The sequence below is a fragment of the Notothenia rossii genome, assembly GCF_949606895.1.
Source record: "Notothenia rossii genome assembly, chromosome: 2".
In the NCBI taxonomy this organism is placed as follows: Eukaryota; Metazoa; Chordata; class Actinopteri; order Perciformes; family Nototheniidae; genus Notothenia; species Notothenia rossii.
Genome location: NC_136904.1, coordinates 37,213,857 through 37,358,035, shown reverse-complemented (window position 1 = coordinate 37,358,035; position 144,179 = coordinate 37,213,857). Strand labels below are relative to the sequence as shown.

General features: G+C 40.0%; 2 protein-coding genes and 2 long non-coding RNA genes across 7 annotated transcripts; 1 reads left to right on the top strand and 3 right to left on the bottom strand.

Moving 5' to 3' along the window:
• Positions 1–28,350: 28,350 nt before the first annotated feature.
• Positions 28,351–28,814, bottom strand: LOC307029240. The gene is made up of 2 exons (XR_013805266.1): positions 28,675–28,814; positions 28,351–28,454 (listed from the first exon to the last, which is right to left on the bottom strand). It is a non-coding gene; the product is annotated as an uncharacterized lncRNA (long non-coding RNA).
• A 2,876-nt stretch (positions 28,815–31,690) lies between these two features.
• Positions 31,691–122,245, bottom strand: LOC307028498 (uncharacterized protein). Of its 4 annotated transcripts, XM_079663570.1 has the most exons (17): positions 121,698–122,245; positions 121,274–121,605; positions 39,999–40,065; positions 38,300–38,752; positions 38,088–38,175; positions 37,670–37,876; positions 37,351–37,431; positions 36,943–37,175; positions 36,648–36,826; positions 36,433–36,526; positions 35,992–36,330; positions 35,772–35,889; positions 35,468–35,559; positions 35,242–35,356; positions 34,758–35,029; positions 34,455–34,612; positions 31,691–34,360 (listed from the first exon to the last, which is right to left on the bottom strand). In XM_079663570.1, the coding sequence occupies exons 6-16, from the start codon at positions 37,686–37,688 to the stop codon at positions 34,484–34,486; spliced, it is 1,671 nt and encodes a 556-aa protein (XP_079519696.1). In that variant the 5' UTR covers positions 37,689–37,876; positions 38,088–38,175; positions 38,300–38,752; positions 39,999–40,065; positions 121,274–121,605; positions 121,698–122,245; the 3' UTR covers positions 31,691–34,360; positions 34,455–34,483. The 4 variants fall into 4 exon arrangements, 2 of the variants coding, with proteins under 2 accessions (XP_079519696.1, XP_079519695.1); XM_079663569.1 differs by having other exon boundaries at positions 121,274–122,245; XR_013804997.1 differs by lacking the exons at positions 31,691–34,360; positions 34,455–34,612; positions 34,758–35,029; ... (10 more) ...; positions 38,300–38,752; positions 39,999–40,065 and adding an exon at positions 113,015–114,534 and having other exon boundaries at positions 121,274–122,245.
• LOC307030042 lies at positions 65,532–68,260 on the top strand. The gene is made up of 2 exons (XR_013805501.1): positions 65,532–67,571; positions 67,977–68,260. It is a non-coding gene; the product is annotated as an uncharacterized lncRNA (long non-coding RNA).
• LOC307029233 (uncharacterized protein) lies at positions 107,882–112,637 on the bottom strand. The gene is made up of 5 exons (XM_079664998.1): positions 111,478–112,637; positions 110,155–110,736; positions 109,903–110,046; positions 109,008–109,263; positions 107,882–108,881 (listed from the first exon to the last, which is right to left on the bottom strand). The coding sequence occupies exons 1-5, from the start codon at positions 112,225–112,227 to the stop codon at positions 108,220–108,222; spliced, it is 2,394 nt and encodes a 797-aa protein (XP_079521124.1). The 5' UTR covers positions 112,228–112,637; the 3' UTR covers positions 107,882–108,219.
• Positions 122,246–144,179: the final 21,934 nt, after the last annotated feature.

Here is a 144,179-nt window from a genome sequence, read left to right as displayed (position 1 = left end):
GGTTGCTTATGATAATATCAACAAAAAATGTGAACCACATGTCGAAAGTAGTGATGTGTCGGTCGCGAAAGAGTCGGCTCAAAGAACCGGCTCTTTTAAGTGAACGACGGGAGGCTAGACCCTCCAGAAAAACGCGGGCAAAAATCCTTGAATATGCGGGCTAAAATCCTTGATTATGCGATTAAACATGCAGGGTTTTTATGTGATTTTATGCGGTGAAATTGCGGGAAGTTGCAAAATATGCGGAAAGTTGCGAAAAAGAATAGATTTATTTTTAAAATATTGGGCTGTCTTATTTATTCTCTCTCACACACAACCTGCCACTAACGTTAAACCCCTTTCCTATTAAATTAAACACATTCAATGTTTATTTATTGTAAAAGCAATGGGGCTATTTTAATCACACTCTCTCTCTCTCACACACACACACACACACTAGGCTTGGGCGGTATGACGGTATTACGGTATACCAGGGTATTTCGAAATCCCGTCGGTATGATTTTCAATACCGTGACGTCACAGACTGTGCGCCAAATCACAGATGCGTTTCATTCTATTACACTGACACGGAGTTTTGACAGGGACGACATTGGTTGTAATGCGCAGCACGCGCCAGCAGAGGGCAGTCCGTCTTTCCCGCTCTCAGAGCTCAGCACAGAGCTGAGCTGAGCAAGATGGCGGCAGCATTTGAAGGCCCCGAACTCGGACAACTAGTAAAAAAGAAAAATGCCTCTGCGCCTGTTTGGGACTATTTTGGGTTTACTCGTTGCCAGTGACTTCATCCAGCACAACGAGAGACAGAGGCACTTATTTGGGAATGTTTAAGACGGGGTGAGTGAGTGTTGACATTTTTTAATCCTATGCAAATGGTTGATGGTTTTGTAGTCAAGGTCGGACGGTTTTAAAAACGAAAGCATTTACGTGCTAAACATTCACGCGAGTAATCCAATGAATCAAATGGAAATAAGGTTTTTAACACATGCACGGAATAATATTGCCAAACTAGTTTGTGAATATAGCAAACTTTATTTAATAAGTCAAGTATTTACTCCCGGAAAATGTTTATGTATGATGATATATTGTTAACTTAGCTCACAATGGAAACAACGTCGGAACTCTACAAACGCGTCCTGTATCCGATCTCAAAATGTGCGATTTGCACAATGTGTCATGTATGCCGCCCTTGTTTTGCACATGCGCGCACGTCGCGGCACTCTGCGAGCGTCTACCGGCTCGCAGAGTGCTTTACACCGAACATATAATATACCGTTCGAAACATCTATTTGCCGCCGAACGCCACCTCGCTCAAGTCGACCCAAGTCATACCGTCATATACCGTATACCACGGTATGATGTCAGCAAGGTATGACGGTATGAAAAAAATGATACCGCCCAAGCCTAATTCACACACACACACACACACACACACACACACACACACACACACACACACACACACACACACACACACACACACACACACACACACACACACACACACACACACACACACACACACACACACACACACACACACACACACACTTCTCCGCCTCATTCTGTTTTTCTTTTTTCATTTACTCGTTCGTTATCTGACCAGCTTCAATCTTGTAGGCTACTCACTTTGTTTCTTTTAGCCCTCGAAAGGGTTTTGGAGGTTGATGCCTCGGTGAACGTGAGTTGTTTGGCTTTCTTGTCTGCAGCAGCAGAAAGCATTTTCGATGTTTGAATGAATCAAAGTGGGTCGTCACCGTCGATTTTCTCTAAGACGTATGCTCCAACACACAGTTGCACGGGGTGCAGAATAGTTTCCCCCCACTTTCGTGAAAGACATCGGGGTACTGCTTTGCCCGGTCTTTAGCAGAAATGTTCGTCGTGTGAGTTCCACACATTCACTCTACGGTGTTGTTTACCTTCTGTGATGTGCGAGCTGATGATGTCACGTCATCATCATCACTACTTCACGTCAAGAAGAGTTAATTTTTTTTTCCTAACTTTGTGTGGAAAAATGCGGGGATTATGCGGCCTTTTGATAAATATGCGGCCTTTTAAAAATCTCCGCCATTTTGCTGATTATGCGGTAAATTATCGCGTTTTTCTGGAGGGTCTAGGAGGCGGCTTTTTTTTTGTTAAGTATACAAGACAGAATGATATGATGATCTCCGCGCTACGGGTGCTCCGTGCATGCATGCAGTGACATGTAATATCCAAGGATTAGAGACTGTTGGATGCTGCTGCTTCCAGCATCCAACAGCTCAGCAAAGATTTGTTGTCAGTTTGTATAGGTGTTGCTATCTGCTTTTTCTTCGCGTGGTTCTACAATCAGAGAGTTACAAGGGTCTGTAAATGCAATGAAAACAATTGGCCACAGCAAATCATTTATATTAAAAATGTAATTTTTACTTTTGAATACTTCAGTACAAAGGATGTGTTGAATAATGTAAGGGATATATGTGTACACATATAAATCATTAGTCAAAACAGGGCTACATTTTATTGAATTATAAAAAGTTATATTTCACAGATAAACCTATTAACCTCGCCCACTTAAAAAAAACCTGTTCTTTTGAACGGCTCTCGCAAAGGAACGGAGCCATAAGATCTGGCTCCCTTCCAAGAGCCATAATTCCCATCACTACTCGAAAGTGTTCTATTATTTCATTTAAAGAGGGAACCCCATGTTATGGTGAACCTTGCCTGCAATATTAAGGATGGCAAACATTGTGTAAGCGATCTACTAAGACATTAAAGTACACTGTAAGACGACATGAGTAACAAATCTTATAGGAATACAAAATGATGAACTAGTGCATCTTTCAAGAAAGCTTTTGGTGAGCATCACATGGTTATCTCTAACGGCCCGTCCACACAGCGGCGTGCGTTGACGCTTGGCGGTGGGCGTATCTGAAGCTTGGGGATTTTTTGCGAGCAACACGACCAACAACCAATCACATTAATCTCCAGCCCCCTACATACAAAGCAATGGCAATGTTAAAACGAAGTAAACTGGATATAAAATCCCCAAACAGGCGAAAACCTACCAGTTTCACCCACTGTCTCTGCTACCTCCCTCCATGCCTGGCTCCTCCGGTTTGTATCCCGGTAGATGAACAGAGACTGATCATACAGCACCGAGTGATTCACTACCGCTATAATGAATTTTTCCTCAATTTTTTCGAATATGAGGATATGACCTGCGTAGTCTCTCCCAGTATGCACGCGGTTTGATTGGCTAGCGCTTGTACTGGCAGATTTGAATAAACGGGATTTCATTGGCTGACGCTTCTGCCGAGGCGCCAAAAGTTGAACATTGCTGAACTTTTGAAGCGAGCAACGCCAGCAACTAGGGATGTAACGATACCAAAAACTCACGGTACGATAATATCGCGATAACAAGTCCAAGGTACGGTATTTATCGCGATATTGAATAATAAAGGGAAGAAGAAAAAAAATCATACATTTCTTTTTCAATAAAACATTTTTTTACTCGGTAAATGTTTTTTTATTACATAATAAATCTGATTTTTACAGCATTTTTGTAGGATAGCAGTATTTTAAAGTGTCAAAAACAAAGTGACAGTAACCGACTGGAACAAGAAAACCAGTGTTTTTGTACCTACTGGTACTACCAAACAAAGTAAGCATTTTCTTTGTGCCACTGCATCTCACAAATAAACAAGGACATTTAATAATCAGACCCTGCAATAAAAATAAATCAAGTTTCACTTTAGTTTTTCAAGTAACTCAACTCAAACTCACTAGTCACTCACTCAGCATCATCAGACAGGTTTTTAGGAATATGAGAATGTCCACATTTCCAGGTATTTATAAACTGGGATGTTTGGGCATTTACAATATCCCCTGCTCTGGAAAAAACTCTCTCGCTTGGTACTGATGTTGCTGGGACACCAGTGGTCGCGTTAACGGAATATTTTATTTAACAATGACGGAAAAATCTGAAAGCAGTCTGTCATTTTGACAGATTAGAACAAACTCGGAACAGCGCCAACGTTTCCCCGCAGCCAGGCTCTGGTGTTATGCCGTGTTATGCATGACCTCCAAAAAGAAATTATATAGTTTCCAAACCGTACTTTGCCGTACAGATCAATACATGTCTGGGAGGTTTTGCTTTACGCTGTGCGCGTCCCGCGAGGTGCATGCACACACGGCATAACGCCCCCCCCCCCCCCCCCGTTGACAGTTCACGAGCATGCTCTATCGTGAACTGTTCAGACCCGACGGGTAATCAGGGATTATGACGGATATTTGACGGATATTTGACGGATATACGATCCTGTCTGTCAAAATGACGGACAGCGAAAAAGTCTAACGCCAGGCTTATTGACATGGCGAGATATAAATATATGGTTGGTACATGTCTCTAGGTGTGTAAATGTGGCCCTGTAAATACGATGTCCTTTTGTGTTATCCGCTGTTTTATTTTCATGTTGTAACCTACTTGCTGCCATGTTGGACAGGTCTCTATTGAAAAAGAGATCGATGATCTCAATGGGACCACCTGGTTAAATAAAGGTTTAAAAAAAAAAAGTGTTTAACATTTTTTTTTTTTAAATAAAATTTAAAAAAAAAATTAAATCGCGGTAGATTTTGTCAGTCTCACGACGGTATTGGGAAGTTTATTTACCGCGATATTCGGTATATCGTTACATCCCTACCAGCAACGCGTCGCGTCTCTTCCCAAAATGCAGTTCGGCAAAAAGTGACGTCACCCCATTCAAAGTGAATGGGGAAGCGTCAACGCACGCCGCTGTGTGGACGGGCCGTAATAGTAAATTAATGATAAAGCAAATGTCACAAACAGTAGAATTCATAAAATGTCATGTATCCAAAACTGCACACACAATAAAGCTACCACAATCTACTGGAGGCACCAGACCAAATAAGGCTATAACAGGAAATTAATGTATTCGACTGAGCTATAGGAAGCCTTTTATTCTTTATGAATCCCTATTGATTAGTATGACAATGAAAGTGCTATACATAGTATGGCTTTCACTACAGTAATCAGGCTGTAGTGTGATTAAGAACTGCAGGGGGGAAACTTTCTGACAATTGTGCATTGCCACCATACTCATTATTTTAATTTTAGGGATAGACAGCATGCCATTTCTTTTTCTTACGAGTAGTGAGCCTGCTCACGGAACAGTGTTCTGACATTATAAGGATGATGATCAACACTTAGCACGCTGCTTCTCTGCCCCAAGCAGCGAAATGGCAAGGCTGAGAATGAGGAGAGGCAAGAGGGTAGCAGGAGGCTGGTAGGGAGTGACAGCAATGTATGTGAGGTTTAGAGTTTCAACATGTCAGACGGTTTCGTTGGACTAAATTCAGAAATGACTGGCCCTGCTGCAAAATGCCTCCATTATAGGCATTGCATAATTGATTTGTATTCAGTTTATATATTCAAGGTTACACTTTGGCCAAAAATTGTCCAACTGAGTTTAATATCATTGGATCACATAAATTGGCATGAAAAAGAGTCATTAACTGGATTATGCCTCAAGCTAAACCATTTGTGTAATTCCCGTCATCACAAGAGAAAGACAAAAATACTTGCGTTGGAAAAATCTTACCTTTTTTAAAAATACATTGATTTGTAGGTAAGCCATTTGATTTGATATTATTTCAAATAAGCACACATCCAAATGTGTGGTTTTTTCATTGTGGAAGAGTGTAGTAGTGTAGTAAAGAGGCCATTACATTTTAGAATGAATCTGAAACAAATGGCGGACACACAAATTAAATGTCATGTTTTTTTTACATTGAGAGGTGAGGGAAATATCTAGTTAATATCCCTCTATCAAAGAAGAAACTTTTTTGAGACTCGACCCATTCTTACCTTACCCATTCCAAGAGAGAAATGCTATACGGTTAGCATCTTGTCCCCTCACGTTGTAGCAATTATTTGCAAACAACTATCAACATATTATTTTATCGCTTTTAGCTAAAATATTACAACACATCTTATTGTTTTCTCTCTATTGTTTTCACAGTATTACTTAAAGCGAACGCACCAAATGTGGAGGAACCTTTTCCTAATTTAGGAAATGGGAGAATCAACAGGGGTCTGTGCCTTCCAAGAGCCTTTCTAGTTTAGTGGGAATGCTGTTAACAGCATTCAAACTAACTGTTATTCTACGGACGAAAGGTTTATTATTCCGCCGACTTATTTTGCCGCGCTTCTCCTCCCGCATTGAACATCGCAGAAACTCCGTTCAAACATCAAAACGATCAGCTCGGTCGGGAATCGATGGCTATTATTTTCTCATTCATAACCTTCATAATTCCAGAGATACATCCCGTAATACATCACATTTTTAACCATTGAAGTCAATAGAGAAATTCTTTAACTTCAACAAATCTTCATGCGACTTCAACTGCTAACTGTTCATTCGTACTTTCACTCAGAAACCTCATTCTAACTTTAAAATGTTATACATCTTTCTGACATTATTCTTGTAAAACAACTTTTAAATCTGATTCTTACTTTTAGAGATATTAAACATTGTTCAGATCTTGTTTTAGAGGTTTTCTTCAGATTTTAACATTAACTAGAGTGCGTGATGTCACAGCGAGGGTAGAAAATCTTGAAATTTGCCTTCATATATATTTTTTAAACGGCCATAATTCCCAAACCCTACATTCCTGAGACATAATTTATCATGACAAATGTAGGAAAACATCTCGTAGCTTGAAAAATGACAAATAATTAAGCAAAAATAATTTAACAAAATGCCTCTTGAGGGCATGAAGTGACAATAACTTTCAACATTCCTCCATTAAACCCCATTGTAATTTCAGGCAGATATTTCCTCACGGTAGCAGCCGCACACTTCTAGTTAAACTGCCAAAAAGGCCACATTATTAACCCGAAAGTACACAAAAATTACACTTCAGATACTCAACTTCCTTGACATGCTTCACGTTTTGAAATTTCACAGATATCTGTTACGGTTCTTACACAAAACTTTGTAATGTAAGAGGTTTATCTCTCATTCAGAACAATGAAGCCTCTGATCTCTGGACGCCTCGTTAGCTCAAATATAAACACCTGTGTGATGGAACACGATGATGTCATCGCTCCAACTGACATGCTCAGAGCAGCAGACTTCAGATAGCAGTGTGCTAACAGTCCAGCCGTGAAGACATCTAAGGGACAGTTTTGAGATTTCTTCAAATACCGTTGCCATGGCAAAACAATGCTCGCCATGAAACACGGCTTTCTCAAAACTTCAGTGAAACTGCTCCAAATGCCCCAAAACTTGACAGGTTTGGTAAGGATGCAGCCATCAACGCATCTAAGCGTATTATGGGGTGTCATCAAATGCCGCTGCCATGGCGACGGACCACTCGCCATGAAACATGATGTTGCTCTAAGTCCAATCAACACGGTCCAATCGTCCCCCAATCTTCACTTGTATATCACCGGTCCATGCCTCAACAGCTCTACGCCAAATCTCAGATCTCCCCATATGCCGTTTCCATGGAAACGCATCCCTCGCCATAAAACATGATGTCACTATAAGTCCTATGAAAATGTTCAAAAAGTGCTCAAACTTCACATGTGTGCTAACAGTCCAGCCGTGAAGACATATACGGGACAGTTTTGAGATTTCTTCAAATGCCATTGCCATGGCAACACAATGCTCGCCATGAAACACGGCTTTCTCATAACTTCAGTGAAACTGCTCCAAACGCCCCAAAACTTCACAGGTTCGGTAACGATGCAGCCATCAACGCATCTAAGCGTATTATGGGGTGTCATCAAATGTTGTTGCCATGGCGACAGATCATTCGCCATCAAGTTAGTTCAGAAGTTTGCAGTTCAAATATTCCGCTATAAACCTTTTTACTTTTTTTTCTTCTCTCTTCACACATTCAGGCCCCCAGTGTTCATGTATCATTTCAATCTAAATTCTTCACATTTCAGCATTGCAGTTTCGCGAGAGCTTTTCAGCATAAAGCATTCCCACTAGCAATTTCTTCAGGAATTGCACTCTCTAGTTTTATTTAAAACTTAATTTTAACTGCTTGACCCCTCGATTCCACCAGGCGCGTTTCAGAAGCATTTCAGAAGCAGAGCGTCTTGCCTGCCGGCTCGCAGTTTTTGTTGATTCGGGCATATTTCCTCGACAGGCTACTTTGTACAGACAAAGTTAATAATATTTGTAATATTCCAGTTATAAACAACATGAATCAAAGATGTGATGCTGTATTTTAGTGGTAAAATCATCATAATTATTCTATATATATAATTTACACAGAGCCTGTAAACCAGAGGAGAACGCTGGCATTTCTCCTCCTACTTGAAAGACTACATATGGATAGGGTCTGCAAAATCAGTTTATTTTGGGGATGGGCCGGATGCTCTGACCGTTCCACTTCCTGCCTCTGCAACACCTTGCGTCGCGTCGAAAAATGGACTTGAATCCTATTTTGAGCGGAGCCCAGCGCAGAGACGCTTCTGGGACGCTTCTGAGCCGTAACGCATGATTCTTGTGAAAATGGGTTATCACTCGTAAAAAATATCAAACAAGTAATTAATATAAAATAATTACTTCAACAAACCCCAATCAATATGGCAGTGGAAGAAAAAAAACGGAATTGTTGCACAATGCATGTACACAGATTGACTACCAATAACAGACTCCCCACTTCAATTGGACTCTTGGCTTTTAGAAACCATGATGCAATGATCTGCCCATTCATGCAGCTGCAGTCGCTCCCGGCCGGTCGAGCCTCCTAAATAATTTGACATCGGCAGCAGGAAGTAAGATTACTTTATATCGGCATGTATTTCTCTTATCTATACGGTGCAGTCTGGAGATAAGAACTGATCATCCATGCTGGTGCTGTGTACTCACGCTGCATGAGATGCATACAATTATGCAAATCGTGTTGAAAGCTATAAAGCCTTGTTCGAACCCAAGAAGTCTCTCCCTCCTTTCCCTTCACTCCTGTTTTCCATTTTTAAGAGAAAACCCACCGTTTTGGATGGTGGCTAAGGCGGGCTTTAGCAGCTGGCGTGCATTTATAATAAGAAATGCACCGGGATGAAGGGAAATATATCAAAAAAGGAATAAATCAGACCTTTCTGCATCTTATCAACCGCTGTTTGCTGATATATTCATCAACATATAGAGTGGTTGGTCAAGCCTCACAGATTGCCTCCGCTGTGGTCAAGTATCAACACAGTTAAGGGCCTTGCTGCATGTAGGTGTTATAATTAAACAGTGCAAGTGGTGTGTGTACAAGCACCATTACCTATAGCACCATTTCCCTGTAGAAGAAATCCAAGTGTACAAGATGTCACATGATCACTCAACAAGGCACAAATATCATGGCTTGTTTTTCTGTTTATCACATCAAGAAAAAAGCTGTAGCTATGTTACTTTTATCCTGGATTATATGTTTAACTCATGGATGTAAAACGTTGAAATGTGTCATATTTGTCTAATATTATAGTGTACTCTTCATTCATGAAGTATGACCCTGCGTGGTCAGTTTGCTTTTCGAGGTTTGTGATTGGTCAAATGTTGCTAACCCGCGCCCATTTCATGTGAACACACTTGTAGCTGAACTGAGAAACCCTGGGTCCCCTCTACAATAAGAGATTCTAAAAGTGTAATGAAAAAAGATTCTCTCTCTATTTGTCCTGATCCATTTATATAAAAACCTGTCTGAAAATGAGCTGATCAGATTTTGGCCACTTTATGATGTCATAACGATGTTTTGGCTTGTGTAACCATTAGCCAATAGTTTAGTTCGAGTCTTTGACGGGCAGACTGTTTGAATGTTTAGCCGCGACACAAAGCAAAGATTTCTTTACATTAAACAGATAAACCACATGAATAATTCAAATTAAGGCTGTGCGGGTTACATCACGGGCACTGTCAGTGTTAATGAGATGATGCCGATTAGATAATTTGTATGGTTCTCACAACACAAGGGCAAAGAGGATAATCATACTTTTAGATGAGCTGGTGACAGTACATAATATAATGAGCATGACGTGGAAACCCTTCAATACTGCGCCGGAATCAAGACATCTACGATGGATAAGATCATTTTCACAGGGATTTGGCGTGTTCTACATTAGCTATGCTGAGTGATTATTGGAACCAACTGAATTACGGGGCTGATTTCTGAACCATTACTGTGGCGCTTATCACAGACTGATGGTAATAAGGATTCTGGAGTTTGGAGGTGAGTTATTAGGGGTTGAAAGTAGTGTTGTGGCAATTTAGCACTCACAACAGGAAATAATGAAACAGAGAGGAATCAATAAAACATAAACACAGATATAGTTGATCCATTATTATTTTTGTTGTACAACAATCAATAATAAAGAGGAAAACACTACCTTTGCTCTCAAGCAGTCAAATGGTGTATTAGCCCCCTGAGTAGAAATTTCACACAGCCTATATAGGTTTCTAAATGACACACGAACATTTTCCCTAACGATGTTTAACCTACACACATGGTCAGGTCTCCTAAACGTATACATGTTCCAGATGTCGAAAGGTCATCATCTCATGACGTCTTTAGGAGTAATTCATATCTTATCAGGATATGAACTTCCCAATTGGCAAAGCATACGTCTGCACATGAACACATACCATTTTCCTTACATTAACTAACACACAAACCTCTATGATGATGATTATAATCTAATCAGCCTCTTTATACTTCCTCTCACATTGGGTCAGTTTTACTTAATGTGGGTACATCTGCTGATAATTGCAAAGACCATTGATAATTAGCAAAGAGACTCATGGGCCTCTTCTAAATCTGGAAATTCTAATTCAATAACATACAGTCATTATAGTTATATTGAGAAGGTCCAAGACTTGACATAACAGTAGGAGAGCACAATGTTTGATTTGGAAACTTGCATAATCATGATGGATTTGAGAAGACATTTGGCATGCAGATCGGCCATCAAACATATGTATTGTATAGCTTTTGAATGTGTTTGATGGAACAAAGACAAAGGAAAATACACAGTGGAACATAGTAAGTCAGAGTAATGGAAATAGACTGCTTTAATTTTTCCTTTTCTAACAAACTGCTGACGAGTGACAGACAAAGACAAAGGTTCTGTCATAAAACGACAATCATGAATAACAGCACTAACAGAAAAAATCTAATTCAGTGTCATATTTTGTAATTTCACACAAATGCAAAGCAGATGTTTTTGCTTGAAAAACATGTTACACTTTTTGATCAGTCTGTCAGGAAGCCTGCACCAAAATGAACTCTATGGTGGGTTAGCACATACTGCAACTAAATAAATGCATGTAAATAGATGTGGAAAACATATTTACATTGCAGCATAACACGACACAACCAAATACAAAAATGCTGCATAGAAAAAACAATCAAGTCACTTAAAGAGGCCACAAAAAGATAATGGACAAGCTGTTGTTGTAGCCCTACTTCCATGTTCAAAATACATAAAAAATTGTTAAGTGTTTTGCATTACCTTAAAAGAAAAATCTTACGATGTTAACTATTCAACCGAAATACCACAAAGAGATGCATTAACACAGGTATGGTCATTTTAGCTTACAGAAAACTTTTTTTTATTTTGATGCATGTTTCTGCCGACATAGGTAACATCTTAATTGAAGCATTGACTTTAGCAAATGATGTAATACCTGGAGAAAAAAATACCTGTTTGTTCATGACGTTAATAGATTGAAAGAAGTTAATTCGTACAATTACACCGTCAATAAAATCAATATGTCATGTCTAGTTATCAAATGCACACAATGAAGATCCAAAACTAACCAACCACCATATTAAACATAGACAGTACAGATATACATGTATATACCATAAATTCACATAAATGTGGATTTTGAAAGTATTTAAAGGCCATGTTAACACTTTCAATAAAATATATACTATGCCATCAGTTGCTTTTAAACTAAATAAACCCAGTTTCCTAAACAATTGAAGGATACTTCATTTGATCGTGTTTTCAAAATGTGAGGCTTCTTTCATTTAGTTGCTTGTGAGAATCAATGGGCCTTTCTCATTTCCCTAATTCCCCCCCTCGACTCCCCTCCTCGACTCCTATCCTTGTGTCTTAGTCCCGCCCACAGGAGATGCGAGCGGAGGAGTCGAGGAGGGGAACCGAGGAGAGAGGAGGGGAAGCATATAATTAGGGCTGTCAAGTTAACACGTTAATAACGCGTTAACGCAAAAAAAAAATCAGGCCACTAATTATTTTAACGCGATTAACGCATGTGTATTTTTTCTCCTCGGCCGCCCCGTAGTTTCAGAGCGCAACGAGTTTAAAATACCATCTACAAGCTGATGCTGACAGCCCTGCTCCTGCCGTCCGCTTGCGGCAGACCACACTTCCACGCCCACCGGCATGCACCGACTGGCCATCGGGAGGACCGGGAGGGTGTGTGTATGTGTGGCGCGAGAGAGAGACCTTACGTGTATTGTTGTTGTTGTTAGCATCTGGTGCTAGCTAGCTGCGCTAACGGATATAAGGAGCTGTTGAAAACAGAGGAGTGACATTTCGCCGACAACTGCGCCGAGCGGTTCACTTTATGCAGGTAGCCAGACAGTGGACATTGTGGGAAAAGTCAGCACACTCAGCACGGATAGTGCGCGCAACATGATTGCAGCGTCCAGGCAGCTCCCGTTCGAGCATATGCCTTGAGTTGCACATAGCTCCAACGATCCATCACTCTCTCACACACACACACACACACACACACACACACACACACACACACACACACACACACACACACACACACACACACACACACACACACACACACACACACACACACACACACACACACTTTGTATTGTATTATTGTATGAGAGAGGTTCCAGGTTGAATTGAGGCGAATATTTGTAATGTTCAGAGGTTGTTGTATTTAATATTCATGAGAATATTTGTCATTGTTCAAATGATAATAAACATTTGCATAAAGCATATTTGTCCACTCATATGTTGATAAGAGTATTAAAAACTTGAATAATATTCCTCTAAGGTACATTTAGAACAGATAAAAAATGTGCGATTAATTTGCGATTAATCGCGATTAAATATTTGAATCGACTGACAGCCCTACATATAATATATATCAGGATACAGCCGTTGTGTATTTTATTATGTGAAGCACTAAATGGTTTTAGAAAAATATCGACTCTTTGTAGATATCTACTAAACTACAGCAAATAAAGAGAGTAGGCCTGTTATACTGAGTGATATATATTTTACACACTGCTCTGCTTTCTGCACGGACCTCACAGCTGTTCTCTCTGTAAACATTGCGTCGAGATGAAAGCAGTTAATAAGATAATATCCAGGGGATGCATGCAGAGCTGTGATTGGCTGAGAGAAGTCAGGCCGTGCGACGCTTTGAAACATCTCTGTTCTCAGAAATACATCCGCGGAGGAGCCGTGGAGGACCCATCAGTGTCTCCTTGGTTAGAGCTCCTCCAGAGAGCCTCCTCGATGCTCCGGTCCTCGATGTGCATTTAGAGAAATGAGATGTCCTTCAACATGGAGCGCTGAAATCCATTTCCGGGTCACTACCGGAGGACCGAGGAGTCGAGGAGTCGAGGAGGGGAAATTAGAGAATTAAAAAAAGGCCCAGGGTGTCCCTGTCTTTCCTCTTTTCTGTATTTGCAGCCTGTTCTGTTATGCCATCGTCAAACCTGCAATGTTGTTTCGTTCATTTGTGTTTGTCTTTTTTGCATATGTCGCCTTAAGCTGTGTCATGTTGAGCTCTCAGAGCCACCGTATAATTCAGGTAAATTGGGGTCAAATCCTACCTGATGCTACACACCGGGACAATTAGGCTAAAAGTCTTTGAACATACATCTCGAAAAATCAGCATGTCTGCACAGTAATAATGATCAAAGCGGACATGAATGGTTTCAAGGACAGAATCTCTTTGGTCTATTTGTTTGCCTCTGTTGCTGCTCCTGCCAGTAATCTCTAGAGAGAGGCTGTGTTTTTTGGATTGATGCGGACCGTGTACTGGGCCCGGAGAGCGCTGTAGGCAAGTGTCACTTCCCATTGGATGTTCCTGGTAACTACTATACATGTTTCAAAAACAAAACGTCACGTGCTGGGTCTGAGATGCTTTCAAATCTCCCGACCTCCTTTTATCTCTATGACTTTGACCGAGTAAGAACAGTTTGAGTCTCAAAAGGAGGCGATGCTGGAGCATATCAAGTCAGAATAACAAGTGCAGCGATGTCAGGTTACCTTTAACCTTTGAGGATTACACCTACTGAATATGCAAAGTGCATGTGTCTGGACTGACACTCTTAACTGCTATGGACTCTGTTTTGCTAACCAGGATTTATTCTCTCCAAGACTGTAAAACAAAATGAAGCAACATAATTTGACTGGCTTTCAGAATGCACACCTCCTTAGCAGAGCCTGAAGCCGAGTATACATCTTCAAATTATTCAGAATTACAATTATAAAGCTCCTTTAAAAAGCATTATTTTATGAATTTGTTTAGGAATATATATATTTAAAATGTGAACATTCCCTTACACAAAAGCATTAACAAGTGGAATTTAAAAAAGTTACCATTACAAACACAATATTAGTACAGCAACATCACTTTACAGCAGTGGTCACCAACCTTTTTAAGCCCAAGATCACCGACCTCGGCCGAGGTGAAAGGCGAGATCTACCTATTGCAGAATTGAGTGAAAAAGACGGCCTAGACAGTGCTTCCAATTTGAGGCCTTTTATATAGGCTAATTGCATCTGAATTACTGTTACAGTGAAGGCTCCATAGTCAGCTCACGGCATATAGGCAGGGGTAAAGTGATATTGGGGAGCGGACCTCACCTTCTCTAGGTCCTCACCTCCTCTAGGGGGGTCCGGGGGGGATGCTCCCCCAGGAAGATATTTTTTTAAATATTGAAGATGAAAGCATCAATCTGGTGCACTTTGAGAGCAACATGAAGAGCTCTATGGATTCATCTCTCAGCACCCATATGAGACAGAACTGTAAACAGATTTTCTTTTTCTTTATGGGTATTTTACAAATCAGTCCCCTTTTAAACTGTATTCTTGTTTTACTGCCATATAGTATTTCATACCTGTTTTTCATTTATTCTCTTATTGTTTGTATAACTATAATGATCATATGAAGGTGTACCGCGGAAATAATCTTTTGAATAATTTGTGACAAAATCATTCTAATCTAAACACTCAGAGTCCTTTAGCTCACCTGAGCCCCTCAGTCTGACAGGGGAAGACTCTCCTCCAGCTTGTTGTGGAAACAGCTCGTTATGTCCGTTAGTGCAGCTAGCTAACCAGATGCTAACATCACGGTCCCCGCTGGCACCGGTCCCTCTCTCTCCCTCTCTCCCTCTCTCTCCCTCTCTCCCTCTCGCCCTCTCTCTCTATCACACTAAATGCGCTATTGCCTAGACCCTCCAGAAAAACGCGATTCTGCGATCGCAGAATTTACCGCATAATCAGCAAAATGGCGCAGATTTCTAAAAGGCCGCATATTTATCAAAAGGCCGCATAATCCCCGCATTTATCCACACAAAGTTGAGAAAAAAAAAAGTTAACTCGTCTTGACGTGATGTCATCAGCTCGCGCATCACAGAATGCAAACAACACTGTATAGAGTCAACGTGTGGAGCTCACACGATAGAGAAAACATCAAAATGAAAATATCTAATCCATCTCATTTACCGACGAACATTTCTACTAAAGACCGGGCAAAAAGTGGGGGGAAACTATTCTGCACCCCGTGCAACTGTGTGTTGGAGCATAAGAGAAAATCGACTGTGACGACCCGCTTTGATTCATTCAAACATTCGAAAATGCTTTCTGCTGCTGCGGACAAGAAAGCCAAACAACTCACGTTCACGAGGCATCAACCTCCAAAACCCTTTCGAGGGCTACAAGAAACGAGGTGAGTAGCCTACAAGATTGAAGCTGCAGATAACGAACGAGTGAATGAGGCGGAGAAGTGTGTGTGTGTGTGTGTGTGTGTGTGTGTGTGTGTGTGTGTTTGTGTGTGTGCGTGAGATTAAAATAGCCAAATTGCTTTTACAATAAATAAACATTGAATGTGTTTAATTGAATAGTAAAGGGGTTTAACGTTAGTGGCAGGTTGTGTGTGAGAGAGAATAAATAAGACAGCCCAATATTTTAAAAAAAATCAATAATTTTTTCCCGCATATTTAGCATATTTCGCAACATTCCGCATATTTCGCAACTTCGCACAGTTTCACCGCATAAAATCACATAAAACCCCGCATGTTTAATCGCATAATCAAGGATTTTAGCCCGCATAATCAAGGAATTTAGCCCGCATAATCAAGGATTTTTGCCCACGTTTTTCTGGAGGGTCTAATTGCCACGCACGCACGCACGCACACGCACACACACACACACACACACACACACACACACACACACACACACACACAGAGGGAGCAGAGCTTGAATGACACAAGCACACGTGTATTTCCATGCAACTCTCTGATTGGTTTGATGACTTGCCTCTGTTGCATTCACTGAACACGGGAAATTGCATTCCTGCCGTCCTCTCTTGTGTCATGATGAGGTTCACATAAAGCACGGTTAATGTATTATATTATTGAGGTGTCTCAAATATACGTCAATCAAGTGGCACCTGCGAACAGGGTGGTGGATGATATGTTTACATCTAAAAACATATTTTTCAAACATTATTATTTTTATTTTATTTTTCTTTCTTTTGTTACTTTTTTACTTTTTATCGCGATCGACCGGTTGGTGACCACTGCTTTACAGGGTTTCAATATGCATACCTTTTAAAGGAGGAGAGAGCTTTTTGCGAAAGCACATAATGGTTGTGTCAGAAGTAACAAAATAAAAGTTCCAAAAGTGAAAAAACTGTAAGAAGTATTTCAAAGAACAGAAATTGATTATTGGTGAACATGGGAAATGCATGCATCTGTTACACATGCTAGTTCTTACTGTAAAGGAACGTTCTGGAGCAAGGACTCGAAACACAATGAAAACACAGGAGAGCTGGAACTGATGTCAGACACTGAGGTTTCAATGGAAGTTATGACATTTGCTGAAGGAACAAAGTGACAAAGCTCCTGCCTAACCAATTCTGAAGATCTCTCCCAAAACCCAAGTATTTACTTAGTTCTAGACTTAACTTTTCATGAAGAGAGAGAAAGTGGCAACCGAGGTCACGTGCTTGAACGCTGATGATGGGAGGAAGTAGCACCCCAAGTTTGAGTTTGAGTGCCTGAATGCTGATATGGGAGTAGACTGATACACTGGGTAAAAGGCAGAGGCCAAGTAAAATACTTACTAACACTTACTGAGTCCACTGAGGATGATCGAGAAGCTAGAATCACCAATTATTTTGAAGTTACCTGCCGGAAAAACACTTCTAATGAGGTTCCTACGCAATTAACATGTACACCGTGCCATAAATAACACATTGTGTTTGCATATTGCATAAACAAATCCGACAAAGAAGCAAGGAATACAAAAAGCATAAGGAATTCATAAGCTAAGAAATAATGGCACGGAATGTTTTTCTCCTCTGTCAAAAGGAATAAAAAGTTGTCTAGTCCCTGGTTCTCTTTTCTCTCCCACTGGAACTTCTGAGACATGTTTTCCCCCTCTCTGCGTCTGTGTAATTGCACTTCACTCTCAGATGCCTCTCAACATATTTGAAGCATTGACAAATTCCCCCTTTCAGTGTTCTCATCATGGCTATTCCCTGGAAATGTACAAGGAAGAGGAGGAGGAGGCGAAGAAGACAAGCAGAGAACAGCCCTGGCTTCCCAGATGGGTTGTACCGCATCGATTGACTGGTGAAATATATCTCAAATCATATAAAACCAGCTCAGGGCCATGATATCTCTTTAGGGAGAAGACTCCGAGTCTCCCAAAGGCTTCTGGAAAACAATTGACAAGATGCAGAGCTTTTTTTGCTGCATCTGTGAGAGAGCGAAAATAATCGCGTTAGACTGGCTCCGGGTGTTGTTTTACTTCCAAGGTTTTCAACAGCACCAGGAAAAGGCTTGATTCCTTTGATTTATGGGCAATTAAAAGGCTTTAAACATGATTTGTTTTATACCAAGCCTCATCCACCATCAGGGGAAATCTCTGCTAAAAAGAAATTCCCTATGATATATGACACATGGGTCTGGGAACAAGACATGCAAGCAAAACTCAGAGGAAAGATTATGTCATGTGTCTCACATTATTCCGATTTATTTATTGTGGTGACATTTTTGAACTGTGGGTCAACTGTGGGGCTTTTTTCCCCTTACTTGCTATATTTTTTAGGGGTGACAAAGTATTACATCATTAGATTCCGGAATTAAACAATTTGTACCTTACCGTCGTTCACCAATGTACCAGATCCATACCTTTTGCAGAATTAAGTCAGAAAATCCTGTTTGTGCTTACAACTTTAAAACTGAAAAATAATTTGTCCTGATTCACAATTTGAGCTCTAGTTCAAATGTGTTTTTCCTACCTGCAGGGGTCCATTACAATTGTTTGTTGATTGCTTTTTAACATGAACATACACAAGAGATATGAAACTGGCACAACACTCGCTAATGCAATTTATTTTTAATTCAGTTACTTTTACTAAAATGTTTGAGTTCTAATAAAGCTCAGCGTAAGTTCAACCAGGAAGACCTTCTTTACTCATTCATTCACTATTTCCATGTTACTACTCTCTCTCCTCTCAATAAGACTCCCCAGCTTAACCAATCACTTCGCTCTATTCCCACAAGCCTATCATGGCGCTCCGCTAAACCTTTTAAATCTCCTCTCCCCTCTGACAGCTCTCATCCCAGGTGAATCGGCGCAACACACAGACGGCAATCGTCAAACTAACCTATTAATTCTCAAGACGTACAATTCAGAGTATTCACACTACGACCAGCTTCCAGCAGGATTTCGATCCGGTGTTACAGTATAAGTTGAGTCATGACAACTGGCGACATTCTATTATTTTCGTCATAGGAATCCGGGGCGTGTACATTGAGGACCCATTGTTGACTTACCAGGAAAGAAACATCGTTTGTCGTTTACGTTCATTTTTTGCTATATCTGCCTTCCTAAGATCACTTTGCTGCACATTCAGTACTCGTATGTGAGGTTGTGGGTGAGAGTCCGATATCGTGACGCTTACAGGGAGGTATCGAACATTACAAAGTAGGTGACTGTGTGGATGCCTGTTCAAAACATTGCAAACTTCAGTAAATCATTTAAATTATATATTTGTGTCCGACTTTCATTTGTTCATCGTTCTTAATGTGATGTATAGTAGCTTTGATAGCTGTCCATACCTTCAGACAGCCTAAAAGTAAAACACAAGTTGTTTATTCACAGCCCGAACGCTCATCGAGATGACTGGATCAGTCATGAAACTTGTGATCAGCTCCGATTAAATTGTGATATCAATTCTGTAGCTAACCTCCAGGGAGCACGTTTATTTTATGAAATACCTGTATCCCTCTCATCACAACAAGACTCTACACTGTGCAGGAAAAACAATTACATACATGAAAATAACCTTGATGCATGGGAATTAAACACACAAACTATCTTCCGTGGCTATACTGATATGTCACAGTAACGGTAAACCACAGAAAAGTAAGTCCAGCGGGGCACAAGTTGAATACATATAATACGGTAGTTCTATTATGCCTTTAAGCCTATACGTTTAACGTTTATTTCATAAAATAAACGTGCTCCCTGGAGGTTAGCTACAGAATTGATATCACAATTTAATCGGAGCTGATCACAAGTTGTCATGACTGATCCAGTCATCTCGATGAGCGTTCGGGCTGTGAATAAACAACTTGTGTTTTACTTTTAGGCTGTCTGAAGGTATGGACAGCTATCAAAGCTACTATACATCACATTAAGAACGATGAACAAATGAAAGTCGGACACAAATATATAATTTAAATGATTTATTGAAGTTTGCAATGTTTTGAACAGGCATCCACACAGTCACCTACTTTGTAATGTTCGATACCTCCCTGTAAGCGTCACGATATCGGACTCTCACCCACAACCTCACATACGAGTACTGAATGTGCAGCAAAGTGATCTTAGAAAGGCAGATATAGCAAAATATGAACGTAAACGACAAACGATGTTTCTTTCCTGGTAAGTCAACAATGGGTCCTCAATGTACACGCCCCGGATTCCTATGACGAAAATAATAGAATGTCGCCAGTTGTCATGACTCAACTTATACTGTAACACCGGGCCCGACACGCTGCCGAGATCGCATCGACTTCCTCAAGCTGCCGCTCGGTATCCCGCAGCAGCTCACCTGCAGCAGTGGCAGATCTCCTCCTTTCCCAACTGCAGCAGCAGGGCAATGGATCAAGCTACAAGCGGCGTTCCCCAGCTCGAGCCAGCGACTCCAGCCGGCAACCTCGCAGATCCGGACGCGGGAGGAAAAAAAGGAAGCCGGGCCTCACGAAACCTCCTCGGTTCGCTCTAAACACTCACCATGACGGGAGCAGCCGCCCCCGGGTAATGGCTCGATCAACACCCTGCATCCTGGCACTTCATGCAAACAATTGACACACGCCTTCAGCCGGCCTCTCGAGAGGACATCACCGGCATCAGGGCCGCTAAAATGCGGTGCTTCCGGCCTTCCCGCTGAACGGGCCCTACATCCTCGCATGCGAAGCTTCACCACATCTCCTGCTTTTCCTGCGCCTCACCTCTAGGTAACAACAAGGCGGGCCGGCAAGAAGGCAGTTTGCAACAAATCCACGAGAATTTCCGACATGTTTTATCTTTAGTTCCAAGGCTCAGGGTAAAGGTTCATCTAGTTTAGACACGCCGCATCACGTAAAGTAAGTGCATGCCCACATTCAGCGCAGCACTACTATCATATCACTCACGGAGAAAAAAAGAAAAACATAAGGACGTGCACTGCATATTCTTTGTTTTGGAGGAAATATGCATATAACTGGTGGTGATGTCATTAGCATATCAACTCACATATCATTGTCATGTTTCTATCCGAATTCTAATTGTATCATTCAATCTAAAGATCACAGGCACGTTTATTCTGCAGGTCATGTCGTGTCACATGTTTTCAATTGCAATCGTTGAATCAGTGACGTGCGTTGAGCTCCATGGCTGGAGAGGCACTGACTCTTTCAGAGTCAGATTTACAAATATTATATTTTGACCTTAATCAAAATATTCGGTTATTTTCAAAAGCTTTTTTAGTCTGATGCTTCGATTCATTTTAAACAGACCGTTCAAAAAAAGGATACCCAAAATCGAAATATTGGATTGTTCTTTCTTAGTAAGATCACATTTTCATTACAATTGTGGTCTTACCTTGACTTGAAGATTAAGTCCATGCTCTCCTTCTGGACAACAATCTCTATTCGTTTTTTGTAAAAGTCCTCCTTATCTTCCTGTAGTTTCAAAAGTCTAGTTTGTTGTTTGTGTCTATCCGTCTCTGGGTAGAATAACAGCAGCAACAAGAACCTGTGGGTTCATGTGCGGCAGAGGTTATGGCTGCCTCTCCTGCTGCTTTTTTCATTGACGTTATATGATGAGACCAGCGAGCCTAAATATCATATATACGTTAAATAAGTTATTTAGAGACTATGGATGGCGAGGATATATTTAATAAAGGGATCTACAAACATTACATTGGTGACCTACAGTGAGATGGTAACAGGCATGCGCTTAGGGCCCGCTTTCCAGCCAGTTTCTGTGGGGTGACACATTCTGAGGTGAGGCAGAGCTCATCTGTACCTCACCTCACCCCACAGTAACTGGCTTGAGCGCGTTCACAAAATAAGTGCCCGCGCTAAATTAGTGCCCGTGCTCCAGCAAGTTACTGTGGGCTTACGGGAGGCAGAGCTCGTCCCTGCCTCACTTCTCATCGCAACCCGTAGTTGTAGCGGAGCTCAGCAGATTTGCTGATTTTTACTTTAAAAAGTGATTGGAATCATACATTAATCAAACTTACATCATAGATCAGTGGAAACATTTTATTATTATTACTATTTAGTTTTTCTTTAGTTGTTTTTCCGTTACATTGGAGTATGACAGGTGAGGCTCTGCCTCCACTGACTGCACGTTGCTGCGTTGAATCCTTCCAGGTGGTGCATTCTTAGGCTGAATTGACAACCTGGTAACAGAGCTTCAACATTCAGATGTCACGTAGCATTTCTTTTCCAAGGTTGTTTCATTATTATTTCTATTTTGGAGATTTTTTTTTGTCAGAAATTCTTTATTGGTCACATAGCACTAACATTTAAATCGTTACAGCAAAGGGGACAGTGCAGATTAAAGAAAAAAATGAAATGATTAGATAAACACGTTAATGGTAATAAAGCAGCAAGGACACAATATTAGAAACAAAATTAAAAAGTGCTCTTTTCAAAGATGAGTGTTGTAAAAAATTCAATAGAAATTATATTTTTAGGGAAATATAAACTCTAAGTTTAACATTAAAAAGCATTTCCACCAGACCAGGGCTGAGAGGGCGTCCACCCCGAGAGCGGGGGGGGTATTTTGAATTTTGACTTGAGCCGAACCCTTATAGATACTGTCTTTTTATGTTAGTGAGCCGGATCATTTGGCTCGGCTCTCTTAAAGCGCCGGCTGTTTCGGTTCCCAAACGGCTCTTCATGTTACCACAGTTTACCACGGAGCCTCAGTATCGCCGCTGCGAGGTTCCGGCGCTCGCAGATCACACGCTTGCTCCACTAAAACCCCCCCGCTCATCGTGTCCAAATCGCGCACGTTCCGTGTTGTCCTGTAGCAGGCACCTTCGATGTCGGGGAAACGATCTTCAATACTTCGAAAAGAATCCCACCAGACTCCTTTGCCCCTCCAACAGCGGGATGTCCTTGTCCTTTTTCCTTTTCATCATTTCAAGCGATAAAAACTCTCGATCTTCTCTCGAATTATTAATATTTTTGGACGGCCTCGGCTCGCGTTCAGGGCGTCCCGAGCTGAATAAGGGTGTCAAATGATGGCAAGACGCCCCCTTGGCGGAAACGCTGTTAAAAAGTCGAATTTATATTTGCTCACTGGCTGCCTTTAGGATAAAACGTGTTTGCCACTTATCGGCTGAGAAACGCGCCATTAGTTGGACATTTTGGTAGTGGTGAGTTTTCAGTGCTCAGGTCATATTACACCTACAATTGTGTATTGTGCCACTTCTGACCCTTGGCATATTTTCGACGTGTTGGAGCGTTAGCCAATAAAAGCGTGATTGTTAGTAATGTCATTATGTTACAGAAGTAAATAAAGGAGTCTTTGGCAGAGAATCTCATTCTGAGGGGATTTTAGCCTTTGTAGATAATTTACAAGCTCAAAAAACCTAGAAAATACACTACAGGAAAGGGAAAACCAAAAAGCATTATAGGGCTTTATTTTACATTATAATTTAAATGATGATAGAATATTCTGTTCATGACTATGTTGCGCTTCCAGGAGTACAATACTTCCATGAATATTTGTCTGAGGATAAATATGTAATGAGAAAACTGACGTATGTTTCAATGGAAATGTGGATTGTGTTTGGTGTAGACATTTTCTTTTAAATAAAAAAGGATTTGATTCATATTTAAAAAGCATGCAAAACACTGCAATGGTCATTACAGCTTTGTAGAAATGGAGCCACTGTTTGGCGATATTGAAATACACCAAAAAGCCTTCTGTGAGTATGATTTATTGAGGCATGTAGCTGCCAGCAAAAATTACTAGAGGGAGGCCTCTGGTGCTTTCTCCCGCGCCACTGAATGCATCACTGGAGACGGGCCGGTCGAGTGTATGGTTCCAGACAGGAAGAGTGACATCATCATACTGTTGGCTGACGGTTTCAAACCTGTTAAGCCCGAGAGACCCCGGCACTGGGGGCCTCCTACAACATCTTGCAGGAAATAGTTTCTGAGAGCATGTTCATTTAATAAACTATCAATGTTTTATAGCCATGTAACGGAAATAAACTCATCTAACTGATCATTTTTTTTTAAAAATCCAAAAAAAAAAACACAATGCTAACGCTGAGCCTCTGAATTAGCAACGAGCGAAAAATGCTAACGGATGACTGCACCAAAATTCACTCACAAAACAACACACTCTCACTCCATAATCGTCCAGGAGCGACGTTTGGTCAGGGTCCCGTGGCATGCAGTTGTGACGCTCCTAGGCTCCGTCAGCTTCATAAAGGGACGCAAATAGCTTTCAACTGATTGCAATGTATTCCCATCTGTGGCGAGATTTGACGCTCATGGAAGCACGGCATTCGTTTGTGTCGGCTGACCTTAAAGGCAATGTGAGCGTCCATTCCCATTGGATAACGGAGAATTGCACACCCGGAAGTAAGTACACCCATTACTGTCGATTAATTTTACAGTGATATCTGCACTACTCCTCGACTAAAAAACACCAGATTATCCTTGTTAATTACACAACATTGATTGGTTTAAATTTTGTGCAACGCTTTTGTGTTGTTCCCCTTCAATTCTGAGAAACAACTTGTTTTTTCTGAAATGTGGAGCGCCAAAGAGACTACACTACCCATAATCCCCAGCTATTGTTGTGACGACGCCTGTCTGCTTTGCGACAGACCTCGTGATAAGTCAACAAGCTCTGTGATTGGATGAAACATCAATTCATACAAAAAAAGTCATACTTTATTCCCCGTATTCTTTCTTTTTCTCTTTGAAAGTCATCACATAAATGCATTGTAATAAATGGCAGTTGTGACGCACCGAGTCTCCTTTAGCTTCATAAACGGACGCAAATTTACCTTTGCACTTTACGTGACCAAACCTGGATGAGAAAGTCGCAGTTCTTCAGAATCAAGGTAAGAGCATGGGTAACACATAGTTATAGGAAATAAGATCCATTTAGCCACAAATAATGATAATAATAATCTAATCGGCGCCAATGTTGTTTCTGGCACCTTTTTGAGGGGTATAATTAAGCAATAGCTCACGACAGGCTTGTCGACCCTCCGCTTCGCGTTGGGCCGAACCACGACCCTTAGCTGTGATATAATGAGCATATATCACAGCCTGAAGTGAGCTATTGCTTTTATAAAACGGTTACCAAGTGTGGCAATATGAAAGAAAAATACACACTCTAATTTAAATAGTTTTTATTAGTAAATAATGATGTTCAAAATAAAATAGTCCCTCCGTTGCCTTCTGCACAAAACATATGCAACAACACTATACAACCACACTAGCAGCTAGCGAACATATTAGACAGAGAGCGTTGATCGATTATTTGGCTATTTATTTACATTAATGTGTATGTTGCTGTTTATTGTGCATCCACTGAAAAACTGTCCAGCATCAGTAGCATGGCTTACTTGGTCACTTGTATAGGTCGAGGTTGTTCGAGGCTGTTGCTTGGCGTGGCGAGGATATTGCTCCACTTTCTCGAGACTTTCCCCGAGATTGGGCTTCCAGTAGCTCTGGAGAGAGCTTTCGCACCTGTGGCCACTAACGGTCATAATTTCTCTGCTTTGTTTCAAGACCCGCATCAGAAAGCTTTTGAATGGTGGTACTTTTCCAGTTGGTCTACCTGCTCTTCACGGAGCTCTGCATGTCGTAGTTTAGGTGCTTTTTTTTTCTGAAAATAGGCACTGCTCAATCCGCTCCTCCATACTATAGTAAGACCCCCCCGGAGGTCGAAGTTAATCTTAAATGTTTCCATTTTATGCTTTGTAAGTTTGTTTCGTAACGGAAGAAATTTAAATATATTTATAAAACTGACAAGTCAAATCAAGCAATCTGATTGGTCAATAGCGTTTTTGCAGACCTCTTTGATTACAGATTTGAAAACATCGTTGCTTGCTTTAAAAGTAGCACAATTCAGTATGTTAAACCTTCAAAAGTATCTAGATATCCCTGCCCTAATGCCAAAGGAACTGCACACGGAATATGTTTTGCCGTTCGATGTCTATGTCTGGACCGCTGCGTCAAAAAGGAGGGCTTTTGCCCAGTTACTTCTCCGCTGCTTTCTTGTTCCAGTATGAAAAGCAAACTGCAAGCAGTTTGCTTTTCAGCCCAACGGTATAGAGAGGCGAAGTCCCTCCCTTTCCGGGGGAGCTCATGGGACCCCGGAAGCGGAAAATTATACATTGAATTCAATGGAGAGAGAAAACGTATCTTTTGATCCCGTTTGAATTGTGCCACGAACTACACATATGATGTTTGTCAATTTAAAAGAACATTTTGCAAGTCAAAAAAATTAAAATGTGTCGTAAAACTGTGAAGTAACACATTTCTTTGTGTTAATCCGCTCAGTGAACTACATGTCTCTGGTCCCGCACAATACGCGTCACCAACACAAAGATGGCCGTCACGTTGGCACATTTCACCTCATTCTTTCAGAATGAGAATAAAAGTATAAAACGAGGTGAAAATCACTACAAGTCTGGGCATGTTGAGAGCTGTACATACACGAAAGGGGAGTTAGTCGGTTCTGTAAGAGCCAGCATGCGGGACCGGCTTTACAAGGTTTCGGTGAGTAATATGAGTGCAATGTTAACAGGTTAATGTCAGTCAATAAGGAGGAGAATGAAAAAGAAGATGATGAACCACAGACCCGGCATATAATGACTGCAGTGTGCAGGGCTGTGTTAATTTATGTTACTGTTATCAATAGCATTAGTTGACTGAGAAAACCGTCAAGAAAAAAGGTTTAGCGATGTTACGAGTCGACAAGCATAATATGAACCACGGCTGTGATTGACAACCTGGACAGCCAGTCAGAAGCTAGAATGCCAACCTAGAGAGCCAATCAGAACCTAGAACGGGTGTACTGTATACGGGTGTGTATGCTGTGGATAACATTAGTGTTCACAAGAACAAGGTACACTCCCGTGTTTTGTTTTAGTTGCTCTTCAGATTGAAGCGGCCAGTTTTATATCGACTATATGTGTGATCTCCTTTTTACATCTCGTTGTGTCATTTGAGTTTATTTGCTGTGTGTAGATTCAAGGATTTTGGTTATCTTGTCAATTTGTTTGGTTATCTAGGCACAGCTGTGTGTGACTCCCTCTGGTACACTGGTATGTGTTTTCCTAATGTAGAGAGCATTGATTAATTCATAAACTACACACTGAGTCTAGATCCTGACCAAAAATTCTTTTTTTGTTGATAAAATGTTTTTCAAAAATGTAATACACATTTAAAAAAATTCAATGTACAATCACAACCAATACAACACAAATTCCAAAAAATTCAGAAAAAACAAACAATAACAACAATCAGACAAGAGGACAAAACTATGGAAAAATAAACCCTCCCATCCCCAGATCCGGACCATCCTTGTATTGCTCATTCAATCTATTATAGCATGTTAACAAACATGGTACTTACTTTATTTGTACAGATCTACATGGGAGAGGATGGCGCGATGCAGAGCGCTGTCTGTGGTTGTGCACGGAGGATGTACAAATGCAGCCACGCTGCAGCATTGGCAATATTTGCCATGTGGCAGATCAGCTCCACAGAAGTTGAGTGCCAGTGGAGGAAGCCTGGCACTTCAAAAGTAGTCCAGCCGGTGTCTCAACTCTACCAACAGCAAGAGGAGACATACAACCCACTGGCCAGAGACATCACCACTGAGGAAGTAGACTGGTTCAGGTCTGCACTGAGGGGCGCAGCGTGGCATGGCATGGATTTTGTCACCTGAGCCGGAGCTGCAGCCTCAACATCAGGCCATTTTCAAAGTGCCGGAGCTGGTGAAGGAGCATGGGGGTCGGGGGCTTGAGGCAATTCTTGCCTCAATGCGACTGGGTAGAGACCATTATGCTGTCATCCAGACACCCACCGTAGAACAGCAGTCAAATCCTCAGTGGCAGTTACACAGGCAGGGCAGGTTGACAGCCAGCCATTTTGGTGCTGTGCTGAGGTCGGGACTTTCATCCACTCCATGCGCGTCCCTCATGAAGAGGGTGCTTGGGGGGTACAATTTAGACGGAGTCATGGCTGTCAACTGGGGAGTTGTAAACGAGGTGTGTTTGGCCAGTGTGTTTGGCCTTTTAAGTGCGACACATATGTAGTGATAAATGCTTCACCTGACCACTGTTCCTAAATAAAAAAAGTTTTCTGCATCGTCAGTCATTTTTTCCAAATAATTACCAATATTTCACAAATTCTTCATGTCAACTTAAGAGCACAGCTGTATGTTGAGTGTCAGCTTTGCTTGGTTCATCTTACTGGGGGGCAGCTACATGGATGTCGGTGCAGTCCACAATCATTTTGCAGTTGAAGGCAGAATGAATTTATTATTGACTCAGAATGAAGCACAACTTCATGTCATACAGTACATTGACTTTATTTGTAATTGTGTAAAAACATATGAGCATTGATTAGCAAGCAGGACCTGCAGGAACAGAGAACGGTGATGGATGGAGCTGGGAAGAGAGAAGAATAAAGAGAACAGATCAACTTTATTATCGGATATTAGAAATTCAATTTGAAAACAAGTTGCCGCTCCTACAGTTTTCTAGTATGTAAAGAAGATTTCACATGACCAATGCAAAATATCACACTCAATACATGTGTCTCTCTGGGGGGTGCATTGTGCCTTTGATGTATATAAATAATATACCATAACCAAATACTATTACGTACAGTGGAAATCAGGTTGCCAGAGCAGGTCAGTCCAGTGTGCATGTTCCTCAGGGTCTCAGCAGTTACAGGTGAAGTAAAGAAAATAAAAGAGAAAAAGGTCAGTAACAACACTTTAAAGTAACAACACTGAATAATTATCTCTTTTAATAATTTTCTCTCAGTAATCACAAAACTACTGTCTTTCCAACAAACAGATTGACTCACCCTCACTGTCATCACAATGACACATGTCCAGAAGAATGTCATGCAAAGCTCCCTGCCTGCCTGCCTTCCTTCGACTCTCCCTGAACTGCTTCCTTAGCACCCGGTGGAGGGCGCAGTAGGCTACTCTTCAAATGTTTCACGAAATACTTACCATGATGACTAATCTTACTGTTTAACATTTTGGTGTACTTCATGTAATAAAATAACAACTTCATGGTAAGGCTACTAAAAATGACAAGGCTAAGTAATGTAATGCTAACTAACGTGCTCACTACTAGCTAGGTAGCTAACTTGACTATGTTCCATCCACAACATGTATATTACCTATGATATTACCTGATATGTCTGATCCAGCGACTCCTGGTCCTTTCATAAGACGGGAAGCGATAGAACGAGCAAGTGGTATGATCACTTTTTTGATTACAACATGGTACAAAGCACACAGGCATCTTATAAAAGTGAATTTATTGGAGCAATCTCTTATATTTATTGGAGGGAATAAATCAGTTATGAAATCTTCTTCTTCGCTTTAATTACGATTCGCAACCACTTGGAGCATTATCGCCTGTGACATCACATGCGCGACCCAGAATGGAATTTGGGATTTGTAGTCTTTGTAGTCGCGTATTTTTCATAGTCTTATATTTCAACAGTTTTACGACAAAATGTGACTTTTTTGACATGGAAATGATTGTTTAAGATTGACAAACATCATATGTGTAGTTCGTGGCACAATTCAAACGGGATCAAAAGATACGTTTTCTCTCTCCATTGAATTCAATGTATAATTTTTCGCTTCCGGGGTCCCATGGACCGGAAGTAGATGGGCGTGACTTCGCCTCTCTATACTGTTTTTCTCAGACGCGGAGGGATACTGACTTGTTGTGAAAAGTAACTTACAATTCTACCCGTGGTATACGCTCAGTATATCACGGCTAAGAACCAATCAGATTGCTTGATTTGACTTGTCCGTTTTATAATAACTAAATAATATAGGGTATTATCCAAATATAACAAATGACCTCGCCGTGAGCTAGCTAGCTAGCTAGCTCACGGCGAGTACTAGTTTAAGTGCTAGTTTAAGTAAGTATTGCTTGCACAATTTAAAGTTCAAGTATATATTTGTATTAACAATTACTTATATTAACAAATACTGGTGGTTATACATTATGAATAACTTTTAATAATACTTTGTATACATGTGTTTTTATTATTAATAATAATAATACTTTTATAATTTTTGTACACATTACTTATTGAAATGACTGGTGGCAGTGATTTTGCTCTGCGATGGTGTGAAAATACTTTTAATGACAACAGTGGTAAGTAGGGATACCAGCGATTATTCGATGTTTCGAATATTCATTACAGTCTCCATAATCGAAAATTCTTTTTTTTTATTCGATTTTATTTATATATATTTTTTATTATTATTTATGTTTTTCTTTTTTTTCCTGGCTTAGTTTCAACCAAAATATAGACTAATGCTAATAATAGTAATAGTATTAATAATTGTAAATGGCCATTGGTCACACCACCAGTTTCTTTTACTGTAAACTTGGAGGAAGCCAGCAGCGCAGAGTGCAGACTGCTGCACTCTGCGCAGTCTGCACTGCTGGCTTCCTCCAAGTTCCTCGATTAATATTCGCCAGGGCTGTCCGATTTTCTAATTTGATCATGGTCAGTTTCTGGCATCCCTAGTAGTAAGCATTAATTGGTTATTAGCCAAGTAGAAAAGTTGTAAACAACAACAATTACACTGGCATTGTTTGTTTAGTTTTGAGTTTCTAAATGATGTTGTTTTCTCTCAACAGATCCTGCAATTTGTTCTCCAAAAAACAACCCTTGATTTTTCCAAACTCCAGACAACCCAAGGCGCTTTTAAGAGCCACGTCTGTCTTGTTAAATTGTCCTTGCTGTGTTGTACTTCATAGCCTCTTCCTATCTCTCTTTTTCTTTCTCTGTCTAACTCTGTTGTCAGTCTTTCTTCTGTGTCTCTGTCTGTGTCTCTTCACTATAATGAGTGATTCTGTTCTCGAGGATCTCCTGAGAAGCGCAGATGAGCTGGTTGACCAGAAAGAGTTCAGGGATGACCTACGGAGTGCTGATGATTTGCTTTGTAAACTGGAAGCAGCAACAGCAGCAACAGCAACAGCAGTGCCATCAGTGCGAAAGGTGTGCTAGAAGAAGAGAGACAGTGAGGGAAACTTAATCTTTGCAAGACCGCGTTCAACCCGGAATGACTCCAATCAGGGTCAGTATAAGATATACATTTCTAGGCACTTGAGTATATGAAATGAATGAAAACATAACTCTTGGTAAGGGAAAAGTAGTACAATTTAATGGTATAAATGAAAAAACTATTTTTTCTGATGCAGCTGGCTGCAGTCGTAAAACTGATCCCCCCCGTTGATGCTCCTGACTGTGATCTGGTCTTTGCTCCAGCTATCGCTCCAGAGACTGTTGGTATGTACTTCATTTGGTCTGGTTAGCCCGAAACACATATTCATACTTGCATCTTTATGTGATACGTACTTCATTTCTAAACTTCGTTGTTTGCTAGAATTAAGAAGACAGTAGTTACAGCTTTCAAAACCACTCCATCCAGTATGTTTTAAAGAAAAATTATCATGCTTTGGACTTTATTGTACCATTTTAACAGAGGGGTTTCTACGAGATCTCCAGCAGTCTCTGAGCGATACTACAGGAGATGAGGTGGTAGCACAAACCCAAAGTGGTTCTCTGCTGGCGTCGACCAACTGGAGCACTCGAAAAAGTTTTTTTTCAGTGAGCTGGAGGGCAGCGAGACCACATCTGGTTAACACCGTAGTGGCCCAAGCAAATGTGGGAACACACATTTGCCAACAGTGTTGGAGCAAAACATCTGTTGTCCGGTGCCAGGATTGCCGACCACATCCCTTCTTCTGTGATGTCAGAATGCACACCAGACACCCCCTCCACAACAGAGATGCTACTACTGAAGGTTACTTCCAGCCATTGGCCCCAACAACACATGTAGTAAATATGGCCCTTTGCTCCTGTGGTAAGTTTTGGTTTGTGAATGTACATTTCTTTTTTTGCTTACATGTATTTAAAAGCAACACAAATGTACCTGCATTGTAGTGCTGGGGGGAAACGATTATTTTGAAAACGATTAATCGGGCGATTATTTCATCGATTAGTCGACTAATCTAACGATTATTTTTCTGTTGTTCGATTTATAAAAAACATAATGTATCCCAAATAAATACCAAAAAACATTAATTAATTCATGACAACTGCGCACCAGCTTACATGCAGCCCTGGCCTGGAAATTGCTTGGCTCCGTTAGTTGACATACATTGATACTATAAGCTGACTAACGTTAGTCTAATGTTATGTTTGACTCGTAAACGACCACAACATGAGTTAGCTCTCTGTGCAGTTTGTTCGTTCCGGATTAGTAGCGGCTAGATAGCGGTGTTCTGCAGACGTAAACTAGCTACCATTCCATCCAACATTAAATGCTGACAAACGTTAACTAACACACAGCTGGCGCCGCTAGCTAGGTAGCTAACATTAACTACTAACCTACCAAGCACGAACAAACCGCACGGAGAGCTATAAGATAGTTAGCACTACCGAAGTGCACAGAACTCAAGCTGCACAACACACTAGGGCTGTTCCTATTTATGAATATGCTTTTATTTTGAAGGAGAGGTAGCGCTGTTGACAGGAAGTTGTTGTTGCCATGGAAACAACGTGACGGAGATTAACGGAGAAAAGTAATATCTACATATAAAGTACGGAGAAAGTAAACGTTTATGGTTAAGTGTTAGCACCCCCCGAACAAGCTCTTACGTTGATATTGGAGATTTCAATCAATTCAATTTGAAAGACCTAGGGCAAGATGTTTTTGTTTGGGGGCTTTTTGCAGGGCTTCGTGCGCAATCCTGTGAGGAGGAGGTGGTAGCCGTTTCAGTCTCCATAGTGTTTAAAGTGCGATTGCGAATTGCTTCTTGTTGTTTTGGGTGACCCACGTGTGTGTGGCGATGCGTCGACGAGGAAATATGTCGTCGACGATATTTTGAAGTCGACGCGTCGTATGGACTATATGAGGCTTATGCATTGTACCAGGTGTAGGCTAATTTGGTAGGCAAAAAAGTCAAAAACAGGCAACTGATGGTGTGTGAAAGGTCATTTATGAGGATGAAACAAATGAGGTACGCAGAATACAATGCCATTTTATCTGTTTTATTATTAGTGTAGGACAGATATGTATGTATAACACCTGAAGATGTTTTATTCATGTTATCACATAATTGTAGAGGATATAGCTATATTATTGCACATATTTGAGTTCTATCTACACATGAATATCTGATTTGTAAAACATCACACAAAAAGGTTTATGCGCCTCCTCATGGTGCCAATCAATATGTGTGTTTGCTAAACAGAGATGCAAACAGAACAACCTAATAAAATGAAATGATAGAAAAATGCCTTCAACAACCTGAAGAATAACTTACTGGACATACATATTAAGACATTAAGAAATGTGTCTTCTTTTGTTTTCGGAGGGCCGCAGCTGACTAGAGGGGATGTAGGGCTGAAGGAGGTCAGCGATGTATGCAGGGGCTAGGGAGTGGAGAAATGTGTAGGTTAGCAGGAGGAGTCTGTACTGGATGCGTGACTTGACCGGGAGCCATTGAAGGTGGAGGAGGGTGGGGGTGATGTGTTGCCAGGGCTTAGTGCGGGTGAGGAGCCTGGCTGCAGAGTTCTGGACGTACTGGAGCCTGTCCAGGGCTTTGCTGGTGACCCCGAACAGAACTCCAGACGAGAGGAGATGAAGGTATGTATTAATGTTTCTGCAACGGGGTCGGGGAGAGAGGGCCAGAGTCTGGAGATGTTTCGAAGGTGGAAAAAAAGCGGTTTTGACAGTAGAACTGATGTGGGAGTTGAAGGTAAGACTGGAGTTCAGAGTGACGCCCAGGCTGGATGGAGTAGCCATCGACGGTGAGGAGCAGATCTCCAACCTTCCGGAGCAGTGTTTTTGGGGCCACAACCATGAGCTCTGTTTTAGTTTTTTTTGAGTTTCAGTAGGTTTGTTAAAATCCAGGTTTGGATGTCACAGAGGCAGTTGACTAGTGACAGTGGGGGTAGCTGGGATGATGGATTGGTACTGATGTAGAGTTGGGTGTCGTCGGCATAGGAGTGGAAGTTGAGACCATGTTGGCGGAGTATTTCAGAGAGGGGGAGCATGTAGATGATATATAGAAGGTAGTCTGGAGGGGGCTTCACCGTGTGTCATCAGAGCTGTCAGAGTCGCAGTCAGAAGACTCATCTGAAACACTTTGCAAGAAGCTGATGGTCTCTGCTCCAGTCAAAACGTGCTGGTAGCATCGTCTCGCATGAGTCTTCATTTCTCCAATGTCGTGCTGCTTTTTCGTGAACATGCTCTGGAGACCTTTCATTCCGTCTTCGCTCAGGCCCAATGGTGAATCTTAAATGTATAAGATAAAGACAATATCAGTAACTTCATCACCTATCACTGATGTGTAAAGTCATGCAAAGTAAAAATGTAATATATACTGTACTTTGCAGGCAGGACAGCTCTTTCAGTGAATCACTGCGGGTTGAAAGGACCTTCCAGTGGTGGTTCATTTCTGTGATGAGAATCTTCTTCTCCTCCTGTAGTCTCTTCACTGCCATGACAAGTTCCAAGCTCTTCTCTTTGTCCTGAGGTCGAAAGACTCTGGAAAGCATTTATGACAAAACATGAATGAATGTGTATGAAAGATCAACATTCAAAGAATCTATGAAGTCTTACATAGTTTTATATATCAGACATGAAGGTTTTCCACATTTGCTGTGAGCATTCAGCAGACGGGTGTACTTACCACTGTTTGGTAGCTGCCATGGCCAAGCTTTCTCCACAGACAGAATGGCTTCGAGGCACAGAGCTTTTGTGCTTGGAACCATTGAGTTGTATTTCTCAACTGTGGGGCTGTCAGGACCCCTTTCTCATCCCTGATCTTGCGGCGGATCCGGGAACGACCTTTGTTACTGTCTGACTCTTTGTAGAGACGCTGCGAACGTCTCTTGACACTTACTGTCAGCATTTCGATCTTGCTGGCCAAGGCAGCAGCATCCATTGGGTTGTTTGTTGTTGCTTTTTCGAGGAAATAGGCGTATTAAGCACAGTAATTCACAATAACAGTGACATTTGATCAAATGTTTTAAGATTATTTTATTACATACGCTTCATGAAAAATAAGTAATGCAAATGTCAATACAGGGTTATCACTAATTCTGAAAATTAAAAATAAATTGATAAATCATGACTACAAAAAAGTTGAAAAACTTAATTAAGATTGTCCTCACTTTCTGCCCACTCATTCACATCTCTGACCCAGTCTTCCAGCTGCTTTTCAGTCACTGCCAACTCAACCTTCATGGACTCCAGGTTCTGCAATTGCTTTTCCAGAGCTTTTGTGGTCTACAAACGTCAAACAATTAAAGACAAGTAAATACAGAAATCTACATTTAGGCTGCAGCCACAAATAATTCTAACTAAGAATATGTCATTCTTCTAAAACTATGTTATTACCTTCAGATATCTGCGGGACAGTGAGGTGGCCAAGTTGCTGACTTTTTGCTGATTCCAGCGCATGGCCATCAGCGTCAGCATGTCTGTACGTCCTGCAAAAGAGAATATCACGTTATTACTATTCCTCTTACTTCTTATACTGTAACTGGGGTTTATACTATATTGCCATCCTAAATTGTGCTCTATGGTCATAACCGTCAATGAGCTTTTATGAGTTTGTGTTGTTGGTGTAATTTGCTAGTGTAATCTGTGCCTTTCTGAATGTTTTTTGAAAACTGACAGGAAAGGTTCTATCGTAACTCACCTGCTTTTGACATGTGTTTTGTGGTCACTGCTATCCGAGAGAGGAAGGCATTGACCTGTTCCACCTCCTCCCCTAGGGTTAGTCCAGCCCCCTCTTGATATGCCCCACTCCATTTCACCTGTTTAAAATATATTCAAAAGTATGACTCGTTACAACTTGTCACTATTCACAAGGAGGTTTTTACATAACGTGATTGTGTCACATGGTAACAATTCCTTACTTCACATTTGAAGTCATGCGCTTTGGCATGAAACACTGAGAGAAAGGGCTTCATGTCGAGAAGATGCTGGAGCTCTGGACAGCTGTTGGTGATTCTCTGGAGGTAGGGCCAATATTTGCAGGTCACATCCATGCAAAAGAACATACTACGGGCCAGCTTTTTCTGTAGGTACAAGGGATAAGCAAAGATTTCTCTCCTGTACATATTGAGAGCACAGAGGAGCACTCCATGTCGACAGACGGCAAGCTCTAGTCCCTCCTCATCCAGCTTGCTGGCTGATTTTTGGGAGGTCTCTCTGGCTGCCGACCACTGTCCTCCGCAAACACCTCTTCCGGAGACCTAATATATAAAAATGTATTGATGAAAATGGTGCAAAGACTTACATAACCAAACCCTTCATTCGGATATTATATTATACATAATTCGAGTCTGCAATATTACATGCTTGGTTGTGGTGTGTATATAGTCCACAAATCTTGAGACGTCTTCATCCCTGGCTATAAAGACACCGTCAAAGATGGCCTGTTCCTCAGATCTAAATAAATCAAAGGAGCAATGTATGACATTTCAGATTATAAGGTTGATTAGATCACATCAAGATACTTTTGTTTCGTTATCTTTTCAAATACTGTGACATTATATATTTTCTATGGTACCTAGCTGCATTCTTGAAACGGTAATGATTGCGGTTTCCATCCACGGAAACTGCAAGCATATCAGGGCTGCACGCAGGACAGGTGAAGGGCTCCTCCTTGCACATGATGTCCACCTCATAACGCACAGCCTCCCACTCAAAGAAACTTTTGATGAAGCTGTCAGTTGAGATCTTCCCAGTCTATAACAAAATAAGGACATCAACAGATAATTATATGTCAAATAAATTATAAGGACACAGCTTACAATTTGTACAATACAAATAGATCAAAAGGGACAAGTAACTTCAATACTCACACGGCCGAAGCGCAACGTTCGCTGATCTAGCATCCTTAAATATGCCTGAAAGGATAGTCCAGGTGCAGCCATTTTCATTTCTTCAAATGAGAAGAAAACATCTGTGGCATAAATGGTGGCGAAGTGAAGGGTAGCTGGCCAGTAGTCACTCCGAAGAAGGTCGTCAACCCCAGTCGTCCATGTCGCAGCGCACGCTTCACAAGCCAACTCTGGCATGCTTAGCTCATGTCGTCCTTGAAAAACAGACAAGGTGTTTTTAATACATTTGGTATTCTTTACTTAATACCCATGTTAAGGTTTAATAAACAAGCTATCCCACATGTCTTTGAGAAGGGTTGGATATTATCAAGAAGAAACTTCAATAACATCTATCTTAAGAAACAAGACAAACATTCTTCCCATTCTTACCATTCATTGTGGTCACAGTCTGTCCTGGCTTGAGGCTCAATGACTCTGATGCACAACCACATATTTTGTCCGGGATCTCCACTGGTACAAACCGCACCGGAAAAAAATTCAAATGGAAATTAGAAATAATTTGTCTCTTTTGAGAAATACATCATTGTTATGTGACAGATTTAGGATTTAACTTTACATCAGAACATTAAAAAGCGACTTAGGCACACTGCTGGGAATTATCACAGAGATCTTCAGGAAGCTCACATTTTCAAAATGAAGTTCTCAACAAGTCCAGCAAGAAAATGTACATTCACAAACCAAAACTTACCACAGGAGCAAAGAGCCATATTTACTACATGTGTTGTTGGGGCCAATGGCTGAAAGTAACCTGCAGTAGTAGCATCTCTGTTGTGGAAAAAACTTTTTCGAGTGCTCCAGTTGGTCGACGCCAGCAGAGAAGCACTTGGGGTTTGTGCTACCACCTCATCTCCTGTAGTATCGCTCAGAGACTGCTGGAGATCTCGTAGAAACCCCTCTGTTAAAATGGTACAATAAAGTCCAAAGCATGATTATTTATTTATTTATTTATTTATTTTTTAAATCATACTGGATGGTGGTTTTGAAAGCTGTAACTACTGTGTTCTTAATTCTAGCAAATGACGAAGTTTAGAAATGAAGTACGTATCACATAAAGATGCAAGTATGAATATGTGTTTCGGGCTAACCAGACCAAATGAAGTACATACCAACAGTCTCTGGAGCGATAGCTGGAGCAAAGACCAGATCACAGTCAGGAGCATCAACGGGGGGGATCAGTTTTACGACTGCAGCCAGCTGTATCAGAAAAAATAGTTTTTTCATTTATACCATTAAATTGTACTACTTTTCCCTTACCAAGAGTTATGTTTTCATTCATTTCATATACTCAAGTGCCTAGAAATGTATATCTTATACTGACCCTGATTGGAGTCCTTCCGGGTTGAACGTGGTCTTGCAAAGATTAAGTTTCCCTCACTGTCTCTCTTCTTCCAGCATACCTTTCGCACTGATGGCACTGCTGTTGCTGCTGCTGCTGATGTTGCTGCTGTTGCTGCTTCCAGTTTACAAAGCAAATCATCAGCACTCCGTTGGTCATCCCTGAACTCTTTCTGGTCAACCAGCTCATCTGCGCTTCTCAGGAGATCCTCGAGAACAGAATCACTCATTATAGTGAAGAGACACAGACAGAGACACAGAAGAAAGACTGACAACAGAGTTAGACAGAGAAAGAAAAAGAGAGATAGGAAGAAGCTATGAAGTACAACACAGCAAGGACAGTTTAACAAGACAGACGTGGCTCTTAAAAGTGCCTTTGGGTTGTTTGGAGTTTGGAAAAATCAAGGATTGTTTTTTGGAGAACAAATTGCAGGATCTGTTGAGAGAAAACAACATCATTTAGAAACTCAAAACTAAACAAACAATGCCAGTGTAATTGTTGTTGTTTACAACTTTTCTACTTGGCTAATAATCAATTAATGCTTAGGGATGCCAGAAACTGACCATGATCAAATTCGAAAATCGGACAGCCCTGGCGAATATTAATCGAGGAACTTGGAGGAAGCCAGCAGTGCAGACTGCGCAGAGTGCAGCAGTCTGCACTCTGCGCTGCTGGCTTCCTCCAAGTTTACAGTAAAAGAAACTGGTGGTGTGAACAATGGCCATTTACAATTATTAATACTATTACTATTATTAGCATTAGTCTATATTGTGGTTGAAACTAAGCCAGGAAAAAAAAGAAAAACATAAATTATAATAAAAAATATATATAAATAAAATCGAATAAAAAAAAAAAAGAATTTTCGATTATGGAGACTGTAACGAATATTCGAAAAATCGAATAATCGTTGGCATCCCTACTTACCACTGTTGTCATTAAAGGTATTTTCACACCATCGCAGAGCAAAATCACTGCCACCAGTCATTTCAATAAGTAATGTGTACAAAAATTATAAAAGTATTATTATTATTAATAATAAAAACACATGTATACAAAGTATTATTAAAAGTTATTCATAATGTATAACCACCAGTATTTGTTAATATAAGTAATTGTTAATACAAATATATACTTGAACTTTAAATTGTGCAAGCAATACTTACTTAAACTAGCACTTAAACTAGTACTCACCGTGAGCTAGCTAGCTATCATTTGTTATATTTTGATAATACCCTATATTATTTAGTTAATATATCCCTCAGAAAGGTGCCAGAAACAACATTGGCGCCGATTCGATTATTATTATTATTATTCTTGGCTAAATTGATCGTATTTCCTATAAATATGTGTTACCCATGCTCTTACCTTGATTCTGAAGAACTGTGACTCTCTCATCCAGGTTTGGTCACGTAAAGTGCAAATGTATGCCGTCTTTATGACAGTACCTGAGGATTGTGGGTAAGGTAATCGCAAAGCTGACAGGCGTCGTAACAACAGTAGCTGAGGATTGTGGATAGTGTAGTGTCTTCGGCCATCCAAAACTACTTGTTTCTCAGAATTGAACGGGAAAACGTGACAAAAGCATTGTACACTAAAACCTATCAAAGTCGTTCAATTAACAAGGATAATGAGTAGTGGAGATATCACTGTCAAATCAATAAACAATGAGGAGAATACTCACTTCCGGGTGTAACATTCTCCCTTATCCAATGGGAAGGGTCGCTCAGCGCCTTAACTGCAGTGGACAGCTGGATGGAAATAAATTGTAATCAGTTGCGTCCGTTTATGAAGCTGAAGGAGACTCGGTGCGTCACAACTGCCATTTATTACAATGCATTTATATGATGACTTTCAAAGAGAAAAAGCAAGAATACGGGGAATAAAGTAGGATTGTTTTTGTATGAATTGATGTTTCATCCAATCACAGAACTTGTTGACTTATCACGAGGTCTGTCGCAAAGCGGACAGCCATCGTCACAACAATAGCTGGGGATTGTGGGTAGTGTAGTCTCTTTGGCGCTCCACATTTCAGAGAAAACAAGTTGTTTTTCAGAATTGAAGGGAAAAAACACAAAAGCATTGCCCACAATTTAAACCAATCAATGTTGTGTAATTAACAAGGATAATCTGGTGTTTTTTAGTCGATGAGTAGTGCAGATATCACTGTAAAATCAATCGACAGTAACGGGAATACTTACTTCCGGGTGTGCAATTCTCCGTTATCCAATGGGAATGGACGCTCACATTGCCTTTAAGGGCAGCCGACGCAAACGAATGCCGTGCTTCCATGAGCGTCAAATCCCGCCGCAGATGGGAATACATTGCAATCAGTTGAAAGCTATTTGCGTCCCTTTATGAAGCTGAAGGAGCCTAGGAGCGTCACAACTGCACGCCACGGGACCCTGACCAAACGTCGCTCCTGGACGATTATGGAGTGAGAGTGTGTTGCACAAAACCTTATTATTTATCTTTGCTGCACATCTCAACCCATCGTTTCACATCGTGAGGGGACACAGAACCGAGGGGTACCCTTCATTATCACTCAATTATACGAACTCTTGGAGATAATAACAAGAACACACATCAAAACATCTGGAGCTAGGTAGCTTGAAACGAACATAGTTCACCTCTGTTGTAATCTGGTCAGAAGTGGTCTTCAATGGCATTAAAACAATAAAAACGATGCTGAAGTTAATCCATAGGTAATCCAATGTGTCTGTGTCACTTTGAATGATTTCTGGTAATCCATGAGCAATTCATCTGCTTTTCGGTTTTGAGATGTCAGATCTAGAGACAGCTTCACTCTGGAGCAAAACGGTGTGTGTGAAGCCCCCACCTTTTTGTTGTACCATGTGTGTGTGTGGGGAGATTCCCCTTTGATTCTATTGGCTCTAACGGTCAGAAAGAGATGTCGATCACCAAAATCGACCAATGGGTTCCAGAGAAACAGTAAAACCCCCATTTCCACCCAAATCACCTCAGAGGTGGAGTTTTTTTTGCTAAACCTCTCTAAAAAGGTCAAATGTCACTTGTTTTCTATCAATCTTGATACAGGGTACTTATTATATGTTGTACTTTGGATTCCTAAAGCTTTTAGTCTACCTTACCATCATCCAAGGGTAGTTTTCACTGTAAGTAAAAAATATTTTTTGGACAGACACTATAATTTACAGTTTTTTACTATGTTCAATCTGAATTTTCTTTCAAATAAAAAACGTCTATATTGATTCTGACTTCTACATCCAACTCAAAGGTTTATCATTACTTTGAGAAAAAAGATTATTAATTTATCCCTTTTAGAAGGGAAGATATGGTCATTTGTTCTGGGAATGTCATTTTCGAGCCTGAGACCTGAAAAACAGGCTCAGGGCTAAACTGGTTAAATCTGAATTTGAGCGAGGATTGGTGATTTTTCAAGCTTAGGCAAATAATGTAGTACCTTGAAAATATTGGTCTCTTTATGATGTTAATAATTTAATCGAGTTAGTTAGTTTGACATCTGAATATCAGTGGTGGCGCCACCTTCAATTCCATTCAAGCTCTGCTCTGTGTGTGTGTGACACGAGCCATTTTGTGTGCGTGTGCGAGCGAGCGCAAGAGAGAGAGAGAGAGCGCGCACCGGTTCCGGAGATCGTTGTGGTTAGCATCTGTTGCTAGCTACGCTAACGGATATAAGGAGCTTTTTCAACAAGGTGGAGGGAGAACTCTCTCCTGTCAGACTGAGAGTCTCAGATAACCTCAGCTCAGGTGAAGTAAAGGACTCTCTCAGTGTAGATAGTTAACTTAGTTAGTTATGTTCTCTGTATTTTATATGTTTGTGTTATGTGTTATGTGTAACGTTGCTGCCTTCTTGGCCAGGTCAGCATTGTAAATGAGATTTTATCTCAATGCTTTTTATCTGGTTAAATAAAGGTTAAATAAAAAATAAATAAAACTTTAGTCTAAGTTATCTCAGTGGGTCTCAAACGGTTTGGTCACGATTGATGTAAATAAGTATTTCTGAGGCACACGTTTATATGATCATTATAGTTATAAAAAAATAAGAGAATAAATGAAAACCAGGTATGAAATACTATAGGACAGTAAAACAAGAATAAAGTTTAAAAGGGGAGTGATTAGTAAAATATCTATAAAGAAATAGTAAATCTCTTTTCAGTTCTGTTTCATATTGGTGTTGAGAAATGTATCCATAGATCTTTTCATTTTGCTCTCAAAGTACACCAGGTTGAGAAGAGAATCATAATTTGAAGATGTTTTGATTCGAAAATAATATGATACAGTACTATTATGTCTGGGTCTCTGTGTTTCATTAAAGCTTGGCTCTGTGTGTGTGTGTGGAACGAGCTACCTACATACCTCCGGGGTAGGCTATCCGGAGATTGTTGTTGTTAGCTTCTGGTGCTAGCGAGCTACGCTAACGGATATAAGGAGTTTTTTCAACAGCAAAGTGGAGGAGAGTCCTCTCCTGTCAGACTGAGAGGCTCAGTGAACTAAAGGACTCTCTCAGTGTTATTTCAGTGGGTCTCAAACGTTTTGGTCACCATTAATGTAAACAATTATTTCCGAGGCCCCACGTTTATATGATCATTATAATTATAAAAAAATAAGAGAATAAATGAAAAACGGGTATGAAATACTATATGACAGTGAAAAAAGAATAAAGTTTAAAAGGGTGATTTGTAAAACATCCATAAAGAAAAAGAAAATCTGTTTACAGTTCTGTTTCATATGGGTGTTGAGAGATGTATCCATAGATCTCTTCATGTTGCTCTCAAAGTGCACCAGATTGATGTTTTCAACTTCAATATTTAAAAATAAATCTTCCCGGGGGAGCTTGCCCCCGGACCCCCCTATGTAAGGTCCACACACCATCTATAAAAATAGCACTTTACCCCTGCTTACACCTACAGGACTGTCTCAGAAAATTAGAATATTGTGATAAAGTTCTTTATTTTCTGTAATGCAATTAAAAAAACAAAAATGTCATACATTCTGGATTCATTACAAATCAACTGAAATATTGCAAGCCTTTTATTATTTTAATATTGCTGATTATGGCATACAGCTTAAGAAAACTCAAATCCTATCTCAAAAAATTAGAATAGTTCCTCAGACCAAGTAAAAAAAAAAGATTTATAACAGCAAAACACAATCAAACATTTGAAAATGTCCATTAATGCACTCAGTACTTGGTTGGGAATCCTTTTGCACGGATTACTGCATCAATGCGGCGTGGCATGGAGGCAATCAGCCTGTGGCATTGCTGAGGTGTTATGGATGCCCAGGATGCTTCAATAGCGGCCTTTAGCTCATTAGCATTGTTGGGTCTGGTGTCTTTCAGCTTCTTCTTCACAATACCCCACATATTCTCTATGGGGTTCAGGTCAGGGGAATTTGCAGGCCAATCGAGGACAGTAATGCCATGGTCAGTACACCAGTTACTGGTGGTTTTGGCACTGTGGGCAGGTGCCAGATCATGCTGGAAAATGAATTCCTCATCTCCATAGAGCTTTTCAGCAGACGGAAGCATGTAGTGCTCTAAAATCTCTTGGTACACAGCTGCATTTACTCTGGGCTTGATGAAACACAGTGGACCAACACCAGCAGCTGACATGGCTCCCCAAACCATCGCTGACTGTGGGAACTTCACACTGGATTTCAAGCAACTTGGATTTTGCTCCTCTCCAGCCTTTCTCCAGACTCTGGCGCCTTGACTTCCAAATGAAATACAAAACTTGCTTTCGTCTGAAAAGAGGACTTTGGACCACTGTGCAACTGTCCAGTGCTTCTTTTCCTTAGCCCAAGTCAGACGCCTCTTCCGTTGTCTTGAGTTCAGAAGTGGCTTGACCATGGGAATACGGCTATTGTAGCCCATTTCCCGGACACGTCTGTGAACAGTGACTTTTGATACCTGGACTCCAGCTTCAGTCCACTGTCTTTGAAGCTCCCCCAAATTCTGGAAGCGACTCTTCTTCACAATGCTGTTAAGGCTGCGGTCATCTCTCTTGGTTGTGCAGCGTTTCCTGCCACATTTCCCCCTTCCAACAGACTTTTTGTGGATGTGCTTTGAAACTGCACTCTGTGAACAGCTTGCTCTTTGAGAAATTTCTTTTTGTGTCTTACCCTCCTGATGGAGGGTGTCAATGACGGTCCTCTGGACAGCAGTCAGATCAGCAGTCTTCCCCATACTTGTGATTTAGTTTACTGAACCAAGCTGAGTGTTTTTCAAGGCTCAGGAAACCCTTGCAGGTGTTTCGAGTTAATTAGACGATTCAAGTGATTCGTTGAACACCCTACTAGTATACTTTTTCATGATATTCTAATATTTAGAGATAGGATATTTGAGTTTTCTTAAGCTGTATGCCATAATCAGCAATATTAAAATAATAAAAGGCTTGCAATATTTCAGTTGATTTGTAATGAATCCAGAATGTATGACATTTTTGTTTTTTTAATTGCATTACAGAAAATAAAGAACTTTATCACAATATTCTAATTTTCTGAGACAGTCCTGTATATGCCGTGAGCTGATTAGCCTTCATTGTAACAGTTGCGGGTACGTTGTGTATTTGCGTGGGGAGTGTTGCAGTAGAAAATTCAACTGTAGCAACCGGTACATTAATGGGAAACCCTAAATGTTTGAGCACCCTATGAAACGTCAAGCTACCCCACAGCACCCCCAAAAGAAAATATATGGCGCCGCCTCTGCTGAATACAACCATACCGTTTGTAAGGAAAACACGCTTTATAAAAAGAGCTCAGCAAAACGTGTCCTCTCATTTATAAATAAAGGGAATACAAAAATGTAAAATGTTATACCTCATGTTAATTGTTAACAAAAGTGTTCATAAAAAATAATCAGTTCAAACAGATAGTGAAAATAAAGGCGATTTTACCCACAATACCATTCACACACTGCACTGTTAACAGTAATCTGAGTCACGCACGAGGACAATTCAACATTAATATCTTAACAATATGAAAACACCCCTATTTACTGTATGTATGATAATATAAATGTTATGTCAGAGCAGACTGGACTCTGGTTTCAGACAGAGGGTGGAAAAAAGAGCACAGGCAGTATGATAATAATAAAGACCTTTTTGAACGTTAGAGCATGTGAACATGTCACAGTCACAAAATACAAAAATGAAACTGAAAATGAGCGTAATATGGCCCCTGTCCCAAGTGTTTGATCCTCAAAAATTTCCATTTTAAGAATTTATTATCAACGATATCTACTCCGTGAGGTCTGAAAGACTCTCACGTTAGCTTGTCAGCTCATATACAGTAGACCATATGGTGACATTAATGCCAATCAGTATTCACGGGACAAGTACTCATGTCTCTGCTATCAGGAAAATGTGCTGAGATACAAGAAACTCTGAAGAGCCATTAAAGCATGACATTCTCCGAAGAGTCGATATGTGACACATTGATAAATGAACAAATTATCTGACTTCATCTAAACGGGAGTGTTGTCAAAGTTAACCATCAGAAATCCAAACATAACTATTTCATCCTGCTCACTGTCTATACAGTAGCATCAAAGGGATATTGTAATTGGATGCTGATGTAAGCCAATATTATTATATTATTATTATTATATTTTATTGTCAATGAAGTGGGCTGAGCCTCTTTGGTCAAAGATGGAGCATGCAGGGAGGAAAAAGAACAATTTCCTCATGGTGAATGGACATTTTTCTAAAGCAGATTGGAGTGATTTTTCATCAATCATGGCACATTCCTTTTGAGATGGGAATTGGGGGGGGGGAAATGAGAAAGAGGCAGAGAAAGAAAGGATTGGGCCACTCTATTACTTGAGCGCACTTCACTGTGAATAATGATGTATGACATAAAAGCACTCAAGAGTTTAAAAAAAATATATTGGCAGCATTGATCTACAGCTCCAGTCATGGGATAACACACATTTAACATTTAGGGGCACCACTGGGTGTGGAGCGGAAAACATCGTGCAGCAGCTCCGCCTTTTGTTCGTCGACGGAGTGCTAAAGGGATTTTTTTTAAATGTTATATTAATAGAAACCTCAAACAACTTTTCTCTCTGAGAGCGATTGGACATTATGGTCACGTCGCCCCGACTCCCTCCACACCGTCTCATTTGACGGATTTGATCATATCAAACAAAAATGTCATATCTATGATGCAACGTCAAGCAAATCTGCTCATTTGTCTATCTCACAAAAAACTCTGCAGCACAAGTTTGGACGTGTTTGCCGTTAATATTTCACAAGTCACCCCCAAGGATTCTTTGTCTGAAATTCACACTTCACGCTTTTCCCAAACAACCCAAGGTCAATCGCTTGCTTCATCAGGGATGCTTTCTCAGACCTCTGATGTAAACTGTTCCTTAAAAGTCCATATTGTGTAGAAACTATTACTGAGAAATATTCTCTATATGTTGGTTTCAGCGTGGGAAAATGTTAAATGTGACCAGCCCATACATTTGTTTATTGACGGATCAATGCTCTACGCACTGTGCTGCGAGGCTCCACAGTTCAGTGGTTATGCAAAGTGTGTGTGCACTGTGGTTCGGCACCTGCAGGTCTTTTAATGAATTATTCAACCATACACACCATGTAGTGTTCTGTTGGTTTGGAAAGACAAGAGTTCTTGCTGTGTAATTCTAAGTCATTATTAAAGAATAGTTTTTCTTTAAAGCATGATTATTAAACATATAATCTTCTAAGCATTTAAAAAGTGTTACAGCAAAAGGTTTAATTTTATTTTATTTTTTACAGAATTGTAAATGTTCCTATCTTTCTTCAAAGTTTCAGCATAAATATTAAAAGGCTATTCTGAATGTCCCTATTTTAATTTAAAGCTTTCTAATGAAATGTAAATGTCTGATGTCATATTGTGTCACCAAGAATGCAAGAACATTTCTAAAGAAAATCCTCAGAATGAATCAGGTTATTCCTTGGATTAAATACGTTTACAGCAGTAAAACAATGTTGTTCTTTTATTAAAGGGGCCCTATTATGCATTTTAGTTTTTCGCTTTTTTTGGTAAGTCTCTCTCCCATACAACTGCCTGAATCACCTCGGAGATGCCTACTTTGTTTACGTCTGTAACAAAGTGACAGCAATATGTGACACTTCTATTGGTTAGTGAACCAACACATTATACGTGATAGGCTAAGGGGCTGGACATCTCTAAGCAGGTGACCAGTCACATCAACAGAGACCGCCAGCAATCAGAGCAGACTGGGCTCTGGTTTCAGACAGAGGGTGAAAAGAGGTGCTGCAGCACAGGCAGTATGAGAAAAACAAAGAGCTTTTTGAACATTAAAGCTTGGAGACATGTACCAGCAGAGGCACACAATACAAATATGAACCTGAAAATGAGCATAAAATGTCTTAAAAAATATTACACTTTACCACACTGGGGTAATTGGAAATGTTTGTATCAAATGCCTCAGAAACAATCCTACTCATATATTATTTGTGTTATTTTTATTTCTACTGTGCAAAAATACTGGAAAAAAAAGCTGCGCAGCATTCAAATGTTTGTGAATTTGTATGTCAATGTAATGAATAAAGCTTCAAACCATCTATTGTATATGGTACAACCTTAAGATCATCACAATCACATATTGTAAGCTTTGATTCAAATGGTCTGTTATTAAAAAGCCTTAGCAATTAGATTATTATCATGCGTAGATTGACCATTTCTACCTTACTGCATAGTGCAAAAAGGCCTCTTCTAACATTCTGGCCTGTAATGTTAAGGATTATATCCTATAAAATGATAATAAAGTGTTTCCACATGAGTAGGCATCCAACATGCTAATGAGATTTACATATTCACCCACTGACCTTCTGGCGTGCATACGCTGGTTCGAGGGCTCCACAATGTGTAATTGCTGTAATCCAAGGCCTAACAGTGGGCTCCCAGTCACAGCGATTATCATTTTCTACTCACATTAATATACATTACTCATTCATTGTACAGTTGGTCAGTGCACCCTTTGACTGCTCAGGTTGCACTCAGCTTACCTCATGGACTTTATGTAAAAGGTTCATTAAGTGCAGAAAAGACTTTAATTATGTCTAAAAAATAGTAGGATTTATGTTTAGATATATCCATGTGGGTTCTTTTTTGTATTAAATGCTGTAATTACAAACAGTTTTCTTTGAAATAGACTGATGTATCTGATGGTGTATCATTGTGATTGTTTCATGCTGTTGCAACAGGTCTTTTGAACTGTAGCAACAGGACATTTAAATAGAGCCCAACACATAGTATGTCATGTTAAATCACACATTAAAATGCAACATTAACATTTGTGTAACACTGGGTGGTGAGTGGTGTAATAGGGAGCCCTAAAACCAAGAAATTAGTTAGCATTTTACCACTTCCTATTCACTCATCTCTAAGTCAATGATTCTTTGACCGAGTTTGTTGTTAGAAGCCTGAAATAAGGTCTGGCAATAACAAAAGCTGAAGAGATTTGAAAGTTTTGTTCTACGACATGAAACACGTCAATAAATACACCCACCTATGAATGTCCGAAGTTTATGTGTCGTCAAAACGGTGGTTGCTAACAAATTATGAAATGTCATCACGCTGACTGGTGTCCGCAGATAGCTTAGCGGGCGTTATGCACAGCAATGGGAACAAATGTAGTTTGTTAATGTCCAAATGTTAGCTTTTTATTTATGCAGATTTCATTTACATTACAAGGGCTCCATCTAACAAAAAGCAATTCGATTTTTTCATCTGATATTTTGATTATAGCAGAGAAAAGTCCTTGTGACAAGCTAATGATCATAATACCTAGATGTTGGTTCAGAAGACGTCTTCAGATATTAATTCTTAACACTATTACTTGAAGCATAAACGCAATTGGAAGGAGTAAAGAGCTAACGCTAGTCTAAAAACAACCTACATCGAAGTCAGATGTCTTTCCTTCACCAAATCTAAGCTAAGGCGGCTAATGTTTGTTGTCATAACAGCTAATTTGGACTAATTTAGACACGTTTTACCTGTAAAACTTGTAAGAACCTTGCCGTTTTATGAGATAGAAGCTTCATTATTCAACAGTGTGGTGTTCACTGATGTATTTTAGGTTGTCGCACAAACGTCAAAAATATGTTAGACTTGTGCCTTATTTCAGGCATCTAACCAAAAACATGATAAGGAAAAAAGATGATTTCAAGAAAGCAAACTGGAAGTTCTGAAATGCTTACTCATTTCAGGGTTTAAGGACTCATTCCTACACCACCCCATTGCTTCACAGGCCTGCCATGCAACTACATAATGCTAAGCTACGATTGGACAATCGCTGTTCGGGGGTGGGGTTTAGTGTTTTTTTTTCACTAATCAGACAGTTATTGTTTAAACAATTAGTGTGCAGAGTAAATTAAATGTGTATGTTACTGGTTTGGATCAAGGCCGAATGCGCACGTGTAATAAAACCTAATTGTCTAAAAATAGTCACTTGTGCTGTGACAATAAATTAAGGTGAAATCATTCACCTGAGATAACTGTCATCGTTTGGGTAGTTTTGTGAGCCAGTGTTGGCCTGAGTCGGGTACACTTTATTAATCCTGGAAGAAAACTAAAAGGCATGAAGGACAATGAGAACCAGCAATAAAAAGAATGCCAAAATGTCTGACTTGATTGCTATTTGGGGAGATGGCACAATTCAGTCAACACTGGTATGCACACACTGCACTGTAACCAAAATATGCTGGAAACAGAAGCAGATGTGTCACCTTTAGTCATTGTTGCTTTGCACACGCTTGTCTTCTGAATATTGCTGTCAGTTTATATTAGTATTGGAAAGGGGCCGCATCCAAGACTCCACATATGAGCAGCAATTAAGAGCCGTGCATAAATTGTGTGGCTTCCGCGAACAGCAGGAATAGTAATTTACCCACAAGCCCTCTGGGCTTCCATCTCATGCAACCTTGTTTGCCTTTCTTACTTAAGCAATATATTTTTATGCTAATGAAAGGAAAGTAAACTGAAGTAATGGAGTTGAGGTAATATTGATTTTGAGTTAACGTGAATTTGGTTTATTATTCTGGGTCATAAGGTTTGAATATAAAATACAACATCAAAAGAATATTTAGTACATATCTGTGTTTTTAGGTAGGTAACATAAGAACACAGTGACATATTGAACACTCATTTAATAATATGCTAATTAGGCATTACTCTAAATATTGTAGAAGGAATAATATGTTTTTCATCACTGATGTGATTGTTTAGGATTGCCAGAGAGAATTATTCATAAAAAGGATAAGTTTTTCCAGTTGTAATGATGCTCAAGTGACTTTTAAACTGAGGCTAATTCATAATATTCTCCCGTGCAATGAAAATATGCACCTTAATATGCCAAAAAAAAGTGGCAAAATAAAAGATGTCATCCTGTTTTCTCTCATTATATATAATCATTTTCATCAGGTTAAACTTGCGCGAGCTGGGGCGAATCGTCGCTTTGCTTCCGTTGTGAACATAAAGATCTATTGAAATGTATATACCGCAAATGTCCACCCTTTAGCACCCTAAGAACCAATGATTCCCAGTAGAATGGAATAGGACGTTTTGTTTGAAAATATCAGTTTTAAATCATGTCTACAGAAAATCATAAATGTATCATGTGAATACCTGATCGGAAAACAAAGGCGGCCACAGAGGCATGATTGCAACATGTAATTCCAAGCAGCTGTAATTAGGAAGCAAGCCAGATGTAAATGCGAAAATTAAACAATTAACATTATTATTTCAATACTAATAAAAATTGATATAAGAGATCTGAGGACATTTTACTGGAGCAAATCCTCATTGCACATGTATTTCCTGCAGCACAACATCATTAGTTAGGTTGTTGCTCCCCTAATGGCTTATATCAGTTTGTATCTTCTCTGTGAACTTTATAAATGAATCTCAGAGCATTTCATAATCACAGACATGCTAAATGAAGTTCAATCTGCAGTTCTGCTTCCGTGTCTATCCATGCACCCTTTTTCTTGATCTAGTGATAGCCCTGCTTTTACTCAATTGTTATCGAACTATACATAGATATAATAATCCTAATATTTTGAGCAATATAGCAGTTCTGCAATGATTGTAAGGAATAAACTTGTATGGAAAGAAATGTGTAAGACAGTCTTACTTTTGTTTCAAACTAATAATAGGAATCATATAGCTTTTCAAAAGAAAGAAGACACACAAACTACACAAAGCTATGCATTCACTGAAAAAAGTTACCTGTGAATACAATGTGTTAACTGTCTGGATCATTGCCGTATAACATATAATACATGTAGGTTTATACAGCCGCAATTTCACAAATCCTCCCAAAAAGAATAGAATCTAAGAATAGACACGGCCTTCCCTCAGCAGCAGACGTGGATGGCTGTATTTCCATGCCTCTGCAGGGGGAAAAGAACATCACGTTCCATTCCAGTTAAACAAGTCCTGACTCAGCTCATAACTCCCTAACAAGTGTGCAGTCTGTGCATTGCTTTTTAAAAGTAGAAAGAAATTCATTTTTATTGACCATATTTATTAAACTGGCTTAGGCCTATCATACATTCTTCAGAACTCCTTCATAATTGCTTAAACATAGTCACCACACTTTATGCAGTTAATTGCATACAGCTACACACACCATTGGTGAAGGCCCTATTATGCTTTATGGGGTTCTCCCTTTCCTGTAGGTCACAGTAAAAGCAGACTGGGCTCTGGTTTCAGACAGTGGGTGCAACGAGGCGATGCAGCACAGGCAGTATGAGAAAAATAAATACCTTTTTTAACATCAAAGCATGGAAACAAATTTGAACCTAGCAAATGAGCATAGTATGTCCTTTTTGAGCTACCTTTGTTCATTATAATGGGGCCGCTGTGGCTCAGATGGTACATTCTGTAAACATAGGTGTAGCAATTGGAGGGTCAATGGTTTGATCCACAGCCTACAGTCAACATGTTGAAGTGTCCTTTGGCAAGATACTAAACCCCTAATTTCTCCCATAGTGTCTGTAGTGTATTGACATATTGAAGTGTATTGATGTAATTTAATCTATTGTCAACCCCTCTGTAAGCAATTGGAATCAGGGTCAATCTAGTCTATGATGATACTTGCAGTTGTACAATAACCTAGTTTGTATGACAGATTCACAGTAGCTGGTGGCTCAGGGTTGTTGCCCTGGCTAGATTTGTCCAAATAGGAACCCTGAACCAATTCTCTCTGGCAGAACTGTTTACTCCTCATCGGTCAAATGCTTCAGGTTATACAGTAGATGGTTATGTGAGGGCAGGGGCGAGCCGTGACTTTTATACCTAGGCCCTCTGACCCCCCCCCCCCCACCACAATGACAGCGACCCTCTACCACACACAAAACCTACCACACAAAACAACACCATTTATACAAACACCTGACAGGGCACCCACAGCCAAGTAACAATTACAAATGAATGAAGTCGGCGCGGCGGCCCACATTGAAAATGACTTAGGCCTATCTTTGATGATCAAATCACTTAAACACAAAGTCCATCCTCCTGTCCTTTTGGATGAAGCACTTGATGGCGGGGTCATGCAGCTGATCCTTTGCCACTCCAATTTATCATCGTAGCTCAATCTTGAAAATGACTCTGAACATTTTGCAACGATGTCATCACTATCACTGACATGAGCCATCATGAACAAACTTATGCTAAGTAGCTACTTCCGCCTAGCTTGACCCGTTGTTATTACACACATGCATAAACTTCATAGCGGGCGGAACTTGTCATAAAGTCCGCGAAAATAAAGCCCACCCTTCGGCAGATATGATTGGTCAATTTTACTGTCAGTTGACATTACTCTCTCGTTGAGAGCTGGCCCTCTGTGAATTTATAGCTGGACCACCAATCAGCTCCTATCTTCACCTCAGATTCCAACAGAAACTGAACAGGCAGATTCAAAGGATTTATTTCTTTGGAAATGTTATTTTAAATACAATTAAATGAAGTTATTTTGGTAAAACTAATGAGATTTAAATATAAAAAAAAAAAATACTTTTTTTTAATGTTTTCAAATATTATTTTTTAGAATATCTTAGGCCCTAGAGGGCCCTGACGGTTCGCCACTGTGTGAGGGTAAGTGTGGTGGCTAGAGTAAGGGTTGTATAGCCTGAGAGCAAGTGCTGCCAGAGACACTCGGAGCTAAGCAGCAGTAGCCTTAGAGCGAAGACCTTTCATGGACTCCCTGGGGTCAAAATACAACATGATGTCCTCTTAATGATTCTTAAAATCATATTTAAGCCACAGCTCTCCTTTCAGTGGATAGTGGAACTACTCCAGAATGTGACCTGTAATTTGTTCTTGAAAAGCTTGATGTTGATTTTGTTATTCATGTAGAATCATGCTCGCATAACATTAGCCCTCGTGCTAATAGCGGAGCCAAAGGAAACTGAGAGATAAGCATTCTAGAAAACTCTCCCGTTGCCAATCCTGTTATGGTTTGTCCAATTTACTTAACAAATGTCCCATTTCAGAAGAAACTTATAGTATGGCAAAGATTGTTACAGGCATAAGTCAAACATTTAGGCAAACTTTATATTATGATTTAAAAAACGCATTAAAATATATTTTAATTGATATTCTTCTTTTGCAAGTGACCTTGGAGCTGGATAATGCACTTTCGAGGTGCTCATAATCGTTTATTAATTTACTCCGCAGAGCCAACCTCCCCTTGTGCATGAATTCCTTCAAATGGAAACCTCAGCTGGCACCTATACCATACCTAAACCCTCTAGCCAGTCCGTCTTTGAAATCAAATTTGTTGACTACCTTGGCGTTAAAGATGAACGTGTTTTCACCCCACAGTGCCACTTGAATGTGCTCCAGAATACTGTAGAGCCTTTTTACGAGAACCAGGAACTGTGCAGTAATGCCTCACTGAAGAAAAGAGCTATTATGGAAGTGGATATCAGGGATATATGGCTCATCATTATCCCCATGCTATAATACACTAAGGCCCCTAAACTCCTACTGCCTATCCCAAGAGACTAGCCCTAATACATCCTCTTCCACAGTCCCCTGACCACAATAATAATGGGCAGCATTTTACAGCACAGCATTCCCCAGACTACAGCGCTGTTCAGAATGGCTTTTATGTGCTACTTTTTGACTTTACAAGCATTCAAAAATAGACAATCTCTCATTTATCTGTCATAACGCATTTTTTTGGACAATCGCAAATAAGATTAGGTGGTTTCTAGCCCAAACGAGGCTTTCAAAAGAGCCTCTCTCTGAGGCTTAAAAGGTTATTTGTCTGTTGTTGTCGCTCTCTACATCTGCCTCTCTTTCTTACACCCTTCTTAACTTAGACCAGGGGTGGCAAACTCAAATCAGTTAAGGGGCCACATACTGCCCACTTTGATCTAAAGTGGGCCGGACCAGTAATATCATAGCATAATAACCCACAGGCCCTACATAACGACAATATTTCTGTTTAAGGGCAAATAAGTAGCTACAAGTACATTCGGAAAATGTCCACATGTAATGAGACGCAAAACGTTATGAACAAACTGAAATGTACTGTATTAAGACAAACAAGTGCAATTTCAAGTGCTACACACATGTTCTTTACAACAGATCCCAGTTTCCACCTGAACTGACTCATCACAAAATACAAATAAAAACGTGGGAGCTATTAAGTGAGGAGTTTGAGTTACCTCCCTTGCCTTGAAAATATAGAATTTTTATATTGGCAGTGCAGCCACAGTGTCACATCAAATCAAACTATTTTTTGCCTAATGAAGCCGCTGATTGACATTATAATACACAATGTTCAGTGACAGAATAATATAACATTTTCAAATATTTCAGTAGGTTCTTATTTTCACAGAACTGAGGTCACAGAACTGATTAATTTGCTCCTGAAACTTGACATCTTTTAGCCCTCACAAGGGCAACAATATTAGGCTTAAAATCCTGACTAGCAGCCAATTTAATTATTTCATTCAGGCACTTGTGTGTGAGTCTTGAGCACAGCTTTGTTTTAGTAATGTTCATTACAGAGAAAACCTGTTCACAAAGGTAGGTGGTCCCAAACATGCTCAAAACCTTTGCTGCCAGGGCTCTCAATTTGGGGTATCCTGGCAAAAGATACCGATAAAATGTGCCCAATTCCGACGAGGCAAATTTGTCCTTTAAATCCTGATCACATTGTAAGTCGATTATCTCAAGTTGTATGTCGACGGGCAGATCCGCAGCCTTAACTGCAAATGGCGAGCGAAAAACTGCAAACTCTGTCTCAAGCTCACCAAAGACCTGAAACCGCCGCTCAAACTACCGCAGCAATTCCTTAATTTTGTCTTTGTACCGTCTCATGTCAGTAGTAACTCCGGTCATATGCACATTTCTTAGACGAGGGAAATGAGCAGGGTCACCACTTGACAGCTGTTTCTCCCACAAAGCCAGCTTCAACTTAAATGCGCGTATGCTGTCATAATATTCTGTGACAACTTTTTTGCGACCTTGCATCGTTATGTTCAGATTATTCAAGTGCTCTGAAATATCCACCATAAATGCAAGGTCCTGCAGCCATTCTGGGTTTTTTTCTCCATGAACTGTCCAATTTCCTCGCGTAGATCAGAAAAACGCTTCAGCACGGCACCTCGGCTCAACCACCTTACTTCAGTGTGATATGGTAGGCTACAGGTGATGTCTTTATCACTTAGGAGGCTGTCGAACTGACGGTGATTCAGCCCTCTGGCTCGGATGAAATCAACCGTTTGGACAACCACTTTCATGACGTGATCCATTTTTAACGACTTGCAACACAATGTCTCCTGGTGCAAAATACAGTGGAATGTCCAAAAATGATCTCCTCCATTTGCTGCTTGTACTTTCTCCCTGAATTTCGTTGCAACACCTGCTTTTTTCCCGATCATTGATGGCGCGCCGTCTGTAGCCAGACTGACAGCACGGGTCCAGTCCACTCCAACCCTGTCCAGTGCTTCAACGAGAGCGCTAAAAATGTCATCCGCTTTAGTGGTGTCTGTCATAGGAACCAACTCAAGGAACTCTTCGGTGACCGTCAAAGTCTCATCAACACCATGAATGAATATGGCCAGTTGAGCAACATCTGTAATGTCAATGCTCTCATCGATTGCAACTGAAAATGCTACGAATGACTTGACTTTTGTTTTTTTCTGGCTATCCAAATCTGCTGAAAGATCGGCAATCCTATCCTTCACTGTATTCCTCGTTAGACTAATGTTGGCAAAAGCCTGTCGCTTCTCAAGGCACACCATTTCTGCAGCCTTCAGCATGCATGTTTTCACAAACTCACCCTCAGAGTATGGCTTTGAGTCTGATGCTATTTCGTTAGCGATGAGATAGCTGGCTTTCACTGCTGCGTCACTTATATCTCGGCTCCGGGTAAAAACGGCCTATTGTTTCTTTAGACCTGATAGCAGGTCATTTATCTTTTCTTTTCTCCGTTGTCCTTGCAAGCAGTCGTATTTCTCTCCATGGTGAGTCTCATAATGGCGGCGAATATTATATTCTTTGAGCACAGCAACTTGCTGCGAACACACCAAGCATACAGGTTTTCCATTTACCTCTGTAAAAAAATAGGATGCAGTCCATTTTTCTTGGAAAACTCGGCACTCCGTGTCCACTTTTCTCTTTTTTGACAGAGACATTTGGGGATGAGGGTGTCAGAGGTTATTGACTGCAATCACTACTCTTACTCATCACTTGTTTTACAGTCTGGCTGCGCTCTCACTGGTACCGGTGCGGTAGTGCGCCCACTAGTGGAAGGATTCAAAATAGCAGTTTTTTTTCCTCCTCTCATAGCCTACTTAGCAAAGTCCTTCAGCTCCGTGGGCCAAGCTGAAATGCCTCCCGGGCCGGATCCGGCCCACGGGCCGTATGTTTGCCATCCCTGACTTAGACAGTCATGAGAATGTAATGTAATTGGAGATAAACAGCATTTATCTTCTCTATTGTCCCTGAGCAACCCTCTGGCCTATCCCAGGTTTATTAGCCTCTTTATTGCAGGAGTATGAGAGAACAGTACTTGACATATTCATCTTCCTAGTAATCTTTTATACTGCATTTATAATGATACCACCCCTCAGAAAATGAACTTTTATTCATACCAGCAATTAAGATCTTGTGCAGTTTGTCTTGGCCACTGGGGAATGAAACAACCTGAGGAATCACTCTGCTAATGATGGCCTGTCAACGATGCAGCTGTCTGGAATAAATCGTCAAGATCCTCTCATAAACAGCAATTCCCCCAACATCCAGCACATGCGTACACACACACACACACACACACACACACACACACACACACACACACACACACACACACACACACACACACACACACACACACACACACACACACACACACACACACACACACACACACACACACACAGTCAAGCTTTGTTGTGTTGCCAACTTAGTATGCGGATTCCTTTTCAAGAGGAGGAAAGATCATGACTTGATCAAAATGTTCTTTATTTTAATAATTTAAATAATGCTAACACATAGCATTTATCAACTGACCATGAGCTAAGCCACCATCCCCTGATTTACCTTCTAATGCACCTCCCTTCTAGCAAGGCAATTACAATTTACAATGTTAACATAATTACTTTTGTATTAGTTTTTTTATTCTTAACGTTTCTCAAAATTGGCAGTTGTTTCTAAAATAAATTGTCCTTAATAGAACATGTAAAAAAGCAAGCTTAAAATTTCTAGTTGACCACAAAAGACAGTTTTAGGAGATTGTATCACCTGAATGAAGAGTGCTGAAGAATGATAAAACACTGAGTTGACTGACATGTATTTTAAGGCACATTTGGAATAAAAAAATTAACAATGGCTGTATTCAAATTCAGTTTGCCAGTTCAAACGTTGGGTAAGGTTACATGCTGGCCCTTTATGAGACTTCCTGAAACACCTAATGGGACATTGTTAATTCCACCTTTATTTTTCCAGGTGGGATAATTATTAAATGTGTGCTGTGAGAAAGTACATGCTATGCTACAGTTTGTATTTTCAAATTGAATGGTTCCCTTTTACAAAGAAAAGGGATTAGGGTTAGGAGGATTTTATTTTATGGTTTTGCAAAATTGTAGAAATACACGAAAATAACAGATAACACATTATAGAAAGTCCAGGAAGCCGCACACAAATTCCTTAATGATTCTAAATATCACCATTCTATATAAAGCACAATTTCAATATACAAAATATAGCTTAAATTCAATAAAAATAGCAAATTACATGAACTTATACTTACAATTTCAATAAAATATCACACATGTACAAAATAAAGGAACATGTGAAAATAAAAACCAGGTATCCTACAGGAGTCAAATGATATTTCAGGCATTTTTAAAAGAGCAGAGCATTTGTTCCCCTGATGCTAAATTGAGCTTCATGAGTGAGACACTTAGCGTGATGGACATTTGATGATTGCCTGTTCTAAAGTATGTATTGAAGTGCATAGGAATGATCCCTTCACATTAAATTATTTTGTAAATAAAAACACAAATTTGATAAACGTTAATGCCATACTTTTTAAAGAATATGAAGCCTGTCAAATAAAAGAGGAGATAATATGTGATGAGATCTGGTTGCAATTGTCACAAAGCCTTTTTGAAGGGGCACAATTGTATGGAGAGAAGTTATGAAAGTACTTGCCAAACTATGTTACATATCAAAGAGTTTGGAAAAAGTAACCCAAGTAAAAGTTGGTGGAGTTTAAAGAACAGGGCAGGGTGGCCATAGCGTGAACCCTGATATATCTCAATTTTAGCTCCAACCCAGAATATGTTCTGAACAGGTATTTCGCAAACATGATTTGTAATCCAACACATGAAGGAATGTAGTCTATGCCAATCCCCAGCCTTTGGAAATAACCCTCAGTTTCTACTGTAAGTTTGAAGCTACTAGCCGAGCATGCAGCTGTACTTTGGCAGTTTGAATTGAAGCAGACACAAATTCCCTAAACTTGTATTTTTTAGTAAATGCTTAAAAAGTCACAACACTCCAAAGCACTCTCACGCACACTGTTTGAGCTTGTATAAAACTCAAAAGATCTACAGGCCTGCAGTGCATCGTTGGGTTACAAAGCTCTGATCAGACGATCAGTGTCGAGGATTTATCCAACACTCAATGGTGTGTTAGCTTGATATGTGTTTCCTTCGCCATTTAATCGAAACACCATTTAAATAATCCCACAGCACTAAACAGTCATAAATCAGGTCATTCATGTAATTAACACGATTAAAGACAGCTTGATGTGCAATCTCCTGATAACCATTTCCAAAAGCGACATAAAAAAGGGTTTAGCCATTAAAATATACTCTAAATTAGTATACTGTGAAACAAAAGCAGCATGTTTAGTTATTCCACCAGAATCCATACATTTTCAAAAAAAGGCTCAGAAAGGTAAGATGCAAAATAATCCAAGACTTAATTTCACCCGCTCAACAATATCAAATGTCAACTCTGATGCCATTTACGCTCGTCAGATCTGTTTTGTGATTGTTAACCAAGCCCATCCATCTCGCACTCATCTGAGCAGGCAATTATTAGTCCTTAGTTCCGCAAAATGTGACATGTTTAATATCCCAAGATGGATTGTAATGTAGCTTTGTCAGATTCAATTTCCCTGATCATATTTAACCTTCAGCCTGCAACTCACTCACAGGTTTGAAGACTGCATTACCATTATCAATTGTTCAACCCATTTTCAAAATGAAGGCTCTAATCATTTCTCTCTGCTCTTGTGGACTAAATGGAAATTTCTCATTTCTCATTTCTCATGATTCATGATGAGTAGTTAAAGACGAAGCTCGAGCATCAGAGAAAGTTCCTAAACTTGCATTCACAGTGTTTAATAGCACTAAGTTCCGTTACAAGCTAAGTTTGTTTATGGCAAACGGTACAAAGGAAACAGCTTCTTATCAGTGATTCTGTCAATACAAGTTGTGTACACATACTTCTGCATTTATGATATACATTGTGTACATCAGGCTGTTGCTTTGTAAATATGATGCATATACTGTAGACTAGATTACAGTTTAAAGAGCTGGCTGTTGAGTGTAATTGGGTCATTTGAAATTCCAGTTGCCCTTCCTCAACAAGTACTTGGAAATCGAGGCTTTGCACTTACGGGAAGTACGTAGGTATCCCTAGGAATTACGATCAAATTTGGCAATTGCGCAACACAGTACAGTGCAAATGCAAGTGCACTTTATGTAGCAATGCAGAAAGTAGAGTTTAAAGGTCAAGTATAGATGGTAAAACTTGTGTCAGGCTTCTTGTCAATCAATGCCGATCTATTCAAAATAATGATTCATTTTACTTATAGTACTTTTACTCAAAGTTGGAAGAGATGGGTTTTGAGTGTTTTTTAAAGATGTTAGGGTGTCTGACTCTCTGATGTGGCTCGGGAGGGCATTCCAGAGGGGGGGGGGGAGTGCAGCAGCAGAGAAGGCCCCCCAGGTCCAGAGCTTAGTCCTCTTGGTCTTTAGGGTGTTTGCATCTCCTGAGGCAACGTGTGGGGATGTGACAGTGGAGGAGGTAGGATATAAAGGGAGAGGACAGGTTGTTTAAGGTTTAGTCGGTGTTGAGTACCTTTTTGAAGTCTATCCTGTATTTAGTTTGTTGCAGGTGAGCAGGCGGCCAGTGTAGTTCTGGACATATTTTTTACGATTGTTTAATCGAAACCAGCCCGCTTGAAGACATTAACTGCAATTTTCACAACTTTCATGTATTTGTTTTATTTATTTGAGGGATAACTTAACCATCTTCCTCAAGAGTTCCCCCTTTGTATGGTGGTGTGTCAGGGTTACTACATAAATGTGGAAATGAATGAAAAATCATAGTAGTTTTGATCATAAAGTAAACAATAATATATTGCTCAGTTCCAGATACTGGTGAGTCTAAAATGTTTTGTGCCTTTTGTAGATAAAGTGTGATGTGTAAGTTGTAATGCCAGGTGTGAATGATAAACTAAGGCATACAATTGTTGAAATTGCACTTGTTTTTCAAAAGAAATGTCAGGTTTTTCATAAAGTTTTGTAAAAAGATAATTAAATGTGAACATTTTCAAAATGTACTTTTTTTGTTGTTGCACTAAAACAAAGGGAATGAGTTGTGGTTATGTATAGGTTATTATGTCAAATGTGGCTGTTTGTTGCCCCTGAACTACAATGAGTTGCTGTTGAGGATGCTATTGCAGTACTGGAGTCTGATGTGATGAGGGCACGGGTGACTGTTTTGGCAGCAGCAAAAGAGAGTCATGGTTAGAGTGGGATCGGCTCTAATTTGAATATAAATGCCGGAATAACAAAAATGGTCGTAATCATAATTGCATTTTGGTCAATAGATACGCTTGTGGATTGTGAATTACATATATGAAACAAGTGTAAGGGGCCCTTTCATTACACCATACTCTAAAACAAATTGCAAAGACTACCTTTTCTCTAAACTTACATTGTGGAAATATATTATTTTTGAACATTGTCATAAACTGGGGTTTTTATCATCAGTTTCAAAGCTCTGTCAGGTGATAGGGTGAAAGGTTGGAAGAGCATTCCAAAAAGTCAGGTCCGTTGCACACATTTGTGAATAATCATCGGGCAATTTCTCCTGCAAAAAGCACATGTACAATGTTAACTTACCTCAATAAATATTTAAAAAATAGGTAAAATATGGTTTGTGACGAGATGGATACAAAACCAGGTTCCCAGCAATATGAAGGAGAGGTTCTGATCTCATATCACTGGCCACAAGCATGTAATATTTCAAAAAGGGAAAAATATAAGGGTTGACTTACTTGCTAGATTATTTTAATAAAAAATAAACTAAGGCATGATTTTATAATGCTCTGAAATGTTGTGGGCTGTGTATTAGTCTAAATATAGGTGCAGCATCTGTAAGAATAGAGATGTGGTGTGTGTGTGTGTGTGTGTGTGTGTGTGTGTGTGTGTGTGTGTGTGTGTGTGTGTGTGTGTGTGTGTGTGTGTGTGTGTGTGTGTGTGTGTGTGTGTGTGTGTGTGTGTGTGTGTGTGTGTGTGTGTGTGTGTGTGTGTGTGTGTGTGTGTGTGTGTGTGTGTGTGTGTTTAATTAGAACTGTGAGCAGGTATATGGGAGGGGGTTTCAGTGGTACCGGAATTTACGGTTGATCCTGCTGGAGATGCTGAAGACTGAATTCAATTAAACATCTGCGAGGGGAGGTGCCCACTTTACAACCCCAGTGGTATACCTGTTGTCAGATCCCCCACCCCGCTGTTCTCTTTATACCCAAGCCGTGCTTCTCTTGGGGGTGGGTTGTGTCAGACACTGTGCAGTGGTAAATGTTGAGTTGGAGTGTAAGATGGTGTTCTAAATACAAACTTTTTTTTGTTTGAGAAGTTACAGCCTCGGTAATGTTTGCTACTGCTAGTAAATCATCTTCTGTTTGATGCTATTGTTAGCATTACATCCCCATTGTGAATAACTTTGTGAGAACTGAAGCATAGTTGTCAATGTCATGGGCCCACCACTTTTTAAATATAATTTGTTAAAAATGATTTACTTAAAAGCTTAAAGAGAATGCTTTGAGAGCCTTTTGAGAAGACTATTGTAAATATAGAAGAAACTAATTAATTTAGTCTAAAACAGTAGTTTGAGCTTTAAAAAAAAAATGGTAGACTACTTATTCTTAAATGTAACACCAACTCTTAAGTCAAACCAATTTCACTTATCCATTCTACTGTACCAAAAGGTCTATTCTTTTTGCGGGTTCCTCCCTTTCCTGTAGCGTGTTAATGGAGATTGGAGATAGATATGTAAATGGTCTGCAAAGACTAAAATCCCCCCCCCCCCCTGCCAGAAACGCCATTTGCTTTGTGACATAGTGACATCACTATGGAAAACTAGTGCTTCTATTGGCAAGCGTATTGTACGTTAAATGCTAAGGGCAGGGACATCTCTAAGCGGTTAACCAATCAGAGCAGATAGGCTCTGGTTTCAGACAGAGAGTGAAAAGAGGTGCTGCAGCACAGGCAGTATGAGAAAAATAAAGAGCTTTGTGAACATTAAAGCATGGAGACATGTAACAGTAGAGACACAACATACAAAGGTGAACCTGAAAATGAGCATAATATGTACTCTGGAATACGGATGACTGTAACTTGTGCGAACAATATTTTTGAATTGTCAACTACATTCTTTTGTAACACATTTTGTCTAGACCTGCCATAATTATCTACCTCATACGAATACACCCGTTATATTTCTCAAAATTGCATGTTGAAGACGGTTCAAAAATATATATATTTTAAACTGACCCCTTGTATCCCTACCACTTTTCCAAAAATGACGTCCTTGATTGTAAGAAAGCGACATATCCAACCTTTGCTACAGTGTTTATAATATTGTTTAATATTATTTTCATTAAGTTATAATAATGAAGCTCAGCGCAAGTTCAGGCAGGAAGACCTATCACTTTGTATTGCGCGTCATGGCAATACTCGCTCCCTTCACTAAACGAGAGGGAGCGCCACTCCTCAGCTAACCTATCACTTCCCTCCGTTCACAAGCCTAATCATCGCACCTGTTAATCCCTCTATATATGCTCTCCCCTTTTCCATCAGCTGTCTTCCAGGTGTTAACGCGCAAGCAGCAGCAGGGCTTCGTCCCAGCTCCGGGTATATATTCATCAGCTCCGCAGTCTTGCGGATAAGCTACAGGCGGCGTTCCCCAGTTGGCTAGCGGTTCTAGCCGGCCACCCCGCAAACCCGGACGCGGAAGAAAAAGACAAGGATACTGGGCTCCACGGAAGTTCCTCCGGCTTAATGGAAATGGACTACTTCAGGCAAACAATTGACACACGCCTTCAGTCTCTCGAGAGGGCATCACTGGCATCAGGGCCGCTCAAATGCGGCGCTTCCGGCCTTCACGAGGAACGGGCCCTCATCGCTTGCGAAGCTTCACCCACTTCCGGCTTCAACCACAACCCCTCTTGCAGGCAGGCAGGGCTCAAGCTACATCTCATCAAAGCTACTTCTCCTCCCGGCTCAGTAGCAGTACTGGTCTCTAAGTGCGTCTTAGGTGGCAAGCAGGTAGTGATGGCGAGATGAAGCCTTATGAAGCTCGAAGCTTTCCAGCCAATTGGTTCGCAAAGGGTTCATCTCATGAGGCTTCATCATGGGCTTCATTTGAACATAAACCCCCTGTTGGTCAAAGCGTGTAAAACAGGCAAATTGGAAATCTCAACAGTCGTGCTCTATCTCATACCGAGTTCCCAATGAGTAAAGGCTTAGAATAACTCTAAACAACGAACATAAAATCCTATTTTCATGTTAACAATATTGTTTTCATTCCAGTTGAACGATTGTGATTGAAAAGCTTATAGGAGGCTGGTAAACATTGCAAAGAGGGATTCGTATTCCTTAATATTATTCATAAACTTAACCACGTTGTAGCCTAAGAAGGCTAAACCATATCAGGAATACATTTATTAACTGCATTATCTCATTTAGCTGTAGCTTCTATAAGCGAACCCTGCGGTCGTGGGTCGGCTGCTTTCCAGCAGAGCCACAGCCCACACGCTGAATCTACCCAAAAACACTGGATATATCTAATCTGCATTTATTCATTTATTTATTCATGTTTTATTCCTACATTTTTTCATGCTTGCATCTATTTATACTTTTGACATTTTCCGACCTCTATATAAGTGAGGGTCTGAGCTCTCTTAATTCCATCGTGTCACCAGCGGACCCGGGTACAGGAGGGGTAATACGGTTCTTGTTATACATCCATGGGTATTATGAGCGTTGTGGCTCAACGGTTCAAATGATCCGAATCGCTTCCCGAAGCAGTCACGTGGTATCGACAGGCAGCGAGGTTCGTTTGTCATCGATGACGTCACTGGCCCAAAACGATACAAGCCTCGATAAATGCTTCAGAAAAAGATTCGGGGATTACTCGACACACGCTCCGAAGCCTCGGCGCAATACGTAACGGGCGTAACGCGTTACAGCATGGAGTTATGCAGTTCGGGTAACTACTACCCGTCACAATGCTCAGTAAGTACTGCTGTTTCAAGCTTCAACACAGCCACGGATGCTGCCCATCCGCGGTTTTGGGGGGTTTCTTTCAGGGAGAAAGAGAAGCTCACGTAAGATGATAGAAGACAGTCTAATCACCAAACAGCACATCAGCATCTACGTCTCACCGTGGCGTAATTAAACTGCTAATTAAGCTAGTCCTATACCAGGGCTCGATAGTAACGGTTGCCAGGTTGCCATTGGCAACCATTTGGAAAATGTCAACCACTTCTTGGACTTTGGTTGCCATCAGTGGCAACCAGTTTTTAACATAAGAAATAAGGACAGCAAAACGTGCACCCCAAAATAGATAAATGTTCATATTCGTTTTTAAGAGTGATATTTAATTGTTGTGACCAGTCGGAACCTGATACTTAAATTGCACGTGCTTGGCGTGATTACAGAGCCAGAAAGCGATGCACGTTTACTCGCGTGCGCGGTGCGCCGTGTGTTTGTTTTACAACAAAATGGCGAAGCAAAAATAAGTTGCTTGACTGTGATAAAAAGTTCAGCCAACACCTCAACTTCTCCAATGAATGTTCAAAGTGATTCAACTGATGGAGCGTAAGGTAAAACCCGAACGAAAAACAAAGAGGAATGTTTTCTATTCACTTCCGGTAAAAGTTCCTTCAAAATAAGAGTCCCGATCTTATTACTACAAAATAAAAGTGCAAAACGAAACTTTACCATAGAAAATGGTTGCATTAAATTATAATCACTTCTATAAAAAGGTAACACATTTTAAATATAGTTAGACATATTAAAGGTAATTTACAGCATCAATAATTAATATCAAATGTTTAACTATGAATGGTTTTCATTTATTTAACATTAGAAATGTATTAGTCTGGCCAATCCAAGACTTCATGCTGAAGGGCCAATGGGTCTATGGTGGGGGTCAGCACAAAGGGCAAGAAAACCCACATTTGAAAGGGAGACAACGGATGATCAAGAAACTGGTGACTTGCTCAATTCATTTGTGAGGGATCTATGAAGAACAGGACAACAGCAGCACTACTGGTATTTTGTATACCAGCAATTGAGGGTGGACAAGTTTACTACCACTTAGGTTCAAATAAGTGCGTTAATTACTTATTGTAAAGCATTTGAACATTCTTGTGTCACATGTTCATTATTAAGTGGATGTATAACTGTATAGCATCTTAATTATTTAAAATATAAGGTATCAAAAAGGGCAACCGTATTTTCAGTTGGCAACCAAAAGCGGATGCCTGGTTGCCAGCCTGGCAACCACTTTTAAAAGTTAGCGTTGAGCCCCGCCTATATCATGGGTCATGTCTCAGCATTTACTTAAGCAAATATTATTTCATGCTGCTCATATTGCACTCATATATTTGGTTCATGCTCACATGGCTTATGTTAAGCAGGGTATGATATTCATGCATCATTGTACTCAAGCTAACAGCCGCATTACATCGTCTACATCTCCCTCTTCGCCGGGCATCGGCTCGTGCCGGCTATCCAAGATCTCTCCAGTTTACCTCTGGTAAACATGCATATAACTGGTGGTGGTGTCTTAAGAGCATTTCAGGGCTCGTTCAGGATAGGTGCAGCAAACCTGCCGCAATCAAGGTAATTGTTCCTCTTCCCTACAACAACCGCTTCTCATCCTACATTCGTCCGAACGCCAGTGCCGTGCTGGCTATCCAAAGGTCTCTCCAACCTTCAAATTGGTACGTATGCATATAACTGGTGGTGGTTCTTAGCATGTCAGCACGTATATTCGCCCCGCGGCTCATGTTTATCCTTGCATGTCTAACCCTGTACGTCCAGGTTGTAACCTTCGGGTCTGTATAAAATGTGTCCCTGCGAAGTCAGGTTGCCCCGTACGTCCGGGATGCCCTGTACGTCCAGGATGCCCCGTTCGTCCGGGATGCCCCGTACGTCCGGGAAGCCCTGTATGTCCAGGACGCCCTGTACGTCCAGGATGCCCCGTATGTCCGGGACGCCCCGTATGTCCGGGATGCCCCGTACGTCCGGGAAGCCCTGTATGTCCAGGACGCCCTGTATGTCCAGGACGCCCTGTATGTCCAGGAAGCCCTGTACGTCCAGGGAGGATGCCTAGGAGGCATCAGTATGTCTAAATCCCCACATGTATTAACCTCTCATTTCATCCATAGATTTCCACTGCATCCCACAAGGTAAGATTCATCACGTTCAGTACTTCATACTTTCACTTCTTTTGGGGGGTTCATCGGAAACGGTTCTTCCCTTCCCGAATGACATCCTACAAAACCTGGGCCTAATCGCCAAACACCATTTCATTCACTTGTTATAAACTGTCATCATTATGTTTCATTTATATAATGTGACCCGATAATAAATATGTATTCCATACATCACGTCTCTCCTGATTGAAATGAAGCTCAGCGCAAGTTCAGGCAGGAAGACCTATCACTTTGTATTGCGCGTCATGGCAATACTCGCTCCCTTCACTAAACGATAGGGAGCGCCACTCCTCAGCTAACCTATCACTTCCCTCCGTTCACAAGCCTAATCATCGCACCTGTTAATCCCTCTATATATGCTCTCCCCTTTTCCATCAGCTGTCTTCCAGGTGTCAACGCGCAACCCTCCTCCACCCCTTCGCCTCCTGCTTCCAACTCAGGGCCAAGCCCAACCTTCTCCCTTCCAACCGGACCTAACCACTTATCACCACCACCAGTGTCTAGACCCGGGGGGGTTCATCGGAAACGGTTCTTCCCTTCCCGAATGACATCCTACAAAACCTGGGCCTAATCGCCAAACACCATTTCATTCACTTGTTATAAACTGTCATCATTATGTTTCATTTATATAATGTGACCCGATAATAAACATGTATTCCATACATCACGTCTCTCCTGATTGAAATAATAATCAGGTTTTTTGGCAAACATACAAAGAAATTACCCCGGTGTTTTTGTGCCTAAAAATACACATGGTAAGAGAAAACACCAGAAAAAATACTATAACAAATGTACTTATTAACTAATTATTCTCAGAGGTTATCCCAGAAATATTCAAAGAAGCACAATACACATGAGTTAGAGTAAGGATTACATTTTGAGTGGAGCCTCTCAACTTGCAGATACACATTTGCATAAGTAGTAAATGTTTTCATTCCTGCAAATACAAAACATAGTGATAGTATTAAATTCTGTCACGTACTCTATTGAGGTATTGTAAGAAAACTAAAGCTAACGGGTTGTCTGGGTCTTTGGGGCTTGCTATAAGTAGAGTCATAGGTTAAGCCTGTGCAGGGCTTAAAGAAACCTATTTCTCTTATCTCCCCTGGTCATGAACCATGAGCAATAACATTATCAAGGGTCTGTTGTTACAGGCTCGGGGTAGAAAGGAGCAGAATTACAGGCAGTGAGGAGATTTTAAACACGACATGTCCCTGTGATCTGTCCAATCGCGCCTCCAATCTGGCCATTGTGCCGGCCCTTATCAGCCATCAGCTCTTTGAATACAACAAAGAATAGTATCGGTTGATCCATAAATCATAACTTCAAACACGGTGGTAGGTCAGAGTTTTATTTGCCCTCCTGGATAAAGCTTTAGCCTGCAGATTCCACCGGCTCTTATTGCTCTCACATTATTGCTCCATTGTCTAACAGAAAATGTGGAAATGGGCCTGGATCTACAACATTATCAAGTGTTTTGGGGGTGTTTTTCTAATAAGATGTTATCAGGTAATACTATTCACTGAGGATTATCTACGCTGCTCTTTTGTACTTGTGATTGTTCAGTAAATGCCAATGGCTCATCGATTTCACTGGCGTGTCTGTCTTTAAATAGCATTCAGGTTGTGTGTTGTGTCTTCATGGGTTCATTTGACATGGGTGGATTGAATACTGAGATGTTTCACTTATATAAAAATATAAGGTGGGAATACTCGAGAAAAAAAGTACCGTATTTTGTTAAATAAAGCAAAATTACAAAATAAATATCATCCAAATCTACTTTCTTTATAAAAAGGACTTATTTTGTGGAATGGCCCATTTTAGAATAATATTTCATTTTTTTGTTGAATTATTATTTATTATTGTGTTTTTTACTTTAGGATTGCAGCTAGTAAAGGAACATATTTTATATGCTGTTTGGTAGCTTAGAAATGTACCTAAGAGATCCATAAAGTATTATATATGTAATGCATGTAATACCCATAATAAATACATGATACATCAATTAATGTTATCTATAACATGTATTATTTATAAATATAATAAAAAAATTATAATTATAATATATTTTATATATATATATATATAAAATCTTATATATATATATATAAAATCATATAAAAAAATCATATAAACCAAAAAAATCCACAATAAAAATATATATATTTGACTCTGTCAACATTATTATCCTGGAAGAGTCTTATGATTTATTCTGTTTTAATATAAATTATATATGCTGTATTCTGTTTAGAATGAAACCATGGTTATTTGGCTCTTTGTGTATATGATTTGAACCTTATTTTGTATAAACTAGTTACATATGAATGTTTGAAATAAACCCAGTTTTTTATCTGCTTTGAATCTTCTGCATTAAATACGCAGTTTACCTGGCTTTACCCGAGTTAGAGAGGCATTTGCACATTCACAAAAAGTCAATCAAATGCCAAGTAACAGATATTTTTATTGGAAAAGTCCAGCAAAAAAAATGCATTAGCCAAACCATAACCAGGATAAGGGACTAGAACGAGGTGAGCACAGTAACAACTTGTGATGTTTCACTACAAATTATTTGAAATTAACATGGCTCAATTAAAGTTGCTCTCTCTCCTTTTTGCTCAGGTGCTCCTGATCTGCTCCTGGCTCCGCCTTTCCTCAGGTGGTCGTCCGCATACTCGTATGGTTTGTAATGATATGTATAAGATTATAAATAAATGTTTTCTAGCAAACCCCTCGCGTGAAAGACGTCATGGGGTTATAGAAATAAGACAGGTGAATGTAAAGCGACAACTCAGGGCCCAGTAGTTCAAAACTTTTAATCTCAATCAGATCCAATCAGATTTTGAAATCCCATTTTTTGTGATCCAGGATCAGACAAGTCGGACAGATTTTGTCCCAGTATTTCAAAGCAATTAAATCAATCAATCAATCAATGTTTATTTATATAGCCCAATATCACAAATGTTACATTTGTCTCAGTGGACTTCACAGTTTGTACAGAATATCAGTATGACAATACGACACCCTCTGTCCTTAGACCCTCACATCGTACAAGGAAAAACTTCCAGAGAAAACCCCACAGTTTAAAGGGAAAAATGGGAGAAACCTCAGGGAGAGCAACAGAGGAGGGATCCCTCTCCCAGGACGGACAGACGTGCAATAGATGCCGTGTGTAAATTGAAAAGATAATACATTTGCAACATAGGTAGTCCAAATGTTTGGAAATGCATGTGTGTATAATAAGAAGATGAATCCACGAGGATATCCATCCAGGACTTATGATCCAGGACCACAGCCACGACTCAAGATCCAGGACTCGCAATCCATGACACAGGACCGCAGGATCATCCATGACTCCGGATCCCGGCGTATATAGACACCAAAAAGAAAGAAATTTGGGGAAGCTGGGTTAATCGGAACATGAGAGTACACAGGTATAGACAGAGAGAAGGAAGAAGTAAGATGTCCCCCGACAAACTAAGCCTATATCAGCAAAACTAGGGGCTGAATCTAATCAGCCCTAACTATAAGCTTTATCAAAAAGGAAGGTCTTAAGCGCACTCTTAAAAACGGATAGGGTGTCTGCCGTCCGAACACAAACTGGAAGCTGATTCCACAAAAGTGGAGCTTGATAAGAAAAGGCTCTGGTTCCCATTGTACTTTTAGAGACTCTAGGAACAACCAACAACCCTGCATTCTTGGAACGCAATGCCCTAGTAGGACAATAGAGTATAATGAGTTCTTTAAGGTAAGATGGTGCCTGCCCATTAAGGGCTTTGTAGGCGAGAAGAAGAATTTTAAATTCTATCCTGTGTTCTATAGGGAGCCAGTGTAAGGCAGCCAGAACAGGAGTAATGTGGTCCCTTTTCCTAACTCTGGTTAGTACACGAGCTGCAGCATTTTGAATCAGCTGAAGCGACTTGACTGACTTCTTGGTACACCCTGATAATAAGGAGTTACAATAATCCAGCCTTGAAGTAACAAATGCATGGACTAGTTTCTCTGCATCGTTTTGAGGCAAGATATGCCTGATTTTTGCAATGTTACGTAGATGGAAGTAGGCGGTCCTTGAAATTGATTTTATGTGGGTGTTAAAGGATAAATCCTGATCAAATAGAACACCAAGATTCCTTACAGTCTCACTGGAGGCCAAATTAATGCCATCCATAGTTAATATATCTTTAGATAATTTGTTTCGTAGATTCTTCGGGCCAAGTACAATAACTTCAGTTTTGGTCGTGTTTAACATCAAAAAATTTAAGGTCATCCACGTTTTTAAGTCCTTGAGGCAGTCTTGAATTTTATTTAGATGATTAATTTCATCAGGCTTGATTGATAAATATAGTTGAGTATCATCCGCATAACAATGAAAGTTTACAGAATGATTCCTTATAATATTGCCTAGCGGAAGCATATATAGGGTGAACAAAATAGGTCCAAGCACTGAGCCCTGTGGCACTCCATGGCTAACTTTGGTTTGCATGGAAGATTCATCGTTGACACGTACAAACTGAGAGCGTTCAGATAGATAGGACCTAAACCAGCCTAAAGCAGTTCCCTGTATGCCAACTAAGTGCTCTAATCTTTGCAATAGGATATCATGGTCGATAGTATCAAATGCAGCACTAAGATCGAGCAAGACAAGAATAGAGACAAGTCCCTTGTCAGAGGCTATTAGAATGTCATTTGTGACTTTAACCAGAGCTGTCTCTGTGCTATGTTGTGTTCTAAAGCCAGACTGAAAATCTTCAAATAAATCATAGTTTTTTAAGTAATCACACAGCTGTTTTGCGACTGCTTTCTCAATCATTTTTGAGAGGAACGGAAGATTAGAAATAGGTCTATAGTTGGCTAAAACCTCTGGATCGAGGTTGTGCTTTTTAAGAAGCGGTTTTATCACTGCTACTTTGAATGATTTTGGAACATAGCCTGATAATAAAGACATATTCATAATATTTAATAAAGAAGTGCTAATTAATGGAAAAACTTCTTTTAACAGCTTAGTTGGAATCGGGTCTAAGATACACGTTGATGGTTTAGAAGAGAGAATCATTGAATTTAATTGTTCAAGGTTTATGGCTGAAAAGCATTCTAGTTTACTATCTAGTGTAATATTATTAGAACTTACGTTTCCGGGAGCTGTTGATAACACTATACTGGTCAAAGGCAAGAGTTCATTGATTTTGTTTCTAAGAGTAACAATTTTATCGTTAAAAAAGCACATAAAATCATTACTACTGAGTGCTATGGGAATAGAAGGCTCAGTCGAGCTGTGGCTCTCTGTCAGCCTGGCTACAGTGCTGAAAAGAAATCTTGCATTATTCTTATTCTCATCTATTAATGAAGAGTAGTATGCTGCTCTCGCTTTACGCAGTGCTTTCTTATATTCATTGAGAGTAATATGCCAAATTAAACGAGATTCTTCAAGTTTAGTGGAACGCCATATCCTTTCAAGTTGTCTCGACTTTTGCTTTATTTTGCGGGTTTCGGCATTATGCCATGGAGCTAATCTATGTTGTTTTATTTTCTTCTTTTTCAAAGGAGCAACAGAGTCTAATTTTATTCGCAGCGCATCTGTAGCACTATCAACAACATGATCAATTTGGGGTGGTGTACATTTTGTATAAGTTTCCTCCCCTACATGCAGACATGCTATCGAGTTAAGTATTGGTGGAATCTCTTCCTTAAATTTGGCTATAGCACTAACAGATAGGTTTCTGCTGCAGGAGCTTTTGGCTAATGCTTTGTAGTCTAGTAACAGTACTTCAAAAGTTACTAAGAAATGGTCGGATAAAGCAGGATTATGCTGTTCGACTAATAGTTGCTCAATTTCAATACCATAAGTCAGAACAAGGTCAAGAGTGTGATTATAGCAGTGGGTTGGTTTATTTACACTCTGACAGAAACCAACAGAATCTAATATAGAGTTAAATGCAACAGTAAGGCTATTTTTATCATCGTCAACATGAATATTAAAGTCACCTACGATAATTACTTTATCTGTTTTAAGTACCAAAGCTGATAAAAACTCAGAGAATTCTGATAAGAATTCTGAATAAGGACCTGGTGCACGGTACACTGTAACAAATAAGATTGGCTGCAAAGTTTTCCAGGTCGGATGCGTAAGACTGAAAATGAGGCTTTCAAAGGAGGTATAATTTAATTTTTGTTTAGTATTGATAAGTAAACTTGAGTCAAAGATTGCTGCAACTCCACCTCCTCGGCCCGTGCCTCGGGCAATATGAGTATTGATATGGCTGGGTGGAGTGGCCTCATTTATGCTGACATATTCTTCATGTCTCAACCAAGTTTCAGTGAGACAGCATATATCAATATTATAATCTGATATTAAATAATTTACCAGTATTGCTTTAGATGCTAGAGATCTTATGTTTAAGAGACCACATTTAATCTTCCTGTTTTGTTGCACTGTAGTAGTTGTTACATTTACTTTTATTAGGTTATTATGTATGACACCTCTATTAGGTTTTACCTTAAATTGTCCTTGGGCAGACACACACACCGTTAATATTGGGTATTTTATTGGGGTCGGGATTCCTATGGATGACTGCCTAGGAGAGAGCGCAGAGAAGCGTGTAAGACTGTGACTCTGCCTCCTGGTCTCAACTCCAGTTTGTCATGGATTAAGTCCACAGAGCCCTGAAATGTTTGCCGAAATGAGATTTGCACCTTCCAAAGTAGGATGAATGCCGTCTCTCTTAATCAGACCAGGTTTTCCCCAGAAGGCTGTCTAATTATTCACGAAGCCCACATTGTTTGCTGGGCACCACCAAGACAACCAGCGCTGAAATGATGACATGCGGCTATACATGTCATCATTGATCAGATTGGGGAGGGGACCAGAGAAGATTACGGTGTCCGACATTGTTTTAGCATAACTACACACCGACGCCACATTAAGTTTGGTGCATTCTGATTGGCGTAAACGAACATCATTACCACCGACGTGAATAACAATCCTACTGTATTTACGTTTATTTTTAGCCAGCAGTCTAAGATGCGCCTCAACGTCGCCCGCTCTGGCCCCCGGAATGCATGTGACTGTGGACGCTTCGGTCTCTAAATTCACGTGTCTCATAATAGAGCTACCAATAACCAGAGTTGGCTTCTCAGCGGGTCTCTCGCTGATTGGGGAATATCTGTTAGATACGTGAACGGGTTGGTGGGGACCTGCGGGTTTCGCGTTATGCCCCTTCTGAACAGTCACCCATTCTCCCTGCTGCTCGGGAGTTGCCGGGGGACGGCTAAGAGGAGCTACCTTTTGCCGGTCCGCACCGGCTAACATGGGCTTTACTGTAGCTGAGTTATTTTCTAAGATGCGGAGCCGGGCTTCTATGGCTATGATTCCCGCCTCCAACCTAACAACTATACTACATTTAACACATGTATCGGTACCAGTAAAGGAGGTAGGGGAGTAACCAAACATGAGACAGTTAGAGCAGGATAGGATCACCCTGATCTAGATTCAGACTTTTCAAGATTACTAGATCCTGAATATCAGAGCTTTAATCCTACCGATCTCCATCTATTGGATATGAAAAACAATATAAGGAAGACAAGAGACCACATTGCAGAGACATCTATTGTCCGCTATTACTTTTGAAAGGTGATGACAGATGATGGACTTTTTTTTTGTTGAAGATATTTTTTCTTTAATCTAAATTAAATTTGTGATTGACAATCTTTGTTGTGATACTTTTATGAGCATAAACATTTATGTCATCAACATTTGGTCGAAAACAAATAGGCCACCACAAACGTGACCAAAAAATGAAAAATATAATTGATTTGCCATGAAGGCTAAAAATTGTGTATTATATTACAAAAATGGGATTTCAAAATCAGATCCGATCAGATTTTGAAATCCCATTTTTTGTGATCCAGGATCAGACAAGTCGGCCAAATGTTGTCCCTGGAGTTCAAAGCAATTCAGGATAGGATCAGCCTGATCCAGATTACGATTTTTCAAGATGACTAGATCCTGAATATCAGTGCTTTAATCCTACCGATCGCCATCTAGTGGACATGAAAAAAAATAAAAGGAAGACAAGAGACCACATTGCAGAGACATCTATAATGTTTAATTATATTTTTTTATTTGAAAGGTGATGACAGATGATGGACTTTTTTTTTGTTGAAGATGTTTTTACTTTAATCTAAATTACATTTGTGATTGACAATCTTTGCTGTGATACTTTTATGAGCATAAACATTTATGTGATCAACATTTGGTTGAAAACAAAATAGACCACCACAAACGTGAGCAAAAATGGAAAAAATAAAATGTATTTCCCATGAAGGCTAAAAATTGTGTATTATTTCAGTTAACAAAATTTGCCATCTTATTTAAATTGAAACATATTTTAAAATAAATTGTACAGTACATTTTGCTCTGGTAATCCACTGGAAATCCACCCCTTTGGTGGGATCAGGATAATCCAGTTTTTTGGGATCAAACTGATCCCAATCCTGTGTTGTCGGTTTGAACTACCCATTTTGAAGATTTGATTCAGATTAAAGCTTGGATTGGATTTCCTGATCTGATCGGATATGAAAGTGATCCTAATCCTGTTTTTTGGTTTTGAACTCCCCAAAATCCAAATCTGATTTGATCAGATAGGGATTAAAAGCTTTGAACTCCTGGGCCCTGGGCCTTTTAATCTCAATCAGATCCGATCAGATTTTGAAATCCCATTTTTTGTGATCCAGGATCAGACAAGTCGGCCAAATGTTGTCCCTGGAGTTCAAAGCAATTCAGGATAGGATCAGCCTGATCCAGATTACAATTTTTCAAGATGACTAGATCCTGAATATCAGTGCTTTAATCCTACCGATCGCCATCTAGTGAACATGAAAAATAATACAAGGAAGACAAGAGACCACATTGCAGTTGTCGGCAATTACTTTTGAAAGGTGATGACAAATTAATGGACATTATTTTTGTTGAAGATATTATTTCTTTAATTTAAATTACATTTGTGATTGACAATCTTTGTTGTGATACTTTTATGAGCATAAATATTTATGTCATCAACATTTGGTTGAAAACAAAATAGGCCACGACAAAGTTAAACGTGACCAAAAAATGAAAAATAAAATTGATTTCCCATGAAGGCTAAAAATTGTGTATTATTTCAGTTAACAAACGTTGCCATCTTATTTCAATTGAAACATATTTTAAAATAAATTGTACAGTACATTTTGCTCTGGTAATCCACTGGAAATCCACCCCTCTGGTGAGATCAAGATAATCCAGTTTTTTGGGATCAAACTGATCCCAATCCTGTGTTGTCGGTTTGAACTACCTATTGGAAGATTTGTTCCAGATTAAAGCTTGGATTGGATTTCCTGATTTGATCGGATATCAAAGTGATCCTAATCCTGTTTTTTGGTTTTGAACTCCCCAAAATCCAAATCTGATTTGATCAGATAGGGATTAAAAGTTTTGAACTCCTGGGCCCTGGTGATCAGAGAATCTGACTGCACTTGCACTGGGCAGCGTATTTGACATGCGGCAGAGGAAGTTATTGATGTCAGCTGTGGGAAGACTGACTCATGTTGGTTTATAAACATTTCTTGCTTCATTACTTATGTTTGATTTCAAATTAAAATAATGTGCTTGTAATTCAATTACTAGTATGAATTTATGAAACTATTTGAATAAAAAAAACGTGATGTAATATATGCATTACTTGTTATGCCTACATCTTCCAGTGTGTATACCAACATTCAAAAGGGTTGGACAAAATAATATTCTAAAACATTAGCTCAAGGAACCCCACACAACTCTTGGCAATCAATGTTGACTTAATTTTATGATTTTCAGAAATAATTAGTGTACCGTTCATATTTCGCCGTATGGTTTAACAGAAGCACTATGGACAATGCTTAATGAACACTGTAACTTTATCTGCGTTTTTATAGTTGATCCGTACATTTCTGAATGCGCTGTCACGATAAAAGTGGTACAGCATTATTTCCTTTTGTCAAGGATGGTCCAGTGTATCCTAAGCTAAAGGAGGTAATAATGGAAGCATTGAAGCTCCTTTTCCAATCACCTAGAGCAGTGGTCACCAACCTTTTTAAGCCCAAGATCACCGACCTCGGCCTATTTTATATAGGCTAATTGCATCTGAATTACTGTTACAATGAAGGCTCCATAATCAGCTCGCGGCATATAGGCAGGGGTAAAGCGCAATTTTTTGTGAGTGGGGGGGCGGACCTTACCTCCTCTAGGGGGGTCCTCACCTCCTCTAGGACCTCACCTCCTCTATGGGGGTCCGGGGGGATGCTCCCCCGGGAAGATTTGTTTTTAAATATTGAAGTTGAAAGCATCAATCTGGTGCACTTTGAGAGCAACATGAAGAGATCTATGGATACCTCTCTCAGCACCCATATGAAACAGAACTGGAAACAGATTTTCTTTTTCTTTATGGATATTTTACAAATCAGTCCCCTTTTAAACTGTATTCTTGTTTTACTGCAATATAGTATTTCATACCTGTTTTTCATGTATTCTCTTATTGTTTGTATAACTATAATGATCATATGAAGGTGTGCCGCGGAAATAATCTTTTGAATAATTTGTGACCAAACCGTTCTAATCTAAACACTCAGAGTCCTTTAGCTCACCTGAGCCCCTCAGTTTGGAGGACTCTCCTCCAGCTTGTTGTGGAAACAGCTCCTTAGGTCCGTTAGTGCAGCTAGCTAACCAGATGCTAACATCACGGTCCCCGCTGGCACCGGTCCCTCTCTCACACTAAATGCGCTATTGCCACACTTGCCCCACCCACCCACCCACCCACACACACACACACACACACACACACACACACACACACACACACACACACACACACACACACACACACACACACACACACACACACACACACACACACACACACACACACACACACACACACACACACACACACACACACACACACACACACACACACGAATGACACAAGCGCACGTGTATTTCCATGCAACTCTCTGATTGGTCTGGTGACTTGCCTCTGTTGCATTCACTGAACACAGGAAATTGCAGTCCTACCGTCCAATCTTGTGTCATGATGAGGTTCACGTCGTAAAGCACGGTTCATGTATTATATTATTGAGGTGTCTCAAATATACGTCAATCAAGTGGCACCTGCTAACGGCATTAACGGATGATAGGTTTAATTCTAAAAACGTATTTTACAAACCTTATTATTTTTATTTTATTTTTCTTTCGTTACTTTTTTTGTTAACGGTTTCCTAAGCAATAAAAACTATCCAACCTCAACCATCATCTCAAAATATGAGAAATGTACAAGAAAGTAGAAATGTGTGCTTCTTTGTTGGATCATCAAAGCCTGCAGGAATGTGTGTAATGAAGCAGGTGTTTGCTAAGTGTGTGTTTGTGTGTGAGTACTGTCTGCCCAACTTCTTGACTGACATGTGAATGTCCAGTGAGAAATCATATTTCTGTATTACAATGAACTGACAAGGTGATAAAATCACTATTCCTGTCAGGTATGCACCAGTGGATTGTTCATCAGTATCACCTATTTCCCTATGAGGTTTCCCCCCCCCCCCCCCCCGTTTTCCCTCAAAGCTGGGTTTGAAAAGAGAGGCTTTGGTGTAAGCAGAGAGGCCACAGGGGATCAAATCCCTGCGGACACTCAGAAAAAGAACAGCTTCAAAAGGGTGAATTGTATAGGGGAGAAAAATGCAATGATTAAAAGTGAAATGTTTGTTTGAAGATGATGTTATTTTGGAAAACCTCCCTTAAGAGGATTTCAAACTTGAAAAGGAGACAAGGGGAAGTGAAACGGAGTGAATGTGGGAGAGAGACTTGGAACTAATTCCCACAGATATGTATACGTGTTCGAAATCTGTAACATACCGAGTGTTGCTTATCATCTCCCACAATCTCCGGCTTTGAGCTCAATACTAAGTGCGTGTAAAAAAAATAAAAAAATTGGATGCATGATTGATTTGAAACTTCCCCAGGTTTCTAAAATTATGCCTGAAGGGAAAACCTGGGTTAAACAGAGCAGATACGACCACAGGATCTGACTCTGAATGGATACAAGACATCTATTTAGGCTGCGCAACCATTAGCAGGTGCACATTAGCATTCAGCCGGGGAGTCACGATGAGGCTGACTGCATGGGTCAAGTCAGCACCACATCTGGGCAGGGTCGCCTCCGTTTTAACCCAAAGATCATTATGTAAAATTGCAGGGATGAGAGGAAGTGCACAAACTGGCATGTGGTGCGGAATCAAAGGAAAAGGCTTCCATCTGAACCATCCTCAACTTGAATAAATATTGGATGGATATTTAAACAGTGTTTGATGCATTGGTTGTGATATTTTAATCTATAAACTATTCAAATGTAGCCGATCTGATCAAACCCAATACAATTGTTCAAATCGTAGCTCTCTTGAATAGTGTGTTTTTAAATTTTGGAGCCAATGACAATCACGGAGTGGAAAGGTAACTCTTTTGATAACATTGTGAAATAGGGTATTGTTCTGCATTCATGTTTATTCAATTTATGAATGCAGCCGGAACAACAACTCTATATGATAATCTATGATAGTAATTAAATGCAATACCTTTTTAGATCCCATGTTGCTTCCCCATGACGACATAAAGCTTATTAATATACTGAAGTTTGGAGAACAAATGGTATGCAGCATTAGAATTGGTGGATATGTGAGCATTCCTTGTCAGTTGTTGATATTAGAAACAATAGATCGTCTCTCTTAGTGCTGCACTCATAGACTAATATTTGTCTTATACTTGACAGAATCTTGCAGGAAGCAGGTTTTATTCGGACAGTTTATTCGTATGAAACTGTTCTGTCAGTCTCACTCAGCTGTAATAACACCATGGCAGCATTGTTTTTGAAAACCTAATATTAAGGGATTGTGTCAATTTCGTTTTCTTCCATGGCTTGGTCCTCAACTCAAGATAAAGACATACAATTACTTAAAGTGTCTTCGACAGTAACCAGGTGTATGGATATTTAATACAACTGTGCAATACAAAAATTGTATAGGAAGCCAATAGACTTGTGCCCTGATGACTTACTGTTGTAAGCCGACACAGAGGTTAGCGTGGCAAGGCTCTGTGACTAAAAGCAATGGCATTTTTCACTTTGATTTTGCAATATTTCAGAAAATATCTGAAAGATCTGTGCAAACACATTTATGATACTTACACGTTTTGTTCAGCAGGACGATCTTTTTGCACCACTCTATTGATCTAACTATTGCCATATTCTTAGATAAAATATATAAATATAAATCATTTTATTACATTTTCTAATATTAAACTCGTCCATTAATGCTCAGTGACCTTTCCTTGTCTCTCTCAGTAACAGAGTTTCTGTATGGTGGCCTTTTTTAATTCTTCATTTAAACCAACACCTTTCTCTGTTTGGGGATCAATATTTGGAAGTCTTTTCTCCAGAATTCAAATAGAAACATCTTTCAAAGCGGGCTTAAGGATTTGGTCAAGAATATCGTTGAGTTTTGTGTATTTGTTTGAAGGCCCATTCAGCTCAGACGTTGCTTTGACTATAAATGCTGGGGTGCAAAATGTGGCATTGGTCCATGCTATGCTCTGCTGGTAGAAAAACATCAGTTCACTAAAGTAGACTTGTAGGAGCATTACTAATGCGGTGATAGACAGTAAAAGCATGGCGCCGGTCACTCGACGCGACACTAGAAGCTCGAAAATGTTGTGTATGCCAATTTGTCTTCTCTTCCCAGTCAGGTCCACTCGCCTCTCCTTTTGAATTCCTCCAACTGCATGACTTTGCATACGCGACACCTAATTGAATATTAATGGCTTCTGATGGTATTTGATTATCTGTTTTTCATTTGGAAAGATTATACAAATGAGACTCATTTGCATGCCAGCATCCAGGAAATGAAATGGAGTGTGTCTGCCAGATTATTATTTCTCCCCTCCGATGCCACCGAGCACAACTTCTTTAATCTCATGAATTCAGGATTGGTTTCACATTTTGGTGTGAAGCTCCAATTTGGTTTGTGCAGGGAGGTCATTTACTGCAGCAAAGAGCTTTTGTTTGCTCCAGTAGGTGAAGACAATAGACATAATAAAGTTTCAATCAGCTTTGTTATTTTTCCTTGAAGCTTGACTGAGCTTTGGTATTTGTCGGATGGCAGCCATTCTTCGGCGGGGCAGGTATGCAGGCAGATGGTTACAGTAGAAAGGATGATGAAGAGTTTATTTCCATTCAGTCGGTATGGAGTAAATGGAAGAAATGAAAAGCCCATAATAGAAGTGGAGAGGAGAATTACTGTCCTGTCTGGCTCTGAGGCAACATCTTCATCTTCACAGCAATTTACAGGAATCCGCGGTGGCTTTGAGGGCCAGCCGTAGGCCGCTGTTAGCCGCTAGAAAATGACATGTGAGTGTAACGTGTTACTAAAAGAAAAGAACAAATCTGGAACAAAGCCTAATCATCACTTTAAGTCACCTATTACACATTTAGATGGTGACTATAACTCAACTGAAGGGCACTGTGCACTCATCTGCTGCAGCCACTGTCCATACTTCATACATAATAGTCTTCCTGTTACATAGAGTGGAAAGAAAGAACAGGTAAAAATAACTCTTTGGGTGAACTTAAATTGAACACGGAATGTATTTCCACACTATAGTTGATTTCTTCAACATTAGGCCATTTGGTTCATTCAACAAAATGTACTGGATTGGATGAAACAAATGTATTTGGATTGATTCAGCTTGTAAACTTTGCTTGGATCCAACTACATCTGTCTGGTTTAGATGAATTTATTAAGGTTAATTCAAATGATTTATTTAGGTCAGCCAAACACATTTTACGATAGTAAAATCAACCTTATTAATTGATTTGATTCATTCTTTAGATCTGAGTTGGCTTATTGACTATGCTCTGGTCTAACTAAATTGACTGATGTTGGACCAACATCATTTTAATTATGTGTTAAGGTTAGGTCTGAATAAAAGGAGGTTGGTCCTAGTCATATTAATACTAATAATTGAGTATCAAGTAAATTGAGTTGGCCCTACAGAAACACTTTCAATGTTTTAAGTTAAAAGTGGGGTATGTAATTTTGGAGAAACCAGCTCGACTGCGCTAGAATTTGAAAATACACAGCCGGAAAAAATCTGCCACTTCCTTACAGAGCCCCTCCTCCAACACACACGAACGCGCACATGACCGATGAGGGCACGAGATAAGTTTGTGGACAGATGGAAAGCTGACAAGCAGGTGGGCCATCCAGTTATTTTAGCTGGGCCGGCTAAAATGATTGGTCGTGCTTTTTACAGTACTACGGCTTCCACAGATGACATTATTTTATGGATTTGTTGTCAAAGCACTTAAGATGTTCATTACTATTGGGATGTTAAGAGCATTCCATGGAATATAACAAAAAGTGTATCTCGAGCCGGTTTAAGTTTAAACACTTCAAATGTTTTAAACTGAAAAAGTAACATTTTTTGTACATTTTATATCCAAGTCTACAGCCTGGTTTATAACAAAAGAAGAAACATAACGAGACAGGTGTAGAAATAAAACTGTTATATTTTACATTTGGAGTTTTACCCTTTAAAATTCCGGCAGGGCTTTTTAAAAGTTCTTCTTTCACTAGCTAAAATGGCCTGAAGAATTTTGAAAAGCGCCTGATAAATCATATTTTGTTATCCTGAATACAATATCGATGTTTATGCCCTCAAAGGCCCAAGGTGTACCGGCTTGTCAGTGTTGCTCTCCACACCTCATATCGGCCGATCAATCCTAAGTGAGCCTCTGCTGAAGTAGCTCTTGATTCTGATTGAATTTTGAGCATGGACTCTTCCTTTCGATTGGTATCCCAATAAATTTTTCCGGGCGTGCCATTGATCGGATAAACATGAGCAGCAGGGCAGAGTTTTGCCAAGTTGATATTGAATCAGAAGTGAGTGAAAAATATCCATAAGGATCAAGTGACTGCTCACGCAAGTCAGTAAATAATCTTGAAATGCATGTGAGGAAGACTCCAGTTGAGGGACGTCCCAAAGTCCTCCTATTTGCATGATTCTTACTGTCTCTTCTAATATATGGTAAGACATGTGTGAGCTTTATAAATATGCAGGATTTCCATAGAATTTCTCAGGATGCAGAAAATGTAGTATTGACATGCAGGAAAGAAGCACAACAGGCTTGACGCCGCAAATCCTGTCAGTGAACTCATATTCTTAGTGCAGTCTTTCTCTTCCTCACTGTCTTCCTCTTCCTCCATGTCTCCCACTCAGCAGGCATTCTGAGGATCTATTTCTTATTAGAATTCACCCCAGAAATCATGTTGGGCCAGCATGCTCCTGCAGCTCCAGACTCTATTAAATGCCTCATTCAATTTTATAATATAGTTTTTATTTGACATTAAGGGCTTTAAAAAAAGGCTTTGGGAATTATCAGTAAAGAAGAAAGATAGAGAAAGAACCACCCGCAAGAAAGCTCCATTCTGATTTACTGACTTTCCTCTCCGGCAAGTTATCCAGGGCATCTACACAAGAATTCTCCCCACATAAATTGTCCTCCGAATGTAGTTTACTGTGTTTATTTTTTCGCTAAATATGTTTGTCGACTCTCAGGCAGCTATGGACATTGCTGTTTAAGCATTAGATAAATAAATGCATTTTGGACAGCTCTTTTATTTTTACAAAGGTTACTTTCTGATCTACAGTTTTGTTCATTTAGTCCCAAAAAAAAACATTGATGATCCTCTTTAAAAGGGGCCCCTATTATGCTTTTTGGGGTTTTCCCTTTCCTATAGTGTGTTATATAGATGTTTGTGCATGTAGATAGTCTGCAAAGGCTAAATATCCCATAGTTCCGTATTGAGGTGGTTTAACTTTTCTGTGTTCATATCATGTAACTGTTTGTCTTTAAAAAGGCATTTTAGATATTTCGTGTTGTTCCTTCATTGAATCTTACTGATATGGCTGACTTTTTTTATGTTGGCGAATATCTTGGCAGATGTCTTATCATAATTCAACTTGGGATTGTCAGCCAAACAAATATTATAGCAAGATAGTTATTTGGTCTCAGCGTATCACTTTTTCACCTCAGTTTTTATCGGGGAGTTGCTCAAATACTGCATGGATGTTTTATGTTCTTGTATAAAGCACCTTTTTATCTTTGATTGGTTGCAGAAATCTCAGCACTCATGAAGTATCATGCACTTTATTAGCGGGATTGCACAGGACAGTTAACATTAGCTACAAATGTCTATGAATATAGGATGTATATTTCTCACAGTTGACGGTCAGGAGATGGATGTTATGCTAAATAACATACATTTTTTCACACAAAATTACTGAACAAGCCTTCTAATTTAAATGCAACACAGAGGCAGAAACAAGAAGTTAGTTAAAAATGGTAGCTATAACTTTGTACATTTTTGGACAGTTGCACCACTGCTGCTTAAAGGGATATCCTGAAAACCCTTGCTGAAACTCGCTGGAAGAGAACATCAGTGAAAAAGCCTGGAACGGCTATTAAGGCTGTCAGAATAACTCTGGAGGAATCCCTCTGAACTCAGCCCTGAGCTGCAATACAATTAAAACAAATCTAAACAGCCAGCCGCAGAGGTTCATTGTGGAGTTTTTGCAGGCGTACATTCTTCATCTGTTCTCGCAGCATCGAGCGTTTACGGCACAAAAGGAAGAACAAGGTGGCATGCAGCATGATGTCCCTTGTTGTGTTCTGTGCAAAGCCTGGAGACAGCTTGAAGCCTTACTTCATCTGGAGTCTGTAATCTTTGTCAGTGGGGACTCTCATCTGGTGCAGGGTGCAACCCAACACGCCTCTGAATAGAGTGGCGAAGTCACGCCCATCTACTTCCGCCACATGGGACCTTATTTCTGAAAAATTATGTATTGAAGTCAATGGAGAGAGAAAACTTATCTTTTGATCCCGTTTGAATTGTGCCATGAATTACACATATGATGTTTGTCAATCTTAAAAAATCATTTCCATGTCAAAAAAGTCAGTTTGTCTTAAAACTGTTGAAACATAAGACAATGAAAAATACGCAACTAGAAAGACTACAAATCCCAGAGTCGCGTACATTAACGTTACACATTACACTCGCGTTACTCACCGAAACCTTGTAAAGCCGGTCCCGCATGCTGGCTCATGGAACTGACTAACTCCCCTGTTGTGTATGTACAGCTCTCAAAATGGCCAGATTTGTAGGGATTTTCACCTATTTTAATACTTTTCACTTCATTCTGAAAGAAAGAGGTGAAATGTGCGAATGTGACGGCCATCTTGGTGTTGGTGACGTATGCAAGACCAGAGTTGTAGTTCATTGAGCGCTTCACACAAAAAAATGTGTTACTTCACAGTTTTAAGACACATTTTTATTTTTTTGACTTGCAAAATTATCTTTTAAATTGACAAACATCATAGGTGTAATTCGTTGCACAATTCAAATGGGATCAAAAGATAATCTTTCTCTCTCCATTGACTTCAATACACGTGTGACGAAGGTCACTTCGCCACTATGGACTGACGGCTTTGGGCCGGGTAATATTGCACTTTATTAGCGGGATTGCACAGGACAGTTAACATTGGATTGGTATTTGCACATAATGTATTACATAAACCGTATTTATTGAAATGTCGTCTGGATGCTGGTATAAGGGGGACAGCGGTTGAGGGTAATCAGGGTGCAAATAATATGTTGAATGTCTGTGGCTGATGATTGTGTGCAGCTGGGGCCCTGGGTTGTCTCCTCCCCCCTCACCTGTGTTTAATTGCTCCCCCTCACCTGTGTCTAATTAGTCTGTATATTTAAGTGCTGTTTCTTGTTGTGCTGATTGGTGTGTTGGTATTTAGGCTCTGTTTTCCCTGTTTCTTGTAGAGTGGGAGGGTGTGTGAGATCCTGGTGGCTGTAGGCTGGGCTCACGTGAACAGCAGCAGCAGGATTGAGGCTGTGTGTCATATGTTCATGTTTTAATAAATGCCAACACCGGGTTATATTTTTGGACGTTCTGCCTCTGCCTCCTTGCTTGGTCGGGCCGCTCAACGGTCAGTCTCACAATTGGTGTCAGTGGTGGGATTCGACCAAGTGACGAGGTAAAATTACGAGAGGAAAGAAGAGGGACCAAAGAGAGGAACCGCGGCTGGGGGTGGCTATGCCTGGAACTGACCAGGGGGCCACGGCTGCTGAGGCAGCAGGAGACGTGAGACAAAGAGGACGAGCTAACGGACGAGCTAACGGACCCACGAGGAGGCGACGGAGCCTAGGTTGGAGTAGGGGCGGACCAACGCCTTACAACAGGACAAAACAGCTTCCGGATAACGGCTGCACTGGCTTCAGCGGCACCGCTGGAGGTGCCGGAGGAGACGGCGTTGAAACCGGGTGGCTGACTGGTTGTCCCGAAACCGAGACTGTAAAGACACTGTGCTTCCTGGGGAGAGGGGGAAGGAAATGTGACGAAGGTCACTTCGCCACTATGGACTGACGGCTTTGGGCCGGGTAATATTGCACTTTATTAGCGGGATTGAACAGGACAGTTAACATTGGATTGGTATTTGCACATAATGTATTACATAAACTGTATTTATTGAAATGTCGTCTGGATGCTGGTATAAGGGTGACAGCGGTTGAGGGTAATCAGGGTGCAAATAATGTTGAATGTCTGTGGCTGATGATTGTGTGCACCTGGGGCCCTGGGTTGTCTCCTCCCCCCTCACTTGTGTTTAATTGCTCCCCCTCACCTGTGTCTAATTAGTCTGTATATTTAAGTGCTGTTTCTTGTTGTGCTGAGGGTCAGTCTGTGTGAGCTGCTGGTGGCCGCAGGTTGGGCACGGGAACCACTTATTGAGGCTGTGTCATTATGTGTGATTATTTAATAAATGCCCCGTCGGGTTATATTTTTGGATCTTCTGCCTCTGCCTCCTTGCTTGGTCGGGCCGCTCAACAGTCAGTCTCACAACGAGATTTTTCCAAAATAAGGTCCCATGGAGGTCCACCGGAAAGGGAGGGACTTCGCCACTCTATAGGGTTTCTTCTCCATCCGTCTGTTGCTGGTTAAAGAAAAGGCCATTTGGGAGGACCTTTGGATAAACAGCAAAACATTTTGTGAAAATACTGGTTCATGTGATGTTGTGTGATATTAGAGTACTTTATCTTTCCTGGCGGAAATTGGTTTTAGTGACAGTTGATCCATTTTAGAATCAAATAAATTACAAAAAATAATTAATATTGATATAAACATAAAATAATTATGTAAAATGTGCAAATATTTTTATAAACACTTTAAAGGAAAATGTGAACAAGATGAAGTCAAAATCTGCATATTGTACTACAATAAATACAATGCCTACAATTTATACAGTGGTGTATATCAACAAAAATATCACATCTTTGGGTTTAAATAAGTTGGCTACGGTAGTAACTTCATGTGACTCAGTCATATAGACTAAAAATAAATAAACTTGTCTTTTGGGTTTACAACTATTATTTATATATATATATGGGCCGGGACTCGATTAAAAAAATTAATCTAATTAATTACAGGCTTTGTAATTAATTAATCGCAATTAATCGCATTTTTAATCACATAAATATTTGACCTGAGAACAGTGAGAAGCAATTTTTTTCACATGTATTTTAGTATACCATTGAATAATGACTGAATACATAAGCTTAAGCAACAAAACATTGTTTATTTTTTTCAAGGTGGTACTTAACAAAGACCAACAGAAAAGTGCAATTTTTGCCATAAAGTGTAGCAATAGCATATTTAGGAATATAGTACATTTCAGAGATTCAGGTAGCCTATAGGTAGGTAGACCTTCTGTAAACTATAACACTTTGTTTTTTAAGTAAAACACAATACTTTCAAGTACATTCAGAACATTGGAAACCCTGACTATTAGAAAACATCTCTCTGTTGCTTCAGAGGCCATAACAGACTTTGTTGATTTACCAACAGTTGATTTAAAAAATCTAATCAATTTCAGTCCAACTCTCTCAATAACCTTGGCCAAAACAATAAATAGTTCAACATAAAGTGCCAGTTGCACCAAGAACGTAATAAATAGTTCAACATAAAGTGTACCATTTAAAATAAAATAAAAAAGTGCCAGTGATTGACCTCAATCCCTCCTATTCTTCCAATATCCTGATGAAAAGTAAAATCTCTCTGTTGCATAGGCCACTGTTTGATCAACGCGAATTGGGTGTGGGTCCTTGTACTCCGAGTCGGGCTAACGTCCACGCTAGCTGCTATATGTTTTTGCATTGAGGTGATACTTGAGGCTTGATGTGCTGCGGTGATACGCAAATTCCTTTTTGCATAATTCGCAAACAACCGTGCTCTTATCGATGCTTCCATCCGTCCGTTTTTTAAAACAAAATGTCCCATCCACGGGGCCAACCAAAGCGGTCTCATCAGCTTCTTCATTCACGTTTGACTATTGTTCACTGTGGTTTGTTGTTGTTTGAAGTCATGGACGTTAGTTGGTGTTCCAGTATAATCGGTACCCCTGAAACTCATCCAGTGAGAAACGTTCCGCGGTGCAAAAACAAGTGCGATTAAAATGCGTACATTTTTTTAACGCGTTAATTTTTGTGTAATTAATTAATCTTAATTAACGCATTAAAGTCCCGGCCCTAATATATATATATATATATATATATATATATATATATATATATATATATATATATATATATTAATGCGGTAATTACATTTTTGAATTAATTGCGTTAAAATATTTAACGCATTTAACGCATGTGCAGAATGGCCCGTCCCATACATCCCACCAGTTGCAGCGCTGGGGTAGGCTACACCCATACAAAGACATGGCTTAGCCCCACCATGAAAAATGATGTTAAAGTAAGCAAAATAAAGTCTGCCAACTCGCGCCGAGAATTGCACAGACAGCAGTTAGTAAGATTGATTTCAGTAGCCACTTGTCTGGAAATACCGAAAACCAGAAACGGTTTTGAACACTTTTGTCACGTAGTGATCGTCTTCTCAATAGAACATCTTTGATAATGTCTTCTGGCCAATCAGAATCAAGATAACGGCGTGGTGTTGTTGTTGCAGGAAGTCCCGACGGAGAATACTTTTGCTGTAGTACAGGGGTGCACATAACTGTACGCAGGTTATGTGCGTAATCTGAAATGCGTACCGTCACTTGTGTCACAAAGCGCATCTGCGTACCGACGTACTTTTGAAGCTTTTCCAGAAGGCGGTTAGATCACCGGACGACAGAATTGGTCTCCGTGTGCACAGACATGGCTGCTGTTAACGTCGGTCTGTACAACGGAATTGTGCCAAAACTACACCAACCGGCTGCGGAGGAAGACTCCCCCCCTTCACTGGAGAACTGCGCTAAAACAGCTGATCACAACGCTCACACTCTGTGGTCACGAAGTACTCCACTAGCCCCTATAATAAACATACATACTGTATGTTAAATGGATATATCCACCTTCTTTCATTTATCTTTCCATTCCCACAACAATATACAGAAATGGCATATTTTGGACATAGTTCAAATGGTGATTAATCAGGATTAATTATTTTTTAAACTGTGATTAATCTGATTAAAAATTGTAATCGTTTGACAGCCCATATATATATTAGACCCTCCAGAAAAACGCGGGCAAAAATCCTTGATTATGCGATTAAACATGCAGGGTTTTTATGTGATTTTATGCGGTGAAATAGAATAGATTTTTTTAATATTGGGCTGTCTTATTTATTCTCTCTCACACACAACCTGCCACTAACGTTAAACCCCTTTCCTATTCAATTAAACACATTCAATGTTTATTTATTGTAAAAGAAATGGGGCTATTTTAAACACACACACACACACACACACACACACACACACACACACACACACACACACACACACACACACACACACACACACACACACACACACACACACACACACACACACACACACACACACACACACACACACACACACACACACACACACACACACACACACACACACAATTCTGTTTTCATTTACTCGTTCGTTATCTGACCAGCTTCAATCTTGTAGGCTACTCACTTCGTTTCTTGTAGCCCTCAAAAGGGTTTTGGAGGTTGATGCCTCGGTGAACTTGAGTTGTTTGGCTTTCTTGTCCGCAGCAGCAGAAAGCATTTTCGAATGTTTGAATGAATCAAAGTGGGTCGTCACCATCGACTTTCTCTAAGACGTATGCTCCAACACACAGTTGCACGGGGTGCAGAATAGTTTCCCCCCACTTTCGTGAAAGACATCGGGGTACTGCTTTGCCCGGTCTTTAGCAGAAATGTTCGTCGGTAAATTAGATGGATCAGATTTTCTCATCTTGGTGTTTTCTCTCTCGTGTGAGTTCCACACGTTCACTCTACGGTGTTGTTTACCTTCTGTGATGCGCGAGCTTTCCTCACGTCGTCATCATCATCACTACTTCACGTCAAGACGATAACTTTTTTTTTTCTCCATTTGGGGTTGAAAAATGCGGGGATTATGCGGCCTTTTGATAAATATGCGGCCTTTTAAAAATCTTCGCCATTTTGCTGATTATGCTGTTAATTCTGCAATCGCAGAATCGTGTTTTTCTGGAGGGTCTAATATATATATATATATATGCTAGGTTGAAAGCCCATGTGCACCTCATTCAGCCGCTAAGTGTGGCTTTGTTCGGTGGTATCAAGAACCTCGCGGACACTGCCTAAGCATTGGTATTTTGACACATTTAGGTAAGGCTGTGTATATACAAGATTGACGTAAAAGAAAAAAGTACAATAACGAAAGCAGGGAGGACATGGTTGTTGCCTAATCCTAAATGCCACATCCAAGTAAGTAATTGCTTGCCTTTTTATTGTCTGACTCAAGAACCAGCATGTGTTACTTATATAATTGTTTTTCTTTTTAATTTGATAAGTATCAAATTATAAACCTGACCGAACCCAGAACAGTGGTGGAATAGAATGTGGCAACAATTGATTTTGAAGGTCTGGTTGGTGCTGCTTTTGGTGTATAAGGTCTATCACGTGTCAAACCTTCCTCAAATACAGTTTTTTCAGGAGCATACTTTTCAGGATTTAGTCCTTCTAAGGTTTCCCTATGAAGCTTGTTTATCAGAGCAGGGTCAATCCATGTCTCTGTTGAATCCCTTTTGGTGCACAAAGTGTTTCACTGTCAAGATACGCTGGCCTCCATCCTTTAAACAACTAAAAGCACACAGCAGGGATAGAGTCCTCATTTTGAAAGGAGATTATGTCAAGAGATATTATATCTAATAGCTTCAGAGAGATTTGTAGTCACATGGGTTCCCAAAGGGATGCAAAGAACAAGGAGAGAAACATGGTGGGATGGGGTTATCTACCGTTACCCTAATGTTAGCTTTGATGGGTTTTCTCCCTTGTCCTGGTCTTGTAGAGACCTCCAGTGCAGGCCTCGTGTAGGCCCACTGGCAACCATCTGCTATTGCTCCTATTGTGTAAACCGCAAAAAATATAAAACAACAATTTAGGATTTGCAGAATTCCGAGAGAGATGTTTAGGATAATCCAGATTTGGTCTCAATCATTTTACATATAAGAAAGCAACATTTAAAATGGCATACATTATTTTCTTTTATTTGGCTTTAACTCGCTTCCATTGGCTAGCGCTGAAATATTGTAAGCTATAGGCTAAGGAGCGGGACATTTCATACACATCTGTGCAGTTGACCAATCACAATAGAGCCAGTCAGCTAACCAATCGGAGCGGACTGGGCTCTGGTTTCAGACATAGGGTGAAAAGAGGTGCTGCAGCACAGGCAGTATGAGAACAATAAAGAGCTTTTTGATGTCCTAGTAGAAGAACAAAATATGAATATGAACCTGAAGATTAGCATTATACGTATGTCCTCTTTCAAACTAAATATTTTTGTATTAAACGTTTTCTGAAATGTTCAACTTAAAATGCAAATGAGGCATTATCTGTCTTTTGATTAACAGAAAGCCACATTTGAATAGAGCATATAAATGGTTGAATATGTTTTGGTTGCATGCAATTAGATGCAGACTGCAAATACAAATGCCGGATATTTCAGTCCTTTTTGTGTTCTTCAGGCAGCGTCGGATGTAACACACGTTTCTGCTGCTTTTGTACTTGTCAACATCTAAAAGATAGCTGCGAGGCTCCACTAGCATTTATGTTTTTATTTAATTATCAAATTATATATTGTTGTTTTCCCTGTTGCTTTTAGACATTTTAGCATATGATCTTATCTCTTGGGGACAACACTTTTAAGGTACAACAAAATAATGCGTAAATTGACCCCTGTGAACCCACACAATAAAAGCAATTTCTAACACTGTTTAGCCATGTTGTTTTATATCTCCGGATGTCTTTCATTTTTTTTGCCTTATTCTCTTTTGCATTCTGACATACTGCTAACGCCAACTGTTCTCTTCTCTGAATCCACTTCTCGACAGGGAGAGCCGTCTGGCTAGCAAGATTGAAGACGAGGGGGATTATCATGGCTTAACAGTTTAATGAAAATAAATTGCACACTGCTTGTCCAAAGTGGCATAGTTAATGTGTCACAGTGGTAAATAGCACTTTGTGTATTTGATTCCAGCAGGGACTAGTACTCCAGGCTGTCTTGGCTGTCAGATCACCACTGGACATTGCAACATTTTCCTGGAAACAAGAGTGGAGACGTTCTTCAACAAAGACATAATTAGCATAATTATTTTATCCCTGTTTCCATCTGTTGTGTGCTTACTTGAACTGGCATGGGGGTAGCAGAGTAGTTACAGCGGGTGTCAAACAGTTCAATCAAGAGTCGAGGAAGAACTGCCATCATTGTTGACCTGTTAAACATCAGCTGTGTCCTCGCATTCACTGTTAATATCCATATGAAATATGTAAACCCCCAAATCTTTGCCCCATTGAATGTCATATTTCTAAATAATGCATATCATTGATAGTTCTATTATACGTTACGCCTACTGACGCTGTCCATCTTTAGAACATTTCACAGCTTTTTAGTGGTAATTATGACATCAACATTTATTAGAATGTATACCCACAAGACAGAATGAAAATGTTGAGAATGCTGCAACTCATTAACAGTATTCTTCAGGGGGCAAGCTTTGATTATTCATTCCTTCAAGGCAAATCCATTCGAACAAAGGCTTTCTGATACATCTATGATGCTGTGGATTTCACACTCACATTTTCCGCATTAACACACATGGATACAGCTTGCTGTTCTTTTGATCCGCAATTACTGTAGTATCCACGATAGGATTTCATATCTCAGTCTGTTACAGTTCACGGGATAACGGTACGCACTAGCAATGCTAAAAAAATATTTTTGTTAAATGGAAATCTCTGCGATAAAGAATGCTGGCTCACTGAGATCACATCATTTGGGGAATTGAATGTGAGTCTGGTGCCTTTGGATGCAAAATAATGCTACATTCTATTTACTGGGATGAGCAGATGACTGAACAATGCAACCCTGTCTCCTAAAAATTACGTTCCCACAGAGCAAAACTGCATTCTCAATTACGTTTAGCTAGAAACTTATTTTCTCCCACGCTACGTTCCTTATGAACGTATCTCAAATACATTTATTTTCTACATATCTTTGCCATTATTTGTCTTGCTTATAATAATGATAATAGTCATTTATAAATATCATTTTAGAGCACACATTTGAAATCAGTAGGCGAGGCTGTAATTTAGCCAGCTGTTACTCTCATGAGCGAGGCAGAAAATAATAGTTTTATCATGCCAAAAAGCTGCTGTGTCGTTTATTGCACCTCAAACATGAAAACAAATCCAGAGTTACGTGTTTCTGTACTTCCTCTAAGAAGAAAGGACAATAACAGAAGATCTCTGTGGCTTCAGGCTTGATCGCCGTTCATATGGCAGCGTTGGTTTCCCCAAAAGTGGGCAGGGCTGTAAAGTGACGTAGATTTTACTCTCATCTATTATTCAAAATCATTATATTTATTCTAACGTAAATTACACGCCAGTGTTTTAACTTTTCATGTATTTGTTTTTATTTTAAATCGTATAATGTCTGACTTTTTTTGCCGTCTGTGAGGAAAATAAATGGGGCTTAGAGCCTCAAAATACTAAAATCTGTATTTTTTTTAAATCTTTTTTTCCTTCTAATTTGTTATTCTTTTCTAAATAACACACTGTTATTTACTCAACAATAACACACTATTATCCTTGTTTTTATTTATTCGTTTAATTCTATAATCTTGGGCTTTTTAGCGTGCTTTTTAGCCGTAAATAAAGTCACCGGAAACAGACCTAGGCCTATAAGGGACATTTCGAGCGATACACACCACAAACCACCAGCTGAACAGATTACCCAAGATCCTCAGCTTGAAGTTTGTTAATTGGATGTTTTAGCCGCAATGCATGTTGGGATATGATGTTAATGCGATATGATATCCGAAAACATTTAATAATTTTTTTTTTTTTTTAAATACTTTATTCCGAGTGTTCTTGCTTTTCTCTTTGGAAGTCATCACATAACTGCATTTTAATACACGGTTCAGCTGCATTAAATATTACACATCTGCCGTAGTTCTTCATTTATAGAACCCTGATGAGAAGACTTCTGGACAAACAGAAGAACTGATGCCAAAACTGAATATGTGACGTGGATCATAAATATATCAACAATTAAACAACATCTTGCATTTTTTTTCACAAAATATGTCTCCTCGCAGTATCAATAGTAACTCGGCTGACTTTTATATTTGATCCAATTGGTAGATAGATTAGATTTACACCATAACGGTGCACAGCTGATAGAAAAAGGACTTGTAGTTTTTAAAGATATTACTGATTTTCTTTGAATATAAGAATGTAAATACTGAGTTGAGAGAATAGGGATTTGGGTGATGGGAGACACATCTATGGAATCAAAATTTTAATAGCTTACCATTAAATGACGGATATACCTTTCTGTCTGTGATGTTTTACAAATCAGATATTAATGTGTAGAAGTAAAACATGAGAAATAGTATAGCAATATCCTGTAAAATTATGTGAAAACATGAATAAAACTAGTAATAAACTACACATCTTCAGATGTTATACATACATAAGTGTCCTATACTAATAATACAAAGTTATTATTAGTATGTTGTGTGTACCTTGTGTGCACCGCCTAGTGGTTAAAGCATGTTAATGAATTATTTTTGTTGAATAATGTTATTTTTGTTGAATAATGTTATTTGATGAAACAAATATTAAGAGTACATACTTTCATAGGGGGAAAGTAGAAGGTCCATGATAGAAATATAGAATATAAAAAATCAAGAAGATACTGTAAGTGATCTCTAGATTAAAACAGTTTAGTGCTGGATGTACAAAGATATTAATATGAGGATGTGCAAAACAGACAAACTAATTAACCTTTATTAACACATTAAAGAATACTTTAGGTTAAGGTCTTCTTTCAAATAAGAAAAAAGCTTTGGGGGTATCTATCTACAGATAGATATATCAAGCCTGACAAAGTACTTAATGTCTAACATATTGCTTTCCTGCAATGTTAACTATGTTGATGCACTTATTTTAACTGGTATTATACACATTAATTATACTCTTATGTAATTAGATAGTATAAGAAATGTGCAGAATATGACAGTTTAATGATGGAGGTATACACACATATTGATAGATGTCTTGTAATGCACTGTTGCATAACTACACTGTAGTTGTGTATATGATATGTCAATAAACCTAAGGAAATCTTGAAAGGGATGTGCAAAACAGCAATTATAAACATTCTTTAATGAACTATTAGTCGAGAATAACGAGTAATTAATATACTTTATAGAGATCTGCAGATAAATGTCTAGTCTCTCCTGATTGTTGGCACCTTTCCCTGAATTTGACTCAGGTGTAACTAAAGTCTGATTTAAGGGTTGTTTATATTTCACATCATTAATCAGAATCTGCAAAGTAACTAAAATAAATGTAGTGGAGTAAAAATACCAGGTTAACCTCTGAATTGTAGTGGAGTAGAATTACAAAGTAAAAATGAGATGTGTGAGATGTGTTTCCTAACGCCTAAACCTCCAGGGCTGTACACAGTTTAATACTGTCAACTTCTAATTTTGGGAAAAACAAAAAAGTATTTTAAAACTACAATTCCCAGTAGAAACGTGCCATAGAGAACATGCCAGCATGTGTAGTTCTGGGGGGGCGTTCAAGTCCAGTTTTGAATAGTCTGCCGTGGTTTCGTTCCATTTCAAAGAGCTTGACGCTCGGCGTAACCTTGGTGCACTGCCACTCCAACATCCAATCCCAGAGCTTGAAGATTAATCACGGGGTTTGTCAACGGGACTGTAGTCCCAAACGATAGCTGGGGATTATGGGTATTGTAGTGTCTTCGGCCATACTGAATTTTTTTCTGGATATCATATCGCATTAACAACACCACATCTGGCGTCACAGAGATATTCTCTTACTGTCCTTTCTTCTTAGAAGAAGTACAGAAACACGTAACTCTGGATTTGTTTTAATGTTTGAGGTGCAATAAACGACACAGAAGCTTTTTGGAATGTTAAAACTATTATTTTCTGCCTCGCTCATGAGAGTAACAGCTGGCGAAATTACAGCCTTGCCTACTGATTTCAAATGTGTACTCTAAAATGATATTTATAAATGACTATTATCATTATTATAAGCAAGACAATAAATGGCAAAGATATGTAGAAAATAAACGTATTTAAGATACGTTCATAAGAAACGTAACGTGGGAGAAAATATGTTTCTAGAAGATATGTAGAAAATAAACGTATTTGAGATACGCTCATAAGGAACCTAACATGAGGGGAAAATACGTTTCTCGCTAAACGTAATTGAGAATGCAGTTTAGTTCTGTGGGAACGTAATTTTTAGGAGACAGGGTTGAACAATGAGCCAATCATAAGAGACGGGTTTTGACAATGTAAATTAACAAATTTGTCATAATTAAGCTTGACGGATGCATAGACAGTCAAATATTAATAGCTCTGGGGGGCTCAGACAGTATACGATTCAGCTCTACACTGCAATTATGTTTAGGGTCATGGTTAATTGATGTCATGTAGGGAAAACAATCGTATGGACGCAAGGCCCTACTGCCAGATTTGATAAGAAATGCATTCCTCTTGATGGAATATTGCGATTGCGATCTATTTAAAACTTTTTTCTGGCAGATGAAGTCAACTTCATTGTCATTCATCAACAGAACCTCCTCTCCTCTTGTCTGTCCGGGAAAATCTTTCATTTTCCTCGCCCCTTTTTTCTTCTCGGGGTCGGGTAATTCCATTTGGGAAGTGCATACCATTGAAGAAAAAAACCTCATCCTTCAGCCGGTGAGCAATGAACAAAGTAGTGATGAATACCTGGGCCATGAATACTAAATGATGGGTAATTAAAGGGTACCTGAGGAATATTACCTTGGCTGGCACACCCGAGGAGAGATTTGGGCTTCTGTCCATTAGATTGGAGTGAGAGAAAGACAGAGATTGAGAGAAAGCCATAAGGAGGCAGGCGAGAGTGATGGCTGCTCTCTGTATCAGTCTTTTGGGTTGAGAGTCTGACGTTTGATTATGTCTGACCCAGATTTTTTCAGACAAGAAGTAATTGACTCTTACGTGCACTTCAGTGGAGAGTCAGACTTTTATGAGTTTCAGACTGCATAGGTTGTTGGCCATGTATAGGACTGTCTGTCTGGTGGAATGTTATCATCATTACATAGAATTATTCAAAATATGTCTGTGTTGCCTTTAATCTTCTGACTCATCACTCCATTATTATCTCCTAAACATTTTTTTACAATGTAAGAGAAATGCTTTTTTACATAATTACCAAGTCTGGGATATTGCTCATTCTTACTTTATCAGTAAATATTGACAAACAACTACATTAAAAATGTTTTGATTATTATTATTTGAGAGGAGACAATGCAAGTAATTAGGGGACAGATATCATCATACAAGTTCCCCAATTAATGTTTTTACAAATGTTCTGAATTCTTACCTTAAAGGTCACCTATTATGCAAAACCCAATTTTTCATGTATTTTATATATAATCATGTGTCCCCTCTGTGTAAAGAGATTCTGAAAGTTTCTGGGGAAAAGATTCGCTCACTTGTTGTCCTGATCCATTCATATAAAAACCTGTCTGAAAATGAGCTGATCAGATTTTGGCCACTTTATGTCATAACGATTTTTCGGCTTGTGTAACCATTAGCCAATAACCAACCAAGGTATTCCATCTCTTGAAACAAGCAATTGATAACTCAAGCAACAATGTTTTCTGAAGCAATGAATCAAGTTAGAAGGTGGGTAATCTTAATAAACCTTAAAATAGCAAATGTCCCCTCTGTGGGACAAATAAAGGTAGTCTGATTCTGAAATATGCAAATGAAGCATTATTTGTCTTTGGTTGACAGCAACCTGTCAATCAAAACTTAGTTATGACCCTGAAGCACACCCTGTCTTATTGTCTCTTACAATTAGCGATTAAGTCATGGATACATTGTCTACTGAGGCAATAAATCAAGTAAAAAGCCAGGTAATTTTGTCATTGACTTCTATGCAACTGTACTTCTTTTTCAACCAGAAAAGTTGCCCAATTTGCAGACCACAGAAAAGTAAAGCCATGTGGAAGTGGCTTAAACTTGCATTCTTTCAGTCACAGCATGTCATGGAGAGTTGTGAGTACATTTGTACTGGACTGGTCCTCAAGTATTTCTCACCCACTGAATAATTAATAATCATAGAAAATAATGTAGAAACTGGCTTCATGGACAAAGTTTGGCATACATTGCTATGGAACTTCAATGAGCTACAGTATGTTGAGACATATTGCTCATGCATCACATATTTCAAATCAGATGTGTTTTAACCAAGGCTGCTAAAGCTCCACCTGCCTTTTCATACCCACCTGATGTTCCATGTATGTGAGGTTGCGCTGTCTGAAAAGTCCAGGTAACAAATCACAAAGGGCCTCTTAGGAGTACGCCCATTGACTTTTTGAGGCGTCTCGCTGATGTAACCTTGACATTAATGGGAGGTTTTCACATTCTCAATTCTTCTGGGGCTCACCATAATCTGTTTTAGAGGGGGCTGAGTTCCCTCCTGAGCCCTTCTGAAGTTTGAACCCTCACAATAACCTTGTCTGGTTGGGTTAGAAGGAGGTAGCAATTCATGCTATGCTCTCAATGTTTACCAAAGCCTCTCCACCCATCACGGAGCCCGAATTTGCCAGCCCTCGAGAGAGAAACACACCAATTACTCCATGTGTATCTTGATTGAATAATAGGACGTTTAATTGTCTTGTCTTTTACAATTACGTCAAATCCGTAACCTTTAATTAAGTGTCTGCCAATTATTTTATTCTCTTTTTTGTTTGAGTGGATGAACGTAATTACTGTCACCTTGCAAAGTATAAGAAGTAATTAATCCTTTTCAATTTGACCAAATCCCATTTTTTTTGGGTCATTAGTTGGCCTCATAATCCTTGAAAGATTATGAAGCCGGTTAATTACAGAAAATGGAAGAAGTTACTTGTTGTTTGTGCAGCATAAGCGTATCTTTTTTTCTTAAAAATCATGTTCCACAGCTCTACGTACGTCTCTAGTAGTTAGTAGTAACAGTGAAAACTGTTGAAAACTACCCTGATGAATGTTTGGGGACCTGGAGTAAATTCATACAATATATTGATTGATAATTATAGTTGTTGCATAAGTTTCAATGGCCAGAAACATTTATATAAAATATAGTAGCAACATTTTACACAATTGTTTTACAGTACAGCAGACTTGAGCCCCAACTCTATGTTGGAGCAGCCACAGATCATCTGCACAGTCAACAACACTGAACGAATGCATTAGAACTGCAAGGAGAGGAAGAGGAATGAAGCACTGTGTAGATGTGGCGAGAAATGATCCAGAACCAGATTATCATAGTTCATAAGGACAGTTACTATACGGCCATTTAAAACAGGAGACAAGTGAGGATCTACTGATGTGTGTAGGTTCTGTTCATGTGTGACAGCTGTCCCTTTGTCACAGAGACTACTGTCTTGTAGTTCATATTCTCACACTATAAACTGGGAATCATAGAGAGTCAAAATTGGACTATAAGATGTACTTGTACCCAAATAAACTAAACAGATATAGTTGTTTATATTCAGTGATTTTAGCCACTGACCAATTTGATTGGTTAATAAACATTATAAAAATAAATAAATCAAACACAAAAACCTTCCCTCTCTTCGCTTAGTCTTAGCCCACATTTATCACTGGAGCAAACTGGGTTTTGAGTAAAATTCAAAGGAATAAGAAGGTATAATGAAAGACCCTTCTCAGTTGCATTGTGGGAAATGAAGGACTCAATGTCCTCGAGCTTGACTGATACTTTTCGGAACAAATGTCAGTTCACTTTAGCCTCAACCACTTTTCTTTCTTGATTTTTTTACAATCCATTTCTTGTTCCACAAACGTATGCATATGCAATACTTCATTTCTAAGGTACTTCAAGCCTCCAGAAAGAAATGGCGGAAAAACAATCCTCAAAGAAGCATAAATAGAGCGGACAGTGACGTGTTTGGGCACAAGGACTGCACGCTGGACTAGGTGTAGTGTGTATCCTCTTTTGAAACCATTTATCAGACAAGGCCAGGTGCGTTGTGGACCCAGAATGTGGGCCATTGTTGTAGGCCATAGAAAACCTTGGATGTCTGGGGGATCCCACTGCCCAGCCCTGGAGCTGTGTGGCTGCTATGTGGAGGCTGCAGCCCAGACCCAAACATGCATATTGTGCAGGTCTGAAAGGACACTATAATCCATCCCCATATGTGCCAGCACCCCCCTCTAGCCTCTATTCATCCCTCGCTGTGTTTGCATACCTCCAGACTGCCTTTAACGCTGTGCAATGCCATGCTGCTTCATACAAGTTAAAACATGATGGAGAGCTGTCATTGTCCTTCTCCGTGGTCCAAGCATGCGCTTCCCAACATGCATCCTGTTTGTAATCTCGTCCAAATAGCGCACAGACCGCTGTGAATCAGCCTCTGTCACGGTGCATAGGGCGCTGCTTTTTTATCATTTCACATGTGTGCCGCTTGCAAAAACAGAAAACAAGAAAGGAGGATCAGAGTCCTCCTGACTGCTTTTCTGTTTTTGTTTTGTTTTTGTTTTTGTTTTTGTTTTTGTTCTTGTTTTGTTTGTCGACCTGACTCATAATGTAAAGCGTCTTTGGGTCTAGAAAAGCGCTATATAAATCCCATTTATTATTATTATTAGAGTCGCCTTTTTTACCCATTCTGTCTTGGCCTAAATAAATAATGTCATTGACTTTGAGATTCAGGTCCGGACGCCCACCACCAGTTGGCTGTTGCCCCATAAAAAGGAAGTAGTATTTATGATTTTTAGCCTCCCCTCCCTATTTCTGTGAATGGACCTTTCCAAATCAACTCTTTGGAAAATGTTTACAATTCCCCGATGCGGTTCTTGGATCTAAAATAAGCAATCTTTTTCCCATCTTTCCATCAGCCTTCTTTTTGGTCATTTCAGCTCTAAATCTGTTTATGGTAGGATGGGACTGGTAATGTCACATGTTCTTAGGGGTGGGAGAAGAACTGAGATATTAAACTTGAGTAAAAGTACAAGTACCAGAGTGTAGGAATACTCTGTGCCAAGTAAAAGTCCTGCATTCAAAAGCTACTCAATATGCAAATTGGTCCATTTCAGAATCATACATACACTGAACAAAAATATAAATGCAACACTTTTGGTTTTGCTCCCATTTTTCATGAGATGAACTCAAAGATCTAAAACATTTTCTACATACACAAAATAACCATCTCTCTCAAATATTGTTCACAAATCTGAAAAAATCTGTGATAGTGAGCACTTCTCCTTTGCCGAGATTATCCATCCCACCTCACAGGTGTGGCATATCAAGATGCTGATTAGACAGCATGATTATTGCACAGGTGCGCCTTAGGCTGGCCACAATAAAAGGCCACTCTGAAACGTGCAGTTTTGCTTTATTCGGGGGGTCTGGGGGGGTCCAAAAACCAGTCGTTAATGTGTTTATCAAAGCTGGTAAGGGTGCAGCTAGTTTGAATGCCTTTGTATATTGCAGGGTAGCTTGTGAATTTACTCCAGGTGTAACTCAAGTTTTGATTAGATTTCACATCATTCATACAAATCTGCAAAGTATCTAAAGGCTTGCAGGGAGATAGTTAGCTTCACAATTGACAATGACATGTTGATGAGCGCGAGTGCCGGGCGCGTTAGCTCAGCCAACTGGCCTTTGATGGTTCTCTGATATCTCATTAAACAAGCGTTGGACCGTTTACGCTGTGATGTATCTTATTTGTCCGTTCTCCATCGCCCACACATCCTCGCGGAGTCGTCTATCTTCAAAGGCGTCAGATCTTAATGGAGCTCAACATCGAAAGCTATGTAGTCTTATTTAACCGGACCATTCTTGGATCTCTTGAAAATTCTCAAAATATGAACATAGTAATACCGCTTCCTATCTTTTTAAGCAAACACAACACTTCTAGCAATGTGCTGCACTTAATTTGCAGAGAGAATCTATGATGGCTTATTTCTCCCACCAAACAACACTCGATTCGTTTCTCAACAACTCAGAAATGAAGGCTGTGGAACCGGCGGTCACGTTGTGGACGCCGATGCCATCTCTGGTCATTCCAGTTTAATATCTGTCTCAAAGTTGCAGGTCTTAAAGTCACACAGAACTAATGGAGGCTGGGGAATAGCAGCCAGTGTCTTCTATTGGACCAATGTAATAGCCTGGAATTGAACTCCATATTGGCCAGCTGGGACTGAGGAAAGGATTAAGGTCTCTGTATTTTCTTCTGTCCAATTGTGTTTCATGATTTGAAAGAAAAAGCCCTATTCATGTGGTGGATTGATATGGTCTTTGTGATAGGGTTTCACATTCCCATGGATGTCAACAAGTTCAACTTCATATATTTTCTTTATATTCACCCGCTGAGCTTCTTGAGCAGGACATTTTTTACACTTGAGCAATTGTGCTTATTCCAACACAAACGGTTGCTGTATGCTTAAACCGGAGAAAAGGTAAAACCGCAGTAAAGCCCATAATGCAAAATATGGATTTGCCATTCATTGTCGGACATTCAGGTTTCATTATACAGTGCAAACCCTTGCAGGGGAAAAGAGAATGAATGGACTCAACTTCAAACATGCCACTGACTCTCTAAATGCCAAAGACGCCCAAACCTCTCAAGTCTCAATGAATGGCAAGCTGTAGGCGGAGAGAGTCAGTTTGCGTCTCCTGTCTTTCCGCCCATAAAAAAGTGAGACGCCCCATGAGAGACGGAGTCTGCCAGACTGATCATAGAGCTGCTACTTTATCCTGAGAAAAACTGGGCTCTAAGAAGTTAGTGACAAAGTAGTTTTAGTATTTTATGATGTGGGTTCAGCTCACCTCCCTAAGGATTACCTACCCTTAAGAGTGGTATATGGTTCAATATGCCAAAGCCTCCCATGTGTCAGACTTTATTTGTGCTACACTTGGGATAGAAAGGAGTAAGGCACCGACATAAATCTTTAGATTTTATTTCGTTTTCTTCTGGTAGGTGTAAAAAGGAGTCCTTAAATCACCATTTTAATGATGCATTACACAGTAGTGGAAGATACTATACTTGAGTAAAAGTACTAATACATTATTGTCTAAATACTTAATCAGAAGTACTTTTGCATTCAAAAAATGCAAAAATATAAAAGTATTATCAGCAAAATGTAATTAACGTATAAAAAGACAAAAGTAATCATTGTAAAGAAAAATGGGCTTTATGTGTGTATACAATTATTTTTGTATATTATGTGAGATTTGAATATTGTTGCATCATGTAGCTTTTTGCTGTTGTAGACAAATAAAGTTCTGATTGACTTTTTGGCAAATATTTAGATAAATTGTGACTCAAAAAGTAATTCCACTAGTTTAATTTTTAGAGACGCACTCTGTTGAATTGGTAAAGCTGTTGGCATTGCGTTGACATTGTAAGGTTGTGTGCTATACCTATATGGTTGAAGCATTTTAAGATAAAAATGTTAATATGATATTAGTACTTGACAGTACATAGCATTCCTGTCATTTTTTCACTGTGACGAGCAAGTAGCTGTAATCTAATGGCAGGTGATCCTGATCAAAGGGCGCCAGTGTTTATGGCAGTGTGCCATGCATGTGGGTTGTAAACAGAACACAACATCTCGTGAAAGTGAACAAGCAGGACGAGGCTTGCTGGCGAACACTTTGATCGCCTTTCATTCACTCTCGCCTCTCATCTCTTTAGGCTTTGGGGAAATGCACTGTTTAATCCGCCGTATGTCGCAGAAGTTTATACAAGGTAATACAGAGTTTGGGGGCTTCACATTAGGCGAGAAGGGATGCGAGGGAGAAAAAAAAGAGAGGCATACATTTACACGGTTGAGTGGTGTAATCTTCATGAAATACCGGTAAATAGGGAGAGGAAGCCTAGTGGAGCCGTAGATTAATGCTGCTATCAAATGGCCTGGGACAAAGAAGGGGATGGCTAATGAGCTGGAAAAGGCAGGGCTGTTTGCCGCGTTAAATGATACCGTAGCTCCATCTCCCCACTGGCCTCCGCACTGCCATCTTCACACATTCTGATGTCGCTAACAGCAATGTAGGACAAATATTGGAATATGTCATTTAAGCGGGAACCACGGCGACATGTTTGATATTATAAAAATGGCTTCATCAAAGGCAGATTTCAGCAACACAAATGCAGTTCTCTAATTCAATTCTCTCCCATATGCCCAATATCCCTCCATCGGCAATTTCTGTGAGGTCATTTGCTTCTTTTTCATTCCAAAAATTGTTTTCATATTTGGTCTGTTCTCTCTCCCTCCCTCAGTGCCTCTCTATATTCTTTGCTTCAAGTCCATTTTGCTTCCTATCGCTCCGTCTCTGTCACCCTCTTACTCTCTATTTGCCTCGCCATGATATAATGAAAAACAGGCTTCTCTCCCTTGTCTATTTCCTTCCTGTGGTATCATCTTAAACATGCTTGTAGCCTCCTATGACTGTCGCCAAGGTGACAGGAAGAGCGAGATGAACTCCCGGGCTTCGATACATTTCTTGGTCTGGCCTGCGGAGGCTGTATAAATTGTTTATGTTCTACTGCCTCAGACACTTTTGCAGGAATTGTTTCATGTTTTATTTAGGCCCGTGTCAGAGCTGGGTTAAAGTTTCAGCAGACTAACGGCCCGAAACAGTCTGGCGGAAAGTATCACATTGGGGGCAATAGTGGTAAGAGGTGATGATGAATATATGTTGAAAATTATGTCTTGTATGTTTTTAAATGTGCCTGTGGTAATGCTGAAATATCCAAAAATAACATCACCGAGCACCCTTCATCTCACTGTTGGAGAAATAGTGAAAAAACTGCAACAGTTTGCCTCAAAAGGGCAACAGAATAGAATGCTGGAGAAATATCTCTGTATTCTGAATGCAGTTAAACACGCAAGCATGCTCTAAGCTCTTCAGGCATCGACATATTTATCTTACTTGAGCCAAGTGACAGTTGTCTCCACAGCCATTTCATTTAACGCAGCAGCATGAAAACGAGGAAAAATAAAAACTGAATTAATCAAATGTGGAGGGGAGGGCGAAGGAATGCAGGATGAGGGTGTGTGTTGGGGTTGGGGGAGGGGGGGAGGTGTGCTGTATATCCCCAAGTGATGCTGTGAATCAGAAGCGTTGGGTAAATAAATAAATGTGTTATGTATGACCAAGCGCACAGACAGGGCTCTGGGGCTACTAGCTGGTCCAGCCGAGATGCACTCAGACAAGTGAATACATCAGCACACAATTAGGCCTTGTGATTTCATTTATGGTACCTACGAGCGCTCCAGTGGCAGATTCTGGCAGATGTCATTTCTAGCCAATTGATTTTGCTGCTGTCCCGAGGCCCGAGCAGTCATGGCCCCTCTATCCGGATTACAAATGGATAGCAAACGCGAGCCAAATAGCTGTCCAGGCAATTTCTGCATGATAGGAGTAGAATAATGTAAGAGACCTCAGTGGCTCTGGAGGAACAAAAACACACATCAGTGGAGGCGCTGACTAGGCCCTGAACACACGCATGTTCAGGTAAATGTATGTGCAACCTAATAAACATATTTTTTTCCGTGGATTCTTTGAAGGTGCATCTTAAGGTAAATCATCTACGGTTTACCCTCCGGTTTTCAGCAGTGAATTTGCTTTCAGCCATCCTTCAGCAAGAGCAGCAACATTTTCTTTAAGCCACCGTGAAATCAGCAAATGTCTTTGGGTTTATGCATCTGGGATGTTTTCACTTACAAACATGTTACCAGAAACAAATAAAAGTCTGCAATGCAATCACGACACACTGAACGTTTGTCATCTCAATCATCTGAAGAGAATGCTTGACCGCATGCAATGCAAATTGACAATGTCATTTCAAAGCTGGAGTGAATGAAGAGCATGCTCCTGGTCTGAAGCTTTTCATCAATCTGCCAACTGCATAATTTCTCTGCTTTCTGGCTCCATTTTGGGTTTTTCCCCCCTCAATTTCTGTTTACCTTAGAAGACTCCCAGACAGTGAACAGACTGTACAATACCTATTTACGAAATGTCACTTATTATAGTATGGCGCATAATTTGTTGCACTCACATGTTGGGCTAGGGTTAGTATGCAGGGTATCTGCAGGATTCATAGAGATGAATTTACTACCTTTTACTACCTTTTTTACTACCTCCACAATATTTTTTACTACCAACACGACATCAAGCAGCAGCCCTTTTTGGACTACTAATTATAAGGTATTAGTGTGACACTGTCACACCCGTCATACATATCAGGTACACTAATGTTTAATTGTGATCATTAAGTATTGTCATTGTCAATTGTGTTTTTTTTTGTAGTGTTGAGTTGACCCTTAGCCCTAATAAAGTGAGTAATAACCTTGACACTTCTTAAACACATATCACTTAACAACCATAAATATTAATAATAAAGTGTCACATCACACACACTTACTCACAAACACGCATTCTCTCACAAACACGCATTCTCACACACACACACACACACACACACACACACACTTAAGCAGTTACTGGTGCGTATTAATAATGCGTATTAATGAAAAAAATTGAAAATCAATCAAATAAATAACTTTAATGAACAATATGCTCTGAGGACTACAGCTTTCAAAGATCTGCTTCAATATAACATTCACCATATTTAAACACAATAACGTGTGTGAGGAGTGCATGTATGCACATGTCTGTGGGTGCGCCTTTGTATGGATGTTGTTGTTGTTGCAATCTACATTGTATCTAAGTGAATCATTTAAAACAATAACTGTAGGGGTGTACGTGTGTGTGTGTTTGTGTGTGCGTGTGCCTGCATTCGTCTGTGGGTGTGCCTGTGTGCAGTTGTTGCAATCTACATTGTATCTAAGAGAAACATTTAAAACAATAACTGTGAGGGGTGTACAGTCACAGAAGTCTCAGTTGTGAGGACTTATCTTCAATTATTTTCTCCAATTTGCAGAGCTCTTCTTTTTTTTCTTTCTGCCTTCTGCGAAGGGTATTGGACTTGATTATCAGTTCAGCCATTTTGGACCCAGCCTTTCCCTCAGCCTGCTCGGCCAACTTGTCCGCGTCCTTTTCCAGTGAGTGACAAACACGGCGAAGTACCTCTTCCTGTCTTCTGAGGTCCAGAAGCTCCTCCTCCACTGCCTTCCTCCTCAGAGCATGGGCAGCACTCTCTCTCTTTTTCTTTTCACTGTCAAGGTACAGTCTGTACTGGGATCTAGCTGATGAGGCAGAGGCAAGGAGCTCCTTTGTGAGGGGCACTTTCAAAACACCACCACAACTGTTGATCCTGTCACAAACTAGTCTCAGTGATTCCAGTGTGCGGTCATGGAGATTGCATGTCTCCACCTCTTTGTTCACTGAAAATCCTCTTTCCACAGTGGCTTGGCCATGGGAAAGAAGGAGGAGACTCTGGCAAAACTGCAGCAAGTCAGGGTAAGGCCTGCTGAGGGTTGTGTAGAAGAACACATCAAGGCGGTCCTTCAGTGGCTTGAAAGCCAGGAAACGTTCATCCCGTCCTTCCAGAGAGGTCAACGATTCGAACTGTTGAATGATAACATCACCTACAATATTGACAAAAACATAATCATTAATGACATTTAAGTACATTTCAAAGTAGAACACCCTTAGAACATGGCCTTCATTTGAATGACCTTCCCTGTCCCTAGACATACTGTATTTTTTCTTACCAGCTGGAATGCCACCTGTCAATCTCTTTCCCTGAAGGAATGTCTGCACTACACTCTTCATTTGCTTGATGCACCACTCCGGTTCTTGGTGGATTTGTGTGGGATCAAGGCATGCAATGTGCCTAACCATTGGAACCTTTAGGGGGGATTTGTCTTGCAATTTCATGACAACCTTAACAAGGCACTGCAAACATTCTTTCCTGAAGGTTAGCAGAGAGAGCTCCCCTATCTTGCCTCCTGGTTTGCTCTGAAGGGCCTAACAAATAGAGAACATTAATGTTCATACAAGGATATTTATTTGTCACATATATAGAGATACTTGTGTAAAACCTGTGGGGAAAAGATGTTGGTTGTCTGCTCTCTGGGTGTGTGTGTGTGGGGGTGTGTGTGTGTGTGTGTGTGTGTGTGTGTGTGTGTGTGTGTGTGTGTGTGTGTGTGTGTGTGTGTGTGTGTGTGTGGGTGTGGGTGTGGGTGTGGGTGTGTTTGTGTGTGTGGGTGGGTGGGTGGGGGAGTGATGGGATATGTGAGTATAGTTCAGGATGAGTTCAGGATGCATAAACATTCACTGCTATGATTGGAAATTAAACTATGACAAGTTACACATTTAAAACAATCCTAACAATTTAACCAGAGTGAGAAAGAGGTTTGGTATATCCTCATGGCTGTGGTTCAGTTTAAGCCTCAATGCCAAAGGCCTGGTGGTGAAGACCACTGAAGTTTGAAAGATAACCATTAACAACCACACAATTACGATAGCTATATTGCTTACCACAGAGGTGGTTAAATAATGCCCAATGTTACTCATTCATTTTCTACCCTAATAGTTCGAAGTAACTATTTATTTGTGCCGACAGCACATTTCATGTATGACATTGAAAGTATCTGCAGTAATTACCTTGATGGCAGATTCAGCACCCAGGCCGATGTCCACATTTTTCAGAGCCACCCAGTTCTTCTCCTCAGACACCTGGATTGTGATAAGTTGCAGTGGGCTTCGGTCCTGTATAAGTTCCCTTTTAACAAATCGCCGCAGTAAAGCCTTAAAAGAACAACAAAAACTGTTAGCAATCAAGTCACACCTGTCAACTGATACAGTTTAATCACATTCAAATAAAGACAGTTACTCTACAGGAATTACATTTCTTACCATCAGGAGTTCTTTCAGATCTTTAGCAAAAAAGGGCAGCACAGGCTCGTCGGTCTGATATTTGGTCAGGAAGGGGTTGAAGCTTCGTGCAACTGACAAGAAGAACTGGAGCTTTGGAATTATCAAATTATCATCCCGTGCTGCCAAAATGATATCATATGACGCCGTGTTTGGGTTTGTCACCTTTTTCTTCTGAACAGCATCAACATATGTTAAAAGCACAGGCCAAATGTCGACAGCTCTCTCAGCCACAGGGACATTTTCCACCCATCTGTGGCCACAGAAAGATCGGGGAAAGGTAGAAGATCCTGTGGTGGCGGTGTAATCTTCTCTACGGGCAGGAACATTGTGGAAGATGTAGTGCATAGCTCGCAACAGTTTGTCTACCTGCCATGTTGCGAATCCTGCCTTCATGGCATTGTGGAGGGTGTGCAAGCCACAACTGCCAACACTGATGAGTTGTGCATCCCCATGAAGCTCTGAATGTTCGTTCTGAAGGAGCTTCAGCAGCTTGAAGTTGACATTTGGGCCATCCATACTGACAGACAGCAGGTGTCTCAAGTTGAGTTGTGCAACACATTCCTGTGAATTGTCACAAAAAACAAAGTTTATTGAAAATTTTAATCTGTCCTGTGGTTTTTGGTTATTCATAAAATAGACAATAGATAGACAGTAAATACAGTGCCAGTAAGTATAAGTCAAACGTGTTTCCCCCTTTGTAGTACCAGTATGCATCTTTCAGAAATATTAACCAAATCCTTCATCAAAATGTGACCCTGCAAGGCGAAACCAGTCGCTTTGGTAAAATGTACAAAACTAAGTTATTGTTCTCATATGAACGGCCATAAACTAAGCTTTCCAACGATATGTATATTGAGGCTATTGCTAGAACAATCGTTAAGATAACTGTATCCAAAGTGGCATGGTTCTCCTGTCATGATAATGCTAGAAGAGGAGAAAATCACCTTTTTAAGCGGCGTTGACAAATGGTATGACTGCTAATGTGTTGCATCTTCACCGGGCTTAACAGTCAAAACGTATGTTTTTCCGTGATTTGTCCACGATATGAAATGATATGTAGACTGTATACTGTCAAATTATGCGAAAACATGAAATTCAACATTTTAACCCGGATGTTTGTTTACCGTGGATTTTCTCAAAATAGCATTGAGCGCAAAGCGACTGATATCGCCTTGCAGGGTCACAAAACACACCCGACACACACGTCGTGTAGGCTAAAGCTTAGGCTAACTATGACATAAACATTTTCAAATGGGCATATAACGACAATAAGAAAGAACAAACAAGAAAATATCAACTCACTTTAATGCTTTGCAGCAAGTCTTCAGCCCTTGCATGTCCAAGAAACTGTGACCCAAAATATGAAGACGTCACGCGGTCATCTCTCCAGAACCGAACGTGAATATCCATTTGCTTCTTCTTGGCGGACTGGTTCAGAGACTCGTCAAACATGACAACATATGGCCCAGAAGCATTGATGCTATTTATAAGAAGCTTCTTAAAATGTGGAGCAATGCCAAATCCAAGGATATACGATGTCTTATCTTTGCCACAAACAAAACTTTTGGCTATGTCGGAGTCAGTGAACATGTTTTCGAACAATTCCCCAATGCCCTCATTCGAATTGAATGAATGATGGTTAGCTGCTGTGTTCAGGCACCAGAGAACCTCAGCCCTGAGGGCTGATGTTTGTGGCGGTAACGTCTGCTGTTTGGCTATCGCAGCCGTGGTGGTGCTGGTGGCACTGGTTTGCTGCCGAGGTGGTGCGACTGTTGCTGATAAGTTGGCATGATCTGCCGCGATCTGTGTGGTGCTGCTGCTAGCATCGCAAAACAACGAAATCGGCAGCTGTCCCCCCCTCACCCGAAGCCGCTGCTGGTGTATAGCCGATCCACTGTGGGACTTGATAGCAGTAATGCCGTTCCAGGTAACATTTATAGTTTTTTTGCAGACACTGCAAAATGCTTCACGGTCATTTCCTATGACGGGTTTAAGCCAGTCTTTATATAAGGGGTCATCAACCCATAATTGCGAAAACTTGCACTTCCCCATTTCACACTAAATTTGCTCGAATTTGCTAACATCAGAAAAAGTAGACTGCAACTGTGGCAAAAGGCGGCTCTGCTAACGTCAATTGTTGGAAAAAGGCGGAAAATGTTGTAAGCGTCGCTGATAGGCTATGAAGTCCACACAGGTTACCTCTACGTCATTGCTATCAACTAGGCCTCACTCAGGTCCTGTTAGCACCGTATATATTTTTAAACTACGTAGGCTAGATGAAATTCAAACATGCAGACACAAATAATAAGCAAACAATGGAAACTCATTATATATTGAGGCAGAGTTTTAAAAAAATTACTACCAAGTCAAATTGCGTTTGTTACCTTTTACTACCTTTCAAGGGCCTTAATTTGGGTAGATTCTTTTTACTACCTTTTACTACCTTTTACTACCGCGCGGACACCCTGGTATGGGATTAGTTTTGTGTCATAAAGATAGAGCAACAATTTCTCAGAATCAAGCAAAACTAAACCCTTGTGTTATGTTCACATTTCACACCCTTTGGTAATGTTCGGGTCAAATTGACCCGGGACATATTTCAGGGTTTAAAAGAAATACAGAACTAAATTCAACATGCACAATTCCTTATGTCTTTAACTCATTCCCCAACAATATAAATTAAATATATTATTAGTTTTTGAAAAGACTCTTCGCTAGATCAAATTTAACAATGGAAGTGTCCATCGTTTTTTGTGATACAAATGTAATTTGTTAAAAAAAAATACACTGTAATAAAAACTAGGTTTACATTTTGTTCATGGACACATGTAAATGAAAAAAAAATTCATTAATGTTTATTATTTTTAATCTGTCATATAATAATCAAAGCCCTGAAGGAAATAAAGCAATTTAACAGCAATTGGAACACAAGAACCACACATCCAAAAGTATTTCACTGTGAAATATAGAGAGAATGAAACCATATATCCATATATATGAAATAGAACAGATATAAACACAAAGCAAATACAAATAATTAACAGTCATTATTCATAAAATACAGTATATCTGAAAAATATATTGATGAAGTGACGCTGCAGAACATTATGTGAGTCAATGGGCAAGTCTGTTTAGGAAACACATGATGTACAGAACTTCTTTGTGTGTATAGCACAGATGTACTTGTTGCAGTTGCAGTATGTAGTCTGTGTCTTGGAGTCCTTTGAGGGTCCACAGACCTCACAGCTGGCTGTGGGGTCTTCCAGAAGCTGGCTCTGAGTCAAGTTCATCTTCCAATTCGCTGTCAAATTCTGAGTTTACCTCCACATTATCCTCATCTTCAGAAATGTCTTCCTGTTCCACTTCAACAAGCAAGAACTACAAACAAAAACCCTTTTTAAAACAAAGAAAAAAGACTTATAGTTTACATGATTACAAATGATTTGTTTGCAACTTATACTTTTATTTTTGAAATTAAATGTATTTTGCTTGACTCAGTTTTTTTTCTCTTAAACTCCTAGTTTTGCTTGATTCTGAGAAAGTGTTGCTTTATCTTGATGACACAAAACTAATCCCATAGATTAGGAGGTTTTTTAGGTAATTTTCAATCACTAGAAAAAAATATGAACTTGTTGATTTGAGATGACATGCAACAACAACAAAGGCTCATTTAGCAAATAATAAGTAACGTTTAAATTAAAGGAATGTAATGACATGTTGTAACACAGAGAGGATGACCATGAGCTTATGCTACTCTATCTCCTAATTATACAACATCCACCATCTTTATCAACAAATGTGGCCTGCTCTATGAAAATCAGTCACATGAAACACATTTTGAGTCAGATACACTGTTGGAAAGAGGAGTTTCATAGTTTTCCAAAAGTATTCAGCAAAATATTTCACACAATATGATGACTGTTATCAAGACACAATTCTGAGAAAAAGGCCTTCAAAACGTACAGACAAGTTGTAAGCCATAATTATTTTTTGAGTGAGGACTGGCAGCTTAATATATTGAGGGCATAGCATGAACTATTTGTAAAGCATGTATAGCTGTTCTGAATGGCCCCACTACAAAAGTGACTTTCTTTTTCGGGAGGCATTCATAGTGTTGCAAAATTGCCACCTTCCCACACCTGGCTGAATGTGTGAAGTGGGCGTGAATGCCAAATTGTCGACGTCGGAAAAGATGTAGGGGCAGGGGGCTTCCATCGCTGGTCAACCATCAAAACTGCAGTTCTGATGGCATTTACTGGTGCCTTTATTTGTCTAAATCTTCACCTTGATAGACCAATGTTCTCATGTGATGCTTGTGAAAACATCATAGGAGAAAGCAGCCACCTTTGATATATAGACCTGAGAACAAAGACACATTTGTTAGAGTATTCAGAATTCTTATCAGAATTCTCTGAGTTTTTATCAGCTTTGGTACTTAAAACAGATAAAGTAATTATCGTAGGTGACTTTAATATTCATGTTGACGATGATAAAAATAGCCTTACTGTTGCATTTAACTCTATATTAGATTCTGTTGGTTTCTGTCAGAGTGTAAATAAACCAACCCACTGCTATAATCACACTCTTGACCTTGTTCTGACTTATGGTATTGAAATTGAGCAACTATTAGTCGAACCGCATAATCCTGCTTTATCCGACCATTTCTTAGTAACTTTTGAAGTACTGTTACTAGACTACAAAGCATTAGCCAAAAGCTCCTGCAGCAGAAACCTATCTGTTAGTGCTATAGCCAAATTTAAGGAAGAGATTCCACCAATACTTAACTCGATAGCATGTCTGCATGTAGGGGAGGAAACTTATACAAAATGTACACCACCCCAAATTAATCATGTTGTTGATAGTGCTACAGATGCGCTGCGAATAAAATTAGACTCTGTTGCTCCTTTGAAAAAGAAGAAAATAAAACAACATAGATTAGCTCCATGGCATAATGCCGAAACCCGCAAAATAAAGCAAAAGTCGAGACAACTTGAAAGGATATGGCGTTCCACTAAACTTGAAGAATCTCGTTTAATTTGGCATATTACTCTCAATGAATATAAGAAAGCACTGCGTAAAGCGAGAGCAGCATACTACTCTTCATTAATAGATGAGAATAAGAATAATGCAAGATTTCTTTTCAGCACTGTAGCCAGGCTGACAGAGAGCCACAGCTCGACTGAGCCTTCTATTCCCATAGCACTCAGTAGTAATGATTTTATGTGCTTTTTTAACGATAAAATTGTTACTCTTAGAAACAAAATCAATGACCTCTTGCCTTTGACCAGTATAGTGTTATCAACAGCTCCCGGAAACGTAAGTTCTAATAATATTACACTAGATAGTAAACTAGAATGCTTTTCAGCCATAAACCTTGAACAATTAAATTCAATGATTCTCTCTTCTAAACCATCAACGTGTATCTTAGACCCGATTCCAACTAAGCTGTTAAAAGAAGTTTTTCCATTAATTAGCACTTCTTTATTAAATATTATGAATATGTCTTTATTATCAGGCTATGTTCCAAAATCATTCAAAGTAGCAGTGATAAAACCGCTTCTTAAAAAGCACAACCTCGATCCAGAGGTTTTAGCCAACTATAGACCTATTTCTAATCTTCCGTTCCTCTCAAAAATTCTTGAGAAAGCAGTCGCAAAACAGCTGTGTGATTACTTAAAAAACTATGATTTATTTGAAGATTTTCAGTCTGGCTTTAGAACACAACATAGCACAGAGACAGCTCTGGTTAAAGTCACAAATGACATTCTAATAGCCTCTGACAAGGGACTTGTCTCTATTCTTGTCTTGCTCGATCTTAGTGCTGCATTTGATACTATCGACCATGATATCCTATTGCAAAGACTAGAGCACTTAGTTGGCATACAGGGAACTGCTTTAGGCTGGTTTAGGTCTTATCTATCTGAACGCTCTCAGTTTGTACGTGTCAACGATGAATCTTCCATGCAAACCAAAGTTAGCCATGGAGTGCCACAGGGCTCAGTGCTTGGACCTATTTTGTTCACCCTATATATGCTTCCGTTAGGCAATATTATAAGGAATCATTCTGTAAACTTTCATTGTTATGCGGATGATACTCAACTATATTTATCAATCAAGCCTGATGAAATTAATCATCTAAATAAAATTCAAGACTGCCTCAAGGACTTAAAAACGTGGATGACCTTAAATTTTTTGATGTTAAACACGACCAAAACTGAAGTTATTGTACTTGGCCCGAAGAATCTACGAAACAAATTATCTAAAGATATATTAACTATGGATGGCATTAATTTGGCCTCCAGTGAGACTGTAAGGAATCTTGGTGTTATATTTGATCAGGATTTATCCTTTAACACCCACATCAAATCCATTTCAAGGACCGCCTACTTCCATCTACGTAACATTGCAAAAATCAGGCATATCTTGCCTCAAAACGATGCAGAGAAACTAGTCCATGCATTTGTTACTTCAAGGCTGGATTATTGTAACTCCTTATTATCAGGGTGTACCAAGAAGTCAGTCAAGTCGCTTCAGCTGATTCAAAATGCTGCAGCTCGTGTACTAACCAGAGTTAGGAAAAGGGACCACATTACTCCTGTTCTGGCTGCCTTACACTGGCTCCCTATAGAACACAGGATAGAATTTAAAATTCTTCTTCTCGCCTACAAAGCCCTTAATGGGCAGGCGCCATCTTACCTTAAAGAACTCATTATACCCTATTGTCCTACTAGGGCATTGCGTTCCAAGAATGCAGGGTTGTTGGTTGTTCCTAGAGTCTCTAAAAGTACAATGGGAGCCAGAGCCTTTTCTTATCAAGCTCCACTTTTGTGGAATCAGCTTCCAGTTTGTGTTCGGACGGCAGACACCCTATCCGTTTTTAAGAGTGCGCTTAAGACCTTCCTTTTTGATAAAGCTTATAGTTAGGGCTGATTAGATTCAGCCCCTAGTTTTGCTGATATAGGCTTAGTTTGTCGGGGGACATCTTACTTCTTCCTTCTCTCTGTCTATACCTGTGTACTCTCATGTTCCGATTAACCCAGCTTCCCCAAATTTCTTTCTTTTTGGTGTCTATATACGCCGGGATCCGGAGTCATGGATGATCCTGCGGTCCTGTGTCATGGATTGCGAGTCCTGGATCTTGAGTCGTGGCTGCGGTCCTGGATCATAAGTCCTGGATGGATATCCTCGTGGATTCATCTTCTTATTATACACACATGCATTTCAAAACATTTGGACTACCTATGTTGCAAATGTATTATCTTTTCAATTTACACACGGCATCTATTGCACGTCTGTCCGTCCTGGGAGAGGGATCCCTCCTCTGTTGCTCTCCCTGAGATTTCTCCCATTTTTCCCTTTAAACTGTGGGGTTTTCTCTGGAAGTTTTTTCTTGTACGATGTGAGGGTCTAAGGACAGAGGGTGTCGTATTGTCATACTGATATTCTGTACAAACTGTGAAGTCCACTGAGAAAAATGTAACATTTGTGATATTGGGCTATATAAATAAACATTGATTGATTGATTGATTGATTGAGTTTGGCTACCGGATGCCGGACCTGTCCTGTCGGTCATTTTGTAATGAACTGCTTTAAATATTGGATTCTGGTTTCCCCATATTCACATCAACTGCATGAGGGAGAAAAACACAAATGTCTTATTGCAGGGGCGACCCTTAGCTCAGTAATGTTAGACGGAGACGGAGAGGTAAGGCAAACACTAAAAAATGGTCACACTACAAGATCAGGTCCCTCTTAGGGAGTCAAAGAAGTGCAACTTATCTTACTTCAGCTCCTCCAGGAGTTGATGACACAGACATGCTTGTGGTAGGCATTCTTAAATTCCCTGAAGTTGACATCCTGCAATAGACACCTGGTCCAGAAAACAGAAGGCTGTCACAATCTCTCATACCAGTTTCCTGTTTTATTTTGAAAAGTCTTCAGGCTGTGTTATGCCTGTTTTTTACCTCCCGTCTCTGTGTTTTCCCTCCTCTTTGATTACCTGATTGTGTTCACCTGGTGCCTTTGTGTTTTGCTACCCTCCCCAGCTGTGTCTTGCCCTTGTGATTAGTCTTGCATGTATTTAAGTTCTTGTTTTCCATTAGTTGTTGTCTGATCCTTGTATGTCATTGGTTGAGTTGTTCTTGTTGTTTGTTGATGCGTTGGAGAGTTTTTTTGATGTTTGTTGATGCGTTGGAGAGTTCTCACTTTTGTTTTGGAATTGCCCTGTTTTACATTGTAGTTAAGGTATTTTTGTTGTTCAAAACCTTTGTCCAGTGACATGTACTACGAAGCCAGTTCAACAAGGGTGAGATATCAACCATCAGTCAAAGGGAACGAGGAAGAGAGCATCTTTACATAAGTTGGACAGTAAGAGGAGCACATTGCTTATTGATAGTAGAATAGGCCACATGGAAAGGGTCAGGGAGATTGGTCAAAGAGGGTGGATCTTTCTGGTACATTTTGTTGGTCATGTTTCTTGTTGCACTTATCCAAACAAAGAGAAGGCAATGTAAGGCAACCAGAGCAAAGGTTCTTTATTTAATTATTTCTATCAACCAAACCAACATCTAAACTTGGTCCATCAATTTGTATTACTTTTCTGTACAATCAAAGCAATTGGTGTGCTTAGTTCTTAGCAATTTAATCAACCGACCAGCGATTTGATCATGGATGTATCATCGCCTTAATAATATATGAATTCCATTGTTATTGTAGTATAGTATGTCTGAGCAGCAGGGGGTAATGGAACATTCTTAGCATGGGATGTGTTCTTCATCAACATCAAATGCTTATTCTCTTTCTTAATTTTAAAAACAAGTTGCTGGGTTTTATTTCTGTAAGCACTTCAGGCTAAGTTGTTGAAAAAGCATTTCCTGTGGTTTCTGTTAGAACTTTTGGATGAAAGAAGCTGTGATCTCCAGACACAGAGAAGACGCCTCATCATCTGCTATTTACTTTAAATCTTAAAATTAGTGCAAACGTTTACTAGATGTTTTACATGTTGTCACTTTCCAATAGTTATTTTCTTTCAACCTAAGGTGGATCAAGACTTTCATCGACCCATGAAAGTCAAAAGGCCCTTTGTGCATTGCAACACAAAGGGCCTTTCTACTGGGTAACAATAATGTGTTCCTCGTGGCCCCGCTGAGTTGAAATGTATAAGATGATTTTCTTTTCTTCTCTTACCGCGCATGTAAGAGCCAAGAGTTGGTCCCTCGAGTGAATACTAAGAAAACCTTGATGGTAGAACACACTCCAAACAATGCACCAAGCTTACGATGTGTCAAAGCTCTATTTGTGTTCCCTACTGGTATGTTTATATCACCAGATATGTTCAAGGATGATTTTGTGTCACAATCGACACTACGTTGACAAAATACATGCAGTTGTAGCTTGGTCCACTATGCTACACACGACAGCAGACCAAAAAGTGTAGTTCTATTAGTGTATTCCTGAAGTGTGTTTTTCTCTTGGCAGATTATATGGCGGGGATTTGTAACATTTAAAAATGTTTTAACGTTAGTGAACAATTTCCATCAATTCAGCAGCCAAGTGCAACTTCTTACAAATGTAGTTATAACATGAAATAAAAAAGTCTTATTTTCGTGTTAAGAAAGAAGGAATAATATTGACTGTTGACGACAAGACTAAGATTACATTAATTAAAAAACAGGCAAAATGAATACTATTTCCGATCACAAGTGTCATTGAGTGTTGTCATTCAATAACCATGAGCATTTTTACTTCCTGTGAGGGCGGACCTGTTTCTCTGTAGGAGTTCATCGTTGTGCTGGCGAGCACCTGCTGCTCGTCAGCTTTATAAGCAGCTGGATTCACTGCTTCTCCCTTTCTCCCCATGCTTGCACACTGAGTGGTTCTGTTGTGTTTAGTTTGTCTTTAGGCTTACAACGTATATGTCATCTCCTCTCTAGTCTTCACCCAGATTGTGACTAATTTCAAAACCGAATTGAAGCGGCTTTATTTGCTTTTGGGGGTTTTCCGTTTCCTGTAGTGTGCTAAATAGGTTTTTGTGCATAAATGGACAGCAAAGGTTAAACTCAACAACGTTTGGTGTTTTTCTCCCACATTCTCCCCCCTGCATCAAGCGACTCTATTGGACTCCTTTGTTTACTTCTGTAACACTTGTGTTTCTGTTTTCTAGCACTAGACATTGTCTGTGATATGCTAAGTGTTGGCACATAACTTATCTCTAAGCGGTTGACCAATCACAACAGAGTCGGTCAGCTAACCAATCAGAGCAGACTGGGCTCTGGTTTCAGACAGAGGTTGAAAAGAGGTGCAGCAGCACATACAGTATGAGAAAAATAAAGAGCTTTTTGAACATTAAAGCATGGAGACATGTCACAGTAGAGACAGTAAACAAAAATATGAACCTGAAAATGTGCTTAATAGGGCTCCTTTAATACAATTGTATGCTGTTTTTTGGATACCAAATATAGCTGAGTACTGGTGTAATGATCAACACAGTCTCACTCCCTGATTGTCCAATAGTGATGCTTGGTCAGGGTCCTTTGGCTTGCAGTTGTGACGCACCGAGTCTCCTTCAGCTTCATAAACAGACGCAAAGAGCTTTCAACTGATTGCAATGTATTCCCATCGGCAGTGGTATTTGACGCTCAGGGAAACACCGCATCGGTCCATGTCGGCGGCAGTTAAAGGTAATGTGAGCGTCCATTCCCATTGGATAACGGATAATTTTACACCCGAAAATAAGTATTCTCCTTACTGTCGATTGATATTACAGTGATATCTGCACTACTCATCAACTCAAAACACCAGATTATCCTTGTTAATTACACAACAATGATTGGTTTAAATTGTGTACAATGGTTATATCTCTCACAGACTCCGCCCTCTACTGGACTATATGGGTACTACCTTATCCTGCAAGCATTCACCTACTGAGACTTCTATAGACGTAGCCAGCCCCGGGGCGGGCCTACCTGAATGCATGCGCATCTCACCGTATAAAAGGAGGCCTTGCCTCCTGACTGTCATCCCTTTATCTTCAGCGAGCGGAAGTGATACACTGAGCAAAGACTTGAATAAGAGAAAGAGAAGAACAACATGGACTCACCACTCCTTGAGCACCAGACCTGCCCGACATGCCCTGGCCTGATCGCGGGGGCTGATCCGCACCGCTTGTGCTTCCAGTGCCTGGGGCAGGACCACGCCGAAGACAGCCTAGGCCAGTCACCGGCCTGTAACGCCTGCCGGATGATCCCTCGGCTTAGCCGCCGACATCGTGGCGATCATTTCCGGGTGAAGTTCGGCCTGCAGGTGGAGGATCAGGACCTCGAGGTGGTGGAGATGGATGAACGAGGTGCCATTCGAGTTCACTCGAGTTGCGCAATGAAGGGAGAGGCGCCCCTCTCCACCTGGGACGCGAGGGTGAATCCCGCCTCCTCCCTGTATAATGCACAGATCGATACGTTTTCAAATAAAAATGTTGATCTCTATCCAAGTCTGAGTGTCATTTGTTTCCACAATTCTACACTTACACATAATGTTGACCGTACAAATTCCCCACTCGCTGCCCCAGTTGTAGCTCCTGTAAAGGAGTATGGACGCTAATGGGCATGTGCAATTTGTTACGGGTGAGCAAAGCAAGCAGGACCCAAATGCAGATAACACTGAAAATACCTTTATTTCAAGGATATGGATAACACGGAAGACCAGAAAACTCCCCGGTGAACAGTCACAGACAAACGACGAACCAACAATGACAGACAGAAAAAACAGAACTTAAATACACACAGGACTAATCAAGGAAACAAGAGACAGGTGAGGAGGGAGGAGAAAACACAGGGGCACCAGGTGAACACAATCAAGAAAACAGGTAGGAGGGAACAGGTAGGAGGGAACACACACATCTAAACAAGACAAAACTCAACACAGACAGAAAACCAAAGACAGATCTACACAAGACAAAACACAACACAGACAGACCGTGACAAGATTTGAGTGATAAACCGCAGGAAGTGCCATCAAAGCGCTATGCGGGTACAGGGGCATTACGGCCGCCGTATTACTGTCAGGGAACACACCACGCCTAGAGTATGGACTCTGATTAATGCAGTTTACCGTAGTGGTAAGGGGGACATAATGGCGGAGCGCGCAGCGGTGCGTTCAAGGACCTCAGTAAAAAAACGTCCCTTTCTGTGTCGAGCCTCCATGGGCAGAACTTCCCTTCACAGGGAATTTTGCGGCGGAACGGGTCACCAGGGAGTACCACAGATTCATAGCTGGGGCCCCGCAGCTGAGGGCTTGTCCCATAACACAGTGTTATAGCAGAAAGTTTTATACAGCGTATTTCTGGTATTTTCATTTTAATGTCACCTGAAATATAGAATGTGTGTTAAACGTGAATGAACGAGTCTATTTTTTCCTCTTAAATTATAGAGAGGTTTTTTATATATTCATAAAATGATTACCCATTGATAAATGTTTTTCAGAAAGTCCTTTTGGGCTTTCAAGGGCGGAACTCAGAAGATTATCTGTAAGAGTTTTTTGTATGATCTGGAAACTTAAATTGATAAAAGGAGGAGACATTCTTCATTAGACACAGCATGTCAAGTATCATAGAAGTCTACATGTCAGAGTGCCAGAGTGTGCGGTATGCTCCAACAGGGTATCTACAGATAAATATTAAGCCTGACAAAGTACTTAACGTCTAATATATTGCATGGTTTGTTTTGGGACTTGACAATCAACTTTCCTGCAATGTTAACTATGTTGAAGCACTTATTTTAACCGATATTATACATATTTATGATACTCTTATGTGTGTAGATAGAATAAGAAATGTGCAGAATATGACAGTTTAATGGTGGATATATTGATAGATGTCTTGTAATGCACTGTTGAGGAACCTGTGACAGTCATTCATTGCATAACTACACCGTAGTTGTGTATATGATATGTCAATAAACCTTTGAAAATCTTGAAATCTTGAAAAGGATGTGCAAAATAGCCATTATATACAGTTTTTAATGAACAATTTGAGAATAACGAGAAATTAATATGCTTTATAGCAGGGGTACTCAAATACAAATCTTAAAGGTCCAAACATTTTTTTTCAATAAGACAAAGGTCCGTTTATTACGATCATTCAAACTTTTAGAAAATTGCAACAAGATTCTTAACACGAGGTTGCAAAAACAAAAATAATCTGTATGCAGCAGTTTTCATTGTTATTGTGTCTGTGCTTGATCCCTCAGTCGCAGTGTAAGAGCTGCACAGTTATGAATAAAGGCAGCTGCACCCTCTTTCGTTGATGCCTTGTCCCCTTGTGTGTCCACTGAGGTTCATCAGGCCCAACACATCTTCAACAAACTCCCCCTTTGCCTCATCATAAAAACTCACAAACACCAGCAACTGAGCATTGTCCGTGGTGTCAGTGGACTCATCCACAGCTAAGGAAATGCACTGTGCATTTTTTATTCCATCACAAAGCTGATTAATCAAATCACCAGCCAGTATTTATTTTGCTGTGGAATCTGAGAGGGGGATTTGCTTGATTTGACCTGTTATTTCCTCTTTTTGTTTGCCTTCAAACATGGTCTCCACTCTCCAGCGGCGCCGGATTCATTTCAGAAGTGGGGGGGCCAAAAAGTGTGTGTGTGTGTGTATGTGAAAGAAATGCTAAATCTACAGTGGTAATCAGTCCGCCAGTGCCTCCGCCAGGGCGGAGTGGTAATCACTCCGCCTCTCTGGCTACAGGAGGTAATGCAATTCATGAAACTTATTTAAAGAAATTCAAGAAATTGACATAAATTATTTATTCAACCGATGAACAATAGTTGTAATACAGTTACGAAAATGACGAAGAGCCACTCGAACTGGCCTGGCTGGGGCGTAATATTAACTGTATAATAAAATAGGTCTTCCAATGAAACTATTGGTTAATAACACCTAACACAAGCTGTGATGTCATGTAATCAAAATTACATGACTCAAATGTCCAATCACAGGTGAGGGTGGAGGCGGAGCACCCTTCAAACAAATGTCCGACATTAGGCTAAAGCTAAAGAACATTTCCACGTGGCTAAATCTACACAATCTTCCTAGATTTTGCCGAAGTAAACCTCCCTTCGCTCACTGGCAAAGCAGAAGCTCCGGAGCACTTTTTTGAGGTCCAGGCCGTCGGTCAAATCTTTGTGGAGGTGGAGGAAGAGAAGGTGATTTAAGCGGCGCTCGGACATTGTTGAACGGAGGAACGTCTTCAACCGACGGAGGCTGGAGAAGCTCCGCTCAGCTGTTGCATTTGACATTGGCACAGTCAAATACAGCCGTAGAAGTTTATCCACTTCACTGAAAAGGGATTGCGTGCCTCGTCCCTGTGCCGCCAGCATGTCGGTGATTGTGGACACCTTTGTCACCTGCATGATGGGTCTTTCAGCGGCGGAACTACTGTTGTGTGCCTGCAAAACTGCTGGAAACAGTGACAACTGGGTGGACAGCCGTTCCATGTCAATATCACCTGTGTACATGTCGACCAGATTTTGGGGGATGTTGATGCTGCCGAAACCAGGGGGACTGTTTACTGCTGTGAGGAGTACCTGCTCCATACTCATCAGCAGCTGCAGAGTGGGTTGGTTAAACCTGCGAGTCAGCTCAGAAGTGAGCAGGTCAACTACCTCAAAAAACTGGCTCCTGAAGTAGTCTTCTGGATTTTCCCACTGATGATACGCATCCCCATCATCATAACGGCGTGGAGCGCGCCGCCTTGGAGGAAGAGCCGGGGCCTGGACCATGTCGCTCATGTTCGTTCTTTGGGCCTCTTCAAAGATGCTGTGGAATGCCTCTGTGGACCTCAGGTTTGTGTAGTGTGTCTGGAGCATCTGCACTGCTGACTTAACTGTCTCTGCTGAGAGGTCTTTGGACTGGAGCACCCGAGCCACCTCTTCCGCAGAAGAAAACAGTGTAAGACACACTTTCAATCCGAAGAACACACTAAATTGAGTCATCAATGCCTGCAGCCCTGGTGCCTTCTTGCTTGCTTCTGTGTTCCCCCCCATTCGGATTATTTCATCCAACGTGTCGTAGACGGCTTCATAATTCGCAAGCAGGGATTTTATTGCACTGCCTCTGGCTGTCCAGCGAGTGGGGCAGAGCGGTGTGAGGCCACTGACAGTAGGAGAGGCAGCAGCTGCAGCATCCCTAATGGTATTAAAGATGGCAAGTCGTTTGGGTGAGTTGTTGATGACCTCATGTATGTCGTGAACTAAACTGAAGGCACCACGTACCATGTTGCACTTTGAAGCAGCTTCCTGGAGTATGAGGTTTAAGCTGTGATTAGTGCAATGCATTGAGATTGCTTTGGGATTGATGTCTTTAAAACGTTTGGCCACACCTGACATTTGTCCCTGTAGAACAGATGCGCCATCGTAGGTTTGCCCTCTCATGTCACCAATGTCCAGGCCGCATCTCAGTAACATGTCCTTAATAGTAAGCGTTATTGATAATGCGTCAGTCTTAGGACAGTCATACATTCCTATGAAGTCTTCATGGACAACATAATCAGCTGATACCCATCGTACAGTCAGAGACAATTGTTCATGCCCGGAGCAATCGCGAGTTTCATCCACAATAACTGCATAATGTTCTGCATTGTTTTTAATTTATGTTAATAAAGTGGTGAGAGATTCCCGATACATTTGGTTTATGAGTTCATTGATTGTCTCGTGTGATGCATATTTCCCGGTGAGCATGAAGCTTCTCAGAGTGGGGTTTTTATCAGCTACGAGTTCTACTAGCCTTTTGAAATTGCTCTCCTTATCCTCATGCCCCCTGATTGCTAGGCCCTGTCGGGTTAGAAACTGCAGACAGCGCAGCTGCTCCATCATCCCATCTCTTCTTTTTTCCTGCTCAATACGCTCCTGTTGGACAAGCTGGATGTTGACTGGTGTTTGACTGAAGAAAGCACACTTTTTTTGAACACACTCTCTGTGAACATTGGACTTTTCGTGGCTGTCCAGGAGGCTTGGGCACTTTTTCCAGTTATTACATCCGGTATTTACAAAACTGTCATCTCCACATTTTGAGAAAGTTACCAGCCGTTTGACAGCAGCAAATCTGCAAATTTCACAGAAGGCCCGTTTAGTGGTTTTACAAAGAATTAGCCACTCTCGGTTTTTGTACCATTCTGCATTAAAGTACCTTTCTCTTTGTCCAAACGATCTAGCGGTCTCCTTTTTATCAACAATTAGCTGTGCAGCTTTACCCGTCTCGATGTCGCGACAACAAGCCTCCACGCAGTCGGAACCAGCCTGTTTCGGTTCAACGAGGCCTGCGGTTTTGACAGTCTCTGCGGCCGCAGAGCTGCTGCTTTTGGGTTTATCTGGCTGCGCTGGTTCTATAGTTGAAGGTCCAGGCTCCGGAGTTGTGGTGGATGTCAGGGATGTGACATTGAAGTGGTTGAATTTAAGTTTAGTTTGACTGTATTTCATTTTCTTATGCGCTGGTTCTTCTGACATGTTTGCGAGCTAAGTTTATCTTTCTAGGTTAACGGCTGCCACACACAGAACAACGTAACAAATAAACAAATCTCAGCTTTTTTATTGGTTGTAATGTAGGCTACTTGATACATTTGAATGGTGTGACAAAGTCCTCTTTGATTGGATTAAAATGTACATATTCTTCCTGTTATGTTTGCCTGCTTTATTTTACCTAGTGCAATATTTGAACTGCTCGCATTGACCCAAAGACACATTTTGAGTTGTATACACTGTTGGAAAGAGGAGATTCCTAGCTTTCTAATGATATCAGGATTGTTGTTGTACTCCAAATATTAAGCAAAATGTCACATTATATAATGATTGCCACCGAGTCATAATTTTGAGAAAAAGACGTTCAAAGTTTCCTCTTCTCTGGAATCCATCGATCTGATTGATTATTAGCGGGGCAAATGACCAGAGTAGCTATGGAGGGAAAATATTTTCGTTTGGATTACTTGTCTGGGGTAAACTCGCAAGTGTGTCTGTGTTAAACACACAGACGAGAAACACCGGCTGTTGTTATGCCCTGTGACGTTAAATTACTCCGTTCTCCTCTTGTAATTATGCCGTTACAAGCTTTCAAAGTTGTATTTATCATCTGGATTTGCCGAAACAAGTTTAATATTCTGAAAGCCAAGACTTTGTTTATTTGAAATCAGATGAAACTGTCACGGACCCTGCCGTGTTATCTAGATTACTATACGGTTTACATTAATAATTTCAGTGAGAGGGAGGGGGAGGGGAGCTGCTGCTGCTGCTGCTGCGCTGAGGGGGAGCCGAGTGAGAGCGAGGTGCCTGTCTTCTTTTTACATTACATTACATTACATTGCATTTAGCTGACGCTTTTATCCAAAGCGACTTACAATAAGACTTCTTCCCTTTACAAGCTTCAAAACTGTATTTATCGTTTGTTTTTGGAAATAAAAGTTTCATATTCTGAAAGCCAAGACTTTGCTTATTTAAAATCAAACAAAAAACTCGAACCCCGGAAAAATATTTTTTTACACAAATACACGTATATTTTTGAATTGATCCATAAAAGTGGGGGGGCCAATGGCCCCTTGGCCCCCCTGCTTCCGGCGCCCCTGCCACTCTCCATCACTTCAGTCATGCATTATTTTATACTTCAGTTATTTTCCAGTGGAAAGCTCTTACCTACTGGCCTAGTTAAATCAAAGTGGTTACTTTTTTTTGGCTGGACAGTGAAGTTTTACACACCGTCTTATTTGACTTTCTCAGGGCTTAAAACTGTTTTTTGGGAGCAGACCCCCACAAATAAAAAAAAAATATTTACACACGTAAGGTCATCATCTTAACAGTGTTGTATGCTCATCCGTGAGCAGAGCATCAAGTTGACATTACCATTTTGTTCAGCAAAACGCCTCACAAAATTAGTAAGATCAACAGCTTTAGTGTGTTTTGATTCAATGCTGAGTGCAGCCAAACTTGACAATCTCTTCTCTGTCATTGTAGACCGCAAATACCTCATTCCTTCCGTCTACTTGAGTCCAAATGCTTCTCGTTTTGCGCTGTCCCGTTCGCGTCTATCGTTTTTCCAACCCAGTTTAGATCCCACTTCCGCATTACGCAAGCATCGACCCGGCGTTACGTCACAGCATCAACCTGGCGTTACATCCCTATGGTTACATCACTGCCTCACGTGGCACACCCGCGAAATCTGAATCTGACAAGCGAAATACCGTCCTTTTAAACGCAGCATAATATACAATATACAATATAATAGTGCTTCTTTGTCAATATGACTGACGACCACACTTATGCAGTGCTGAGGTAATGTTAATTAATCATTTAATACCTCCTGCAGTTGATGCAAACAGGAAGTGGATTATACTGTCAATTTGGGATTGTATCCTGGGACTTCAGCATTCAGCAGTCCCCTGTTCTTACCTCACCCCTCCCACTGTCCCAGCCTTCACCTGGTGAGACATATACACTAATTAAAAGGCATGATTATTACACAGTCAACCCTTATTCAGAGTGCCTAATAAATGTATATATTTTTTACAGTGCAGATTTTGGCGTTTTTTGGGATCATCGCACATGTGTATAAGTAACAAGTATGCTGTATAATCTGCAACAACTTTCAGGTGGTGTTATTGATTATCTTTGCAAAAGAGACCCCACCAATATTGATTTTGAAAAATATCTTTTAATTGAAATATGGGAGCAAAAACAAAAGGGTAGAATATATATATATATATATATTTATAAAACGGACAAGTCAAATCAAGCAATCTGATTGGTTCTTAGCCGTGATATACTGAGCGTATACCACGGGTAGAATTGTAAGTTACTTTTCACAACAAGTCAGTATCCCTCCGCGTCTGAGAAAAACAGTATACCGTTGGGCTGAAAAGCAAGCAGTTTGCTTTTCGTACTGGAACAAGAAAGCAGCGGAGAAGTAACGGGGCAGAAGCCCTCCTTTTTGACGCAGCGGTCCAGGGGGTTGTCGACCCTCCGCTTCGCGTCGGGCCGAACCACGCCCCTTAGCTGTGATATAATGAGCATATACCACGGCCTGTCGTGAGCTATTGCTTAAATATATATATGTAGGCCTATATATAGCGTGCCGTCGATGGGTTTCATTCCATTTCAAAGTGCTGTTTGACGCTAGGCGTAAACTTCGCAAACTGCCACTCCAACATCCAATCACAGAGCTTGAGGACTAATCACGGGGTTTGTCAAGCAAAGCGGCTGGGGTAGTCCTAAACGATATCTGAGGATTATGGGTAGTGTAGTGTTTTCTGCCATCCTAAACTCCGAAAAAATATTTGTTTCTCTGGATCGAAGGGGAAAAATACAAAAGCATTGTACACAATTTAAACCAATCAATGTTATGTAATTAACAAGGATGAGTAGTGCAGATATCACTGTAAAATCAAATATAAATATTTTTGTCCCCACATGAATGAAGGGCAATTTGCTTACAATCGTTCTTCAATTTGAGCAAATGTCCATATATTATGATTTAATTTTTTTCTTTCTTTTTTATTAGAGAAATTACTCTTTCACACGTACAGTACATGAATGAAAAAGGCCGGCATGGGGAAAGGATTCATAGTGTGTGGACTGTTGCTGCTACCCTCTATTTTCAGCCAAAATCCAGAGAAAAATGCAATTGAACTGCTGTTTCTTCATAAAGCAGCCGGGCTCTGCTTAGCTCCGCATCGACTTCCAGCAAGACTCCTTTAAAGCCAGGCTTTTTTTCTCAGCAGAGCCCTTTTTAAACACTGCGCTTGTGAAGACTGATACTCGGGGAAAAAAAGCGAAATGGAAATGAAAACAACAGGCTCCTAGAAACAGTATGCCCCACATACAAGAGAGAAATAACGGCATAAAGCAGCGGCTTTGATAATGCGAAGAAAAGAGTGCCCTGCTGAGTATGGATCTAGAGAAGGAGAAAAGACAAGAGAAAAGAAAGGCAGAGTTAGCCAGAAGGGGGTATTCAAAATGGGGGTTCTGGTTTAATAATGTACACAGGGCAGCCTTATTGGTCAGTTGCACTGGGGGGGTGACATTTACATTTAGGGGAGAGCGTAGATGGAGTCAACCACCCACCAGGGCTCTGTCCAATGGAGCTCTGAGGCTTCCAGGTGGCTGGGTCAAGAACACATACTGAATACGCTTCAGGTGGGTGCAGAGGTATCCATCAGTGCAGTGACATTATATACATGTATCTGATACACTGGCTATTTCTATATATAACTAGGGCTTTGTTGTTTAGAATAAAGCTTTATTTGTATAGAAGTTCTTATACACAGGATACAGCTGTAAGTGTATCAATTCAAGTTAAAGGCTAAACCATATTAGCACACATGTACTGTATAAGGTAAAATAGGCAAGAGGAAAAAAACGATGAAACTATTATATAACATATAATCCCCACATTAAAAAATGAATACTATAAAATACTAATTAAAAAAAGAAATGTAAAAACAATTAAACATTTTATTTAAAATAAAAAAAATTATATATAAAAATATGCTACGTAAATAAATATTTTTTTAAATCCTGACATTTCTTTCAAATATTGGCCTCTAATAACTCTTCATAGGGTTTTCCGGATTTTGGAAGTGTAGTGTATAGAAGCTGCTGACCGTATTTTATTCAAGGGAATTTTGTAATATTTAAAAGGACTGCTGTTGAGGACCTTAGGGCTCGCAAAGGGACATAGAGAAAGTGTGACATAAGAAGGTGCCAGACAATTAAAAAAAAGCTTTTTATACCAGTTTAAGGATTTAACAAATAAATTAAAAAAATATGGTCGGACAATGCGTTGTAGATCAGGGGTTTTCAAAGTGTGGGAAGGTGAGCCTCCCCTCCCAATTATTATTGCTATTATTATTATTATTATTATTATTATTATTATTATTGTTGTTGTTGCTATAATGCAGGGGTATTCAATTGCATTTCAAAGAGGTCCAGTAAGAGAAAATGTAATTAAATGCTCTGTTTTCGCTCTCCACCTTTCTCATTTTTCAGCACGCCATTTGAAATTACTCACTGACTGCACCGATTTGATTGGCTGAGTAGCATCACCTCCTTAAAACATTAAACAATACATTTTTAAAACCTTTTTATCTTTTAAACATTTTATTATTATTTTTTTTAACATTTTCAACATCGTGGATACATCCTTATATGATCCCGGCAACACACTGAACGTGAACTTTGCCTCCTTATTACACTCACCCCTACTTTAGTGGGAACGATGAGTCTGCGTCTTTGATGCGCACAGGCGGATAATGCGGGGATCAGAGTCCTGCATTGGTTCGGGTACCCGACGGGTGACCCGCAAAAAAAGTGATTCGTGGGTCGTATTTAAAAAATAAATAAATAAAAATCGGGTTCGGTTCTGGGTAAAACAAAGAAGATGCGGGTCGTCTCGCGGGTGTTGCACAATAAATATATTTAAATAATAATAATTTAATTGAATGTTTAAAGATTCCTTAGACCTCTCCCCCGCGGGACCGAGCATAATCATAACATCATGCACCGCATCAGTCTGCTGCTGAGCGCGCCACATTCGAAATGGCTGAGGTGAAGCTCTCTAGCGGAGAATACAGCATTGTAAATAACTCTTCCTCAAGAGCGAAATCCAACGTCTGGGAGGCTTTTGGTGTCATCCTAGATGCAGAAAATAACCAACATCCCACGCTTTTCGAGCCAAATACGCAACTGCGTGTGTTAATAATTGCATGTTTTCACTGCTCAGGATATGCGGGTTTGGGTCGGTTTGCGGAACTTGTGCCGAAGGGTTGGGTCAGTTTGCGGAACTAATTGGCAATAGGCCTATGTGCGGGTGGCGGGGCAGGTTAGGTATTGTACGTCGCGGGTACGGGGCACTGGGGGAACTCTGTCTCCACAGAGGGAGACAGAGTGCAAGGGACACTTTACTCATCTTTCACGCTGCGCCTCCCCCTGAAGCTCTCTGGCGCCCCCCAGGGAGGCGTGCCTTACACTTTGAAAACCGCTGATGTAGATAATACAGGAGTATAATCCTTCTGTTTTTATTATAATTCAGGTGTTTCCACGATCAAATCCATGATAAAATGTTAAGGAAGAGATAAAATATATTTGTACCAAAGTGAATATGTTATGAATCTAAATCCTTGTGTCTCAGCTCAACATTATTGGTGGACTTGTCCAACCCAATTCACACCTGAGCTTTGTATTTCTATCTGATCAATCATATTTAAATCTACTTAGAATTCCTGTTATGAGGCTGTGTCTAGTAGGTGTAATCTTATTTACTTTGTGAAATTTGACATGGTATAGCTTGAACTTTATACTCAGATATTGTAGAAATGCTTCGACATATTTGTCATTTATCAAAAATCATTATTAGCATAATCTAACTTTAGATTGATAAAACGTTTTATTTTTTCAGCATTTCCCAGCAATAGTGAATCGATTTTCTTTGGAATCAAGTAATGCACATTTTAAGATGCAAAGTGGTATTTACTGTAAATCCTCATTGTTACACCACTGTCTTACTCATAGTGAGGCTCCTTGTAACAGAACCAACTGGTCTGAAGGACAGCTGCACCATTGTCATTACAGCAGCATGAGGAAAATTGGCAGATTTATTTACCAATCATATCGTGGTGATTTCCATCCCCATGTGTCAGTGGTCTGTTTAACGTGCAGTATGGACTGTAGTGGAAAAATTACAAATAAAGCGGGTTGACTGGGTTACCATAATTCGAGCATTTGCTCGCTAACAAATAAACATGAACTGAACATAAAATCAGTGGAGTGCATCAATGTTTGAATGAGCAGGCTGTCAAAGTGAGCTCATGTCAACATCATGGACCGTTCCCACCGGAGGAAAGATGTAGGTGTAGAAACACAACCAGCGGCAGGCAGCTACTGTTGCCTGAGGTCCTCCGAGTGTTACATCACCTAAAAGCTCTCTGTGTCTCCTGTTTCGAAGGCTTCAACAAAAACCTGTGATGATACATTTCTTGCGGGGCATGGTTGTGCGCTCTTTTAAGCTGCTGAGGCTACAAATCTACAGCACTATTGAATATGTGACCAGGAAACAGATGGATTTTTTGACCTTCAAAGCAAAATCAACTGTATATTCGGTTGTGCAGAATCGACCCAGAACGCTTGCACTGTCCTTCCAGAAATAGTGCCAACAATGAGTGTGGACAAGGGCATGTTGTTTCAGCAAGCTCTTTTCAACTCCTCACAACAAACCTCCGACATTGATTCTGCAAGCTGTGGCGGTCAAACCCCTGTCGAATGATGGCAGGAGGCTGGAAGCTCGACCATTAGACTCACAGCGCTATAGTGTACCATCTCCTAAGCAAGCTATACCATTTTGTTAAAGTGGAATTAGATTTCAAACAGAGTGGGAATAAATAAGATTATGTTCCCAGCAAGGCCCCTATTGGTGCCTATGTGACTTTGCAACCTTTTAATGGGATCTTATCGGCTATATCCAGCGCCCTGCACATATTCCATGTAACACCGCTGTTTGCTCACACAATCAGCATTGTGTTTAATAAATGTGGCTGAATATTAACTAATCTTTTGATCTCAATTTCATTAGGGGCCACCACGAGTGAAGAGGATTCTTCTCCACAAATTAGGAATTCCCTCCGCCCACAGGCCTGCTTCTTCTCATGAGGGAAATGAGCAAGGACACAAATGCTTTTATTCCAAGATAACTGGTAAAGTGTTTTAATTAGGCCTTGTTTTCAAAGCAGCTAACTTTCCTAGCGAGGGATGTAATTATGTTGCCAGGCTGCGTGTTCAGCTCCATTTACAGAAACTTCCATGAAGCATTTTTTTCCCTTCTTTTTTTACACTGTTCCAGATTTACTTTTGTTGTATTTTAGAACGTGTCATGTAGGACAGGATTGCTGCCACTGTTGGGAGTACTATTTCATTCTGTGACACAGGCCCAATTATTAGGTCCTCTACACATCCTCAAATGCTTCCCAGCCCACCTATGTCTCATCATAAACAAGCTAGAGCGCCAACACTTACAGGATGATCAATGGATTTTCCCGAAAGACCAATAACGCAGCACATTGTTGGTTACAATTTGATTACCGAGGCCCTCTACGGACGACTGTGTTGCCTGGGTGTCACGTATATCTTCCAATATACAGTCTATACTGTAACCTGACTGAGGCGAGGCGTACTGAATGAGAAATCAACCCGTCAGTTCTGATGCTGTCACATCAATGTCTCTCTCAGGCATACACAAAGTCTTTGATAAGCCTATAACATGGAAGTGATTCCAGCTATACCGCATTGTATTCTCTATCAAAGCAAAATAAGGACACATTTAGGTCATGACTAATCAACTTTTATTCTCCTGCCTCACCCTTAGCTCATAAACAAAAGACTGAATACATGTTCACCTGTTCACTCCCCCATTAGGTCTGCATAATACCTACTAATTATGTTTGCTCATCTATAAGCCTTAATTATGCCGGGAGCTGATAATTAGCTGGGTTGGAGTAGGTGCATATGTTTTTTGTTCACTATCAACCTGGCAGTAATAATGGCTATTCTCATCTCTAACAGGAGGACCTAGGATTTTTCATGTAAGAATATTTTTAGGTGCATTAGCACATGCTGTTTTTTTCAAACCAGTGTGAATAGTGTATTATATGGACGCAGCAGGAGATAATGACATGCAAATGCAGTTGCATACCCATGACTATATATACAGTCTATGACCCAAGTGTTTTGCTGTCTTACTGCTTGATTACTTGGGCAGGGGACGTGGCTTTAGAATTATTACCTTGCACATACTGTTTGACCAAGATTGATGGATCAGGCTATATGTGGGGAGGTTCTTTTAAGTATTTGTACCTCTGCAAAGGGAGTAATGTTGTTGGAGTGGTTCTTCTGTTTGTCAGTCAAAAGGATTATGAAAAAACTACTGGCCCAATTTTCAAGAAACTAGCATTGGCCTATGATGAACACAATAAATGATTAAGGGGACGCAAATCACAGGGTGGATATATGCATATATGGTTCACTTAATAACAGTGCAACATTTTTTCACATTTGTATTGAGATGTACCAATCCAAATAATTTGTTACTAACTGGTAAAACTCTGGTGAATCCATCTTTAAGTCATAGCAATTATTGAAAATTGCGTTAATGCTTGTTCTCAAGTTGATATTTTGACTTTTTCTTCATCTAACAACTGATCACTTGTAACACTGTAAGGAGTGTCTTAATTCTTGTGTCACATCTACATAGTCAAAATCAGCTAAATGTCAAGCCATGACATCGATTATATTTGTGGATAACATTCAAACCCAACCCTCTTTGACAACACAAACACTCTCCAACTTGATCTTCTGGCACACGACACGATATAAAACAAACCGGATCTAAAGCGAAAGGTAAATAAAAACATTAAAGTTCTCTTTGGGGTTCCTTTTCATTTGGACAAAACATTGACGTTGTTGTGCTATTTCCTCTCGTAACAACATTTCTTTCTGTATGGTGGCTGCAGGGTTCTTGCTCAATACCTCGCCAATTTGTTTTGTCCCAATTAGTAATTCTTAACATTGGTAAATAGAGTCCAGCTTGAAAACTACCAGGCATAACAAAAATGCATATTCAAAACACTCAACAGAAAAGTTTTCTCCCTGCTTCTTTTCAGTATGACTCATGGAGAGATCTTTTTTATGCTGCAATGTAAATTGCTGCGCTGTATTTTTGCTTTTCTAAAGGAGCTTCCATCTCCTTTGAGGGTCTGTGTATAAGGAAAAAAACCCAGAGGCCCCTAATGACTTGAATGAATGGCTGCCATAAGAGTAACTTCTTGATTGGCTATAAGGTGCTGTGTTGCATTAGAACTTAATTTTCAGGTATATGCTCTTTGAGGTTCCTGCTTTTTCTTTAGGTAGCCACAGCTGAGTGAAATTACGCAGATTCTTGAGAGGCTGCACATTCACACACTTTTCCAGGCCATCTATAATGTATTTATGGATTAAAATTGAAGGCACACTTGAGGTCCGGCTTGAGTTGCACACACACAGGCACTCCTTTCTTCACATCCAACACACTCAAATGTCTGTCCCTCAATCGGACCAACATTGACACCATCATATATGCAGTACACTGTCTATAGAGTGGCATTTCCCCTGGTCCCTTGCTGCTCAGAGCTTCCTGGCAAAGAGGAGGGTGTTCTAGGGTCAGCACCCCAGGGACAGGAATGGTTTCTGGCCAAAGCTCAGCGGCTTAGATGGAGGTCATTATGGAGAGATGAGGGTGAGGTTTGGAGTGACGGACATAGTTAAAGGAGAAGGGTAGCAGATATGCCAACAGACAACAATGGAAAATGAAAAGACAACAAATGTCACCCAGTGGCGCTCATTTTCCTTCTGTTGTTTTACAGCTAAAATTACTGCATTGTGTTCAATCCCATAAAGCAGTCACTACAAACAAGTAAAGGTCATGGAAACTAATTGAATGACTCAGTAAGACTCGATTATGTATTTTTATTTTTGTGTAAAGCTCCCCTATTTGTTTTTCCCTCACTCTCTTTTTTACAGGGCTTAACCAAAGTAACTAAAGCAGAAAACTCTGGTTCTTCGGCTCTGCCCGTAGAGATTAAACTCAAAGCTATGAGATTATTGCCTCCAGTACAGCTGTGCCGCTGAAATGTTTGTTGAACTAAAACTCTCAATTTGTTTCATATTGTCCCTTGCACTGTGGCTGCATGTGATGATGATGATGATGATGATGATGATGATGATGATGATGATGATGATGATGATGATGATGATGATGCCGTTGCACATAGTGTTACTCGGGGTAAAAGCGTCTGCTAATTACCTCACATGTATATCATATTTTATCATGAGTGGTATCCTGGGGCTAAGGAGATGGGAAGTGGCGTCTTATTTGTTTTCCTTTTTTCGCTAATGTGTTCAGCCAGCTGTCCAGGTGGCTATTTCTTGAATACTCTCCTACAAGTGCACATGTGCCTAATCAGTATACACAAGTCGGGGTGTATGATTTTGCTTCTCTTCTGTTTTACAAGTCCTAACGGAAGCACCCTTGCCGTGAATTGTGAAAAGCTCTTTACCAGATTGTGCCAGCAAAAGTGCTCATACTCATTTACTCATTTGTATACTACTGAGAAAAAGGGGCAGGATTCTTATTTTCTTATGATTCTTGAATGAAACTCATTGTGAAAAATGTGATTGTGTCTCACCCTGGACATATGAGACAAATAACCTGTGCTCAGAACAGAACATGAGATAATGCATTGAGCTTAAGAAATGTAGCATCAAGCTAAAAACCAATGCAGCAGATTGTGCCCCATGAATTTTGTGTGGAAATGCGTTAACCTTTACCAGATTTATTTGACATAATTGACACTAAAATGTAATTGACAAACTACACTAATTGGTCAAATTGTGACTGAAATCAGCCACTCTGTTTCGTTATCAGACAAATGGACGGACAAATACTAAATAAACAAATGACTTGAAATTAATTTATTGACTTAATAATTATTGTAACCTCATTAGCAACAACCATTATTTTGCTTAGCAGCGGTATGTTATGTAAGGGATAATGTGCTGCGACGCAGTCATTATGGGGAAAAGAACACCGACAGGCTGATCAAGAGCCCGACGCGAAGCGGAGGGATCTAGACCGCCAATCGGCCGATCGGCTGCTTGCAGTTTGCTTTTCAGCCCAACTGTAGGCCTATACTGTTTTTCTCAGGCGCGGAGGGATACTGACTTGTTGTGAAAAGTAACTTACAATTCTACCCGTTGTATACGCTCAGTATATCACGGCTAAGAACCAATCAGATTGCTTAATTTGACTTGTCCGTTTTATAACCACAAATAATACCTATCCAACTATCTGAAATCATTCAAGTAATTTAAACAAATGTAATATCAAAAGAATAAAGTCTACATAAAAGTGGCAAAATAAAAACAGATTTTAGTTAACAACTGGCCTATCTTTGCAGAACAGAGAGACCTTTCTGAACTGCACCAACCACAAAGACCCCCTACGCTCACTCTAGTCATCCGCTTAAGCCACCACACAGTACACAGCACAAAGCACCGAGCCCTTAACCCTTACTCACCCCAAAAAACAAACAGTAAACCAACTTTACCAATATCCTCTTTTTTTTGTTGCATGTGCGCCAAACAAGAATATGCAAGACCTCCGTCTTTGTTGACGTGTTAACTTAAAGTCAGAGCGTCTTTGATCAGCGGGATCACATCTCAGAGGGGAACGTGATTAAAAGTGACAATCCAAAGTGACTGAATGCCAAAGAACCCCGGCAGCAGGGCGGATTTTCCACGCAGTGTGAAGTCGTAAGCTCATAAAAGACATACACCAGTGATTCTACCCATGTAGCTCACTATTATAAGACAGAACTCTCCCCTTCTCTTTTTCACCCTACTTTTCTCTCTTACAATTTTTTTTGTTCTCCCTTTTTTCACTGCTGGTTGAATACGCGCTTTGCTGAATGACTTTCAAAGCTACTTGTTCCACTTTCTTACATTTATGCTAATTGGAATGCAAATATTGAGGTTCCATTTTTAAGCCGCTGCTTTAAGGAGAGGGCGCAGGGACGAATGACAGCGTATTGGCAACCATGGTGCACGAGTCAAAATACGGAAAACTTTGGCGAGATATCCAGGAGAGAAGGACAACCAATATGTTCCCTCATCTTGACTGAATAATATTTCACACTGGGCTATTTTTTGCTTCAAAAGAACACTGTAAACTCAAGTACAGAGCCTTTGAAAGGCCTCTGTGTGCTGAGCCTGAGCAGTGGGCTCTTTTACAGTAGGTGTAGTGTTCAGCGTGTGCACAGCACACCACTCAAATCTCTTGAGTCATAGTGGAGCACAGTGCAGGGGTTGCAATGAACTGAATAAGCCTTAAAGCCTGCGTTGATCAAATGACTTGCCCAGCTAAGACCTCTTAACGCACACTTACCTGGGAGGCGAGACCGCCTGTCTAAAGCTAGAGTGTGTGTTATGACAACACACTCTCACTCCATAATCGTCCAGGAGCGACGTTTGGTCAGGGTCCCGTGGCGTGCAGTTGTGACGCTCCTAGGCTCCTTCAGCTTCATAATGGGATGCAAATAGCTTTCAACTGAAAAAGAATAGTTTCCGGTCTATTCTGAGCCCGATCTCTGTAGATAAATAAAAATAAAGAACTACGACAGATGTGTAATATATTTAATGCAGCCGAACCATTTATTACAATGCATTCATGTGATGACTTTCAAAGAGTAAAGCAAGCACTGCTGAATAAAGTATGATTTTATCTTTTACGAAATGTTTTTTTTTCATATGGAATGCAGTTGGAGGTCAACCAATCACAGAGCTTGAGAACTAATCACGGGGTTTGTCAAACAGAGCAGATGGTGTAGTCCTAAACGATAGCTGGGGATTATGGGTAGTGTAGTGTCTTCTGCCATCCTTTACTCCGAAAAAATATTTGTTTCTCCGAATCGAAGGGGAAAAATACAAAAGCATTGCACACAATTTAAACCAATCAATGTTGTGTAATTAACAAGGATAATCTGGTGTTTTTTAGTCGATGAGTAGTGCAGATATCACTGTAAAATCAATCGACAGTAAGGGGAATACTTACTTCCGGGTGTACAATTCTCCGTTGTCCAATGGGAATGGACGCTCACATTGCCTTTAAGGGCAGCCGACACAAACGAATGCCGTGCTTCCATGAGCGTCAAATCCCGCAGCGGATGGGAATACATTGCAATCAGTTGAAAGCTATTTGCGTCCCTTTATGAAGCTGAAGGAGCCTAGGAGCGTCACAACTGCACGCCACGGGACCCTGACCAAACGTCGCTCCTGGACGATTATGGAGTGAGAGTGTGTTGGTTATGAATACTGAGGCATATTCAGTTTGAAATCACTGTAGGTGAGGACATGTCAATTCATGGCGCTGAATGAGTCCACATCTCCTCTCAAAGCCAGATGTAGTAATGTGCCCAGAAAGGTTTCGTCCCTGATATAATGAAAGTCCATGTAAAAAGACGAAGGGAAGTGCATAGGGGAAGCACAGTTTGAAAACAGCAAAATATTACAATTGATGGTTGCAACGGATAGAATATACAATTGGTAAGAGGTGTTGATGATAAGCCCTAGCCTTGAATTTGGAAATCTTTACTAACATTATCTGAAATAGCAAGTGATTAGTGTATTAAAATGAACATTAAACTGCAATGGTTGGGGATACTAAAAAGTAAAAGTGTGTATAAAGAGTATCTGATGGATTAAAACTGAAGGGCAATGTGTTGGATAGCAGTATTATTTCTAAATGACACAGGTTACCTTCAAACTCAGGTAACCGTGAAATAATTAAAAGCACATTATAATAAATGAAATTTGAATTCATAACAACGTATCCTTTCTTAATTCAGTCCATTCAGGAGCTTGACTGATACAGCCTTTTGTTGGTCTTTCCTGCAGAGATGAAACAAGACTCTCTTCTAAATGTCTCATTCAGCTCACAGCCTGCTGTTAATAAATCTATTTAATTAATCCTATAGACAGAGCTGGCAGAGCGACCAGTTTAAAAATGCTACCCAACAATAATGTGTGAAACGTGAGATATAGACTTAAAAAGACAAGGAACAGTCTGACATTCCAACCCAGTCTCACAAAAAAACTTGTAATAACGTTGGTCCACAACGTAAGACGTTGGTCCACAACGTAGGACGTAGTATTTCTACAAAAACGCCTCTGAAATTGTAAGATCCCTACGTTTTTTTTCACCATTCATTCCAATGGCTGGCGTCTATGTCACGTGATCTTCACATTTCTCCCTGCAGAAAAAAAAAACATGGCCGAACTTCGTTTTATTCTCGGTGTAAAATGCCTATTTTAAAGTTAGTTTGGCCATTAAAATGCGTTTTGATGTCATTTGATGCGAGAAATATGAGTTGTTACTTCAGATTATGTGTGCAGTGGATGTACATGATCTTTAGTTTGATAGATATTACGAAGATTACTTCAGGAAATTGTGTCTATACAACGTTTTCATTGTTACCAAGGTGGTTGCTAGGGACGCTGCTATCGATATTGTATCTGTTTAATGGTGTTATCTTTATTGATACCCCCTTCCCCGTCAATGTATAGTGTTGGTCCACAGCGCAAACGTATTAGTTTAACAAAATCCGCATCTAAAGATACGTTATTTTCCCCTGTGCAATTCCAGTCTCACATGTCACATCACATCGTCATAAACAAATACCGGAAACAGACTGAAAACACTTTATTCCGAGTGTGCTTGCTTTTCTCTTTGGAGGTCATCACATAACGGCATTGTAATTCACGGTTCGGCTGCATTAAATGTTACATATCTGCTGTAATTCTCTATTTATAGAGCCTTGATGAGAAGACTTCTAGACAAACATGAGGAACTGCCGCCAACACTGAAAACGTGACGTGGATCATAAATATATCAGCAATTAAACAACATCTTACATTTATTTTTACACAATACATCTCCTTACAGTATCAAGACTAATTCGGCTGAGTTTTATATTTGATCCAATTGGTAGATAGGCTGCATTTACACCATAAACGTGCACTCCTGATATAAAGGGACACCTAGTGGTTAAAGCATGTTATTGAATTTCATTATTTTTATTATTAGATATTAATAGGATCCCTATAAAGTATATTCATTACTCGTTTTTTCTCTACTAATAGTTAATTAAAGACTGTTTATAATGACTATTTTGCACATCCCTTTCAAGATTTCAAGATTTTCTAAGGTTTATTGACATATACAAACGGTGTAGTTATGCATTGAATGAAAAACTTTGTGTATACCTCCAGCAATGTTAACTATGTTGAAGCACTTATTTTAACTGATATTATACATATGTATTATACTCTTGTATAAGATGTAAGTAGATAGTATAAGAAATGTGCAGAATATGACAGTTTAATGGTGGAGGTATACACAAATATTGATCGATGTCTTGTGATGCACTGTTGAGGAACCTGCGACCCAAGTTTTTCATCTCCGGCCATGTCAGATATTGAACAATCAATAAATAAAGAACACATAATTATTAAATATAAAACACAGAATTTGTGTGATTATACTAAATGATTTACAAATAAACACCACTGCAAATTTACAACTGTTACACATGCTGATGTAACTTAAATGTTTCCAACTTGGGATCAATAAAGTATATCTTATCTTAAGATGATCGATGGTTACTGACATATTCGCTAAATTTGCCTCTGAAACTTGACAAGTGCATGTTTCAGGCTTATCAATTAACAACAGGAGGGGTCACAAACATAAGACCAGCTGTTAAATAAAGCTCTTCTGACCTTAGCTGTCATGTGGGTATATATTAATGCTGCACATTATGGGCACAAGCAATTTTCACCCATTTATTAATTATATGTTTTAAATTTGAGTGTTTCCTATCCCCCTAAACTTCCAGGGATGTAATCAGTTTAATACTGGCAACTTCTTATTATGGGAAATATGAAAACGTCTTTTAAAACTACAATTCCCAGTAGAGATGTGCCATAGACAGAGAACATGTTGCGAAACACAATAGCCAGCATGTGTAGTTCTGGGGACGGAGTGGGGGAGGGGGGGACGGGGTGGACCCGTTCAAATCCAGTTTTGGACAGTCTGCCGTGGTTCCATCCCATTTCAAGTGCTGTTCGACGCTCAGCGTAACCCTCGGAGCACACTCTCCAATCACAGAGCTTGCGGACTATCACAGGGTTTGCCAAGCGAAGCGGGGAGAATACTTACTTCCGGGTGTAATATTCTCTAAAGCAAATGAGCTGTTCCGACCCTCGGTCCTGACGGACTCCAACTTGTGTTTATTAATAAAACAAATAAATAAACAGGATAATTATGTGTTATTGTTGAGTAAATGGATAATTGCACAGGGTAAAATAACGTATCTATTGTGGTGATTGACATTATTCACCCACGGATCTATGGGTTAGGGTATTGTTCTGCACGGACATTTTAGTGAGCCGGACTTCCTGTCTCCGCCGGTCTTCGCTTCCCGGGCATGAAGTTGTTTACATGTGTTTTGAGATGCTAAATAAAATTATAGCTTGTACCTTTGATACCCCACCTCCGACTCCCATCTCTCGGCACCACACTATGCCACAATTTTAGATGCGGATTTTGTCAAACTAATACGTTTGCGCTGTGGACCAACACTATACATTGACGGGGAAGGGGGTAGCAATGAAGATAACACAATTTTACACAACATAACAGAAATAATACCGATAGCAGCGTCCCTAGCAACCACCTTGGTAACAATGAAAACGTTGTATAGACACAATTTCCTGAAGTAGTCTTCGTAATAACTAGCAAACTAAAGCTCATGTACATCCACTGCACACATCATCTGAAATAACAACTCATATTTCTTGCATCAAATGACATCAAAACACACATTAATGGCCAAACTAACTTTAAATAGGCATTTTCCACCGAGAATAAAACGAAGTTCGGCCAGGTTTTTTTTTTCTGCAGGGAGAAATGTGAAGATCACGTGACATAGACGCCAGCCATTGGAATGAATGGTGAAAAAAAACGTAGGGATATTACAATTTCAGAGGCGTTTTTGTAGAAATACTACATCCTACGTTGTGGACCAACGTATTTATTACACGTTTTTTTGTGAGACTGGGTTGGACATTCAAATATTTCCCCTTTTTCTTTTATTATTAAATTCTAAGTAAAGAGTATGTTTATATATAAATATACATGTGTATATATATATATAAAGTTTAAAATTTATCCAACTATATATATATATATATATATATATATATATATATATATATATATATATATATATATAGTTGGATAAACTTTCTGAGCTCATCACAAACCTGTAATTCTTATTTTTGATAAACATAATACATTTAATAATAGTGTACATTACAATGGCTCCACAC

What these genes read in the sequence shown, in the direction of transcription:
- LOC307028498 (XM_079663569.1), bottom strand. An exon ending in CGTTTCAAGAATGCAGCTAG is followed by an intron (nt 36,527 to 36,647) that starts GTACCATAGAAA and finishes TGATTTATTTAG; the next exon opens with ATCTGAGGAACAGGCCATCT. An exon ending in ATGGCAGCTACCAAACAGTG is followed by an intron (nt 34,613 to 34,757) that starts GTAAGTACACCC and finishes AATGCTTTCCAG; the next exon opens with AGTCTTTCGACCTCAGGACA.
- LOC307029233 (XM_079664998.1), bottom strand. Translation starts at nt 112,227, where the DNA reads ATGGGGAAGTGCAAGTTTTCGCAATTATGGGTTGATGACCCCTTATAT. An exon ending in ACTTGCTGCAAAGCATTAAA is followed by an intron (nt 110,737 to 111,477) that starts GTGAGTTGATAT and finishes GACAATTCACAG; the next exon opens with GAATGTGTTGCACAACTCAA. An exon ending in GACAGGTGGCATTCCAGCTG is followed by an intron (nt 108,882 to 109,007) that starts GTAAGAAAAAAT and finishes TCAATATTGTAG; the next exon opens with GTGATGTTATCATTCAACAG.